This window comes from Phaethon aethereus (genome assembly GCF_964289735.1).
Source record: "Phaethon aethereus genome assembly, chromosome: 8".
Lineage (NCBI taxonomy): Eukaryota > Metazoa > Chordata > Aves > Phaethontiformes > Phaethontidae > Phaethon > Phaethon aethereus.
The window spans coordinates 13,896,018-14,040,196 of record NC_138584.1 but is presented as its reverse complement, the minus strand read 5'-3'; the positions used below and the strand labels follow the sequence as shown (position 1 = coordinate 14,040,196).

General features: G+C 37.5%; 1 protein-coding gene across 2 annotated transcripts; it reads right to left on the bottom strand.

Annotated features, from left to right (window-relative positions):
* Window positions 1-36,741: 36,741 nt before the first annotated feature.
* On the bottom strand, window positions 36,742-103,778 carry OLFM3 (olfactomedin 3; the record flags this gene model as incomplete). Of its 2 annotated transcripts, none has more annotated exons than XM_082003256.1 (6): window positions 36,742-37,419; window positions 39,123-39,229; window positions 47,921-48,140; window positions 52,213-52,368; window positions 54,606-54,752; window positions 103,710-103,778. In XM_082003256.1, 6 exons carry the CDS (start codon window positions 103,776-103,778, stop codon window positions 36,742-36,744), a joined length of 1,377 nt encoding a protein of 458 aa, XP_081859382.1. The 2 variants fall into 2 exon arrangements, with proteins under 2 accessions (XP_081859382.1, XP_081859381.1); XM_082003255.1 differs by lacking the exon at window positions 103,710-103,778 and adding an exon at window positions 59,415-59,671.
* Window positions 103,779-144,179: the final 40,401 nt, after the last annotated feature.

The following is a 144,179-nucleotide window of genomic DNA, read 5'->3' as shown; positions in this document are numbered from 1 at the left end:
CCCCTTATTGACTAGTGCATATTTATATACACATGAGTTTGTATTAAAAGATATATGTAAATACATGTGCATATATGGTTCTTCACTCACATATGGGGAATACTTTTCCTGTTGATGAAGTCTGGAGCTGATGGTGGTGAATTTAATTTTTGGTAGTAGGTGTTGACATCTGGTTTATGACAAGGATGGCACAGATGTGGCTCTGGATGAATCATTTAATTGCTTCACCTGGGTTTTCTGTGCAATCATACTACTATTTTTGGAAGGAAAGTAGTTAATGTTTTATGAACATGTGCAAGCATATATTAAAAAAGCTCTGTTAGAAAGAATTGATTAATACAATAAAACACAACACAAATACTTAAGCATATTCAATATTGGAGTAATGTGGAAAGAGAGAGCAGGAAAATGTCCTCAGATTTAATTTCTCAAAATGTAAGATCCTTCAAAAAACAAAAAACCTGAGAAAGTTGGTTACATACTGCAAGTATAACCCATGTCATTCAAGAAGAAAAAAAGTATCGTTTACTGAGGAGCCAAATTGTCTGAAGTAGTATGGGAACATCCATAGGTATTTAGCTCAGTCCGTCATTGTGGTTCCTTCATCACACAAAGCATTCTTCCCAGGTTCTGGTTCCTCCCTGCCCCGCCCCCTCCTCCCCTTTTTTTTTTCCCTGTAGAACTTATGAATATTATAGTCTATTGGTAATCTGTAAGATAAAAAATAATGGGAATGAAGCAGAAAGCACATAATATTACCAGTCTGATATATTCTTTTGCAGAGATCCCTTTTGGCATCTGGCTGTACTCTTCCAACTGATCACTATATTACTCCTAGATTAACAAACATGCACAAAACGCCAACGATGTAGTGTAATGTTTTAACTCAACCATTTTGCAATGTCTGAAATATCTTTTTTGGAACTGGTTTGATTTATGTGTGAGCTAACCAGAAGACTCTCAAATAAGTAAAATATATTCAGATCTAGCCTATTGTCCTTGATTTTTCTTTCTGAACAGAACAGAGACATTTGTGCCGAGGACATAAAAGAGAAAGATAGCGATCACAAAATAAATGCTAGCGTGAGGGGTAGGGACCTGCAAAGGGACAGTCATCTTCATGACCTGCCTGGATTCCTGTGAGGAAAGGACCTGGCCTTCTCTCACATGTAAGCCAGGTGTCCTAATAAAAGCCCAAAGGGCTTTCTGGCTGTCCCATCTTTAAGACTAGCTTTCCTCTTCTGACTAGGCACTCTATCCCGAACAGGGAAATCCTTGCATCGAAGTTATTTATAAAAGGTACAAACAAATGTTGTTTTTTGGCAAATGGTAGAGAAATGGCAGTTGACCCAACCAAGTCAAATGTATGTATCAACCCAGTTTTAAAAACACTGTCAATACCAAAAGGTAGAAAGATCTGTGTATTGATAAGAGAGAAACACTGTGCTTTTACCATTCTTGGTTTTATTGAATCACAGAATGGAAGATAATGGGTTCTCTAATTATGCAAGAGGTAGAAAGGAAATTAAAATTAATATCTCTTTGGGGCCTATTAAAGAAAGAAAGAGGGCAGGGAATACCAGAGACTAATGAGATTGCTGTAGTGTTGAGAAAGGAGCAGAGGATAGCTGTGATAAAAACTGTCAACATGAGAGCAGAAAGAGTTCTTCAGTATTTCAAGGCTGCAGTTGGGTGTTCTGGGGAGAATGCTCAAGAAGCTAATGGAAACTGTAATTCATTAATATTTCATTTAAAATATTTATGAAAGTCATGTGTCTTCAAATATTTCCAGGCTAATTCTATGAGGTGGGAATACAATGAAGCAGAAGAATTAAGGAGAAATAACATAACTAAATGACATGGGAAAGTTTGCTAATTGTGTTTGATCCAGATTGGCCACTTCAAGCAACATTAAGTGAATGGATTCTCGCTGTAGCTTACTGTTTCTTCCAATACAGGAAATCTCTGCAAGTTGTATCCAAATGATGCCACAGTTCAGAGGAGGGGAGGAGCCGAGAGATTTTTGTGTCATGCAAGACATTTCTGTGATGTGTATTTTGATTGAGGTTAGTAATTCTGCCTGTGCAGAAGATTGTGCTAATTGTCAGTGATAAAAATTGGCAAAACTGGCTACAGCAAGCTAAATTGATGAAGTGTTCTGTACTTCTGTCAGTTGTCTGCATCCTAGATCATAGTAAGCTTAATATTTAGGAATGAATAGTAGACATAATGTGGTAGAAACAAGAGCTGTGCACTTTTCCTCCCTTCTGCGTGTCTCTTCTGTTTTAGAGCAAGCTGTCATAATAATGGCATGGTAGATGCTCAGCCTTATGTTAACAACTTTCCGGAGATGATATACTATTCCCTTCGGGCAGCCGGTGTGCCAGCATTTGGCATATGCACAAAGGAAGGAACTGAGAGAGTGGGTATTTCTGTGTTCAGCAAATATCTGGGAAAATACAAGATAGCAGACTCTTTCATATGGCTTAGTGATAGCCTGATATTTTTTCACACTTTTCCTTAAAAAGGGTAGAGAACTGATTAGACCTCAAATACATTTTTTTCATACTATTAAAAAAAAAAAAAAGACAACCCAAACCAAAATGCAAAAAACCCAGCTGAAACTGTCTTACCTGCTTTGTTTTGGGATTGTTTTATCACAATGGAGGTTAGACGAGGTTTGGAAAAGACCTCTGCAGAGTAAAGTCTGATACCCGGAGGAAGTTATCTGAGTGTCCAATACAGAAGGGCAAGGTTGTCTGAACAGCTCTGCAGTACAAGTGAGCGTAGTGCTGGCCCACAGAACAGTTTGCAGGATGTGAATTGCTCAGCGCTCTGAGCCAGCCTCCCTGAAACCTGTAAACACTCATGAGCTCATGTACACAGTACTCTAGTAAGATAATTCAGGATAATTTTTTTTTTTTCATTTACAGGTGTGGGTTCTGAAGTATATTAAGTCAGCTCAAATTTAATTCTGATTTTTAGCTTTTGGGTAAAGAGCAATGGTCATCCAATAATCCGCTCTTTATACCATAGCCATCATGATGCCCTATTTAGAGGGGTTTTTTTTTTAATTTTAAGGTGGGTCATTAAAGACATGGTTCCTAGCATAGCTTTGAATTGTAAATATCTTTTATGGATTTGGAAACAGGTAGTCTCTGCTGCTCTCACAAGAAAGTGGAGGTTATTTGTTTCACATATTCTAGGAACGGCCAACCCTTCAATTGCTCTTAGCTAAAGTTTTCAATTTCTAGACATAATAGTCGAAGTTCTACTAGCTTGCTGTCGTTCAAAATACTTTGTCTTTTTCCCCCTATGTATCGGAATAAGGGGAAAAAAGTTCCCTTTTGTTGTACTAAGCATCCTTGTACTAAGTGTCCTTCTGATAGTCTCTTGACAGTATATGAGCACCACTGACCACACTCACAGACAGTCAATAAGCCCAGTTTATGAAAGACATTCAGATTTGTGATGTGTACTGGTTTCAGTGGAAGCTGTATACCTTTACGTATCTTTAAAGCTCTGATCTCCGGTATATTTCAGTGTGTTAAAACATGAGGTTTTAACTCGGTAAGGCAGAATATAAACTCTAGAATAATACCAATTCTTAAATTGCTTAAATAATATTTCTTGGGATGTTAGGTGGATCCTAATATCCTTTCTTAATCTCTCTCTCCTTTTTTTAAATCAAGATTTCAGCAGTTGCAACTGTTCTTTGTCCTGAGCCGAACTATTAGCTCAGGGTTACATTGTCTAACCAAATTTAAAGGAGATACAGTGGAATTATGTGAGGACTTATTCCACTTATTCTTAAATGCAAGTGAAAGTGTATTATTTCAGAATAAATTTGAAAAAAATGAGCAATCCCAGTGTATTTAGTTGAGGTTTCTATGGTAATCTGTAATACGCAGAGCGCAGTTTTTTTGTTGGCTTAAAGCCAAATATTTTCTTTCTTCTTTTATTAAGAATTTCCTTTACCCACAGACATCTAGAAACATAAATCTACTTTTTTCCTTGTCTTGTTTGATTTTGAGAAACTTAACATTTCCAGAATAGCAACTCTTGAAATAATAGGTATTTTAAAAAAAAAAGTTTTATCCATCGTCAGTTAGCAACAGCTTATTCTCAAAAAAACTGTATGTAACAAGCTTTCTATGTTACTGTGTGTTACATGTTTCAGTGAGATTTGAACTGCCGTGGTTTTATTGTTTCAGTCTTGATTTATAGTGGTGGTAGTGAAGTCAGAACTGGGCTTTACTGACTTTCAAGATAAAACATAACTCGTTGTAGACTACAAAAAAACCTGTAAAAGTTCAGAGTATAGTAGCACGCTGTAGATCAGAGTTACAAATGTAGTAAAAGCAATGTCCCAGCAGAGTTTGACTGCCAAGCTATCTGTTCTGTTATCTTGTAAGAAGAGGCAATAATGCATATGTGAAGGTAGTATAATTGCAGTTGCTATGGGAACTTGCCTTGGGTTAGGAAGTTCTCTGAGTTGTGTGGATTAAAATTTCTGTCTCAGCAATGTATCTATATAACACTTCGAATAACATCTTTAAATTATCTCCCTGAAGATATTGTTAAGACTGCCATAGACAGTGTTCAACATAAAATAATCTCTTCTGATATTCTTATTAGCATACAGTTGTATGCATTGTCAGTTGATCTATCTAAGAGGAAAAAATTCCACTGAGCCTTTTACATGGATTTTTTTGGCTTTATTTTTTATAAATTAATTTTTATAAAGAATGTTAAATTCTAAGAAAGTCCAGGATACAAGTCAGCTTCCTGACTTGGTGCTTTTTGCAGAGCAGCTTAAGCTGTTATTATTGAAGACTTCAAACAAAATGAACTATTTTCCCCAAATAAATCAAATAATAAGTATGTTTTAAGAACAATTCAGGGGAAGTTTTTCCAAGTGCTGGTCACCAAAAGAAATGATATATTTTTTAAAAGCTTGTGGTTTCTGAGATTTTCATTAACCTTTTGAGTTCAGTTTCTTGCAGTAGCTCCCATTTTTGGGTTCTACTTACCCACAACTTGGGCCAAATTTTCAAAACTAAATCTGTGTTTTCATGAATACCTTAATGGTTATCATACAAAAAATAAAATGCCAGCATACAGTAATTCCCATCACAATTCTTAAAGACAGTTCTTTAAAACAAGCCCTTTTGAAGATTCACTTGTGATTTCTGTTCTTTTCCGCAAATCTGGTCCTTAGAGGCTTGTGTTGATACGTGGTGAGGTGTGAGTCTGTGCTATTAGCAGAATCATGCTGTGCACAGAAATATGTCTGTTCGTTGGGCAAGACCTCCATTCTAGAACTGTGACTTTTTCATTAGCTGTTGTTCCACTCTATACTAATAAAGGATGGCAGCTGGTCCCGTTGTATTCTGTGTTACTGCATTAACAAGATGACCTTCACAAAAGCATTCCTAATTTACTATCTTAGAGAGAAGTCATGTAAATATAATCCATTAAAAGAAATTATGTGCATACTTTCTCCATTACTTTGCATCATGGGAAGCTAAACGTAACACCAAGTAATAGAACAACGTAGATAAAAATGAGTAAGTTATGTAGTGGTTAAGCGTCTTGCTTTCTCTGATTGCCACTCTGCATTGTCTTCCCCAAGGCTTCTACATTATTTCTTCATTGTTATTGCAAAATAAGGTTAAAAATACTGGGAGATAATCACCAGGAAGAAAAAGTGGAGGTATAAGACAAACAGCACGTAGGAGAAAATGTGATCCTGAGAAGTGGGGGGAAGTGAGAGTGTGATGGCAACTCCATCTTCTTGACTAGCACAACACGTGGTATTTCACACTATGTACCAGCAGTTCACTGGGTTTATCTCATTCCATTGTTCTGAAGGCAAAGACAACTACTAGGCTTGCTCCCTTCCTTCCTAGTGAAAAATCTGTTGTAAAGATGGTCAGTAGTGTATATTTTGCCACCAAGTGCAGTTTGAAAATAAGCAGCAAAGGTTTTGTGACATCTAGTGCTTATAAATTCAGCAAACTGTCAAACCAATGGCAATAACTTGTGTCTTTGACAACTTTGAAGGATTTAATTTGCCAGCAGGAAATATATATGGACAGTCATAGCCAGTAGTAGCAGCTGTAAAATAGCCTTTTCTGAACAGTTAAGCTTCTTGTCAAGATATGACATCAAAACTTAAAAATATCATAAATTGTATTTGTTCTAATGGCAAAAAAGCTTGGTCAAAAATATTTTTCATCTGTTCCTAGCAGCAATATATATAACAGAGATGTAGTAACAAGTACATGGAGATATATATACTACGTGTTAAAATACATCAGACTTGGGTTGAACTGTACAAATACTTTGATTTCAACATAATCATTTGAGGAATAAGACACTGCTCAAGTTAAGTAAATTAATCAGAATCTGGTCCAAAATGAATGTTCACAAGGCTGTAGCTTGAATTTTCTGTTTGCTGGGGTAGACTAGTCCTAGGATTCAGCCTGCCACTTTGGGCTTGGAATTTTGTATTTTCATTTAGAATTGTGCATCTGAGATGTGGCAAGCAGCACTTGCGCCTATTTTACAGCAGCTGCTGTTTGGACACTTCAAAGACTGTGTTTTGAAAAGATCAACATTCTTCTGTAGAAACAGTCAAGCTTGGCATGGTTTTATGAACTCAGACTTTTTCCCCATAGAGCATGATTAAAAATGCTACAATGCTAACTTTTCTGGTAGGCGTGGTGAAGGTAAGTGGACTGTTTGTGAAAAAGGATATTTCCCATGTGAATTAAGAAAGAACAATCCTGAGTAGTAGCTCTGATACTGCTCGCAGTTCATCCCTTTTGGAGGCTTACCCCTTCCAGCTTCCTTGAGCTCTATTGGGTCCTATGAGAAACTGAGAAAGATGAAGCTCCTAGGTCCTTCTTCATAACTTTGTTAGCTAATCCCTGTATACTGTGGGAATTCAGCCAGGCAGGATCCCTAGAAGCTGTACTTTATTCCTTGCTCAGTCACTACTTCTGTATTTGTGGAGCTGGCATAACCTGGAAGCATAGACTGCCGTCTCTACAAAGGTTTATCAAGATAAATCTTAATTTCTGGTGTTGCTATGAAACACTGTAGAAGTGATCCAAACCTGCGTAACCAAATGTTTGTGGCAATATCTGTGCAGGTGCTTCTCCACCCAGGACTGTTTTTGAAACATTTCTTCTTGCTTATTACGGTGGCTCTTCAGGAGTCTGAAATGAGCTATGGACCATTGCACACAGCCACAAATGCTAGGCAGGGTTTTCATAAAGATGTCAGTGCAGTTGAGACTGGGGTGAAATGATTCCTTTCTGCTGTGATCTGGCATCTTTTAAACAACTTATGTTCTATAGATGAGTATAAGAAAACACTCACCATATAGTCTTTTATTATGCTGTTATTCAAAAACAAATTTGCATGTACAGGACCACTAAATTACGTATATTTGATGTATTAAAAATGAGTCTAAAAATTGTTCTAATTCAGCAGCTAAGATTGCCTACTGGTGAGATAAATCCCTATGCAGAAAAAAGGCAGGAGGTTAGCTGTCTGCTCTGTTTTCATCCTCAGAGTATACTATATTGCAGCAGCCTCTGGCAGGCATAATTTCCCTGGCTTTTGCAGACAAAGTGGAATTTAGAGTAGCTTTGAAGCTGCTCTAATTTACATCAGAGACTAAGTATGTTCAGTGAGTCCCTGAAAGACTTTTTTTTAGTGGGTCAAAATAATCCACTTTTTGTGACCTCTGGGCAAAACCTTTTTAAAACTATGATAATTTGAATCCTTTGGGCTTGGTTGTAATGAGTCTGTCTCAGAAACTGTAAAATTCCTTACAAAAATAAAATAGGAAGTCACCCTCATATTATTCTTTCACTTCTATTTTTCGAAACAAAATACTGCGGAGTCTCTGCATGAATGGCATGTGTAGAATAGTTGGAAAATTGATATGTTGCCATGGTTGTCCTTACTGTAGGATGCAGCTGGAACCAACCCAGTTTTCTGTTTTACAGTTCAGATTCTCTATGTGTCTTTATAAGCATCAGAGAGGGAATGAAACTCTGGCCTGAATTGTTCACATTGTGTACGCACTTACAAGCGTCAGAAAGGGAATGAAACTGTCCCCTGAATTGTTTTCCTTTGCTATGCAAATGACAGTTCACTTATTTTTTCTGTTTTTGTCTATATCCTCAAGCCAAGACTACTTTGATTTTCAACACACTATGTCTTTTGGAAAGGTCTTTGAATGAACTCCGCCTACCAATATTTCTTTTTAAGGTCTCCCTCTTTGGGCATTCACAAGTGGAGGTGGATGAGGTCACTAATCACTTTCTAACCTAATCATGGATTGACATGTCTTATCTCTTAGATACATTTTCTCTGCAGTAAAGTATGACTTTAGCTTTGGCTGTGACTTCAGCAGGTGAGATTTCTAAATACATTTGAGTATGAGAAGATTTAGTAACAGAGGAGAGCTGGCTAAATGATGATTATAGTCCTATCAATTTTGCATAGGCTATAGCATATAGCACATGGATTGCTGGGTGATTCTCTGTTCCAGCAAGAGGAGGGGTGAAACGAGAAAAAGCCAACAGACAGGGTATCTGATCATATCTGCAATCCCTGTTTTAATCTGTTTTTAAAATATTGTAGCTAAAAACATCTTGCAGAATTTTCATGCCAAGTGGTTTCTATTTTTGCCAGCACCACGCTTTCTTTAGCACATTTTAAAATTATCTAATCTCTGTATCATCCTGAAGGGTGTTGAAAGTCACATTAGAAACCAGTTACTTTCACACAACATCAGCAGAAAATGTGTTTTGTCAACTTCTTTAATTTGCCTGTAAACAAGTATTTTTATCAACATTACAGTACTGTTATTCATGTCAAGTTGCACCTGCCTTTCCATCCATTTCCATCCCTGCAGTATTCATGGACAATTAACTATCCAGCAAGCAATTACAGTCTCGGATGTAGTCTGGGTCTCCACCAAAAACTGGACCATTGAATCTCATGAAGCCAATGTTTCAGACATCTTTTAAATGCTAAGAGCCAAAACGTGGTCTCTTTGCTTACTCTTGATTTGTCCCTTACTCTACTTGTAATGCTCCAGAGACATATATATTGTGCAACAGTATAGTTGCTGAAAGTATGACTAGAGAAATTGCTGAGAAATTTCTCATCCGAAGAAAGAAAAAAGTGCAGAACTTGCAAAATATTGAGTGTTTAAGAGGTGAGATATGTTCTTATTGTCCTTTGGCTGGAATGAGACATGAATGGGAATGAATGACCAGAGTCTCCAGGGAAACATTCTGTACAGGTATGGTGGGAACAATGGAAACCATCTTCACAGAATATTATGCCTAAGAACGGAATCCATTTTTCTTTGACATATACTATAGGAAAGTATAATGTATCATTTCTTTTTGTAATATTTTTATACCATTTAATAAGGAGAACTCAGCATTATTTGATTAGCTATATGGGTTGTGGTATAAAGGACCCGAAATAAAGAAACTTGGGGGCAAACTAAAGGATTTTAAGTGCCATATTACTACATTCCATTGAGAAGTATTGATAACAGTCAAATTTTGCTGGAGTTACTTGCAAGCAGTCAGTATCTGGAGAACATACAGAATTGATTCTTTCCATCTGCTTATTTCTCTAGCTGTTATGCTGGGAGAAATCTAAAAGGCCAAAGAAGCCCTGCCAACGTTTTAAAATCTAGAATTTTATTTAGCATGTGTGTAGATACGGTGTTGTCTACTTAACCGAGTGCAGGATTAGGAGTTTCTCTTCCTTCTCAGTTTCTCGGCTGAGATCTGCCTTTGTAAAAATCACATAGCAACCTGCTCCTTTACTTTCACTGCTTGTGCAGTAAGGGTGAACTTAAATATGCTCTGTAGACTGCAATGGAAGTCTTGTGTTTTCTTCATGCTTTCCTCCTTTCAGCTTGAACAGTGTTAAAATAGAGAGGAGATAGACTGTAGCATTGTGCCCTCTCAGTAGTTTCTGCTAATTCTTATCCTGCCTGCAAGGGAATATGCAAGTCGTAGCATAGCTGACAACTCCAAGGCATCTCATCCTGGATCCAGCTTCTGCCAACTGCCTCCTATTAGCTGGTCTGCACACAGGTCTGGTACAGGCCTTTTGCTCTGCTGTCAGGTCACTTCATTGCAAAGGGAAAGCACTGTTACCTTATAAATAGACAATCTTTCGCTATTATGGAGAACTCTTGGTCCTTGGAGATAAATAAACAGAATGTAGTGCCAGTATAATACTAACTCTCAAAATATTTTCCAAAGAGAACAAACACAGCTCTAACATCTTGGAATTTATCCATGTTGCTTCTGCAGTTCTGAAATTCTTACAGCAACTTTTAATCTTTAGGTTCAGAATTGTTTGGGTGTGCAATACATCCTGGCGGTTACTTCAGTTTATTTGTGATATCATTTAATTTATGGTTTATCTAAATGCTATTTTAAAGTTCCATGGTCAGGATTACGAGTTAGGGATGCCTTTTCATGGTCTGAAACAATTGCTTCATACACATTTCAGGATGAAGAGCAAGGATATTTTCTGGCCCATTGTTTGACCCTGTATTATATTCAGTAGTTTGACCCTGGCATTGTATTCAGTATTACTTTCCTCAGCTATCGTATCAAATATATTTTGATTAAACGCATCATTAGAAATAAATGAGCTGTGTTCTTGGTAGTAGAACCGACTCCTACTCTTCAACTGAATTCAGGCTAAGCTGTCAGATCACGTAGAGAGATATCCACAAGCAATGAAAACAAATCCATTAGTGTCAAGTATGTGTGTGTTGCTGTAATGTTACTGCAGCATTAGTTATTTCTAACAACACAGTAACAAAATGGCACTTCAGTAAGAAGATAAATAGGGTATAGACTGCATATAAACTGGATGAATGATATATAACTATAGACAATCAAATAACTTTGAATCAAAAGAATTTCAGGTTTAAATAAACTGAATAGATTGGCCCTATGTCTTCATAATTTATTGGTTAAAGAAGCAGGCAAAATACACTGAAGACCTAATGAAATGCTTAGTGTTGTACACAAATTTTTTTTCTTTATTGCCTGAATCCAAGAGAATGGTTAGAGGAATTTTAGCAATATTCACTAAAATCTTTTTTCAGAGGGGTAACTCGTGTAAATGGTAAACTTTGTTACTGTCTTTTGCCACAAGACTTTGTAACAAGTGTAGTCAGCATACAGTTGATAGCATACTGAAATCAATAACAGAGATGATGTTTCCTGAAGAAATGTTGAAGATGCAGTATTTATGCTCTCAAAATGAAGAGGCCTGTTCAGTAAAACTCTGTAAGTTCACATCATTTCAGACAGGCAGAAAGAGTTTTAAGTTTTACAAAAGGGTGGAAATGGAAATTTTTCTGTTACCATTTTACGGGTGAAGAATGGTGGCAGAGGGAACAAAATCCCCAAGAGAATTTTAAAATCTAAGCCTCAATTGCAAGCAATGGGAGGTAGGTGTGAAAACGTACTTACAGAGCCTATGTTATGTATAAGCAGACAGAAACATATGTTAACCTGAAATTTGATAAGGGCTGGTTCTCAGCAGTAATTAACAAAATATCTAGAAGATCTAAATGAAGACCTGAGAGGTATTTGCTATGCTTACATACCATCTGCAAGCATCATTCTCTTGCACTGTTTTAACATTCAAAAGTGCTCTTTGTAATCCCCAGACAGCATATAGAATCATCACTTATTCACCAGTAAAATACCAGTAGAGAGCAGTGTAACATAAAGGTGGTCTAAGAACATGATAATTGGGGTGGAGAGGCAGGCTTAAAACAGTGACCCCGATGTTGCAGAGGCCTGTATGTGTATTTCTTTGAACTCCAGAATCTTCTAATAGCTCTGAATGCTATACTTTCAGAATAAGTTCAGTGTTTATAAAGTCTGTGTTGAGTTATGGCTAGGTAGTGTCAATACAGTGCCAACCTGCAACACAATGTCATTTCTCACAGCGATTGATGTAGATGAGTGCACGTTGTCACAGTGAGAAGAGTCAGATAACTGTTTCCATTACATTTTCGAAGTGATCAGGTTACCTGCAGGCACTCTTGGACATTGTCTTCACGCAGCCCACCCTTCAAAACAGGTCTCTGTCTTGGCAGCCACCACAACACTGTTGCCTTATGAACTTTAAGGAGGAATGAATGAGTCAGAATCCAATTTTGTCTTAGTTTTACGGGGATGTCTGCTTTGTGAACAGCTACAGCAGATTAAATACAGATACACAATCTATTCAACCTATTTTAATTCAAACCAATATAATAAAATAGGTATAAATAGAAACCATTGCTTCACTCATCAAGGTTCACTATGCAGTCACAAGGTTTCAGCATGTTGCTAAGTTTTTTGAGTGCTTGATCAAATAATTAGCTGTGAAATATGCTGTACTAGATTGCTAATGTTCATATTTAAATATCCTTTGTTGTTGTTGGTTTTTTTTTTAAAGCCTCCAACCCTAAGGTTAGTCACTTTATTACCTAAAAATTCAAAATAAAACATATTAAAAAAAAATATTCAACTCATGGTACTATAGTTGGCAACATGCATCTAAATCTGCTTCCAAAATGAAGGAGTTTTTCTTCCTTATAAATTCAGACAAGTAATTGAAAACCTTTTGTAACAAAAATCCCATCAGTTTTGATCTGATAGCCCAGGTGAAAACTTTCAGCCTGATTTGATTTGAAATTGCCTGATAGTAAATGTACAAAATTGGGAGCAAAATTGTTAAAAGCTCACAGAGCATGGTTTGAGCTTTTGTCCAAGTAATGCTGGAAAATAAAGGTGGTTTTTCACCCTGTATTTTTGCCTTTATCTGTAAAATATTGCTCTTGGTGTAACTGCGAAGTGAAGACAATTATTCTGTAATGTCATGTATTTGCTAGACGAGCACAGGCCTAGGATTCATAGCTGATTCACTCAATTACTGTTTTCAACCATGTTCTTACCAGGCTATTGCTTTTTGGGCACTTAAGAAAACTGAATAAGATTGGATTTTATGCAAGATGAGCTATAAAGGGAAAAAACCCACACCACCAGCACATGCTTATTGGCCTTAAAAACCATAAATTGTCAATTTAGCACTTGATGTTTCTTGAAGGTTCTGATTTTTTTAAATTTTTTTTTAGTATCAGGGAACAAAGGTGTCTGAAAATGGTAGTACAATTGACATGAAATCTATTAAAGAGCATACTAACTGCCTTTCACGTTTTTCAAAGTACAGCTGTGGTTCTAATTTTAGGAAAAAATTAATCCCATTTGTTCCAAGCGGTACAGAATCCCTCTTGATGTGCCACTGGCTAGAAAAATAGATCATTTCTGCAGCTACTGCTAGTAACTAATTTCTGCTGTGGAGATTATGCACTCAGTAAAATATTTCTTAGTCTTTTTACACATAATCAACTAGGAAAGAAAATGCAAATAAAGCCATATCAGCATTGCATCCATATGGGACAAAATCCTAAACCTGTAAAAGTTGATGGGATTTTTTGCTGCTGTATTTAGTGCAATAGGCACCTTTTTCATGCTGATTTTTTCTTTTTTTAATTGTCATACACTTCAGCATATGTAATGGTTGACCACGTATTAAATATATTTAACTACCAGAAAAATGGATTAGGTTTGAGATAGTAGTTTGAGCAGCATATCTATTTAGTGAGAATATTTCACATAACTTAAGTGTCCTGCAATTGAAGCTTGTTACTTGTCCTGCCCACAATGAACATGGAGTATAGTTAACTTCTGTTTTCCTCACAGCAGTCTCTTATAATCACTTATCACCATGTGAATTCTCAATTTACTGTATGTTTCTCCCATACAGTAAAGAAACCTAATTCTTTCAAGCAGAAGTCATATTTTCTAGATTTCAGATGACCTGATGATCTTCTCTGGGCTTTGTCCAGTTGTTTTGCATCTTTCTTGAATGGGATGCTGTAAATCAACTACAACATTATAGCCTATGTAATGGATTTCCAAAGCTTGTAAGACGTAGTTCATATATTTATGTCCAACGCCTCTACTTGTATGTGACATGTACCAACATGCATATTAGCACAGTTGATTTTTTTTTTTACATCATGAGAGTTGTAATTTTGCTTTCAGATGGAGGTCAGGAATAAAAAAAATTTAAATTAAATAATTAATATAAATGATTATATTTATAATGATTAATATTATAAATATTTTATTAAATATACAATGCTATAGAATGTATAATAATATATATTATATATTACTTTATAAAACAATAATTTATATTATATTTATTAATAATAAATTATTATAAATTAAATAAATTTTTTTAAAGAACAACTGTCATCGCTACCCTATATTTTCATAGTGGACTGAAAATAGCACTTTATACTCACACAGATTGCTCTATATTGCATATATTTCTGACAATTTCTTTTTTTTTCCCCAGAGTTTTCATACTGTTTCATCAGAAGACAGCCTTACACTTCCCAGCAGTATGCCAGCCTTTGTTTGGATCTGCTGTGCTATCAACAATAGTAAAAAATTTAGCAAGTCTTTACTTTGTGGCTGTAGGCAAAGTAGAAGTTAACTTAGTGTTTTGAAGATAACATTGATTCCAGCTGAATTTTTTTTTAACCATACAGAATATCTGCCAAAGAAATTGAAATCCTCAAAAGGGAGTATGGAAGAAAACTTCCTTTAATTTTTAAATCCATCCTGGCTAAATAGTAAGGCCAGTGGCAGGGAGTTGCATTCAGTACCTGAGCTGCTAGAGGAAGGAATGGTATGGCTGTGCAACTAACACAGATACACAAATGCTGTGTTTGCCAGTTCAGAGACTGTTACTTTTGGCATCTAAAGGGGCTGTAGGTAGGAATTATGTAAGTTGATTGTTCCTTCTAGGGATGCAGTATAAATGCCTGGTGCCTAACAAAACAAAAATGAAAGCTGAATAGAAGAAGCATTTCATAATGCAGATAGGGGCTAGAGCCGAGGCATCTAAATGGCCATCTCTTCATTAGAAATGTTTTGTTCCTCAGGCACAATAGGTGTGGGTGCTGTGTGCCCAAACTGGTGCTGGGACCAGGTGAATGAAAAGCACTGGAGGAAAGTTTGGTGGCTCTAGGTAATTGATAGAGAATGTTAGGCAACTGTTGAATAGTTCTTGTATATACATTATTTTGTAGGCATTTTGTAGGAAATTCCAGTAGAAATATAACGAAAACACATTATAGTATATTATGACATCTTATATACTTATGTCTTCTCCTTAGCCAAACATTATGGGTAAATTTTCCCTTTATTCTTTGATAACTGGATTATTTTAATGACTAGCAAAATATACAGTGTCCTCAGTTGAATGTGAACAGTTCTCACTGCCACAGTTTCTTGGTCCTTTAAATAATTCCACAATTTCTTTCAAGAGGGCTATAGCCACAAAATATGGACAACAGCACACACTTTGACTGAATGCACACATGTGCCCTGAATCTTGTACTGATGTAGATGGGAGATCAGTTAAGACCACCTATCCCTGGTGGTCTGCAGCACCAAAGCTAGGATTACACCTCCCTGAAGTTGTTATCCTGAGAGATTAGATGAGTTGAGTTTACACATACACAGAGTTTAGGATCACCACATTTCTAGGTTAGTAATTTTGTTCAGGTGCTTAAAGAGGTGGAATGCATCTAGGCAGAACTGGCTAAAATCGTTTTACTTTAATGAGGTGCTATCAGGCTGCATTCAGACTTGGCAATGTTTAATTAATTGAATTTGACTTAATTGTATTAGTTTTTGAATTAATTTGTATGTATGGAGTCTAGGGTCAGGAATATTTTTACACTACCCATTATGCTTGACTGAAAGGCAGAAAGTCAGATATAGGTGCTTCACATATGTAGGAAGATTTTTCAGAAATAGTGTTTGATACAAATGAAGTGCTATACGAAAGATGTTTTCAGCACAATCCTGTTAATATGAGCAAATCATGCAACGGGAAGCATATGTCCAATTCACTTCAGACATTGCTAGTTTTCCAATATTACTAGTTTTATTTATTTATTTAAAACTTGTCTACAAGGAAATATCAGTGGAGATTGGTGTCAGTAGGTATTTGAAAACATTAAGTTAAAAAAATTTTACGTGTAAATCATTTGCATAGACTCTGTCTATGGGATATCTGTAGTAGGACAGATTTTAATGGAACATTGCACATGATAACTAATATTCTGTGTATGAACATATCAAATTTTAGGGTTTTTATTTGTTCTAAACAGATTTTTTAATCTATGTCACTAACCCAAAAAACAGTATGTGCTGCAACATTGATTATATCCCTGTCTTTGATTTGGACCTTGGATTTATTGTTCTAATTCTTTTCTAACTCATTGTCAACCTGTGATTTTCCAGACTCAGAAAACCGAACGGAGTTGTAGAGAAGCATGACTCTGCTTCTCTACACTCCTGTATCCTGATGGAGCCTATGCTCATACGCTTGTGGTCTAATTAATAGGACTGTTCTTATAAGCTCAGAATCAGTTTGGACTCTTAAAGCTCAATACCTGTGTGATGAACAAAGAACATGAACAATGAAATATATGATGCCTGTGTAAGTGGTAAATGAGCAGGTTTAAGAAGCAGAGTAGTTTCACGGGCAATACACCAGAGATGAGGTGTCTCTGAAAAACCTTGTTAAAAGTTTCTCCTTTACTTTGTATTTAAGGCAACATGTTTGTCTGGAGGTTTGGAACAATTCTTGTTATGCTTGGAACTAACATTTCATTCAGCTGTGCAAACTGAGAGGAAATGAATAAACATTGACTGAGATGGGTATTTTGTGTTGTATCAGGCACACAAGAGGCACTGTATGTTGCTGAAATAATTACTGTTGGCATATATACATATTTGAGCCATGAATGGGGAAGATTGAGAAATCCCTTAACTAGAGGTTTCAGCTGTTTGCTAACAGTGTGGCTGCAGATGTCTCTCACCCTTAAAAATGTTCTTTACATTCTTAATGCTAATGGATTTTTTTTTCCCCCTTTATGGAAAAGCTGATGAACTGTTTAAATTAATGAAACCATCAGGCTGCTTTGTTTCTTCAAATAGCTATGTTATTTGTATTAAGTACCTCAGCATTTTTCTTGGACCTTTGTAGTCACCCTGTGTTGAATTATTATTTTTTAGGTACTCTTGAAAACTTGTAAGCTGCTTTGGCATGGTCAGAGTAAGAGAACTGGAATCACTTACAGACTGAACTGTTGTATAGTTGGTGAACCGTCTGAATACTTTTCATCTACTAAGGGATGAAATGGAAAGGATTGCTATAGAAATGTGAATGTTCTTGTCAAGTTAAAAATATTCTAATGAAAAATGAGTAGTAGTCCAATTTTTACACTCACATACATTTTTAGAAAGTCATAGTGCATTCAGTGGGTAGTATTTTTTAATTGGAATTTGCATTTTGGAAGCAGATAATTATCAACTTTTTCTTTTTGCATTTGATTACATATTCTGAATTAAAGGCTCAGGAACTTGGGGGGGGTAAAGTGACACTATGATGATACTGCTCCCTTGACACCTGTAGACTTGTGCTAATTTCCACCAATTAAGCATTTGACATAATGTGTTCCATGGAGTTCACTCCCCATCACCAAAAATTAGATGTAATACTGAATGCAGTTTCCAGAAATCAGATTTGAAAATTTCAGCAACCAAAAACCTTGTTTGATGTGCTATTTGAGGTTTAGCTCCCGATGAAGTGCAATTTATTCTTTCACCAGTAATGGAGTCAATACCTCCTAGATAGGCACTAGGATAAATGCTAGATTCAATAATTAAGTGAATAGTAAAATCCAAAATTTATCACATCTTTGCTCTCACTCTTGTTTTCAGCCATGGGAGGATAGCCAGAGAAGATTCAAACTAGTTCAAAAATTGTTAGCGTTGCTTCTCAGTGTCATTCAAAAGTGAATATTTACATATGGTGCTTTTCCTCTACAAAAATTCTTACATTTATTGTAAGAATATTAATGATATTGCCTTGCATGCCCTTCGGTTTGAACAATTAGAAAAATAGCATGAGTATGCACAGATATGTGCAGCAACAGAGGTGCTTTTCCAGATGTAACAAAGCAGTGCTTTTTATGTAGCTGTTTATTATGGGTCTGATTCCTTTGCAGGGGAACCATGCCAGCTTAAGGGGTCAGTTCTGTATTGTTTCTGTACACATCTGACAATTATTTGATGAAGTCATATGTAACTGTGACTTTTTTTTGTGGAAAAATTTTTCCAATATATAGTATTTGACTTCCAGAAATAAAGTTTGCCAACTGAAAAAACTTCTCTGGTTCCAATGCAGAGTGAGTGATTTAAGAGATTTCACAGGGAATACTTCTCTCCAAGCATCTCTGCTCTTCTGTGTGCTGTAGCTTTTGGCTAGTGTATCTGTTAGCCACTCTCATAATGTTGTAGCTTGAGTGTACATCTGAACCTAAAGTTTATGGTCTAATAGGAAAAACCCATGGTCTGCTGCGGTTGCGTAACAGAAGACATGCTTCTCTTGAAATTATGCTTTTAACTAACACGCAGATATTGCAACATATGTGTACAGTGCTGCCAGAAAGGAAAAAGCAGTAGTCCTCAAGGACTTGCTGTGATGCAACCATGTGTAAGAAGGATCTTTTATAAAGTATCTGTCTTTTGAGTCTGTCAAGAGACTTATAGGTGTTATTCCTAATGGCTTTGAATTTTCAAAACACTTCAGGTGGCTGTGAAAATAGACAATAAATATCGGTCAAGACTATATATCCAAATAATATTTTAATCTCTCCCTTTTCTTCTAAATGTTGGTGGGCTGGGAACAGAATTGAAACTTCTGTTAACTTTGCATGGACTGCTTTTTGTTATCTTTCAAACATGAATTGGGTGAGTATTGAGGTTGTGTAATGCTCAATAATTACTTTGGAAAACCTGGATATTGTTTTCAATCTATATCTTAATAAGCATATGTATAAACAGAAAACCACATTTGCAATTTACATTTGAAATGTCATCATTTAGTAAGTGAATTTGAAATACAAGTCTATTGTATTTTGCTAGTAAATTGCTAGTAAGAATGAAGTCTAGCCTGCTTTCTCAAATAGAGAATCAGAACATCAGATGTTCAGTTATTTATTTTATTAGAAAACAAACAGTGGAATGTGTTTTCCCCGCTGTCCACTCAGGGTACTCATTGACTTATTATGGGATATAACTTTAATACTTCCCATCTGCTGCAAGAAAACTGTAAGAGATATAAAATTAAAATAATCTGTAACCATTTCCACAGGTCCGTTTCTGTAAATGAAATAAATCCGTGGAGTATACCCCAAAAGTTAGTAAGTGTCTACACATGCTGTACAGTCACAGCTATGCAATGTAAATATAATTTAAATTCTCAGAAAACAGGTAGGCATTTTTAAGTTAGCCACATATTTATTTTTAAACCATGCTTAACAACCTGCTGTGTTTCACAGAGACTTCCAATATCTTCACAGCATTTGATGAGGATAACAAAATCTTTCACCATCTACAAAAAGTGCTTTTATCATGTAGGACTAGAGATGTGCACAGAGACGGACAGACCTTCTCTAGTGACTGTAAATCAATGTTTAGCTGTGGGGAAGTAGGGAACAAAGAGTCTTTTATAGAGTCTTTATTGATCTACTGAAATATAAGTGGAGATAATGATACAAAGCTGTGTATCATCTGCTGTCTTCATGTGACCAGAGGAGTTAAGAGGCAGTGTCTCTGGGAAGAGGTATGGCAGGGCACATATATGTGGGTGGCTATTCTTCATTAATTTCTCTCATCTGTTTTGCCTTTTGTAGCCCTCAGGTTCTATATATAAACAGGAGTTAAAGTGAAGGCAGCAATTTATTTTCTCTTCTTTCATCCTCTTACTCATTTCTTCTCTACGATGACATGGGAATTCCGGGTTGTAATGTTTAGCATATGCCTATACTACTTCTCACTGTGTGTAAGGAAACCTGCGCTGGAGAGGTTAACCATGGGTTAGGGAAAAACAACAGGAGTCAGAGTAGACTGGAGGTCATGAAGGACGAGAGAATGGAAGGAATCTGCCTGATGTCCTCAGTTTGCTGTATGAGGATGTGATCATAAAGTACTCCTTGTTTCATAGCTGAGGCAGATACTCATCAACTTCTGTTATTTTGCAGAAGTGAATTTTAAACTGCTGAAGTCTCTGTTGTGCACTCTATATCAAAGCACAAAAATGCAGGAAAGACACTATGCAGTTGCAAAAAAAAACCAAATTAGTGCTGGCAGTCTAGAGTGCAGGAAAATCTGGTTAATTAGAAATGGATTTTGTTAGAGAAAACATTGAATCTGGTTTTATTCTGTTTTTTGTTTGACACACAACATTGTAACTATTAGCTAGATTAAAAGGAATCAAAGTAAACACTGCTAAATATTCCTCCTTGCAATTTGATCAATATGATAATTTTATTGTCTATCACCTGATATTACATAGCTAAATAACACTTATTTTTCTATCATATTTAGTATTTTGTGGAGAGAAAAGTAAAGAATACAGCTTGTATCTATCTGCTCATATAGATACTATAAGTTTCCATTTTGTTTTTCCATAGATGAAAAATGATTATGGCACTTCAACTTCTCAAAATAATTTCCATGTGATGTTCTAAAGAAAGCCAGGTATTTTAAGTGCATACACCTACTGACTCTTCTAGTTCGAAGAAGGGGAAAAAGAAAGCAACAAGGGAAAAGAGTAGGTACAGTAGGTGATATTTTTTCTGATTACTCTTAATACATTTTTTTATGCTGTGACAATTTAAATTTATGTGTAATCATACTGTCAGTGCAATGTCTATCCATCATAAATGCTGTATAAACATCAGAATAGAAAAATGTCACAGCTTTAGGAGGGGAGGATTATAAACATTCATCTGAGCCTAAGTACTGGTGAGAAAAATCTAGATTTGCTGTAGTCACAGTCAAAAATACTGTCAATTAGAGTTTAACTATATATTTTGGTAATTTCATTTAACTAAACACCTTGTAAATTAGCTGTGTTAATGGAATGCATAAAGTAATCACAGCTGATGATTTTATAGTGCACTGAAGTGAATGAATGGACTTCAGTGTTAGTTAACCTTCACTGGACTTCTTATTTTATGAATATAATTGACATTATAGTGCCCATTTAATCTATTTATCTTATTTATCCCCATGATCAATGCTGTTCAAGGTATGGAACTTCAGGTTCTCATGTTTCTATCTATACTATGATGCTTCCTGTAGCTATCAGACATCTCTGCTTGTCCAATACTTGAAAAAGGCTTGAATAAGTGCTAAGACACATTTATCCTACGTATCCTACATATCTGATAATTGTAAGATTCTACATTATTTCCTGGCAGGTAGAAGGATGGAGACAATTGCTTTAATTCAGAAAAAGACACATGTATTAAATGTTGGTAGTTTTTAACTGTAATACATCTCTCTGGGTGTTCTGTTCAGGTAGTGATTCCCCACGTTGTTGAATCCTATGTTGTGTTACCTCTCGCTGTTGGGTACAGCAAGACAATAACTTACCCACAGCCAGCATGGAGTCCTTTTAGGTCTAAATCAAAGGTGTTTGTTGTGCTGTTTTGCAACATGTATAATGCACAGTAATCAAAAGGTATTAATTCCCTGCAGTTTACCTGTTGAGGGCACCGTAACTTTTTGTTTCCTTATGAACCAGGCATGGGTGTGGGGCTAGGAAGTACAGTTTATGTTAGACTTGGCAAAAGCAAATTCTGTTCTTTGCTGCATCCTAGTCTTCATGGATTTGCTTTGAAATAGCCTGTAAAGTATACAGCTTGCTGTATCTTACCACCTGATCATCAGCTGCTGCACTTTGTTTTTTAGTAGTCAGTATGCAAGTGACACGAATGGGCTAAGACCTCCTGGGAGAAAGCCCTAAGAAATAGGCTGTAAGAATGGATGGCATCAGTTTGTTGCTGGTAGTCCAGAAATGGACTTACCTTGATGGAAGAATCCCTGTGGACACTTAAGTCTGTGATTTTTGTAGTTGGAAAGATAGTTCCCTGCTGGTTATCAGTATGTGTCTACCAGTTCCTGGGCAATTCCAAATATGTTGTTAGTGTTGCATCTGATTTCTGCTAACTAATTCAATTGTTGGATGAATGAGATTCTTCATAAGGTTAAGAACTCCCTGTCATTCATAATGGCAAAACAAATCTCTCTCCCTTACATGAAGTGAAATATGCTAGCTTGGCATTACTAGTTCAGAAGCAAGATATTACAAGCATCATATTATTCTACAAGTTAAACCTCTGGGTGCAAGAATGTTTGAGGTGAAAGTGTCTTTTTGTGTTTAGCCTGGATTTGTTTTAAAGCTATTGAAATATTTTACAGCTCACATTTGCTTTCTTCTCCTTTCAAAAAAGTGTTTCAGAAGAGATCTCTCTCCCTGTTGGACAAGTTCATGCAATCTAACAAAAAACCCATACAAGTTCTTCTCATATATCTTTCTATATGTTTATTGACATCTTTCATTTTCCACCAATATTCAGAGTATTTTTGGGCAACTGTGATACAATCCCTCATTCTGTATTCGTGACCACTATGCTGCTACCATAGTTAAGTTACAGTAGGAAAAGTGCTCATATCAAGGAGTTTTTCTCATGGCTTGATCTTGCTAAAGTTCTTAGAGGTACTTATGTGATTTTAAAATAGTATTTCAGTAACCTCTTTATTTAGGAAGATTAAAACTAATTTTTAAAGAATCATTGTTGTTTTATTGATAAAGAATGAGCCAAGAATGATAGGTGATAGTTCTTTCACAAACATAATCCCGTATAGCATTCTTTCTATTGATTTATGCCCAGAACTGCTGGTGACTGAATGGAAATAGGATTAATGGGATTTAGTAATATTCTCAGTAGAAAGGCTTAACTTAATATGCAAGTTCTAGTGGGACTTTTCTTTCCCAGAGATATTTTTATTAGCATTTAGATACTTTAAAGTGTACAAAATGGAGATCTAGCTGTCAAGCAGAGAAAGTAAGTCCCAAAGTATTATTGTATTTAAACGTAGACCTTTTATAGAAGCTGTATACTAAACTTATGAAGATAAAATGTGGGCTTATTTCTTTCTAAGGTTTTGAAGTGTCTATTCTCTCTTGTTATTGACTGCATTTAATACAGTCTTTGAATTTATGATTGATATAATCCCAGTAAAATAGAATGAAATTGTCCACAACTGGTCAGTGATAAAGAACAATGAAATAAGCATCAACTACTGGGCACTCATCCTCACACAGTCTGAGCCTCCTTCATATGATGTGTATTTGCTATCAGCAGTGATCCTGAGAATGTCTTCCATTTTCCATGAGTGACAGAGTTGATACAGCTTGCTGCACCCTGGTGTGACAAACACAGATAGCTGTAAAGCTGACCAGTTATATAGGTTTATACTACCACAAGGTAGCCGTGAAGCTAGTGCACCATCTTTTTCCCCAAAAACGCCTCAATGGTTGTGAACACCACAACTGATAAGGTCTAGCAACTTCAGCTTCTATCATGAATTATTAGCCTGAGAAAACCTATTTAGTACCTCTGGAAATGATAGCTGAATGCTAGGATAGCATCTCAGATAGCATTGTTGTAAGTGATACTGATGGATGGGTTCTGTAAAATTGAGAGAATGGAAGAATTTTTAGAATATTAGTGCAGTAAAAGCTATGTCTGTCAACTGAGTCAATGAAACAGCAACAATCGTTTACGTAGTACAGGTTTGGAGATTCCTGAAGATGGTTTACTGAGCCAGAAAATTGTCTAATAAAGTGACTTTTTGTGTAGATATTTTGTGTAAATTCATGGCTATCTACTAAATTCCATTCCATGTAATTTTGTAAAAGAGTTTGAAAGGTATTTATTTCAGCCTTTTCTGCTGAAGTTAGATGGATAAGCCTGGATGAATTAATCAAGAAAATACTTCCTGAAGGAACGATAGCTATTTTAGAAAGAAGAGAACTCAGATATCTCAGAAATACTCAAAGGTCAGGCTAGTGTCTTCATATATTCTCTTAGAAATATTTCTGTCTGTAGCATTTTAATATACTGACTTGGAAGCTGAGTAGACAAAGAAAATAGTCTCACAGGACTACGATTGCATCTTCAAGGTTGAAAAGCAAAAAAGTACAATGACAATAATTTGGCTTCTCTGATAATAAAATTAAATGGCAATATGGAGGCCTCTAACTCACGCTTCTATATTTGTAAAAAAAAAAATGTGGTGGTTAGGAAAGATGGCTGTTGTTTACAAACATGATCTATACACGCACCACAGTATTCACTGAAGTGAATAAACAGCTGGTTCTTGAGTCATAAATATGTAGAAGTGTAAAGGTCAGGTTATCTGGTGGCTAATATCTGTCAACGTGGTTTGGCTTGGATTTTTCCAAATTGTCTGGGTTTCTTTAAGCCCTACCAAGACAGGCTGAATCCCCTCAGTATGGCTGAGGTTTGTTTCTCCTGTTGGATAGGCATCTCAGCAGGGCAGAGCCAGCCATGAGAATCACCAGCATGGAGTACTGGTAGAATTCAGACAATCCCTCTAATGCTTCTCTCCTTACCCGATAGAGGCTTGCTCACCCAAAGCCATCAGTAGCTCACCATGATCTTCTGTGTAGCTGTAGTAACATGCTTTCATTTTAACCAAGGAAATTTTTAAATTTCGTCTTAAATGGCTCCAAAAATAGGAAAGTCGGTTTGCTGCATCTTGCTGTTTGTAGTTGGTGCTTTTGTATTTCTTGCTTTAACATTTATATTCCGTGTGCAATGTTAACTTCACCATAGTCAAGATAGAGTTCTGGAAGGGTCTGTATTTTGTTACAATTCAATATCCAATTTTGTAATTATGTTCCAAAATTATTGTGGATACTAAATCTTTCTTTTCTGTTTAACTTAATTTCTAATTCAAATCAATGTGTACTGCATTTTTCTACATTGTAAGACACTTTTGTCTGTTTTTCCCAGTCTATGTGATAATTTCTATCTAGCTGTCTATGTCCCTGTTCCCCCCGCCCCCCCCCCCTTTTTTTTTTTTGGTGACTTAACCCTAGATTATTCCATTTACAAATTTTACAGCATGCCCCACAAACAGTTGTATCGGCTCAAACAGGCTGTGAGTTGCAGCAGAGAGGTGGAAACAGAGACCAGGAGAGAAACATTGGAAGGTCTTTAACTTAACTCCTTGTAGAAACTCTTGATTGCAGTCTTGATTCATGCCAAGCCTTTAGCAGTCATTGACAAAACAGAAATCCCTCTACAATTTTTCCAAGTAAATTACGTATCCAATAAATCCCCAAAGTTAATGATTTTTGTGTTAAGGAAAAATTGATTAAATGCTGCTATCTTATACGTATTGCCAAAAGACAGCCCAAACTAACCATTGTTTGATATTACCTACTTTTGAAGAGCACAAAGTCACGAAGGATTATTCATAACAACTTTCATAAGTACCTGTGCCTTTCTAGATCAGTAATTCAATAAGTGCAGGAAAGTGCAAATCAATGGGACAATGTTTTAATGTTGACCTTCTTAAGTTTCTTGAAGCATTGCTATGTGTATATTCAGTCTTTATAAATCTCAATGGAAGAATGCACCCAAAAGCACTGATAAATGCTTTAGATTGGGATATGTCAGAGTTTCATGCGGTCAGAGTTTAAGACTATAATGAATAATGCATCACCTAATCTGACCATTGTTATTTCACAGACCATTACACTTCTCCAGAATTGACTCCAGTATGGGATCCTTGTTGAGTCCTATAGCTCGGGATGGACTGAAGTAAAACTGAGGTGTAACTTACGACAGTTCACACATAGGTAACATTGCAGGGTACAGAAATCTCCTCAGTCAGTTCTTTTACAACTGATATTAAAATGTTTAGAAGTTGTTCCTTAATGCCCCTTTTAAAATTCATAGACAGTATTGCTTTTGTAAGAACGGAAATGGAAAATAGAGCACTTACTAAGCTGATATCTAATGATATCTAATTATTTGAAATGCTAATGCCCCTTGTCTGTAACTTAACGAAACACCTTGTAAAACGGCTCAGAAACTTTACAGGAGTGGGCCCAGTAGTGTCAGTGAATGATAATTCAGCTGATAACGGGTGGGTTCAGACAAGACCATATCCAACCATGACAGTGGGGCCAGTTTGTATGTAAATGTATGCTAATATAAATAGGTTATTTAGCAGGCCAGAGGAATCCCAATTTAGTAGACAATGAGTAAATTATCCAAAAAGAATACAAATTAGAAAGAAGTTGTAAAAAAGCCTGATTAGCTTTTCTAGGCCTGCTGTAGCTGTCTGCTCATTTATAAAACCTTCTGTAATAACTCTCTCCCATCTCTTTCACCTAATTCCCAGGAGGCCAGGTGGCAAACATGGAAAAAAATGCCCTCTCTGTGAGTCTGTGCCGCTGAGTGGCCTAGCTAGGTGGTGGCATGAAACTTTGGCAAACAGGGGTTATTCTCTCGGACAGAAGTTGTTTACACTAAGATTGTTTTCTTACAAAGCTTCTTACACTGTACAGTTTGCTTGACTTTATTAAAAAGGTTCCTTTGATTATTCAGGTGAGTGAAGGAGGAGCATTATGATTTCTCAGGACCATCTGCTGAGAGCTTTACGGTTTCCAGTAGGATGAATATATCGCTGTTTGCACTGCACAGTGGCAGGTGCCTGGGCACTGGGGTCCGTGGCTGTCTCTATCTCTGGCAGGCTGCAGTCCCTACTGGCATGACAAACTTTGTTCCAGGTACAAGAAATATCTCCATTTCAGGGAGTCTGACTAACAAGAGGGTAGTTTTCTTATGTTGTGTTTTGTTGGATTTTTTTTTTTTTTTATGTTACTGCTTCAGTCAGTATGTAAGCAGTTGCCCAGAGATGCTATATTCTTTCCAGGCATAGTTGTAAATACCATGTAAAATTCAGGTACAGTTATGTATCTGTATTTACATCTGCACCTATGTCTATATTATCTCTAAAATCAGTTCTGTGCTTTTTCTAAGTGCAACTTGGAAAGGAAAACAAACTGAAATTTATTTATCTCTTTCATCCAGATGTATTTGATGCACTGTATTACTGTTTTCTAATTTATATCTTTAAGTATCATCTTATACTGTGGTGTAAAATATTTCTATTTCCATATGTTTTCTTACTCTGTTTTAATACAACAAATAAGCAGTGTTCCATGCTCATAATTATAGGATTTTCTGGATTTTTGCAAGCCAGTCGAATGACATAAATACAATTTTCATATGGTACATAAATACTAATGCTGTAATTATCTAGGCATATGTCATGCATATGGACATTCAGTAAATACTAATAAAATCAACTGAGGTGGTATTTATTTGGTGTATTCTATTGGATAACCATAACTGAGTGCTCTTAAGCTAGAGGATGTATTGTGAAGCAGTCCATTGGATAATTTTATTTATTTTAATATGTTACACTTTCCAGTGTTTATTGCCTTTCAGATTAGGGGCTCTGCAGTATATGGTGTAATTTTTCTGTTCCGTATCATGATATTGCCATACTATTAGAATAACAGCATATTAACATTTGCCGTAAGAGTGCAGTTTAGTCTTTCAGAGTGAAATTCATTCCTGGGCATAGGGCCAGGATGAGGCCTGTGAATCTCCCAAGTCCTACTTCAGCTCTCAAATCAGCATAAAAGCATATAAAAATGGCCATGTTTTCCTCCCTCATTTGGCCTGGTGAACAGAACTGCTTTTGTATATGCTTTGAGGTTTGTGCTCTGAAGAGAGCTAGTCCAAAGATGTAAGAGACTATGTTTAGGTAGGTACCCACTGTTCTTTCTGAACACCTCCGTGCAGTGCTGTGGGTCAGCGCAGAGCTCTGCTAAGGGCTGTGCACGAGGTTATATCCCATCTCTTACCCTGCCCTGCCGTGGGAGCATCTTGGCTTGGATAAAATGCTCTGCACTGTGGCTCATCCCCTTCATGACCAAGGGAAGCTGGTGAAGTCTAGCAGTATTGGAGTTACTGTAAGTCAGTCTGTAGGAAAGATAGACCTTTGCAGGTATGCAAAATATGGGCAGCATAGAAGTAGTCCCATACAGCACCCTTTGGATTCCTTCTCCATGAAGGGAAACAAAGTAACTCCTTAGAGAAGTGACATTTTTTTTCCTTAGAAATCATTGGAGGCAGTTACAGGCATGCCATGACTATAAATTAACCAGACACCTTTGCAATACATGCCACTGAGACTGAAACTCTGGAGTTAAAATTAACACCTTGCCAGTGAACAATGGCCTCCTTACTAGGCTGAAAACAAAAAGGGAAAACCCATTAAAAAAAAAAAAAAATCAGTGTAAGAGTGTGGGAACTGAGCTTTTGGGCACAGATACTTGCTTCTGCAGGAGAGCTAATGAATGATACACTGACTTGAGATATTGGAAATCCAACATCAACTCCTGGTGAGCCTATTGAGAAAGAAACCCAGTTAGGCTTAAGCTGAGCTGTTCTCTGACCAAACTGCTCAGCCTGAAGAATGAGACTTGTAAAAATTTCCTTTTCTTCCTGACAGAGTGGGAAATTGTGTTAATTAGTGTCTGTAAATTGCCTTGCAGTCCTGAGGAGGTGGCTGCTACAGAAATGTCAGATGGTGTGTGCTTTCTCCAGGAATGAGCTACTGTTAGAGCTGTAGTAATGAATTAAAGCACTTCTCCTGTGTACTTTACCCAAAAGGCACTTCTCTCTTGAAGTGCTGCCCTGACAGTGACGGTCCTCAGTAACCATTAATCTGCAATGTCCTTCAAGGTGACAGTAAGCCCAGTTTACTCAGATGAGGGAAGCCTAAATAAATGACCTGTCTGGATGGAGTGACACAGACCTGGATTTTAACTCAAAAGGCATAAGCACCTTTGACAGGATGCACACTCAATTACTGTGATGCCTGATTTCCTGGAGATGGAAGTGTTGCTGTCCACCTTGAGGGTGTGATTCAGAATGTAGAAATAGATGTCTAAACCTATTCTGGACAAAGATGATTCTAATTTAATTTCTTACCGTTGCAGATATGAAACAAAGTATTTTCATAAAAATAAATACAAGGGAAGAAAGTTATCTTGAATCTGTTTTTAAATTATTTCTGTAGAGCAACCCATGATATACAATCAGTACTGCTTGTAGGCAGTTTTATGGGCACATTAGAGCTAAATTTTACATAACTGGGAAAATAAATTTAGACCTTCTCCAGATTAAGTTTGCTGTGCAGTAAATCTGTGCCGTTTGAGTTCTGCCTGAACAGCCCTTCATTAAAAGTTACACTGCAAGATAAGAGGGGTTGTGGCAGGTTTAGGTAAAGATCAAGAAGATTAGAACAAACAAAAGAAGAGAAAATGCAAAGAAAAATCTGGAGTGGTTTGTACATGTGGCTGACACTGTGTGAGGGCAACTAAGGGAATGACTTCAGAAAGCTTAAGAAAGTCAAAGGTGTAACAGAATTCAGTAATACAATATGGTACATTTCTTTCAGATTACTTTGAAACAACAAGTTTGCTGTACAGGTATTTTCTTCTCCAAATGTTTTTCATGTTGTCACCTTTCAAACTAACTTAATGGTCAATTTTACATAAAGTATGTGTAGCAGGTGATATTTACTTGCATAAAAATCCATTTTCCTTATTCTCACAGACACTCAAAGCAGTGAGACTCAAAGCCAACAGGTCTTTGGAGTAGAAGTGTTCTCGTCTACATACACCAGATCACATTGCCTTAGACTGGGAATGAATGGCTGCAGATTGACTGCACCTACTTAAGCAGCCCAGTTTGGACTCAGGCCTATGCATCTGCGGAAGGGAGCAGCATCCATTGGTTACCAGCATGCAAGTACTCCATTCCTTCTGGCTGCAGATAGTTGCCCAGTACCCTGTTTGGGATCCTTGTCTCCTCTACCTCCTGATGCACTGGCTGGGATAGTAGCACTCACTAGAAACCTAGAGTAAGCTATCCTCTCCATAGGGGCCAGACAGGAGCAGAGAATACTGGGCAATTACTTTTTACAGAATTCTGAAATTAGTGGCTTCTTTGATGTTTCAGTGTCTTATATTAACAGTAAATGTTTTCATCTTAAACTGCTCCAAACCATTTATGGTTAAAAAAACAAACAAACAACCCCCCAAAAACTCCCCCAAAAAATGCACACCAAAAAACCCCACACCACAAACAAAACCAAAAACCAACAAGAACAAAAAGACCAAACAGAAAAGGACAAGGAATCAAACATAGTATAGAGTAAAATACACAGCAATCACTTAACCAATTTATAAATGCCATTTTAAGTGCAGTTTTAGTGAGTTCTTTTGAACGAAGAACAAAAATAATTCTAAATGATATAAAGCTACAGCTACCTATCAGTAGGACCTCTGAGTGTACAGTGCTTGAAGATACTTGACCCATCTATAAATAAGCAGTTGCAGCAACATGGAGGCCCTCATGACCTCATTTGGACTCTTTCAAAGAAGAGCTGTGTGTGTACTCCCCAGCATATTCTGATTACCAGAGCCAGAGAGCCTTTGGCTTACCTTTAGGGGCACACACGTTAGGATCGTAATTTCTGTTGTAAGATGGATGGTGCTTAAAGTACTGAGCTGGTGTAAAGCTCAGAAAAACTGTTGGTAAGAAAGATTTCATTAGCTTCAGAAAGATGCAACTGGTGGTGGAGAGCTGCTGCTGGCTTTGATGTAGGTTGTCTGAGGAGGCATCGACTGCATTTTCTGGTGGGAGCAAATGTTGGGAATATCTGCTCAGGGTGTGGAGCCCACAGCATGGAGCAGTATGAGCACTGGACTGTGTCACTGCGGGCTGAAGTAAGAAAATGAGTATTTCTGACCCAGTGGATTCTTACTGTTCATGTTCACTATAAGAACTGTGTAAATATGAATTCAAGTTTCTGTATAAAAAGCATAGTGAAATGGATTGTGTTTTGAGATGCCCAGTCTGACCTGTTAGCTGTCATTTTCGTGTGTCTTCATATGCTTTTCTGTGCTGCTGTGGTATATTAGTTACACAGTTTTCAGGCAAAATGAGACTTCTGTACAGTGGACTTAAAGGGGGAGGCAGAATGCAGATGATCTAAATACTATGTGCATTTATAGTGCGCTGCATTTAAAACCGCCATTTTTGAAAGAAAATCCTGAAGAAGCTTTGTTTTACTTGGACTGCTGAAATGTTTCTGTGATGTAATTATTTTAATTGAGTGCTCTGAAGCAGTAGATACAGGAAAACTCCACAGACTCTGCTGCTGATGCTCAGCTGGCAAGCTGTGTATGAGCCTAGCAGGAATTTCTGATTCTAAAGAAAATGTGAATTTTTTTTCCCTGCCTCCATTTCAGAGATACAGACAAATGTCCTTGGTCTTTAAGAGGCTGAATACTCTTATGAGAAGCTTGTGCAACTCCTGTTGATATAAAATCAATAAACATGATTTGTATTTTAAGAGTGAGGATTTCTTCCGTGTGGTGGTTTCAGAAGAAATGTAGAATTTTGATATCTGAGGCCAATCTCTACATTTATCAGAAATCCCTGCTGACTTGAATGAGAGCTGCAGAAAGGATGTGTCCCTTGTGTTCATCACCCTTGCAGCTTGTCTGACACAGCGTGTACTACTTATGCAACAGGCCTCAGAGGAAGAAGAGAGCGATGTGGAAGGCTAGAAGTTGTCTTGAAATGCTTACCAAGCACAGTGATTGACAGCAACTGAGAGTCTACAGGAGTTTGCAGATTATAAGAGTGGTAATTAATCATAATGCCAGAATAATCAGGTGGATGATCTGTTTGCAGTTGGGAGAAAACCCCTGCACATCTGGGTTTTTTGAATCTCTGGGTCATAGCTATCCCATCAATATAGTACATCTATGTTCTAGAGCCCAGGAAAAGCCATACTGCACAAAACATTCATTTTTTGTATAGTCTCCACAACTTGGTGCTGGGTAACTCTGTGTCTCTCCAGTTTCCCAGTAAATGGATGTAGAAACCCCAGTAACAATGATCTTTGCATAACCTAAATGGTCTGTTCTCTATGGAGAAATAACATTATTATTCTATAATTCTAGGATTTGTTCATAGTTAATTTATTTGCTTGCATATTGACGTACATGTATATGGTCATGTGTGGGAGAATTACTGAGAAAAGCTCAGTTTAGAAAATGGGCTTTGTTTTTTGTTTTGGCAATAAGATGATCTCTATTCTTGGTGGGGAGTTGAGTTTCGGGACTTGGCTCTATCCTCTGTGGAAGTTAGTCTTTGTGTGCTTGAGTCCTTTTGAGTGTGAGTTTCTCGTGGGATGTGGTTCTTACAGAACGGTGTGGAGCAGGAGTCAGTCTCCTCAGAATTAGCACAGTGGGGAGCTTGTCAGCACAACAGGCTGAGATGCAGCTCTGTCCCAAAGCTCTGCAGCTGCAGCCCTCGTTGGCCTCTTTTGGCAAAGATGCTCAAATGCTCAGCATTGCTTCTCGAATGCCAGGGTCATAGAGTAAGATTCACAGTAGGGAATGCTTGGATGATTTGTAGGAAGATACATGCCCATCCAGATGACTTCCAAAACCATTTTGACTAGCATAAAAATCAATATGAATCAAGACTGTTCCCTGGTGATTCTTGAATTGGAAAAGGATACAATTTACCAGATGAATAATTTGATGTGAATGGTTTGTTCATCTCTACTCTAGTAACTCTACTTTTCTAAGCAATTGTTTATTATGATAAATTACCAGGTAACAGATTTATTCAGGCTGTAGTTTGAAGCAAAGATCCTGACTTCCTTTGCTGTGGATTCAGCCTGCTGAGCTGAGCGACAGCTAGCGCCCTTGAGCTTGTCTGGAAATGAATGTACTTAGGTGTAAGCAATCTGTGATTAAAACATTGTATCACTCCTTCTCATTCAACTATCTTATTTTAATTTTTCAAATTGAATACCATCTTTTGCTAGCAGTGACTACAGTGCCGAGTAGGCTCCACAGGGTCATTCTGCTAGTGGTCTCTTAGCACAGTGTGACAGATAGGGTAGGCTGAACAGCCTATGTGTGTAACAATAGACTTGGTAGTCACTCACTGGAAAAAATTCCCAGAAAGGACTACAAAAGATTATTACTGTTCAGGAAGCTTTCTCTGGGGAGGCTTGTTCTACCTGTTTTGTTGTGGGGAATGCTTAGCCCGTTCCGGGAAGAAGGCTGTGGGCTTTGCAATATGTGTCGTTCATGTTCCTTAGGCTCCCTCAGGAGAGACGTGCCTGGTGGACTGGCAGACTTGTGTTCCTGTGCTAGATTTGTGGTTACGTCCATCCCTCTCTGCTGGCAGCACAGCTTTGTGAAAATTAAGAATTCTGTTTTGGGTGCAGGAACCATGTGGTCCTTTTATACATTTATCCTTTGAAGCAGGAGGTCACTAAGATATTAAAATAGGCTCCACAATTAATTGTCTCATGTTTAAGGAGAGATTTATTTTTTTTCCCCCTACAGTATCAGTACCTCCTCATAACAAATAGCCTATGCTTCAACTATAATAAAACTTTACTTGCTGATATGTATGTAGGTTTCTGCTATATTATGAAAATCTTCTGCTTGTGCTGCTCAATTATGAAGGTAAATCTTGTTACACAGACTTCCTTATATTAAGGCATGGTGTTTTCAGCCTTTTGGGAACATGACTTTGGAATTTCCAATTTGGAAAAGACAGGTGATCAACATTGATTCACAGAAAAATGAATGCTCCTTAGCAGGAAGCAGTGCTACTTACTTGATAATGTCGCACCAGGTTGTATTGATGCTGGGCAAGCTGTTGTTTCGTGTTTAAAGGTATTGGAATCCAACCCATTGCTACTAATTTGGAAGGGCAGGATTTATCTAGGTATGACTTCTATGCTTTAGCACAGTAGCTTCATCAGTAAGACAAATCACCCTTCAAAGGTGCCTTTCCTACCCATCTCTGTCTGCCCATCTCTAGCGCCCTGTAGTAGTGCCTCTTTCTTTCCTTTGACTAATATGAATCTGTTATCCTTTAAATGGCTGAGTCACGTTGAAATCAGGTGAGAATAATCTTACCATAAAAACGGTTACCAACTTGTACTAATGTATACATGCAAATTAGACAGTATGAAATTCTTGTAAAGAAATATGGTAGTAACCATTTTTTCCAGATGGAGTGGTCCACATGTCATCACTATTAGTCTGGTTTATGATGATACAGTAGAAAGAAGCTTAATTTCTCAATCTAATGACTAATGTTTTTAAGAATGCTGTATTGTGAAAAAGTTCTATTTTGTTCAGGTTACTCTGTGTAGGGGAAAGGTTAGAGTTAGTTTTAGGGCTTTTGATAAAAATCTGAACATACTTTGTTTTCATAAAACATTCCTATACGACATGAAAAACTTTTTTTAATGAGTAGTTTTACACACTTTCACATGTCATAGGGGAGGTTTCATTGTCCATACAGGAAAGCTGGTTACAAGAGTGAAGTGGTTTAATTTCTGTTTAGCTGAACTCGGTGTCTCCGAATCCTGTGTAACTGATGGTAAGGGATAACAGCTATCATTTCAGCTAGGCAGGAGGGAGGAAATGGAAGCAGGAAAGTAACTTTTCTGTGGTTATATTGTAATGTAATTTGTTGTTCTCCTTTATCAGTTCTTGGAACCTAATTAGTAGCCTCATGTTTTGCAACCAGTAGGAAAAATAAGGCAATTTGTTGTTCAGCTTCACGTGGGCTTACATTGTAAAGCAGACTTGTAAATGTATGTAGGCATATATCTTTATAATAATGAAAACATTCATGGGGCTTAAGGTGGTCTCAGCTGGTATATTGGAAGAATCAGTATATCAAATGTCTTCAAAATAGATCTGGCAAAATGTCAGTGCATTTGGTTTTTTTTTCCCCTTGTTCTTAAACAGGAACGTTTTCGTAAGTGTTCTTGCTTTTCTATGAGCTCAATTTCGAAGGGTACAAAGAGGACAATCTCAGATTTTGAGGAACACAGCTTTCGCACAATTTTTCAAATACCTGTTTTTTTGCATTATGTGATAGCCCAGCTTAATAAAAGGTCTTGTACTAGTATTTAATGTTAGTTTCTTTCTATTTATGCCAAATAGGTAAATAGCACCTTATTCCTTTTCCTCAATAAAATATGTTCCCCCCCTCCTCCGCCCCCCCGATTTCTAATGAGAGAATGTAGCAAGCCATATAGCTTTCAGAAATACTTGTTTCTTAAAGGCATTGGTTTTGAGCATAGGTAATAATACTACTGCTAGCAAACCCCAAACCTCTTTGCAAGAAGTTGGCCTCAGCATTGTGGCTGTTTTCTAGCAAGGGCAAGCAATATGGTGGCTACTAGGTGCCACACTGATCATTTAGGCTTTGAACCTTTTACTTCGTATTTTCTCCCTGATTACTATTTTCCCAGAGAAGAGCTTTATCAACAGATGAATGTTCTTCTATGATGAGTAAGAAGACAGGCATATTAAGGAAAGCTACTTGATTTCTAACGTTGCTCCTCGCTGCCCCAGAACAGAGCGAATATGAGATGCACTCTCAGACTTGGGCTGGTGGCATGGGCAGCAGCCTGCTTTCAGATTCTGTCTTGTAAAGCCCAGATCAGGGAGTGAGGAAAAAAAAAGGGAGAGAAAATGGTGGAAGGAAAGAGAGTAGGAGAAAAAGAGATTGAGAGAGAGAGAAGCCAACAGCACGAGATAAAAATTGGGCAGGGCAGACAGTTGTGAAGTTGGGATTGGTATGAGGCTTCAGAGTTGTGAATTTGCTAGTAGGCACCAATGGTGGATAAGGGGGTCTACCAAGCGAAGCTGAGAATAGGGATCATGCACCTGAGAAACTATTGGTCGTTCTCAGAAATAACAACCTTTTCTCATGTTTTTACCACTTTCAATTGACCCATAGCCAGAACTACAATTAAGCTTCAATATATTTTATAAAAAATAGTACTTAGTTTACTTTCACGTAAGTGAAGAGATACAATTGCACAATGGTGGTTACAATGGTAGAAATACATACTGTCGATAAAATGTTTGCAAGAGATTTAAAAACATACTGTACAGCACCACATCTGAAATTGGTTGATGGCAAAATGAATCATACTCCATGTACAAGTAAATTAACTTCCTAAATCTTTCTTTTGGAATAAATAAAAAAAAAAAAAGTGCAATATGTGTCTGACACTACCAAAATATTTCCTGAAGTTGAGCAATAGATTAAAAACAAAAATGAGGTAAAAAAAGACATTCATGCATTTAAGCTACCATTAGTCTCTGACTCTAAAATAAGGCAGATAATAATCTTTTAAAAACTGTCTTTAGCCACTTAAAATCTTCTTTAGTGCTTTTCAAGACAAGGTCTTAGCAGACCTTATAGAATCATGAGTTAAGATGCTTTTATTTCCAACAGGTCATTTTTGACAGGCTCAGCCATGTTTGAAACACATTATATGATAGAAAATGTTGCTTTTTGTTAATGAAAAAAGAAATGTAAATTAAAAGGAACTGAGAGAGGTGGATGCTTTAGAGTTTAGCACAAATGACGCTGCTTTGAGGGAGGGAGGTGAAGGAAAGGGAAGGGAAAGAAAATTATGTGTCATCCTCAGTTTTAATGACGTGGAAAAGGGTGACGTTAAACAGGACCTGATGTCCATTATTCCAGGCATAGAGAGCTCGATCTCTTGCATTGTAGTCAAGCATGGATATATGAAAATATTGGTTATGGAAAGGAATGTCTGTATACTCGTAAGTGGAGGTTTTTGTGGAATAGGAGTAGTAGACCTTGGCTCCTGTTAAGTGAGAGTTAGTAACGTACAAGGTGCCACAGATCATGAAGGATTCTCCAGCACTTCTCTTTGGGTAGCCTGTGCTCCAGCTCTTCAGCACCTCCAGTGTATCCTGGTTTAGCTGGCTGATGACAATGTTGCCTGCATTCTGGTTGGTGGCATACACAGCCCATAGCCCGATTTCGTCTGCCATCAGGTCAATATCAGAAAAGCCACCCCAGGTGTAAGGGTAGACATTGTGAAAGCCAGCATACTCAAGGCTACGCTGTGCAAGCACCCGCCCAGTGTCAAAGCTGTATTTGATTATGATGTTGCTTTGATACTTGTTGAAATAGAGGGATCCATTGTAGACAACATGGTTGGTTCCTGCCCATTTGAATGGAAGGCTGTATGTCCTTGATTCAGCCCCACTGACAAAGTCTGCAATTGATTTGTATTCACGGACAATTTTATTGTTAGTGTAACTATCCATGTACCAGACCTGGAAAGAAAACAAAGATTGGGAGTAAACAGTCGGAACACAATTGGTGGTACATCACGATCATGGTATGTCATGATGGATACATTGCATAAAAAGAAGGAAAAAAGGTTTCAGGTGTGCGGCTGGGTATCGAAGTACAATATTGTCCACGTTCATGTTTCAAAAGCATGAGGAACTCTTGAATTTCTAAATCAAAACTTACCTACACAGGTGAACTCTTAAGAAGACTGTTACTAACCACAGTGTCTGCATTTTCAGAGAAATGTATTTTTGGACTATTCAGCGTTTGGGTCTCTGCTATATGGGGCTTGCTTAAAGATATTCCCAGAGACTAATAATCAAAGAGAGAGGTGGGAAATGGCATGTAAGCTAAGCTTGGATTTATGCATAAGAATAAATTTGGTTGAATTTTCTTCAGCTGAACCTCCAATCAGTAAAAAAATAGTGTGTTCTTAGTATGGAAGCCAAATACAACAGCAGTGAAACCAGTAAAGTTTAGGAACCATTTTTTTTCCCCCCTTAAACCAAAAGAAAACAGAATCAGTACTTTTTTCAGTGTTCTGTATGCCAACTTTCATTCCCCCATTTTTTCCTTCATGCATTTTGCTTTTTGTCCTTCTAGTTTGTCAGAAGACAAATCAAATCCTAACAAAAGAACAGAGTAATTTCTGGAGATATTTTTTGTGCCAATTTCAGAACTGGCATTAACAATATACTTGTATAAATGCCAGTTCAGCTCCCCATCTTCCTACTAGCTGAGATGCTGTGAGGGATGTGGTTTGTTCTAATTTGCATGCACACGGGGGTGGTCTTTGTGTTGCTGTAAGAGGCTGGCAGTGGGGAGCGAGGGGGCTGCCTGGGGAGGGGGCCGCAGCGCGGAGCAGGTGATGGCAGAGGTGAGGGCCCATGGGGGTGGTTCTGGAGCAGCCACTGGCTCCGAGCTGGCAGAAGAGACTTCCTCGGGATGAGATGGGGCTGAGCAGAGTTTGTTGCTTTCCTAAAGGGAATTGAGATTCATGGGGGTCAGTAGTAGACCTGCATGGACGTAGCGGGAGGGGAGAGCTGCACCCAAATCTTTAGTTACTACAATTTGTATGTTGCCTTTTCTATTGCCTTTGGGTTTTTCTGTATTCAAAAAATTAACCCTCTGGGTCTTACACAAATGAAACATAGTGTTTTGACTTCAAAAGCCCTTTGATGGAGAGAGACCTTCCTCCAAGCTGTGGCCAGTTTGAGATCCTATTGCAGATCCAAACAATAACGTAACTTGGGTCTGAGGCGGCAGATAGTCTGAATACAGCTTATATGGGGCCTAATTCTGCAAACTTTGACTGCGCTGCATCAGGGGTTATGCTCTTGGGTAAAAATATTGATGCTTGTGTTATATTACTTGGGTTCTTAAATACCCAGCCAATTTAAATATGGTAGAAAGAAAAAAGTTGTGTAGTTGGTTCAGATTAGGTGTATGGCACCCCTAAAACAGTTGGAGGAAGTGGCACAAATGTGCTCAGCTAACTTTTTTGTCTTTGTCTATCTTTGCACACTGTTGCTTTTTCTCTGAAGATGTTTGACAGTGAAAATGACAGAAGTAGAAGAAACATGCTGGTGAGTGTAACCTCCTGGGGGAAAATACCTTTTAAAATATTAAAATAAAGCAAGTAAATCTCCAGAAGGACACAAAGATATTCAGTGCCTTAACGTACTCTGTTATTTTTCTCTGATGCTAATGGATCTGTCATCCAGGCTCCAAATCGGGTTCCAGATATCTTGATGGTAATGGGGCCTGTAATTTTCATCAATTTGCCACATGCTGAAATTAGAAAAACAAATGCATTAATGCAAATAATTACACAACTCTCCTTGACATCTGTCAGGGCACAAGACCAATTGCTCTAAACTAAATAGTGGCTCCAGGGGATTCAGGCTTATGTTGAAGATGGATTGTCATCTTCACTGTATGAACTTTTCCGTATCAAGCAGTAATATACATATGTAAAAATACACAAAGAAATATTTGTATATATTTTTGGTTTTATATATTTTAAAGCACCGGTACATTTTAATGGGTATAAAAATACAAGCTAGTATAATATCTTCTGAGCTGAAGTGAATAACGTTTAATAATAAATGAAAAGAATACCTAAACTCCCCATACATTTGCCTTCTGAAAGTTCAGTGCAAGGCTAGGATTGATGGATGATTCAGTTTTCCATTGACCACGGTAACAAGGAGGTTGAGGGCAGCCAGGAAAAAATGGGCTTGTACACAAAATGTATAGCTGTACACAAATGCCTGTGTGTGCCCTGTGGTTACACACACACATAGCTGTTCCAGTACTAGGAGTGTGTCTGAAGTTAAGAAAGTGAATATGAGGATTATTCAGCAACCTTGGCTGTATTGGTTGACTTATAATCCATTAGGCTGTCTCATATTAGACAGTCTGGGAGGAAATAATGAGAGTCGATATGATCTTGGATGCTGACCTTCCTAACAATCCAAAAATCTATATTTTAGGCGACATTAATAACATACCTATTAGCAACTAGCCCCTGGTGGAATTCATGTGTTTACCAAGAGGCTTAATATCACACAGTGGAGTATAGGTGATTAGAGCCCGTTTTTGAAGAAAAGATGTTCCATAAGAATGTAAAAAGAAGTGATATATTTAATTTATTTCTTTAATTTAAAAATAAGTGCTTCTTCATGATACATGGCTGTGCTATACTGTATAACCCTATCCGTGTAGGAAACGTGGAAAACAAACTGTATCTGGTGTTGAGAGTGAATTTATTCAGTTCAGAAGAGAAGGTCACATCAAGTCTGGATTTTCTACTTTATGTCACTGCCAAGGAATGTATTGTGCAAGCCTGTTGGAGTCAATTAGAAGGGGGTTAATGCTGTGGTGACAACTCAGGGGCTGCTCACAGGGATTTTGTTCCTGACCAGGAAAGTGGAGTGTAATGGAAATTAAAATAACTGAGAACATGCCAAGACCTCAATGAGCAGGGTAGGCTGTGTCTATTTTCTGGGTCAATTCAAAGGCATTATTATTTGCATAGCTCAATCTATGTACCTTAGAATCTTTTGAAGACATTTTGGAATTTCCAATTTTAAAGAATGTTACAGGTTTTCTACAGTTGGTTATCGTACGTAATTTTTTATTCTGGATTTTTTTGTAGATAGGATTCTAGTATTGTGTGCCGAGTTCTGTTTTTCTACAGCAATGAACTGCTCTTAGCTTGGAAAGTAGAGGACTTTATCCTACCAAGGTGAAGGCTTTTATTTTTAGGTCGTATGTTGATAAATAGTTATCAGAAGTGGACATGAGGTAAATTCAAACCTTCAGAGGGGTTTAATTTGGAATAAAATTATCAGAAAACTAATAATGAGTAGAAAGAAATGAAGAAAAAATTACTTATTCCTGAATTTTTAGTTTTTAACGTAATTAAAATGCAATGAATGTATGAGTTGGAGAGTATACTAATTGGTGCCATTAAAACACAGTATTGAAATTAGTAGGAAAACATAAGCAAAGAATTTGGAATTCTGAAGCACTTTTTCTTCTCCTTAAAAAAATATCCAGGAAGCTAAATGTGAAATGAAAAATGAGCCATGAAATTTTGCTTCTGAACGGACAAAGAAGAGCCCATGGCAGAGGTGTGGGGTGCTCGCAGAGCCCACCTTTGGCACAGAGCCTGGGTAACACCAGGGGTTGGGGTAGGCACGGGAGCATGCGCAGTGCGAGCTGAATTCGCAAAGCTGTCTGCTGGCACGAAGGCCTTTGCCGGGGCCAGGCAGAGCAGCCACCCCACCCTCACCAGGTACGGTGAGCCGCCAGCGCTTGGCCAGTGCGGTCAGAGTACGGGGGCAGAGAGCCTGGTCCCATGGCCAGGGCAGGTGTGTGTGAACTCACAGGCTGTCTCACCAGCGAGTGTGTTGGCGGAGTGTGGGGAGCAGCGTGGGCACTCACCAAGCCCGAGGCCCCACATCTCCAGCAGGAGAGCTGAAGAAGTGGGGAGTGTGCTTGTAGCCTGTGCCAGCTGTTGTCAGGGGTGTGCGCACGTAACTTCGTGGGTGTGCCATGCGTGACTGGAACTTTTTGGTACTAGCTAGAGAAGGGTGTTCAGAAATGTTTGGGTTTATTAATATTTCTTAAGTGTCTAGTGGCGTGGGTCGTCTGTTATATTACTTGTATTGATCCTGAATGTATAGTTCACTGATTGCTCGTTAATTAAATGTTGTTAATAATTCATAAACCTCTTCAGTTTTGATTTGGTTTAAACTATATGAACTGCGCAGCCTTCCCCTGTGACGGGAGTCAGATGCTTTTAGAGCATCATCTTTCAAAATGTATTGAGATAGTGTTCAATGTGAAAAAAAAAAATTACATTGTACGTCAGCCACTAAATGATGGGCAGTTTGAGTCAGGGTATACTTACGTGGTTAAATTTTTATTCCCAGATAGTATGCAGAAAGGAAGACTGTTAGGAAAGTTGCTATATAGCTGAGGGGCAGCTGACTGAAAAAGTGACAAAGCTTCTCTTCTCAGCATAACAAGAGAAGCATCTTGTAAGAGGCACAAGGAATTTTTTTTTTCTTCTGCCTGGTAGTGTGACCTGTCTTTTCTTTTCCTTGTTCATTAAACAGAAACCCATAAGTCTGCCTATTTGTGATATAACTTGATGGAACTGCTATTTAAAACTGAAGAGTAATACTACAAGTATTTTTTCCACATATGGTAAGCCATTCCTGTTGTAGTGAGAATTTATATCCCAGCAACAGGTTTCTGCTGTAAATGTTGGCAGTACCTGAGGTCTGTTGTCCTATTTGCTGACAGCGTGGGCAGCAAGAAGGAAGCAACAGCTGCCAGTGCCCACCTCTGTCTTGTCATCGCAGCTTCCTTATAGCTAGGAGATCCTTAAGCACAGGAGCTTAATATATGAAGGCTCCACCAAAATTCTAGTCATGGAGTTCTAGTACCCTGCTATTGCAGACAGCCTTTTTATAAAATTATTAACATGATTTTTAAAAATTCAGATATTGTTTGCATTTGCCTACCCTTATTCCAACTGATGATTGTTTCAGAACCTCACTCTTCTGTTAATTTGAAAAATGTTCAGGGCCAAGTACATGGGTGTCATCTGTCTTTTCTTTTGGGTAGTCAGAACTCAAGCCATTGCTTCCAGACACATGCGGACTGGAACACCTTATCAGTAAGTTCTCTGAGTTCAGAAGGAACTGCTTGAAAGAACAGGACAAGGCCCCAAAGCATGTCTTGGCTGAATGGTCAACTTGATAAATCAGAGCATGCTGTTTTGAACTGTTTAAGGCTGCACAAGTAACTTTTGAAGAAGTAAATTGTCCCAGGTATTCCACAAATCAACTGGCTTGCTAAATACTGGTCTTGTGAATTCAGTAAACCTATTGCTGACTGATGATGCAGGGAAATGTCAGACTAGGAGGAATTAAATGAGCCCAAACTGTCCTCCCCTTTTTATTGAAATACCTCTGAAATTCAGTTCTCACTTTATCTGTCAAACTTTCAGACAGTCCTCTAATGCAGTGTTGCTTCCAATATTTGATTGGAAGTTAAGAGAATCAAGTGAACGCAATTAAGAAAACAGTAAAACTAATTTCTCATTCTAGAAGAGACATGTGTCATTGTTTTCTCCAGTTCTGTCTTTTGGAGCCCTACCTGTTTACCCATTTGTTACAGCAGACCTGTGAAAATGGGTAGAGTCAGGGTCATCTGTGTATTGTTCATTATGAAGTAGCAAGTGTGCTGTCTGTGCTGAAGTATTACTGCCTTACTAATACAATTAAATAATTTATTCCAGGTGAATATCACAGCATTTTGATGACAAGTTGCCTTCAACTCTTTCAGGAGTAAAGCTCAATGTAATGTTTAACAGTTCACTGACAAAGCAAGGAGAATTTTCCTTGCGGTTGTAAGCACTTCTAACATTGCATTCAGTGCAAGAAATTTTCCTCACTCCTCCACCAGCATTGGAAACAGCTGCTTCTTGTCTGCTTAAGTGTAAAATGTGTTGATCTAATCCCAGCCTGTATTCTTAGCTGCAGAATGAACCTTATAATTGTTTGTGTAGCTATTTTAAAATGGATCTTGTATGCTGAGGTTTCTTGCTAGGGAATGGTGACACTAATATACTGAAAAGCAGGATCATTTACTTCACATTTTTGTGGCATGACAAGTCTGGGAGTCTGAAATCAAAAAAATACCAGTTGGTTTCCAATTGACACACTTCTTTAGCTCCTTTTGTATGTAGGGAGAGAGTACCTAGACGAATGTCATGTGCAATGGGAAACACGCCTGGGCTATGAATTTTCCATAGCAGTGAGGTGGCTGAGAATTAAAACTGGCCTATGCATTTATGGTTTTTTAACATGGCCAAAACCTCCTTTTTTTTTTTTTCTGGCAGAAGGGAAATATGAGGATGTGGAAATAACTCTTGTGAGGGTGGGAAAACTTTTTTTTTTTAACTGGTTGAAAAGTTTTGGTATATAGCAAACACCTGCTCTTTAATTTCCTGACAGGAGAAGGACCAGATGCTAGTGCGAAGGTAGGTCAAATACATCTTCATACTAGCAAATGTCAGGAAGTTCAGGAACACGAAGAAAAGAAAAAAAGAGTGATATTTTTAGGCATTTTTTTCCCACCACAAAACGGTTTGGATGGGGTTACACAGAAAAAGAGAAGTGCTCAGTCTGTTTCCCTTGACTTCGAAAGAAGGAGCTGCCTACATTATAAAACTGATTGTAGTAATTGGAAAATCAAACCCCTGACTGTTCATCCATCCTAAATTGAACTGTACAAGGAGCATCATATCATGCACAATTTGGGTGTTTATGGCTTGATTCATCTAGTAACAATATTGTACTGTGGACTCCAGTAAGTCTGTTTGTGATTTCCTGTATTTATTTATATTAAGGAAGAAGTTGAGCATGAAGTGGCCATGAAAAAAGAAAGTAGATATAGTGCCCCTGTAGGTTAGTAAAGTCTGTGGGGCAGAAAGCACCTGGAAAGCTGCTCCAAAGTGAGCAAATATCAGGAGAAGGTTGTGATGGACTAATTGGAGAGAAGCTGTTTTGAAGACATTTAGGAATAGGTAGTTGATAGTCCCAGTCTCTGTGATGCAAATGAATATTGGTAGCTGCTGTATATACACCAAGTGAGTGTATGATTTATAGAAGGATTTGCAAGGGAGATAAAATCAAAACATTCTCTTGAAGTGTTCATAAGCAGCATTATTCTATTTATTGTAGGGAATAAATAGGGGAAAATTGAGTATTTTTTTCAGTGGTTGCACAAATTACTTCCAAGTGTTTTGCTACTTGCACTTTCCTGCCTATGATGAAATTTGTTGTAACATTACTTTATAATGTGAGGGAATGAATAATTAGTTTGTTTTTAATGGGTGTATGTCTGTTGTCCTGCATAGAACAAATCCAAGAAGCACTATAGTCTAGTTACTAGAATTCGCTGAGAGGAAGCCTCTGGATCCTTCTGCATGTGTACAGTGACTTGCCACGTAATCTTTGGGAAAGTCATTTATCCTCCTGGGCTGCTTGTTCCTTCATCTACAAAATGGGAACAACAATATATATCTCTATTGCACAGTTTTGTACTAAATGATATTTGTAAAGTTGTTCAAATCCCAAAAGGAGGTTGCTTTGGCAGTACAAGTACCACAGCAATTAATAAAGTAATCTCATGCCTGCACTAATACCTCTTCTGCCAATGATGTAACAGCATTTCTTTGGATACATGGAATATTCTACTTGCGAATTTCTAACCAAAAATGTTACTGTAAAATATTGTTTAGATTCTACATTATAATCAGATACAGCTACAAATGAATCCAATGTGTATCTACTCTAGTTATTTCTTCATATTTCATAAGCAACATTTGGAAGAGTATTGGCTTCTGTGAATTTTTTCTGATTTTATAAACACATCATGACAAAAATAGGGTCCCAAGCATATTGTGCAACCTGCATTTTCCTAAAAATGCACATGCCTTACATGACTGTCAGCAAAGGACCCATGCGTGTCTAAGTATGTAAATTTGTGGTGTGTGCAATCATATACACTCTATTCCTACATGTTTAATTGCATGCACCCTTTTGAAGTTTCGTGGACAAACTTCTGACCAGTTTCCGTCTGTATTTTCTCTTATTCCAAAGAGAAGGAGCAAGTTTCAGTCATCACAACTGCTGTGGTAATCATTAAACCTCAGTGAAAGTAAGACTACTGCTTACTGTATGTTAATGAGGTTTGAAAGTGTTGCCAGTGCAGATGGAAGATCCCTTTTAATTGGCCAGGACAAAATAAATAATGCACTATATTGCTGAAAAACACCTGCTAGGGAGAAGAGTGGAAAATAGCCATTACACATGCTGGCTAGATAATTATTTTGTGAAATGCAACAAAACCTCTGAAGACTCAAGCCAGATCCTGTGGCACATCGGGGCCAGTCTACCTTCTGCTGCCATAGGCTTCTGACCATCAGGTTGGCATGTACAGTCACAGCTGGATCATCTCCAGCACAGTGAATGTGGCTGGGGAGAAGGTGTAGACATGAAAGCTGTTCTTCTTTTATGCTTGCTGAATTGAACACACAGTACCAGCCTTGAGGAGTTACGGTAAGCCTAACTGAAGCTGTTTTCACTTTAAAAGGCACACGGGGTTAGGCCAGAAATATAGCCAGTCCATTAGCAGGTGAGCATAAAAGTCGTTTAAGCATCTAAGACTAGGGAATAATGCCAATAAGGGTGAATAAGTCTGTATTAGATCTCAAGAAGGCCAAACCCCTTTTAATAATGGATGTGCTTAATAATCTATTTCATACAAAAATTTTCCCTCTATTGCTAATGTACGTAATTTTAATAGTTTTTTTTTACATTAGCACATCAAGACAAGTAGAACGTGTTGCAGGAATTCGGGATAGCTAGGAGGGGAAATGTGGTTGAAAAATAGGGAAATAGTAAACAAGTTCTGACAAGAAATGTATCTTATACCGTAGTCCACTAATCAATGTTACAAGAATAACCTGTAAAAGCAAAGAAAAACAAGATACTTATTAAAGATAAGTTGATGATCTTTTGGTGTCTAATAAACTTACTGGAACACTCACTATCAGAAAATACTGTCTACTTATATGAATTTTCTTGCTTGCTGCGGTATCGCAATGCAGACGCTTTTTCCTGGCTGTCTCCTGTCAATGCAGTAATGTGCTATAATGTGTGTGTATTGAGGGGAAAATAGGATCATAAGAAATTTCTGTTTGAAGAAGTCTTTCATGTGTTTTAGCCCATCATCACTGTTACTTCTAGTGTGAGATAAGGAAATTGAAAATAAATAATTTAAGAGGCTAACCTAACCTAGATTTTTCTCATTCCATTGCCTCACAAAAATAGAGACACTGCTTATCGAGTTAAAAACATATGTGTAGCATTTAAAAGTAAACATCCCACACTTGATAACTGAGATACTGATCACAGGACTGAACCTTGGAATTTCTAGTTTATTCGTGTTTGGTGTTAACTTGCAAAGCATTTGTTTCTCATAGAGGGGCTGGATTTGGGCTCTAGCAAGCCAGATTGTAATAGTGATCCGTTCAGGAGTGTCAGAACGCACGCATGGAAGAGGGACGGACATAGGGACTTTACATTGGGATTGTAAATCAGGCAGATACTAATTATCCCTCTTTGGATAATGGAAGTTTAGGCTGACACTTGATAATGATACTTCAGGCTTTTAGTTTAGGTAGGTGATACTGAGCTAGCGCTGATTTTTCAGAAATGCTGATTGTTTGACTTTTCCTAACTAAAGCCAGCATGTGAGTAACCAAGATGGAGGCTGCCTGATATAAATCTAGCACAGTGCTCACAACAGATAGTTGCTGTGCTTCCTACAAAAATCATGCTTTGTTCCCTTAAATTAGGTGTAATGCTTAATTATATTGTATTGCAAATTGTAGAATGGCACATCTCTCCTCATGCTAATGTTACAGGTCTAAAGACAGTACAATCTGCGTGGCCTCTCGGGTGTCATAGCAAGATGACAAGGTTTGATGTGGACATCTCAAAACTGATTCCAGTCTACTTCCCACTAAATTTTTTTCACACTGACATCCCAAAGATGACTTAAGTAGCAATGCTTGTCTGAGCTTTTTTTAAAGAATATTTGTAGCTCTCCAACCATTGTAAATCTCTTAGATTTCAAAGTTGCTCCCTGTTACAATTTTACATCTTAATTCCTTCTGTATACAGGAGGGCACATCATTAGATAAGATACACTGGTGCAAATTTAGAATGATATGGCTTAGGTTGAGTTACTCTTGACTTTTATTAGGGTAGCACAGATCAGAATAGAATGTAGCTTTCATCAAACAAGAAAAAAGAAATCTTTATCTTCCTATAGAGACAACTAAAAATATACAGCCAATGGACCAAATTTGCCATGAAACTGTTAACTTACTGAGCTTTTTCATGCAGTCTCGAAGCCTGGTTTCTAGACTGAGTACACGCTGGTGTAATTCTTCATAGTCATAAGCACCAATTTCTTCCTGAATCCCAGTGAGGACAGTAGACAGATTCCTAATTTCCTCCTTGAACTGGGTGATTAATTTGGCATCAGTTTTGTATTGTTCCAGAACTGGGATCAGTGGCAGGAGCTCATCCATCTTTTCTTTCAACTCCTGTTAAAGGCAATCAAATGTGCGTTAGAGCAGTTTAAAGGATTTCCATTCCGTAATTCCCTTTAGTGTAATATTTATGCCTGCTCTTAAAATAACTTAAAATGATTGTAGATTTTGGTGACAGATGTGTTATTAGAGTATTGTGAAAGTCTTAGAAACCTCAGACTTAATGGTAGTAAGCAGTAGATAAAATGTACGAGAGAATAGTTTTTCTACTGAAAGCACCCAATTACCTTCAAGTGATCTGAACCAAACCTGTTGAAGGTCTGACTTTCCATCCAGAAGATATAAATCCCTGCTAAGTGTGTGTATCTTGGGAGAAGGTGATTAGGCCTGAACACACAGTGATATTCGAGGAGGTCATACCTGTTTTACAGTGCTGTCATAGTTTGTGAGCTGTTAATTTCTATTTCACTCCTTAGAAATACTGAATTAATTTTTTTCTCAATGGCTAACAGTTGAACACTGTTTAGTTGTGTTCTGGCTGCAGTGATAGGCATCTTTTTCTTCTGAAGTAAAAATTCCATGGCTCTTAACTGCGCTTTGTATTTGTCATCCTGCTACATTGCTAGGTGCCTTTGGAATTTGTCAGTTGATTTCTCTTCCGGACTATCACAAATAGGTTTTTTTTTGCCATGTGCAGTTGCTGTTGCGTGGCCAATCCTGTTCTTAAACATTGATTAAATAAAATAAGGCTCCACTTGGGATCTTGTGTTGCCCCTTTCTCAGACTTTTGCCGAGTCATATACTTTGAGAATTTGTCTAGGTTTGTAACCTATATTGGTTGGCCATCTTTCATTTCTTAATTATTCTTTTAAATGTACTAATCATAGGGACTTTATTAAATTTAAACTAATTGTTTGAGGTTGGTTTTTGCTTGGTGGTTATTCTGTAGAAAACCTCAAAGAATCCTTGCAGTCAAAAGGCTTTGCTGTATTGAAAAGCAGACAGGTTTGTCCCTGATGTATCATGTGTGTATAGAAATTTGTGTATCTTTTTCTATTTTGAGGAAACAGCAGGACTTCCATGAGCAAATGCTGGAGAGACATGAGGAGATGCAAGCCTGGACAAAACAAGGCAAAGGATGGAAATAAAGATTTGTTTAGGTACTAGCATTAGGTGGTAATAGAGACTGGGAACAGATGAGGATACACAGGGAGAAGGTATTGAAGGGTTCAAAAAAATCAAGTGCTGAAGAATATCTGGATAGTGAGCAGGTTAAAAGGGAAAGCAGAAGAGAACTAAATGGAAGCCCAAGCACAAGAAAGAGTTGCGGAAGCAAATGTGGTTAGAGGTTAGCATAGTCACTGAGGTGTGCAAAGACACGCACAAACAGTTTGTTACATCACTCATACTAAAGGATGCAATAAACAGGGTAGGACCTTTCCAAAATAAATAACATGATGATGCCAAATGCATTTTTGCTGACGAGATGCGAAAGAAGATGATGGGCGGTGTCAGCATTTGAGCTGCTTGAAGATCTACCTCTGAATTTTTGCCTCTCAAAACACGTTCTAAGATAGCTTGAGAGTTCTGCAGTATCTCTTCATAACCTAGCTAACATATCCATATTGTTTTAAAAATTGCTTTCATATTGGAATTATTCTTTACTCAAAATAAAGACTTACATGTGTTGTTAGGAAGTATATTTTGCAGAAAGGTCATCTTAAATAGCTAGAAAATTGCATTTTAATTTATAAGCAGATATGTCATTATAAATGGATTTGAGAGTATTAGGAGTTCCATTGGTTCTGTTCTCAAGGGGTCTTCCAATTACATTATAGCAGCAGAATTACTGAAACGGACAGAAAGAAACGAAGAGTCATTTTGTCTACAGTTAGAACTATTTTCATTTGACTGTTTTTATTAAAAACTTTAACTTGAGCCTACTTTATGCCTGTTAAAATTAAGAGTTATTTTTTCCTCGATGACAAGGAGAGTAGGCTTTGTGACATAGAAAGTAGAGCTCCAGAAGCCAAAGTGTTTGTAACTTCATTTTGAAATGATGAACTTACTTTGGTCTAAGTTCATCACTGAGAGAGTGGTTAAGCATTGGAACAGGCTGCCCAGGGAGGTGGTGGAGTCACCACCACTGGAAGTGTTCCAAAAACATGTGGGCGTGGCACTTCAGAGCATGGTTTAGTGAGCATGGTGGTGTTGCGTTGATGGTTGGACTTGATAATCTTAAAGGTCTTTTCCAACCTTAATGATTCTGTGATTCTGTGGGGCAGTGAACTGCCAAAAATAATGGGTAAACCATGATGTAAAGAAATGCAAAGCGTGTAAAAGCTCAGGAAGATAAAACGTGTCTAAGAGAATTATATTCCTGATAAGGTTTATGCCAGATGAGGTATCATTTGAGCAAGCTGCTGTCTGCTGCCTGGCATAAATGGTGATTTGACTGAAGTATGATTGTATGTCCTCTTTGGTTCTCATCAACATGGAACCACAACATTAGAATAGCTCACTTCAGTAAATGATATAAAGATGGTTTTGGTATTTTCCTGATAAAGACAATAATTTTATTGGTTTCTGCTGACAGTCCTGGCTTGTTGCTATGATGAGTGCTACAAGAACTAATTTGTGTTGCAACATGGATAGGTGGTAGACATATTCTGGCACTTCATGCCTGCTGATATGGGGGGTTATGCTATATTCAGAATGAGTTTCTTTGTCTCAGGAAAGATAAAGCACTGGAATTTTAGTAGATCAAATTTCAGAAAGCCAGCAATGTATTGTATTATGTTGACCTTTTAAATGATTCTATAATTTGATTGGCTGGAAATCTGTTTTATACTCCAGGCAAACTGTCAAACTGAAGTTAAATGACCAGCCAATACAAATATTGAATATTTAAAAGGTTGGAGTACTGCAGAAATCTGCTACCTTGGACATCATGTATCAGACATTCAAATTTTGATATTTTGTTCCCAAGGAAAACTATAATGAGAATACAGAATATACAGTGGATTTAGACAAATAAGTTGTTACTGTAGCAATGAGTGATGAAGGGAAAAAAGGTGGAGACGTTTCTTACTATCTGAAAATAACTGGAAATATGTGCTCAAACTCTAAACTAAGAATGATGACATAAATAATAAAGTTCGGTAGTCAGACCATTAGTGTACTTAATTCTGATACTGAGGAAGATACATTTATCTTATTCCTATAAGACCCATTGCATATTCAGTGTCTCTGAAACATAAATTAGACCCCTTAGCTATATAATTGGTTAGGTATCTAACTTTAGCACTAATTAGAAAACTAAGTCCATTTTATGTAAACTTTCATAAATGCTTTAAAAATATATGTTTGGTTAACATAATGTAATCCTCAGACTGTATTTTCTAGATCCTGTCCTGCTGTCTTGAAATATCAATTTATCAGACTTAATATTTAAATATGCTCTTGTAACATTTTTTTTCCTTAAGAGTAGTTCAGGTAGCTTTTTCAGAATACACAATGCTATTTTGTAACCTCTGCAACCCTTCTTCCTCACAAAAAGGTTGGCTTGTGGTTTTGTTGTCATTAAAATTCCTTAGAAGTCTTTTTTTAATCACACAATGTGACTGGGAATGATTGCCCTCCTCCCCTACCCCAAATTCAAAATAGCAAACCTTCAGACATGAAATTAGATCTTAATTGTATTGGATAAAAATTACAATAACCTGATTTATTATAGGCTTTCTTCCCTTCAACTGCGGTAAATGTCAGGCAACAGTAAAAGTGCAGAGCTCTCCAGTTGTTTGCTATTAATTCCATTGGATCCATTTATCACTGGAGGTTGAATGAATATACATTTCTCAGTATGACATGCACATTGATACAGAAAGAACAAGAATCTGTTTATAGTGACATTTCTCTAATGACTTAATAATTAATGGTTATTCTCTATTACAATTAAATTGAATAGAGCAAAAGATTATCATCATAAAGAAAGATTTATTAAGCTTTTCTTTTTAATATTGCTCTTGTATGAGCGTTTCAAGCTGAGATCTTAGCAGTCCATGCATTGCTGCTTAGTAAATTGCTTCCAGCAGGCTTTCAAAGTTAGTGTTAAAATAAAACCTACTTGAAAATGCTTTGTCATTAATGTCTTCCGATCATCTTCAATTTGCCGGAACTTGGCCTTCAGTCCTTTCATTTGTGTTTCCATTTTTAAAACATACTGGAAATCCCTCTGAGTCCGTAGATTTAAAACTTCAATAGATTGGGACATATTCTGAACCTGTTAAAGAAGAACACTCTCTAAATGCACTCTTTGTTGCTTTACTTTTTTCCTGGCTAGATAGTTAAAAGTCAGGCAATAAAATGTGCTTATGACAATGTTTTAGTTGAGAGTCATGTATGCCACACTATAGTTTTAAATTGGGTAACTGCTGACGGTCTAAAATTGGGGACCAGGGCTAACGGGGCTATCGGGAGCAAGACGTCAAAGCCATAAATGATTTGGACTAGCTTCTTCGAGGTAGAGGGAGATTGAGATCCTTTCAGCACCATTATCAAGGGGCTCAATAAAGGCTGTTAGGCAGTGGAGTCTCTCTCACTTGTGGTAGATGCTGACTGCTCTTCAGGATGTGCTATATAGCACGTTTCCTCCAGAGCACTTCAGGAGGGACAGGGCTGAGAGGTGGAGATTGTCGTTAGTATGAATGAAGAGCATAATTTTTATTGATAGTAGCCATTTATGTAATAACTAGGTATAAGGAATTCATGAGACTATCCAGAGATAAGCTGAGGTGTGCCCATGATCAAATAGGTGTTTGCTCATGATTTTGTAAGTAGATATAAAATTAGAAATTTTATCCAAGTAAACTGCTACAAATGTATTAGGCACCATCTTGAAACTTTGGCTCAAGCAAAAAAAAAAAAAAAAAAAAAAATTCTACCTTCCTAATAAAAGACAAACCCTGCAGTATTCCTGTTGTTTGTGAGAGTATGCAATGTTTGAACTGATACTCCTTTTTGAAACTAATATATTGTGACCTACAGAATGTGTGGATTCAGGAAATACTTTTAAAATACCCTTAAAAATAGTATATATTACTTATTGCACAGGTGCCATTAGCAGTTCTTAGAAAGTATTTTTAATAAAAAAACCCCTAATTTTTGTTATTTCTTTGCTTTATAATTGTTGAAAGCAGGCAATGAAGTCCTTCAGGTCCTGGAAGAAGTCTGAGTGTTTCCACTTGTCAGAAGCAGCATTCACAGAGACGCTCTACTTAAATGACTGCATGGACTTAGTGAAGTAATAATATGACTTTACAGACCCATAATTACCACAGTTCTAATCATGAGAAAACAACTTTTAGAGACTGATGATTTAGATTCTTTCCTGTGGCAGCTCAAAAACTATGTTGAGATCTTAACACCCCTCCAGCACCCACCCCAAAAGAAAGGTTTTTTTACATTAATACTTCAGTGTGTGGGAAATACACCACAGCAAAGATTCTGGGGACTAAAGTCTTCCTCTGTGAAGTAAACAGACAACGTGAGAGAAGGTAGCTCCTCCTCTGCATGCTGGTTCATCTGTCCTCTCCCTGCATCTCATGCTATGGGCCCTGTCGCAACCTGAAACTAGGTCCCTGCTGAAGTTCGTGGAGGTTTAGGGAGGGAAAATCTGCAGCAGTCTGGCGCTTTATTAGCACTGGAGTGAATTTTCTATAGCTAGAAAAATACTGAAAACTGTGTGCAAAAAATTCATATTTTTAAATCTCCTTTCTGCTGCTGTTCAAACACTCTCTCGGACCTCAGATTCTGTATCACTAGCTGTAATACAGTAATTATAACCTTCATTACTTATACAGGGAACGCGGAGCAATAGTTCGTGTTTTCATGGTTGCAGCATTTTTTCAGTTGTGGCAAAATAACACTCCACTGATTTTACTATACATGCGATAGTGAGTAATACTGCAAATAAAAACTCGGTTGTTTGGGGAAAACTTGCATCACCAGAGAATGTATAAATAGTATTATTTGAGGAAAGAACAGATGAAAGAAAATTAGAACTGTTTCTCTTCTGTATAGTCTGTAGATGCTGTCAGGACTATATCTTCTTATTTTTTGGTGAGAGACAAGGAATGACCTTCAAGAGTCTTACATGATTGAAGCAGAAGCTGTAGTTTAAATCCCACAGCAACTAACCAGTTTGTGGTGGGATTTGTAACTTTTTACAGAGAAAAATCAGTCCTTGTCTGTGTGTAAGGAAGAATTTTGTGTATTGAACAGGAGAGAAGATGCAACTTCAGTTTGCTAGAAAAGCGACTTAGGTTGGGAAAGGTGTGTTTATAAGGAAAATAGATAATGGTCTGTGGTGAGAAAACACAGGTAGGGGATATACCCTGAAGAAATATTTTGATTAGATAACTCTTTAGTATTCCATTATGTATTAAACTTAGAGAGAAAGGAGTGGATTTCCGCAGGAAGTTTAGTGGTCAAAAGGAGGAATTTGTTGGGAAGACTTACCTTCTCTAGCAGTTGTCTGAGTTGCCTGCTTTTGGCATCTCTTGAACATAGGTTTTGTTCAGGTGCAACAACAGTGCAAATGCAACGGCCATCAGGATCCTGGGCTGAGCTATAAACTTGCCACCCTTCTTTGGGGCTAATCTGAGTCTGTAACAACAGAATAATAAAAATAAATGGAACTGAACTGACTTTTTTTATTGTTGTCTGAAAAAACCTGACACTATTTTTGTTTATTTTTGCAGTATAGGTTTGCAGTGAGGTTTCTTCTGGTCAACACTTGTTACTCTCTTAACTAATTACATCGGTGGTTTCACACGGTTTTGTCATACCTCACACCTTTGTAATAGTTCTCTAGAAGTGTCCAGCATACATTGTTTCCAGGGTGGTTGAGAACAGTTGTCTGCTTATGATTCAGCACAAGCTAGTTAATTCTTTGCAAAGGGATGTTACAGTTTTTCATCAACAGAGAACAAACATGTCTTTTCAGCCTGAATGACTTTTACTTTAGACTAATGGAAACAACAAAGACAGAAAAGAACAACTATAAAACCCCAAAAGAGAGAACACAATGTATGTGACTCACGCGTTGGGAATTGGCTCAGAAGTGGTTGAGGATGTGGGTTAGCAGGTTTGCTCTTAAAGATGCAGCATAGAGAAAACTGTTCTCCATTGACTTCACTGCACATACACCGGAGGGAAGAGAGACTTGCTGCAGGGTAGCACTGGAAAGCATCTGGTTAGTTTAGGTGAATGGGGGTCAGGGCAAGCATGGCATAGTGCAAGTAAGACATTGCACATCCTTCACTGGGGCGGAAGAATTCTGCAAATTCCTAACCTATTCTTTTTTACAGCAAGCACCACCGAGAAAGAAAAGCAAAAAAATCACATTTTCTTGCAGAGCAGGCTAAAGCTGCGCTGCATTTAAAGTTTGTGCAATACCTTGTGAGAGTAGCTATCTGTCTGTTTAATGGGATGTATAGAAATACACAGCATAAGAATAAGAGAAAGCAGTATAATTAGCTGATGGAAAAGATTCAGGGGATGGAATTAAAACTAATGGACACAAGAAGTAATTATGTTACTTTCTTCTTAATCTGTAATTTGAAGTTAATCATGCATTATTCTTTCCTAATAATATAGTATTGACTACTGAACTTCATAGTGCAGATGCTAATGGATGCCACTGAAGTAATTTTGGTCTGGACACAGCTGGAATCAATTACTAGTTATATTATAAAATTGTAGTTAGTGTCAGCACAGAGGGTGATTATTTAAACTGGCGAACTTTGATGTTGATGCTTTACTGGTGGCTTAATGCTGAATAAGTTGCAGAGTTCCTCACATGAGAAGAGGTGCAATATCTCTGTAGGCTGAGGTTAGAAAAGAGCACAGACTCTTCTGAAGAAATCATTGGAGACAGCAGTGACCTCTTCTACTGTGGAGTTAATTGAAAAATCAAAATTGTACTGTTCCCTTGTTTTGCAAGGAAAAATGAAGTGTCATAATGTAGATGACTATAAAAAGAGGACAGCTGAACTTGCCATAGGGTTTGCTAGAAAGGCATATCCAGAGTTCAGTACTAAATTATACTGCCTCTACAGTGTTCTCTTTGCCTTAACTTTTAGGCCAAAGGGGACCTAGTTTAAGACATGGAGAACAAAAAAACCTAAACAAAATTACACCTGCAGATACAATTTAAATTGGCTTTGAGCAGCTACTAAAATTGCAAGCTAGAACAAGTGAAGCCTATCAAGGCTGGTGACCCTTGCAAAGTGTAAGCTAATTCACTCCCGTAGTTTCATGATTCTCTGTAGAACGTACACCCAGACAATCTTGTCATGCAAGAGCAAGGAAACTGAATTTTTGTTGAAGTTCAGGAACCTAAAGCTTGTGATTATAATTCCTTTAGGACAGAAATACTTAATTATGAGTGTATGAAAAATTGTGATATTTGAGCCTTATACCTGCTACATTTAGATTGGTAGCGACTGGTATTACTGCATTCAAGTAAGTTTTCTACAGTGGAGAATGGATGAGATACCAGGATCATGCATAATCTATAGTTAAGCCATTATAATCCAGGCTGTGTTATCAAAGGTACTTCTATATTCTAATGATGTAATGAGTGTGTCTCTCTGCTTTATCGAAGGGAAAAAACCCCCACCTTTATTGATTAACTTAGCAGATATTTTCTTATGGTGTCTAACATACGGCTTGATTTAAAAAAGTAACTGGTATTTGGGGAAATACTTCTCACAGAGAGACTGTCAGGCCAAACACGAGTGCATGGCTGTTGGCTGCCTGTGCATAAATAAGTGCTCGCACAGTGCTACAATGTAGGGTACAGTTCTTCACGGTATTCTATGGTTCCCTGTGTTTGGGCCATTAGGGTTCCTTCATTAATTAGGATGGGTAACATGAGCGATCACAGAGAAAAACGAGCGCGTGTGTGCTGGTGCACTTTGCCTTCCCCCCCCCCCCCCCCCACGTTGTTTGGTTTTTTTTAGTTTGACATTTAATCCCTACCTGTGCAGGGAAGGAGCTAGAAGGCATCAAAACCTTACAGAAGCTACTGAATCTGTTCTTCAAATGCAGGCTTACTGCTGACAGGCCTTAGCAAACAAACAAGTAAACACGTGGAGAACAGCAACAATAATAAATTATGCTAGTTCTTGAAAATCTGGGGAAAACAGAGGAGTCCCTACAAAGACCAATATTAATCATTGCCTTGGCAGGCTGCTGTGCTACTGACTCGCTTCACTTACCTCCAAAAGATTTATTTTTTCACCTGTACTTTTATATATTCTGATAAAACAGTTATAGTTACCTCGATTATTACTAGTGGTAGGGCAAATGGCAGTATGTATACTTAATATGGTTGCTTAAATATAAACAGTATTTTTCAGTTTGTCTTGCAGTTTCAATCCTGGGACTGGAATAGAGCTGAAAAGAGGAGGCCCTTTCCCTGACCCCACCTCCTTGTACAGTTCTTCCAGCTGACGGGAGGAAATCGGGACTCTTTGTTCTTTTTTTCCTGGTACAGTATACACAATTTCTGAGCTATGTATGTGCTAGGAGAGAACTTCTGGAGAAGTGCATGTGCTGCATTGTTCGCTGGACAAGATACCAGTGGATAACTCTTGATGGCAGTTAAAAACCAGTCAGTGATGACCTCAGTATTACTGAGCACTCAGGGCATGAAGTCTCTCAGCCAACATCTAAAGTTTAGAGAAAGGTAGCAGATCTGGGGTGCTTGGTTTTATGCAAAAAGAACCCCACATGATTGAAGTTCAGATTTTTTTTTTTTTTACTTGGCAGATGTTGCCGAGCTCAGATGAGCAGGTTTTTATGATTGTTTCCCAGCTCTACTGGCACTCCTGCTACCCCGTCTTGAAATGCAAAATATGCATGTAACTCCAATTCAATGAGGGCAAAGAGCGTTACTGAAATAATACTTAGGAGGCACTTATATCAGCAGTGCTCTGTTGTAGCCAAGGGAAGCATGACAGTTTACACTACTTGGAATCTGAACTTGTTAATACTCGTATCTATTTATACACACATACACACATATATATGTACGTGTGTGTTGTAATAACTACGGTGCATCTTATAGTTACTCCATTGCAACTTTAAACTTTGATTTAAATGTGGTCGGGAACTTTACTACTTGTAATATCATATTGCCACAAGAACCAGCAATATATTTTGTAGTTCAATGAGCACAAGTTACATTTCAGGAAAATAAAATAGAGCTTTTTCTTGTCTTTTCATCTTCTTGCTGCTGTAAAACACAACAGAATTCTTTCTTACAACATCATTTAATTAATTTTAAAGTAGTAACATTTGAAGTCTAAATGCAGTGATTTTCTGCAGTAATGTTTTTCCTGCATGCATATATTGAATTGATTAAATGCTGATTAGTAGATGCATCGTTTTTAGTTACAACTAAAAAACTAAGTTCTGAGCATAGTGAACTACTGTACAAATAGTTAAATTTACATTTTACATAACATTATATAAACATCTGATTGCAGTTACACAAAAAGATACACAGAGTGTTTTACTAAACATTCAGGAAAATGGTGTTCTAGTTTAATTTATGAATATCAGTATAGTATTCCCTGTTGTCCAATTAAAGTCTTACTTTAATTTTTAGGCTTTCCATGAGTAGTTAATCAGAGCTTTTCTGTAGGTCTTCATTAACAAAGGCTGCTGTATACGAGCATCAACAATACAAAGTGATATTTGTATTATTCCTATATCAGCCTTTCTAAAATTCTGGTACCCAATCTCCTAGTACCAATTTTATTTTGTTTCTAATAGCTATTTATTTGCTTAACTGTACTCTGATGAAGAAAAATGAGAAATAATCAGACCCCTTTGCATACTGTAGTGATTAGCTGATATATAACATTATTCAGAAAAAAAGAAACCTACTGATGGATTTTTTTTTTTTCTTTCTTAATAATGCAATACATTTTTCTGGAACAGTAAACATAGGAAAAAAGTCTAGACAAATGAAATGACATTGCTGTACTACTTTTAGCATTTCATGCTCAAGATGAAGGCATTTGTTCTTAAATATTGAAGGATGCTATTTTAAAATCTTTCCTTTCATAGTAAGACTACAACATGCTCACCAATGTGCCGTTTTCTGATGCCCAAAGAGAAGCATGCATTATGTGACGATAGCAAGATTAGTACCTTAAAAAGAGTTTTACAAAGAGGCAACAAACTAAAGCTTTTGCTGGCACTTAAATACTACTTCAGCATTAAGATGGCTTGCAACACATCACAGCTACTTACTAGAGTATCTGAAGTGGTTATTCTGGTGGTATTTAATCCTACCAGAGATGGGAGAGTTTGGGACATCCAGTTAGAGATCATTGCCATGGTACTAAGAACAGCACCAAGCTTCAGCAGTGGAGGACTCATTGCTGTGGAGCTAATGAGTTTTCAAACTGACTCATTATCATCCCAGTGCAGGCTGGCAGCGAGAGGCGTGACTGCAGCACACAACATCCACAGCGTGAAAGGAGATCAAGCTGCCCAGATTTAATCATCCATTAAAGACACTCGTATCCTTATTTGCCCTCTGTCTTTCTGCTCTTACTAACTAATACTTATGACCATTTTATGTTGACCACTAAATAAGCAGTCTTTTCTGTGCTAATCATCACTGCAGTTTCCAGTGGGAGATGGCATGGGTGAATTACCTCTTTATAGGCGCTAGAGAGTCAATTAGCACTTAATTAGTTCAGTCCTTGCAGAGCGGTCTGTGTTCCGGTCTGAAATGCAAAAGCCCAGTCACAAACCCAAACACAAGTAGCCCCCACTCCCCATCACTGCTTTGGTAGAAATATGCTCGGTTCTGTTGCTAAATATGATAAAAGCCTGAGTGGATGGGGAAGGGGGAGGACTGTCAGCCTGCCCGTGAAAACACCAGAAACCTTTCTGAACCTTCCTTGATTTGTTGATCTCGCATGAATTTCAAACATCAGCGACTTTATAATTTGCACAGCTTGTTATTAAGATATTTGTTGTTCATAAAAGGTCTTTTAAGCAGTAAAGATTCACATTTCTCAGTGTTTTTGTTAGTTTACAAGTTTTTATGCTGACAGTTATTGCATTACATCCAGGGCTGGCAGACTCTGTGTGTCTTCATTGCTGTTTGGATGGGAATAGAAGACAAATTGTGGGTTGCTCTTGGAGCGTTTTAGCATTTTGAAGCTTCTCTTATCTCTAATCTGCTGTTAAATCTACTTTCTCTAGTCCTGTAGAATGATCTCCAGGTTCAGTAGCAATTTATCTTTTTCATGAATTTAGCAAGCGTGTGGGGGAAAAAAAACCAGAAAAAGTCTGTAGAAATCGTTGTGCTTTGGTGTAGTTTTACTTTTCTAGAATTATTTTAAGAAGAAGAAGAAATGCTGAGCAAGGATTTCTAACAGCAATTACTTTAGAGAGAGCTTGCTTAAAAGTTTGCAGAGAGATAGACTACTGTATTTTTCCCAGAGGCATTTATGGGCTGACTTTGTTTCTAAATTAGCTTCCAAAAGCCTGTATTTTTCTTAAGGAATTTTGGCAGCTTGCATGAAGGAAACGTGTAGTGAAACTGAAGGGATGCATTTTTATAGGAGTGTATGATCATGAATGCATTTGTTAAAGTTAGTAAAACTCTACAAACAGTTTTTCAGATTCTCAGAGCTCGTACTCCACATTCAGGCTAGACTTTTCTCTTCCAACATTTATTCAGAATTATTTCAATAAATCTCTGCAGTTTAATGAAGACTCATGGAAAATCAATTTTTAAAAAGAAATTGAAAAACACATTGAGAGTTATGATATAATTTTATAGGGAGTCTTCCAGCAGTAGAATACAGAGAGAAATTCTGTGCATCCAAATATTAAATGTTTTCTGGGAGTTACACAGTAAGCTGAGCTGTGAAATATTTGAAATACTCAAAAAAACTAATTCACTGAGGAGATGCATTTGAAAACAGTGAAAGAATGAGTTTTCTTATATACAGATTCTGCACAGAAAAATAATCTTTTTGCTAGTTTCTCTGTATATGTAGACATTTTACTAAGACCTAAATATGAAAATGATCATCAATTAAATACTAAACATGTTGTAATGTGCCATGTTGAATGCACACACTTGTTTGCATGGATTTTGACTTATTTCACATACTTTGTCTAATTGATATCAAAACTCCTGGTATAAAATAAAACACAAGGGTGTTTTCTCCAGAGAACTCGGATTGCTTTCAAAATATGACCTGCTAGTTGATGATGCTCATGTCTATTTTTTTGCTCGGTTCCAAAAAAAGCACACCAGTAAAAAAATGCTACACTGGATCAGTCTCCTTGATCCTAGATCCTTTCTCTAGCGATGGCCAGCAGTGGATGCTTAAAAGAGGAGTGTAGGAAGAGAACACACACATAGCAATACTTTCCTTGGCCTAACTTCCAACAAACTGTGGTGTTTACTGGGCCAGAGGTTGTAACTTTGTATTCAACAGTCTTTTTCATGATGCTTTCTTCCATGAATTTCTCAAGTAACTTTTAAACTCATCTGTACTTTTTGGAGGCACAACATCCACTGGCATGGAGTTCACAGTTTAATTAGGTCTTGCGTGGAAAACATACTTACCGGAAGTCATGATTAGATTGCAAATTTGAGAAATGCTGTGTTCAATCTAAATCTGCAATTTTCCATTGAAACCCCCCCCCTTTTTTTTAAAGATTATAACCTTCATCTGCTTTCAACAACCAGAATTGCTTTCAGCTACTTCAATGAAAAAACCCTTCATCAATGCATTTAGATACTGCAAATATGGTGATCGAGCTCATGAAACAACTCAGTTTTGTTAAATCTCATAACCCTGTTGATACATTTTGAGAGCCAGTGATGAGACTACTTTCTGTTGTTCTGTTGACTCCAAAGGACTCAATAGCAGCATTAAGTTTCATAAATCAACTTTTGTAGTGGTGTCTGTGCTTAGCCCCTGGGGTGTGTTCTAGGGCCTTGGCCTCCTGCTTGTCTGGAGTAAGCAACTGCTGCGATACACTGGCTCCAGCCAGACATCTAGGTTTCCTTATGTGAAAACCAGAATGCAACGATGGCTGGTATGTGCCACATTTCAGGCTGGTATGGGTTTGTGGTGGTATGGGGATGTGCTGCTGGATCCAGAGCTTCAGACGTACTCCTGAGTTTCATAGTTCTGTAATGGCAACTGTTTTACTCAGCGTATTTTCGAAGATAAATTTCATAATAGCTTGGGTTGTGTGATGGTGGACATTATGTATATTTCTCTGAAGACAGAGACCCTGTGGCAAGACGCTCTTGATATGGTGCCTTGAGTCTGAGAGGTCAGTCAGGCGTTACCTCAGCCTGATGAAGGGCATAGCGAGTGGAGGTGTTTCAGTCTTTGAAAAAGAGTTTGTGTTTCTGTGGAGATAGGCTCAAAGTTGCCCACTGAACAGAATTGTGTATTGAACCCTCCAGAATGACATCATGAATCAGACTTTTTGCTGAACTGTTGCACTTCATTGGCAATTTATAAATTTCCTGAGTAGCTCCATCAGTTACTTCCAATATGGATTAGGTAACATTTGGCAATGTTGCATAATTTTCTGGTTTTACTGAGTTCTTCTGAAACACCTCAGCATCCTCTCTAGACCTAAGACAAAAAAGATTGTCATTCACCAGTTTTATCACCTTTTTTGTTCCTGTCTTCTTTCAGAAGTTTAGTAAGCACATTGATTTCCTCCAGTTCCAACACACTTCTTAAAGTAATTTTTTTTTTTACCACATTGAGCTGCAGCTGTTAATATTTTTGGTTTTCTTCTCTCAAACATTTTCTGTACCAGAAAAGAACATAATCTGTCCTCTCCTGACTGTTTTAACCTTGGACACAAAGTACATTCAAAAGACAATAAAAGGCTTTTCTGGAGCCCAAATGAATAATTACTGCTGATTATCCTTAATCCAGTGTATTGTCAACTCCTGCAAAGAACACTGGTTACTATGATTATTCCTAAGAGATGATACGCTGTTTGGTTCTTGTGATAGAGTATTCCTTAACATAGTTTGGAACTTTATTTTCTTCCAGCTAGCTTACCCGCTAAAGAGAAAACCTGCTGATGTGTGATTCCCGGTATTGCTGTTCGATACATCTTTAAAGAGTGCAGCAGGAGATAATCCTCCAGTACTCTTGGCTGATTATGTAATTTAAAATTACCATATAGTTGGTATCCCCATGGTGCTGAAGTTCGATCCCATATAGAACTGCGCAAGGGCTTTAAAGCACGTTTGCACTGCAGTGCAGGGATGGTGGCAGGTTGTAGAGGGATACGTGAGTCTGCTAATGCAGCCCTACCCAGGGGCCGACAGTAGCGTAGCTTTCACTGGAAGGCTGCAAAGCTGTTCTAGGACTGTAAGTACGTACGTGGCAGCTGTGTCCTGTACCACTGCAAATTTAATGCGAAACTTGGGTTTGTTTACACAGGTTACAGCTTTCCTCTAGACAAGGGATATTACTTGTTCAGTGTAATAGTCAATATTCTATGTATCTAATATTCGTCATTTCATGCACTCATTTGTCAAATAGTCGCTTCGGAGTAGTATTGTAAGAGAAGACATCTGTGAAGATGACATGTCTCTGAAAAGGTTTCTTTCCTGAACAGTGGAAATACTCACTGGAACTGTATTTTTTTTGTGTTCTTATCAGAACTGTAGAAATGTTCGAAAAACCTTTCTGTTAAGGAACTAAAACTTTACAATAATTTTAGCTGTATTTTGCCGTAAATATAACAAAAAGCTTGTGGGTCGAGATAAGGACAGGAAGAGATCACTCACCAATTACTGTCACAGGCAGAACAGAGTCAACTTGGGGGAATTAGTTTAATTTATTACCAATCAAATCAGAGTAGGATAATGAGAAATAAAACCAAATCTTAAAAAACACCTTCCCCTCCCATACCTCCCTTCTTCCCAAGATCAGCTTTGTTCCTGATTTCTCTACCTTCTCCCCACCAGCAGCATAGGGGGACAGGGAATGGGGGTTGTGGTCAGTTCATCACACGTTGTCTCTGCCACTCCTTCCTCCTCAGGGGGAGGACTCCTCACACTCTGCCCCTGCTCCAGCCTGGGGTCCCTCCCACGGGAGACAGTCCTCCAGGAACTTCTCCAATGTGAGTTCTTCACAAACTGCTCCAGCCTGGGTCCTGTCCACAGGGAGCAGTCCTTCAGGAACAGACTGCTCCAGCGTGGGTCCTCTGTGGGGTCACAAGTACTGCCAGGAACCTGCTCCAGTGCGGGCTTCCCACAGGATCAAAGCCTCCTTCAGACATCCACTTGCTTCAGTGTGGGGTCCTCCGTGGGCTGCAGGTGGAGATCTGCTCCACCATGGTGCTCCATGGGCTGCAGGGGGACAGGGTGCAGTAGAATCTCTGCTCTGGTGCCTGGAGCCCTCCTGCCCCTCCTTCTGCCCTGACCTTGGTGTCTGCAGAGCTGTTGCTCTCACATATTCTCATCACTCTCTCCGGCTGCCATTGTGCAGGTTTTTTCTCCCTTCTTAACTCTGCTATCCCAGAGGCGCTACCACTGTCACTGATGGGCTCGGCCTTGGCCAGCGACAGGTCCGTCATGGAGCCGGCTGGCACCAGATCTATGGGACATAGGGGAAGCTTCTGGCAGCTTCTCACAGAAGCCACCCCTATAGCACCCCAGCTACCAAAACCTGGCCATGAAAACCCAATACAGCTCAGATGTCTGAAATAGCTTCCCTTGAAGCAGAGCAAAGTCAGGAATCTTAGTAAGTTTATACTTTGACAGGCTAGGTTTTGAAAATTAGATCATGCGTAAAAGTGGAAGCGTCCCTTGTTACAGTGTTGTTCTTTTATAGTGTATAGAATTCTTTTTCTTCATGTGATATATTCTGGTGCTGACTCAGTAGTACATTGGTTTTAAAAAATGTGTATCAGTACATTAGTCATGTTCCTGAGCTTTATTATTTATTCATATAAAGTTAATGCATGTATAAAGCAATGTTCTCAGAATTTGTATAGCAATTAAAATTCATAGAGCTCATGTGGACTGAGCAAGTACATCTGTGCCCTTTCAGTTCAATTCAGAGTCTCTGAATTTAGAAACACTGAGAAAACATTAGCTGCTTCATCTAAGTCTATGTTTTTGTTCAACAAAACCCTATGGCTTTGCAGTGTTACTTGTAAGTAGTAATATCCAGGTCCTTTGTAAAGAGCAGACTGAGAGGTACATGCCCTTTTCTAGAGAATAGCCTTTCACCAGCTCATCTGTGCATACACAGTGACATTCTTCAGTCAGGCAACTCCACTGATAGTAAAAGTATTGAGCAAGGGATTTTTAAAGTCCATTACATGCTTCTACACCAATGCTATTGAGGTGACATTCTTTCTGAAGTGGTCTTAGCTATCTGCTTGTTCATTTTTCAGGCTTCAGGGAGCTTCCTTTGAATGAAGACATTGTTACTCTGTACACTTGGGAATTGCTAACATCAGAACACAAGAGAATAGGTAGGAATAAACCAGGAACATGCTTTCTAGAAAACAAAGTAGTGTGTCTACAGTGGGCTTAGTTCATTATGAGAATTGCCTGAAACTAGAAGCAAGCTGGGCAGTGTGCTTTAGGGAAGTTTGCAGTTAATTGAAACAGCTGCGGGGAAAAAAAATGGGCAGGGAAGGACTAATTGAAATGAAACCACAAACTTCAGTTGATTTCCTACCATTTTAATTTTCAGTAACATTTATATCAGATACTCAGTAAAACCTCACAAGCTTTTTCCTCAAATCTGTTATATGATGATGGATCTAATGGGTGAAAGAGTGAAATCATCCTTTTCCTTTCTGCCCGCTTTATTTCTCTGGGTGATCAAGGTTATTCATGCTTACTTAAAAAGCTTATTTTCTAAAATATAAAGAGATATCTGTTTAGTAGAGAATGACTAAAGGTTGTGCAGAGAGTCCTTTTCTCTTCAACAGAAGCTGGGAATCTGCATGCTTTTGGAGTATGCTGGGATCCCTCCTCTTGCTATGAACATCTACAGAATGGCAGGGTGCAGTGTTGGATGGTCCTGGGTCTGGAATTAGTTGGGCGTCTCACAGTCCTGCAGTTTTGATGATCTTTTGAAAACTGTAGGAATTGGATATAAGGATTTATGCACTTTTCCTCCTGGAGTAATCCTCATGCTTAAGGTTTTTAACCATGTGTAATTTTGTCTTTGTTCCATCCTCAAAATACATATTCTGCTGAGGGCAGGTTAGGCAGATGAGCTGGCTTTCATTGAGAATAAATTTAAAAATAAACTTGGTTCTTCTAAGATGTCTAAAGCTAAAATTCACCATGAAGTTAGATCATATATAATCCTGGAGGAGAGCTTGAGCCATGAAAATCAGTGAATTCTGTTGTAATTTAATAAACCAAGCGGTTTCAGGTAGCTCTGACTGCAATTAGATGTCAGAAAACAGAGACCTAAGATAATTCGGACAGAAGTCTATTTAGACTGTGTGAAAATGGCCAGTATAACTGAACCTTCCTCTGGTTAACATATGCTTACAGCTTTTGGCAGTCAGCAGTTACAGACCCCTAAGGTGGAGGTTCTCTGTGGACTGTCACATTTAATAGCCACAGGTAAATTTGTTCGGTCCCTTTTTAAAATCTCCTTGAATCTTTCTGAGTGAGAAGCTGACAAAAATACAGAAAGTAGAAAAGGTTTGTAAAATAAAATTCCCTATAAAGGGGGAATTTTGGCTTTGGGAAAAGAATAATGGACTATGTCTGTACTTAAAAATGCAACAGGGTTGGGACGTGGGGTTGGACACTGGCCCATAGCAAACAATACCGCTTGTAGTTAACACCCTCCCTGATTACCTTTTCAGTTATGCCTGGGCATGATTCGGAGTGTGATGGTTTGGACATGGATGCAGTGTTTCAGGAGGTAAAGAGAATAGTTTTGGTGTGTGGAAAGAAGCTGTGCCTCAGGGTCAATAGAGTGTCTCGTCTCCTTTTTATTTAGTAGTATAGTTGTATTCGCATTTGGCTAAGTGCTATCTTTGGAACTGAGAGCAAAGGAACCATCTACTGGTTTTTGATTTCTGCTGTATTCTGACAAACAGGTCTTCGTATGTTTTTTGTAAATTAACAGCTTTGCATTACAGAAATACATGGCTTTATCCTCCTTTTATTTCCTGATGGAGATAATTGTCAAGACTCTATAAACTCACTAATGAAGAAGTGAAATGGGGAGGGTTATCCTACTGACTTGCCCTTCATGCTGCCATACATCATACATTCTTTTGGCAAGTCTCTTCACAAACGGTCATGTCATAGATATACATATACACACCTGTCATGTTGTCTATAAGGATGAAATAGGGAAAATACCTCAGAAGTCTAAACTAGTGCTTACTTCCAGTAGTCTGGCACCCCAAAGGTTGCAGTACATTTAGATACTAGCCAAAAATGTATAGGTTTAACCAGCACGGCACTGATAAAGTCATTTAAAGGCTATAACATCTTCCCGTTAGGGTTTTCTAACAACAGTGCCATTAACAACATTTCCCGTCTGAGATAATATGAAGCGTTCTTTCAGTAGGCAGAAAGACCGAGAAAGAAAATTAATGTGGCTGCTCAGAAAGCACTGCATGTGTTTCCTGCAAAATCCTCAAAAAAGAAGATTTTGTGAATGTGTCTCATTGCAAGTGAACCCATTTTTAATGTACACTGTTTCTCAAAGCCATTCTGGAAGGACTAGTTTATTTTTAATCAGGGATGGAAGCATACAGGGAGTATAAGTGAATATTGAGAAAATTTCATGGGTGATCTTTCCTGCAAGACAGAACGCTATGGCCAAATTCCAGCACAGTTAGCTATGTCCTGTCCAGCAACATGCTTCCTGCAGTTTCAGTTGGATATTGTAATCTGTTCTAAACTCTGTGTAGTGCTTTGAATACAATTGAGCAGGTGCTATGTTTCACCTCAGAGATGGCTGCATTTCAGTAGTGGGTAAAACAGTCCAGGAATACCACAAAGCATGATCTTAGATCAAAGATGCTATAAAATAATTTGATGTTTAATAAGGGTATAGAAAGCAAATACTTGTTATTTTGTAAGGCTATAACAATCTTTAAAATTTATGATTTGAATAATGCTGAGAAGAACTAAAGATACTTATTTGGAAAAATATCAAAATTCTATTCCTTGCAGAAAAATGATACCAAGTATCTCATAGATATTATTGAAATTATGACGTATTATTTTTCTAGCTGGCTTTTTATTTTATATTTATATTTTACAGAACAGAAATAAAAATTTTAAAACATATTTCACTGTAAGGGATTCAGTTGCTCATTTTTATGAAGCTTGCCCATTACCCAGTTTTTTTTTTTTTCCTTTCTTACTGAGATTATCAAAACATGGGTAACGCTCTGGGTGCTTGAGCTAGGTCCCTCCACGTGAGGGATGGGTGCTGCCCTCTGCAGGAATGTTAATAAGGAGCTGAAGCTTTTCATGGATGAGGAATTTGGGTGTCATGTTTGAAGGTCCAGAGTTCTGTTGCCAGCCCCTAGTGAGCGAAAAGAGAAATTTAATAAATTGGTGCTCTTGTCTGAAGGTAGTACGTGAGAAATACACTTCCGTAATGCACAGCAGCGAACAAAATCAAATGTAAATATGAAAAAATGCAGATGGGTCCCAGATATTGTGAACATCAGTGCTCTTACACCTCTCATGTGGTAACACTGGCTTGCACAAATAAACCACTAAATAAAATGTGGTTTAGTCTTGGCTACCATTTTCCTGAAATGACAGGATGCCAATTTTGTAAGTTTTGATATGGATGATTGAGATTTCTGCATATGGGTGAGAAGCAAGATTGTAAAAGCCAGTTTGAACATGAAAAGTTTACAATAACTTTGTAAAACTAGGTGGGAGAAAGGAAAAGAAAACTGTAGGGAGGAGAAGAGAAGGGGGAAAAAAATGGAGCTATAGAAGTACTATGACATACTTCGTGGTGAGGTATTAAGGATTGATGCCTCTTTGCTCTGAACTTCTCACTTGAGTATTACAAAAGATAGACACCTAGAAGACAGACAATCTTTCTATAAATTTAGTATTTATGGATGGGATGGTGGCAGTCATGCTAGTGTGCCCATCCTCAGGATGGTCATCTCGGGAATACTGCTTGCTGTATGAGCGTTGATACCCTTGAGAACTCACAAAATCCTGAATGGGTTAATATTCTTAGTATTAAAAGTTGCCTCTCTTTTTTGGGACAAATAAGACTACTGTAGTTCATACAGTTTATGATTTTCCAGGATGCCTGGTTCAGCAAGTGTGTTGGACAACCATAGATATCTACATTGTTTTGAAAGAAGTAATTTCTATTCTGACTTTCCTTCCTCTATTTCTACCAGCAGTTTGACTTAGGTGTGACAGATGTACCACTTTGCAGAGTTTTAGTACTAGCACAACGCTCGGGAAAATCCATCTATGCAATAGTTAGCAACTTGGGAGAGGCCATGTTCTTTTGATTAGAAAGGAGGGGTATACATTGAAAGTTCTTGTAAAACTAGGCACAGGAAATTGTAAATGTAGAATATTTCTTGAAACTTGTTGAAAATAAAAACTGGAGAGAGAGTCTAAGCAAGTATGTTCCTGATATAACTATGTGGTACTTAAAGGTTAATCATTTTAATGTTTGTGATTCTTCACCCTGTAATGTGTTATCCTTTACTGCATTTTTCGTGTGTCTCTAAAACAGGCATTGAATCCTATGCTCTGAGTTAGAAAGCTGTGGTCTCAAACTAATAATGAGTGATTTTTCAGTTGTTACAGAACACAATTGCAGCAGTTGAGGAGATGGTGGAAAACGGTTGGGCTTTGTGTTGCTTTGCAATCATGCAGCGGAATGTCTGATACTACAGGCTATGGCAGTGAAAGAGAACAAAGCTTTTACAGCACAGTAAGCAGTTCTGACATCAAACTGATCAATGACTTAGCCCACACGAAAGGCTCACATTTCAGCTTCCAAATGCAAAGTATTCTAAAAAAAAATGAAGGCTCACATCATGTTACATTACACTCATTGTTTTATATTTATCTCATTTTATGACACATGGAAACAAGGTCATTCCCAATTTATGAGATGACTAGAATTTTGCAGTTTTGCAGGGTTTAGTGAGCTGACAACAGAGGAGTATAAATGACTCGAGCTATACCACATCAGAAGCCTGCTGTTTACCGACACTCTCCATACAGTCTGTAACCTATATTTTTTAAATGTCTTTTCAGCAGTTAAGACTATTTTTTATCATCTCCAGCACTTAACCCTTGTAGGCAGTTGTAAACCTCGGTTTACAATATCAAAATTAAAAACTGTAGAGATGACTATCAATCTCATAGGAGAAAAATATGAAATGTGTGAGGAGGGGGCATCAATGAATAGCTTAGAAGCAGATTTGACTTCCAGAGAAAAAAGTTTCTGTCCACAAGAAGATCAATGCAGGCATTTTCTTTCTAGCTTGAGTTACAGGGAATTCACCAATTAAGAATCACAAAGTGAGTATTTAAAAGACTGTTTAGCAATGTGACTGTGAAGAGTAAAATTTACAGGCAAAGTTGATGAAGTTTTACATAAGCTTTTAGATATAATTAATAACAAAGGGCCAAGATTTTGGTCAGTGAAGGCATTTACGTAACTTTTGAGATTTTATATTAATTTTACAGGGAGTTTTAACTAACTCATTAGCAAATGACAGAGAAATTTAATAAAAGATTTCTACTAAGTCTTTTAATTCGTTTCTGCAGCTCGGCTAACAGTGAAACAGAAAGCTAAGGAACTATTTGCACAAGGGCAAATCGTAACTTTGGACACATAACTTATGCTGCAGCTCCTGAAAGGTGTTTTCGGTCCCAAAAGATAATTTTTAAAAAATGCACAGACTCATCTCAGGGATCACAAAACAAGAAAAGGAAATTCCAGTTCAAACTACTGTAAAGGTCATGAGGGTAAAACTGCGACCTAATATCAAACAGTACACAGCATTTTGAAAGTAAAATCACTATATTCTTCAGGTCTGTTGAAATCTGAATGTCTGCAGAAGAAAAGTTTTAATTCATTTATGTGATATCACCATATCTGAAAACTGGCATGACTAATCTATAGCCAATTATACAGTTCACTTGAGATGGTTATTTGGATTTCATGAAAGCTTAAGTTCCAGACTACCTGATATGCAATTTTCTGTAATTTAAAAAAAAGCAGTCATATGATATAGTATAGAATATAGCACTCAAGATCCAGATACATAAATATGGTCCCCTTGCACCCAAACCATTCATGTATCAATCCTTCATACACTGAAGGTAACTGAGAATATTGATACTTTGGTCGTCAACAGAGAAAAACTGTTGAAATTGTGTCATCATTGTTGCTGGAAATAACAGTGAACTTCTTTAATAATGGGAAGTTAGTTTGCTATATGATTTCTGTGAACCATCATTTAGTATCATGGGTCATAATAATGTCTTTCATAAACAAACAAGCATCATAATTTTGGTCTTCATAGCGAGCAGAAACACTTTAATTTTCACCTGGAAACGTAGTATGCCGTTGTTAATAAAAACATCAGGGATGCGATGTGTGCTCTATGTGACATATTGCTTAGAGGGGTGAAACTGTCTTTTTCAGCATCTTGATAGCAAGAGAGAGGTAGGAAATGTTGTAAATAAATAGAGATTACATTTTCAAATATAGCTCAGGAGGAGAAATTATGGAGTATTTAATATTTCCAGCAAAATCAATGTGAAAAAAGTCTGGCTGGTTTTCTCTCCTCTCAAAATCTTAATCCTAGTTTGAGAACACTGGAGATAGTTCACTTCTGAGGCACTATCTGATCATACCGTATCTGGAATTTTATTTCCTACCTTTTATCCTTAGCCGAGTAAAGCATATTAGGGTTATGTTTTTTGAATTGTATTTGAATCACTCAGTACTCCCAAAATACCCTATAGAGAAATGATTCAAGAACACAATGTAACACATAACTGTTTTCAGACACTTCTAAGTACAAGGAGGTCGATGATTGCTGGTGGGCTTAAAATATTTTGGTTTTGAAATCTAATAAAATTATCATAGCTTTCATTTCATTATTTGAAGCCTAATAAAATTAACCTGCAAGTTGCAGGCAAGATGCTCTTCCTGTTAAGGGGTGTGACTTGCCATTCTGCTGCTTAAGCAGTGTAATGCAGAAGTAATTATGACTAGAGAATTCTTTTTTGTATCTTACAGCCATCTGTCCCGCCCAAGCGAAAATTCTGTTCTGAGCTTTTGTCTTGCATTAGTGTGTTCCTAGCCAAGGCTGAGATTTCCTGGTATTGAATGTATTACCCACTACACATTGACTTTTAAAAAGCACCAAGACGTTAAACCATAAAGGTAAAAACTATTAACCTGAAACTGGAGAAAAATGGATACATCTTAGCCAATTTGTCAAAGCACTGGTGGTGTTAAGGCAATTAAATAGCAATAAGAAAGCACTAAGGTCCATTGTTGTTAGTCTTGGAAATCAGTTTTAAGTTCATAACTAGAATAAAATGATTTAAAATCCATATAAAAAGAGATGGTTTGACAGAAATGGGAAGATGCTGAAGGTAATATTGCAGAGATCAAAAGTGGGAAGATGAAGAAAGTGCATTTCACATACTTTTTTATTGACTTTCCTCTTGTGATGGACTAGCAAGTTACTCTTTGTTTGTTTTTCGTATGAATATAACACATAGTCAATCTGTCACAAATAAGGAGAAAAGTGATTCCAGATGGAACCCACCTCATCCAGTGCTTAGGGAAAATATTTGTCTTTTTTGGGGCCAGATGGGATGCCACAGGGCTATTTGCAAGAATTAGGTGGGGTTTTTTTCTCTTTAATGCAACATATAATGCGGAGGGGAGGAAGGGGAGGAGCTGAAAATACATTCTCTAACTTGAAAACATGCTTGCCTGTAGGGAAATGCCTGCCGCCTGTGTTCTTACTTCTCATAAGCTTTCTTGCACTCAAAGAGGAAGGAAAGGGTCAAAGGAGCAAGGAAAATGGAAATATTAATGTGTGACTTCAGCAGTACGCAGCCAGTAATAACATGAAAACTTGCCTAATGGATAGACAGTAACACATAATTTTAAAGATGTTGGCGTTGTCAATAGAAACAAAACTCAATAAACCGGTAATTAGCTTTTTGCAGCTTCTCGCCTATTTTAGACTGTTAAGGAAACAGACTTTTGCAGATCTTAAACCTGATGCAAGGGACGACCACTTGAGGCTGAAGACTGTTAATAACACTTTTCTAAATTATCTCCATTGGGAGCTCTTTTTCTTTTACTACCACATGTACGTTTTACAGATAATACAAGTCATTTCCTGAAGGGCACTTCAAAACCCAGCTTGAATTTATGCTACATTTTCCTGGAAAAATTCAAATGGAGTTTTAAAATAAAGTGCTAAATTTTAGCTCTGGAGTAACTTAATGAAATGACAATCACTTTGCAAATGCTTTTTGCTCATTATAGTCAAATAATCAAAATCAGTTTAAAGGCAAAGCATGACTTGCATGATTTGCACACGAGGTATATCACAGTTCTTTTGGTTTGGATAGATTACCTTTGCTTATGATGTTAAGCTGTGCTCTGGACCATGAGATTTTTGATTCATTGTTCAGCATACTAAGGATGCAGACGAGTTATTTCATGATTAAAAGGAAAGTCAGTAGATAAAGTTATTTACATGCACATTTTTTCATCTGTAGTATGATGAATTAAAAATATTCTGATGAATTTAAAATACTAAACTTATCACTAGAGATTTTGTTACATGATACAAAAAGAAACATTTTGGAATGCTTCCTTTTAATAAATTGTTAATATGTTGAAGAGACAAGTTCCTAGGTTGCAGATGACTTTTTGATCCACAGAAAGCTTGTCAATCAAGTCACTTTACATAAATTCAATGATTTATTAGTAACATGAATGGATATTTTGGGCTGAAAAACAAATTCTCATTTCAAAGGGTTTAGAATAAATACCAGCTTAGACGCTTTAACTCTTGAAAAATTGATAAAGACTTGAAAAATACTTACTTTGTTGTTTAAGAGAGTACTGGATAGAGCCATACTCTAAAAGCAAAACAGCCTCTGGGAATGATCTAGAGCCTGGGAAAGCAGACTACAAAACCACACTTAACTGGGCATGTTCAAGCAATCTTGTTTTATCCTGAAATCTAACCAAATGTTTTGCTGCTGGCAGTCTTTCATGTTTATTTATTGTTAAGACACATGTCTGAGCTGGACAGAGCAGCTGTTTGCAGTTCTCATGTGTTTCTGATTCTTCAGAACTCATGGTTATGGTTTCTAAAGAGATATAAATTGGTCTAGTTGAAGATGTCCTAGCTTGTTGCAGGGAGGTTGGACTAGGTGACCTTTAAAGGTCCCTTCCAACCCAAAGTATTCTATGATTATATTCTATAAATTGCTAAATTTTACCCTTAGCAAACAGTTTTCTCTAACTCTATTCGTTGTTTTATTAAACAATATGACAGCTTCCTAAAAATTTTATATGGCTTATGTACATACACGAATGTAAAACACTCCCTTAATTTGTGTTAGTTTTCTGTGCTACAGTTTGCTTTCTGAGTTTAGAACAACCGATTTCAGAATCAGATTCCCAGTTCTGGATCTCTCTTCAGAAGAACTCTGTAATCTGGCTCCAAATTTTCCATCTTTCCTTGCAGGGTCAAATGCTTTCCTAGGAGTTGTAGCTTGAGGATACCTGTATTAAGAAATTGAGGTATCAGACTGTAGACTTACGTTTGCTAAAGTCCAAGTCTTCCTAGTACGGACTTTACTAGTAGTTCCTTGAGGGTATGATTAATTGCCTGTAAATAAATTTTGGACTGTGCAGTATGTTTAGAACAGATACCAAAACACAAAGCAGTATCCTAAGCAGTGTTCCTTGATGATTTTCATTCCTGCTATGAATTCCCAGATGTATTGGAAATCTCACGGCTATAAACCTTTTGAGCTGATCGGCAGTCCCAGAGACAAACAGAATATATTGGGTTGGAAATACTTCTTTCAAAATGTTACAAGATATCCTATATAAATGAGCTCATTTGTGTGATGCTATCCTTTCTCAATGCGTATCACTAACCTGAAACATACAGGAAATTAAATGGAGGTAAAGGTAAAGCCCAGACAAACTGCTTCAAGTGGTTTAAAATAACAATGGCTTGATCATGAGTACAGAAGAAAGTATGTCTGACTCCTGCAGCCTTGAACGGGGCGCTTCTCTGAAGGCTGAAATGTGGGATCATAGGCAGTTCTACCCTGAACATGTCAGAGCCGTGAGGCAGGGTAGAGGAGACAGGAAAAGACTGATTTGCATAGAAGATGAGAAACTTCAGCATATACCTCAGTTGCAGTGTTCTCTAGAGGTAAAGCTGGAAAGTGAGGTTGAATGTATAAAGGTTACAAATACTATCTACATATAAACACCATTGATTGTTTTTACCCTTCCTCTTTGCACTTTGGGCCCTGGAGAAATTCATCTTTAATTCAGACGTTATTGTTCCTGTGGTGCTGCAAGTTAACATTGTCCTGGACTTGGCAAAGGTGCTAGAATCTAGTGAAAACAGTGTGGGAAGGAAGGTTGGGAATCAGGAGGTGCAAGAGAGTCACAACAAGAATGGCGAAATCTCTTGCTTTGACTGAAAAGTGGGGTGTTAGAAGTCAGATGCATTAAGGAGGGAGCAAATGGGGTCTCTAGTGCAGCTTGCATGGCAGTCAAAAGAATGTTATTATGATAGCTTTTTAGTGGGGTGGAAATATCCAATTTCCCCAAAGACCGATCTGGCTTAGCAATGCAGGCTTTCTGACTTCATATTCTAATGCTTGTTTCACAAGATGCCTCATTTCTCCTTATGTAATGAATTGGAAACAACATTGTTTCAGAGCACAAGATGCAAGTACTGCTCCGTTAGACATAACAATTCTCCAGGAACTTACCAAATCGAAAAAGAGAGAAAACTGGCCCTACGCTCTATACGTGAAAAAATTTAAATTTTAAATACTAGATACCTGTAGAGAAGATAATCAAACATATCACCATCACTGAGACAATTTGGAGAAAATAGCGTGGCTGAGATGATTGTACAGACCCTTTAAAAATGAAATAGAAACTGAAAGGGCTGGCAGTTGGGAATATCAGTATCTTGGAAAAGCACCCCTGAAGGAGAATGTGGATTATCATATGTTGAAGGACAGATGATAAATTCCATATTACTTAAAGCTGTTACTTATGCCAAAGGCATATGAACTGCAATGTAGCTATAATGTAGTATACTGTTTTATGCATTATGAATGTAACCATTAGGATAAAAGCCTTCCAGCATTCTACACAGACAGTAATGTTACTGTACAAAGCCAGTTTTTAGTAATTATGAAGAATCCAAGGCAATTCACAATCTATATTCACACCGTAATTTAAGCCTTCTGGGTTGGGAAACAATTGTCTGCAATCTACTGTAAAAGAGGAAAAAGGCAAAAATACTTCATAGGCTAATACTTACAAGATCAAATGAGAAAGTAGGGAAGAAGAAGGAAAATAGAATTGTACAAATAAAAATTACGATTAAACCAGAAGGAAATGTATGCAGACCAGAATAGCCTGAGATTCAATGATAATTCTGTCTGTCTCAGACCAGGGGCAAAGTAAAGAAATAAGAGACGCAGTGGGTGTCTAGGCTTAGAACAATTGGTTTGAAACATTATTATAGAGAGCTGGATGAGGTAATATTCTTTATTCCTTAGTGTCCCTTTTTAATAACATTTTTCCTCATTCTAGTATGGTGGTCCTACTAGGCAATATGCTAACAGTCTACCAGAAGAAAACTACTGTAGCTGAAAACTGAGCTTTTTCACAGGGGGGAATGAAAAAAAAAAAGATTAAGAACTAAGGCTGACAAAATTTAAGAAACAGATGCTTTCTGGTTTCTGTTAGGATGCTTTGGGACTCTTTAGCTGTCCTGCGCTGGCTGAGAAAGGACGTCTCAGCACGAAGAGATCTCTGGGTTATACGAATCTCTTGCTCACTGTCTTCCTGGACCTCTGAGGCAATCACTTGTTGGCATCATAGGCTTCAGTCAGCTCTGATTTATGTTATGATGAGCAGGTTCTCCTGGCAACACCAAGACGGCAGTACTGCAAGTGATTTATGATGATGTCAGCCCTTTTCCTCTGGTCTTTTACTGGATACATGTCAGCAGTTCCTGAAAAACCAACCTGTAATCTTTAGGAAATTGCAGCAGAAGTGCTAGGCTCTAGTACTGAGATACGGTTTTAAAGGAAAAGGACTGGTGTGTTACTGTTTCTTCCGAGTTCCTTATCAATAGTAAAGGACTGCACATATCACTAAAAAAATCTTATCACTAAAAAAATCTTGTCACTAAAAAATAGATTGGTACTTTTTGATGGTTTTTATTCCATGCACGAATTAATCACACTATCCAAGTCTGATTTAGTTTTACTGAAACACAAAGGAATGTACTTACGAATAAAAGTTCCTGTGATTACTACCTAGTGAAACCTCTTTCATTCCAGTCAACAACTGGAGAGAATTTCCTGCTACAAGTTGACTATTTCATCAATAAAATTATGAAAGAAAACCACTTATTTTACCTTATGGAATCACTGATTATTATTTCTGCACTTATTTTCTCCTGCTAATGATACTGATTCATGGATATTCTGTAATTAAAGGAATATGCACAAGAACACAAATACGGGTTCTGCCTCTGCTTTTGAAGTAATATATAAATTCCTGGTTACTCACAGAAATTGAAAAGAACGCTTAGAATTGAGGAAACTGTACTGCAACTTTTTAAAGAGTTTTGTAAAATATAATATGAATTTCTAAAAATGTGTCACCATTTCCATCAATTATGATGTCGGTACTTGCAATGTTACATGATGAAATACCATTGACTTAAAAGGTACTTAATTGTATTTTAGTGGATTTCTACAATAGGAGCACTGAGGTGAACGTGTCCTGCACTGTGCAAAAGAGAAGAGCAGTTCCAGAGGACAGCAACACCCACACTTTCTGACCAAGGCCTTGCACAGTGCTGTAGGAGAGAGGATGCGTCAGTGAGAATGGCTGAGGTTTTTTAATACAAGTAACATCCTATCAATAGAAATATAGGTACTCTAAGAAACTTTTCTGGGAAACAGATGGAGAGTCACTGTTTTTACTACATTTTTCAAAAAATGCAGTATAAGCTGTCATCTTTTGTAATTGAGGCAACACTAACAAAGAAATTAATGATCTGGAAGTGACTTAAAGCCTAAAGAGAACATAAGGCATGCCAGTTATGGTCAGAATAACATTCTTGAACCTTCAGGCCACATGTAAGTTGTGACACTTTTCACAGCACTGACTTGATCACTTTTTTCGTTTCTTTCCCATAGCACAGTATTTTAGATCTGCTCAATCCTACCTGCACGTTCCATCAGAAAGCCGAATGCATAGTTACAAGTTCTGAGTGAGGACTCTGTAATGTTTAGATGATAAATTCAATAAGTGATTCTCAAGACTTCAGAGCAAAAGGGAAGAGCTGCATGGCCTGAAGTCTTTGTTAGTTTGAGACAAATTTGTTCATTTCTCATTTAAGAAAAAGGTCTTATGACATGCTCTGTCAGCATAAAGCACTCAAAGGTAATTAATTTCAACTGTATTTCTAGGATGATGCAGGGCTGAGAGTTCATGGTACACATATGTTAAATTGTTCCATTTTGGAGGAATAGATTAAATGTCTTTTTGAGCTTCTGTCCATAGTTTATTTTCTGTGATCTCTGATAGTTCTGATGAAGGTAGGGAGTGCAAGATTTGTTTCTGGGTGGAGGGAGTGAACTGGGAAGGAGAAGAGTTTCTGAAGTACCCGAAAGACTTTTCGTCTTTTCATATGCAATTAAAGGGGGGGAAAATCCCCCCAAAAACCACTGAAATGAGCTGTATTCTTAGAGGGCAGCAGAGTGACAGAAAGTGAGCTCTTCTGATACAGCTGACAAGAAACCAAGCCACAAAGGTCAGAAATTATAGACTAGGCCCTGGTCTACCAAAAACAATCAAATGGAGCAACTCTGCTATCTTAGTATAGATAAGCTAGCGGTGCCTCTTAGCTTCTCCTTAAATCAGTAGTTCATTTGATAAATTTTAAATCTTTAAGATACTGGTTCGTGTATATATTTTTTATTTGTGTTTGTATGTGAGCTCAGACTATGAATTGCAGAGATGTTATAATGAAGGTTAATGGACTCTCAGGTTCATGTAACTCCTATGAATTAGAAATACCTTACTAAAACAGAGGAGTCTCAGCAAAATCAAATCTAAAAATACTTCATGCAGAGTTTGTAACAGACTAAATAACACTTCCAGGCAGCTGCAATGCAATTTTGCCAAATTGAGATTAAAAAAATGCCAAGGAAGCATCAGAGGGAACAAAGGAAGGGTCCCTCCTGTGTCCCTTACAAATACTGTTTTCTACATTATTTCTTTAGTAAACAGGGATTGAATAAGAATGGAAAGAACAAGAAACATTAAAAACCAAACTGAGCTCTGGACTACTCCCTCCCTCCTCCAGTTGATAGAGGAGTATACATTCCTGAAATCTCTCATAATTTTAAGTCAAACACAGAAACAGCATTCTCTTCTTTATGTCGGTAAACACTGGAAGCATTATGAACTCAGCATTATGTTGTGAAATCAGCTGTGTGACTACTGAGGAAACTAAGGAAGAATGAGTCCTATTCTTTTGTTCTTCCCACAGAGAGTTATCCAGAATTTCAGGGCAGGGGAACCCATCTTGTCTCTTCTCTTCCCAAGATATCTACCATGCAAATGAGCCAGTGTGACAAGAATAGTAAATATTTTCTTACATTAATAGCAATAATTATCATCTTTGGGAGGAAAGGGGGAAACTATTCTTGCTTTGTGCTGTTTGTGTAATGGTAAAACAATCTAATGCTCATTAAGAATTGTATCCCCAGGGCATTATTTGGAGGTAGATGACCTATATAGTTTCCAAAGACTTAATCTTATAAAGAGAGGAAGGATGGTCTTAGATCATCTGGAAATGAATTGTACTCTACACTCTAGAGAAGCTTGAAGGGTTTGGAACACAATTTTCATTAAGGACGAGGGATCAATTTATGTCACTTGGCAAATAATTCTACTGCATTTGCGTCTTCTCAGGTTCAGTCAGTAAAGAATAGACTAATTTTACAGTGAGGGTTTCCTGATAGGCATGCTGTGGAAACTCCACAGAGGTGGAAGGTGTCCCAGCAGCACAGTTAATTGGTCATCTCCTAAGTGCCACAGGAGCTCCTGAGAGGGACTCCACAAAACTACTTCATATGGGTTAACTGTAGGTTACCCAAGCTCAGGTTCTTTGTTTAACGAAATCTTAATTCACAGAAAGACATTAAGTATTAAGTCCAGAACAAGTCTGACTGAACTCTTTTCCATTTCATTGTCTTTCAAATTGCATCTTCATTTCTCTTTGGTAATAATAATTATTTTAATTGAGACAGACTTTAATCTAAGGATGTCTTAGTATTTTAACATGGTCAGTCCAGCCCAGCAAAAAAGAGTTCTAAAATCCTGTTACCTCCTATGTGATATGAACAGTGTGTGTTCTTGTCATGGATATGAAACTACAGTTAAATTCCTAAAATCCCGGAGTGACTGCAGTAGAGGTAGAACTGAATGTTGTAATGTCTGTTGATTGTAGTTGAAAACTCCTGTGATGAAGTCTAGTTCCTAAGCTGTAGGTTTGGTATAAAAATGATATCCTATATATGGTATAAATATACCATCTGTATGACTGTCAGTAGCATGTCTATACGCTACTTCACAATGTATGTGCATATATATGTGCATGTGTGAGACAACATCATGTAAATGCACTTTGTTTCTGGATTATGTACAATAAATACTAAACACTAGGTGACAACATATTATCTCACCATTAAACATGGGAAAGGTAATTATATATTAATAAGGTGAAGCAATTGTTATGTAGAGCTAAATCCCTAAATTCTTACTCAGTTAGGTTAAGGATTAAGAATTTTGCTCCATATTGTCTGTTCACTGAAACATAATTACTTGGTTGCAAGTGTGCATGGTAAAAGAAATTGTGTTGTCTGTCACTGTGTACAGAAACAAAAGACACCATTCTGTTTTTCACACTCTGCTATTGCACAGTTCTCAAAACAGTCTGAAAATTGAGCTGAAAAAAAAAGACATGAATTCAAAACTGCCAGTATAAATGATATTTAGCTCCTTGTCTTTTCTGTGTGTGAAATGCAACTCTCTGCTTACCTTAAGGTGGTTGTTAGTGGTGACTCTTAGTATTAAATGTCAGTGTATTATGCAAGATTAGCTGTCTTCTCGGAAAGTACTGAGCCCCATTGTGTCTTTTGATGTCTAGGAGTAAACCTGAAATGACTGTCTTCAGAATAGTACCTTGATTACACCAGTTTAAGGGTTGTCAGAATTTTGTTCTCTGGACATTGTGTTTGCTCATTGGTTCACCAGCTAAACAGAATTAAAACACTCAGGGTGATCTATCCTTTGAAAAGCATAATAATTCTGTTTATTGTCTGGGGAAAAAAAATATTTATACATGCCTGGTCAACTCAGAGAAACCTGTAATAATAGATGTGTTTGTCAGAGTATGTTGATTTATTTGGATATTAAGGTCTTACCAGAATAAAATATTTATGCAGCAGTTTTATTTAACTAATGATGAACAGGGAGTAAATAGCAGCATGACTTTCCTTGTTAAAAATCTTTCAAGCAGAGGAAAAAGGCAATTGAGAATTCCACTGCACATAAAGCAGTTAGACTTCTCTTTAGCTCTAGAAAAGGTCCAGCTTCTGACTCAGCCTGACCTCTCTGAGAACCTCTGGTGACAGAAATGATTCTAAAAACTGTCTTGTAATTTCAGCTTAGGCTTCCTTTAGTGAGGAGGAGGGAAGGAGGCAAATGGGGGCAAGGAGGTTAAATAATGGTGGCCAGATTCTGTCTCATCTCCCTAGCTTTTTAGTTCTGTGCTGGTGCCAGTCCCAGGCATAGCTAGTAATGACTGTCTTGGGGATGGCAGGGTCACTCTAAGACTCAGTAACACCACAAAATTATGACAAAGAATTTAGTTAAGGTCAGATCCTCAGCTGGTGTGACTCTGCCTGTCTGACTTCTGACGGTGCTCAGGGGCTGCAGCATCTCTCAGTTAGAAGTAGAGACAAGAGATAAGGTAATTTTATGCTATCCTTGTGCACCATATGCAACGTGAATGGCCAAAGCAAAAGTGCTTATCCAGAAGGGTTACGAGTACTGGCATCCTCAGCGTAATTCTGTTTTGTTCTTTTGAAATAACTGGAGTCCACAGAATCACGCAAGCAATATGCTGCCTGCATTAATCTGCTGTGGATGGCCCCTCCCGTTAAAGTACAATCACTTTGTCTGGTATTAATGAAGAAATTAACTTTAATTCCCATTCTCGCTTTCCTGCAGCTCATATATTGGCTTTTACAGTTCTCAGCTTCAGAAGTTTCTTTTTCCCTTTCATGAATCCTTGAAAAATGGCAGAACAAAAACATCTAAGAAACACAAACTTGGAGAAACTTTCAAAAAGTTTTTGGTGTTCTGTTTTGTTTTTTTGGCAGTAGAAGAAAAATGGTAGTGAAATAGGAAAATAAAATAATTATTTTCCCCAGGGACTTGGAGTGCAGTGTGGTTGTATTTTTCTGATAAAATGTGTTTATGACTCGGCAGCATGAATAAATAAAAACTGAAAACCAGTTCTGTAAGACAGAACTTTTAGGATCAGATGCCTCTCTGATGTTCTTTGGTCATAAGTCAATCCTTAGTCTTTGCCTCTGTTTCCCTGCTGCAGTGCAGGTACTGTTTGCAACTACACTGATCCTTGAGCAGAAACACTGGCCTAGGTGATATAATGCTTTTTAATTGTACCTCAGACTAACTTCAACACATTCTTTTTTGAGCTACAGAATAAGGAAATTTATTGCCTTGAGATTGTGCTATACAAATCCCTTGTGAACCCCATAATGACAGTCATCTTGTTTACTCCGTTTACTCTTTCTCATGTGGACGTTATGTGTGGTTTCTTCTGCCTACTGTATGATTTCCTCAAAAGAAAAAAGTCTGGACAGAAACAGAAGACAATGGCTTAGCACTTCCCAGGAACACAATGAAAGATCTACTTGGATAGTAGACTTCAAAGCAAATCCATACACTGGATCCATTCATAATTATATATTCACAGTAGGCCTACAGAACAATATTTGTTTCCTGGATAGACAAGAAAACATGGACATGACCTTGAGAAGTTTTAGTAACATTTTTTATATTACTAAAAGGCTGTTAGGTCTCATGAAGTTCTACAAAGTGCCATCGGGACTCATTGTATACTATATCTGTTACCTGTTAGAAAGGCAACTGTTGGAGCTGGGTGGACTGTTTGCAGAAAATATCACACGGTCTCATTGTCTAACCACAAAGTAACTGATGCCGGACTGATGTCCTCAAGTGTCTTAGGCAAAAGCTGTGATACTGACCCACCTGAAACCTTGCCTTGAAGTTTTGTTACAAATCTGTCTCTGAAAGCACCTGGCATCCCAGTTTATGTGGTTAACTTTGACTGGTCAGGTTAGTCATGTGTTTATTTTTGAATCTTGACAGGACAGGTATTTCAGGTGTAAATACTTGTCTGAATTAAAGAACATGAATTTCTGAAAATACTTAAGCTCACAATTTTAAAATTGTATATCTACGCTATTGAAAATCTAATACCAAAAATGGTCTTGAAAATGAACAAAGTGAAAGTTTAAGTATGGATGATATTAGGTGGTTTTTTTTAAAATCTTAGTGGGATATCCCAGTAATATTTGCTTAAGTCTTAGTAGAATGTAAGAGGATACTAAGAGTTAGAAATGCTATTTCCTGTCTTGGTAGCAGCATAGAAAATGCGATCTCATCTTAGAATAACTGATGTTCTCATTTATGATGACAGTTAATAAGACGACTTCTATTGATGCATATCTATCTATCTAGACCTATCTTGCAAAGATCTCTATGTTTATAGTAGGAAGAATAAGCGAATAAAACTGAAGAAGTATTTTAAAATCCAAGCATGTAATTTTCCCCCTTATCCTTTAAAATGCATTTGTGTAATTCTGCTCATTATTTAAAGATACAAATAAATGACTTCCAAATCTAATAAATGATGTTGCAAGGAACTATAAAACATATAGAAAAGAGCTTTTTTCTTTGTTGCAAACTACTTGAGACTGATGGCTAACCAAAGAGTGATAAAACCTGGGAACAGCTGTAAATCATACTGTGTAGATTCTGTTTCAAATGTATAGTAGCTTATTCCTTGCTTTCTTTGCTTTCTGACACGTTTCTCAGGCATATGTTGAAGGAAAATCAATCATCTCTTACGTCTTTTATTCTTCCCTGCCATAGTACTTAATATTCTTCTGTAAGGCTTCAGTGACTGTTGCCTTTCTTTCCCTTTTTATCATTGGGTCTATACAATGAGTCAGTGATGCCCTGCCTATTTCTATATTTTTTCACAATGTATGGAATTACTTTTTAGAGAGTACAACAGGAGCATATATTTTTCCTTCTTAGTAATCAGTAAAACAGATATTGCTTTGTAAGCATTACTTAACCCTGGGTGGTTTTGTTATGAACAACAGTAGGGACTGAATCTGAGTATGAAGAACTTGGAAAAAAAAAGAATTGCGGCAGTGGACTCTATTAGGCTGTATCATACTCTTCCGAGAAGTGCTGAGAGCCCCATCGCATAGTTAAAAATAGACTGCACTGTATACTCAATAATAAGGCTAAGCAGATAATTTGATCTAAACAATTTTACAAAATTAGCTTCCTCTTTTACTGGAATCAGTCTACAGACAGAGTACTATTTTCAGCAACATTTCTGTAAATAGTTCCTGGTGTGTAGTGCTTCTATGAATAATTCAAAAAACTGAATGCTAAAATTTGAGCTACATTGGATTGATAAACCATAAAATATATTGATATTTCTGAAATGAGTAGGCAAAATTTGTTATCCTGTACACGTGTAAGTACAATTTATAAACTCATATTCAAAAATATATTACAATATTCACCTAACATTCTCTGTCATCAGTTTTGCTTCTCTGTCATCAATTTTGCTTTCTAGAAAAGGAGTACAAACAATTTTTAACCTATGTTTGTTTAAAAATTGGAATGACTATTTGTGGAAGATTTTATTTCTATTTTCTTTCCTATCTACTGAGGACAGTGCATTAGGAAAGAAGAATATTGAATAATTTAATCCTTTTCATCATCATTTTCTTCATAGACGTTTTGCACTGATATGCTTGTCCAGTAAGAGAGAATCTTGGAAGGGCATAGGCCTGCTGACCTAGTCATGGGTATGTTAACATTCTAATGCACAACTAATCGATGTTGCAAGTGAGAAATGAACGTAGCTTTGCTGCTGTGGCCATTATTTTTTCTTTGGAGATCTCTTGGTTTTGTCCTTGGTGGAAGGCCGAGGGAGGTATAGCCATAGGGCTTTCTTTAGGCAAACAGCAGTGTATTTTTGAATGAAATATATCCCAGTCACAATCTTCTTCAGTACTGACAGTCTTATTTTTAATATGCTCTTTTATTAATAGGCCAGTACCTTTATGAAAGACAATGGTCCTCGAGATATTATAATGTTTTTTTTCAGATATTTCCATTTTCAGTGTTTCCAGGGTGTTCCCAGTAGAATTATTTATTTTAATCTCACATCATATCATTTGGGTTTCCTGTTATCTTCCCTTCCTAAACCTATTCTTTCCACTTTTCAGAGTACCGAGAACATTTTTCACGATGTGCCCACTATTTAGCACATTCTGCGAAGTCCTTATTACTGCCATCCTTCCCATCATAAGCTATCACTGTATCACAGTCTGTTCATTTGAGATTGATTTTGTATTTTATCCTATAAGGACGATATCTCATGCATTCAGCATTTATAATATAGGTATTATATTATAACACATTACATTATAAAACAATTCATGAGAAACAATTTTTGTGCCATATAACAACTGAAGTAGCAAAAAATGTATTTGGGTGCATTTATCTGCTCGATTCTGATTTTCAAAGTTTGGGCTCTTGAGAGTGCTTGCAAACTATTAGCTCTGGGTACAGGCTTTGGCTATAAGCCCACATGAGGCTAGTTATGGGCATCTAACCACGTTCCTCCCTGTGTTGGTTTCAGTGGGAGACAAACCCAAGTAGCAGAGCTGCAAAGAAGTCCCAGTGCCCACTGGCCCTGACTGGACAACGAACAAGTCAAGCCTCCAGGTGTACCCTAGCATGTATCTACTGCTCAGTCTAGAGGCAGTCTTTGTCACCAAAGACTTCACTTGTAGAAAACAGATTTTGTAAGGGAAGTGTACCAGAAACTGTATCTATCATGCTGGTTCTCACTTCAGAATCAGTGGTGCAAATTAATGAGAAGAAAGGCCCACTGAAAATGATGATGTGCTGCCTCTCAACAGAAAAATAGTACAGGCCAGCAATCCATATATCTGTGTAGTTGCTCGTAAGCCTGTATGGCTCTCTGTGCTACACGTAAGCTGCCTGGTTGTGGGATTGTCCATACTGCAGCTGGGTACATGACTGCACAATGGTTTGCTGGAAAGGTGTTCCTCTGGCATGTCTCAAGGTGAATGGTTCAGGTGGTCTAGAAGGTAGCTTTGAATTGGATTTAGAAGTCACTTTTAGAAGTCAGCAGTGGCGTAACCTGTATCCACAGTTAGACATTTAGGGGTTTATTCTGAAGTTCCCATTACTTCCAATGTTATCTTTGCTCTTTCAGTCAGTTACTCTTCAGGGAAGTTGGTCTTCAAGTAGAGTCTTGTAATGAATAGACACCATGGCATGCACTCACCCTGTAGAATCAGCCTTGTCATTTTGTCAGGCGAGCAATGGCTGTAGGTCTGAGCACACTTGTCCTAATGAAAACAGAAGCACAAAGCCTTTTTGACTGGAAATGGAGAGGGTGCACTCTGTTTAGTGTAAAGACGTCTCTAACAGGATGTTGCCATTTTAAAATGCTCTGAATTCAAAGAAGGGTTCAGCAGAAAAAGCAGAGTAATAGGCCTGATTTCCAAATGTATATTGTCTGACTGGATAATGTTTTTTTAAATGTAAAATAACGAAGTAGGTTATTTAAGGTATTTCTTAAGCTTGTGTTTAAATTGGTGGTGGTAGGCATGCTGATGATTAGTTCCTCCTGCTACAGTCAATGCTTTGCTGAAGCAGACTTGTGATAAAAAATGGCCTCCCCAAAACAACCAATATATTAAAAAAGGGTTCCTTTAGGCAGTGGTGTGTTTTGGTTGTTTTTTGTTTTTTTTTTCCCCCCCAATGCCTGTCATGAAGCATTTTAGTTAAACTGATACTAATTGGAGTAACTGTTCCAGAATTTAGATATATGCCCTTGGAAGTATAGCTGAAAGCCTTTCTAGTCCACTGAACAAGCTACTAGAGCTGTCTGTTAGGGACTTAAGTAAATTCAAACATATATGGCGCATGAACCATAAATCATGTGAATTCTTGTAATCTTGGGATGTTTTCCTTATGTTAACAGTGCATTTGGCTTGAAATGCACTTATTTGTAGCTCAGAGGATTTGGTTTCAATTATTAAAAACAATAATAGAAATAACAACATTCAGTGTATGAAGTGATATGGAGGGGACTGGAGGATTCTGTCAAAACTTACCAAAACTCTTAAGAATCTCTGAAAACTGAAAAATATCACAAAGGTTCCTGGAAAAAGAAGCCATCCTCTAAAGACAGCTGAATATGGCAAAAGCAAATGCCTAGCAGTTCCGGGGATCTGTAAGGAAAGGCGAGTCAGAAAGCATTCCAAGACTGCAAACAAGGAGCGTGCGGGTACAAAATGACAATTAGCATTTTGAAGGGAGGAAAAAGGAGAAGCCTCAGGACTTTGGAATGAAATTAGCTAGTAATAGCATATTTTCCACAGAGAAAGCAAAAATATTAGAAAGAAAGATATCACATTTACTAGTTTACTGTCTTAAAAACTGCACATTTGGGAAACTAATGATGACATGGTACAGTAAGTCTTTAGAACTGTAATTGAAATCTATGACAATGGCTAATAGGAGTGGTATTTTAACATGAAAAAAATTGCCTAAGAAATTAGTTTCTGGAGGTATGGGTCCAGAATAAAAATAATTAGAAAGTCAAAGAATAACATCAGTTTTCTTAAGTGTTAGGGGCTATTAAAAGTGCAAAATCACAAAATACAAATACCATGTGTCCAAAAATACTAATGTGAAAGGGAAAGTAAGTGTTAGACAATATCTAGTTGCGTGTGGTTTGGGAAAATTCCGAAGGAGAAAAAACTGCAACGTTGTTTCTATTTAACAGCAGTTAGGGCTTATCAGGATTTTTTTTCAATAACTACCAGCACTATTACCGTCTGTTTAGAAAGCGAACCATATGAGAAAACATGAACTGGTTATGTCCAGTATGTGTACAGAGATGGACTCGACCTAACCAGCCTCAACCTGATTTAGTTTTGGTGGCATTTCTAAATGGGGGAGAGCTATAAGCAAGAGCACTTTATTCCTGACAGGCACTAGTGAATGTACTATGAATGCACGGTAGCATCTGGGTAAATTTTTCTTCTGTACGAACAGCAGCAGTGAACCTTGGACATTAGTGTGGCTTTCTCACTTGACAAATCTAGAACTGGGCAATTTTGAATATTATAGCTACTGCCAGTACTGCATGAAAATCCCTTTTCTTTAATTAAAAAAAAAAAAAAATTCAAGGCTGTCAGTATCACCTGGTGCTTCTTGTACAGTGGCCTTATCAGAGACATCATGGAAGCCATGTCAGTCTGTCTTGGAGAGTATTTTGAAATCTCCAAAAGAAGAAGAGTGTCTCTTCACTTCTCATTCAGGCCAGAGGAAACACAAATTTTAAGCCAATACATACCTTCCGTCTCCTTGTGCATCATAGTGATCAGGGATAATTTCTTTTTCTAGTCTGACGAGTAGAGGAAAAGATCTGGCTGTACGTCCCTCCACACACAGGTGATGTTGAAGGAGTTGGAAGAGCAGATGAGTGCGTTTGTGTTCTTCCTCGTATGCTGTGCTCTGGAGCTGGTAGCTCAGAGTGGGAGGAGGAAGAGGGGGAAAATTACCAGTGACTGCAGTATGAGTACAGGCATTTTGGGAGGAGGAATTGTAATTCTCTGCCAACTCCAAAACTCCACAATCTAGTCCCTGGCAGCACTCACAAAAGCAAAGTTACCACTTCATGAAACATCTTTTAATGATGAATGTGTGTTTCAGCCAAAACAGTTTTTCATTCTTGAGTCCTTGAGGTGAGAAAGACCACCTGAGAGAAGGGAGTGCTTAGTATTTAAAAAAGATAACTACCACAATCTAAATAAATGGGATGTACTGAGAACACTGATTCAGTCAATATTTCCATTCAAAATTTTCTTCAAATGCATCCTCTTTTTTCATTGAGAAAGAGGGGGAGAACAAGCATATATGTCCTCAGGCTAGAGTTGTACTTTGCTGCTTGAAACAAAGGATAGATTATTGCTGCTATTGTAAGTATGATTTATTGTCCAGCAGTGTTTTACACCTAAGCAAACACAGTGGACATAATGGAGGATGCTGTACTTCTGAAATAAATTTTTCCCATAGTGGACTTCTGACTGCAAGGACTGATACAAATGCTGAAGCTTTAATTTATAGAAAGGTTATAAAACCAAAAATAAACCAGCCACTTCTCTGCCCCTAGTCCTTAATACTTCACACCCCCAACAGAAATAATTTTATAAGAAATGAATATTCAAAATAGAAGCTGTATCTTTAAATCCATAAAAATAGACATAGTGAATCAAACATTTCATAAATGAGTAGAAAAAAACATTAGAAATAATAAACATAGCTTGTCCCTGGAAATGAAAGATTATGAAAAAGATTGATTGGTGGCATAGCATGGATAATGTAAAATGAGATGGAGATCTTTCCTTAAGTAAACATTTAGCCTTTTCCAGAGAAAGGGTCAGCATTTTTGGCATTGCATTTTTTGATAATAGAATCACAATCTTACAAAGAACCACAATCTATAGGCTAATAGGTTTTCTAAACAGAATTTATGCTGTTATTCTTTCATGAGCATTTCTCTGTAAAAAGCCTCTTGTTTCTCCAAAACAACAATTTGCTGTCTCATATCATCACATTAATAGTAGATTTGCAACATTTCAGCAAAAGTTGTATCTAGGAAAATAATTATGGGGAGCATAAGCTACTGTATATCTAGTTTTAATTTTTTTTCTGGATGCTGAAATTTGCTTTAAAAGTAGGTTTTCTGAAACTTTGAAGAATTTATTATGAAAATGATGTAGTAGGGGTCTCTGTGTTTTGTAACTTCTAGTACTTCTTCTGATTCAAAGGCATTGGACCAGCATTAACCAAAATGACTTACATATAAAATTATTTTGTAAGAGACACCTGAATGAATGTTCCAGCTGCCGTGCTGAGAAATATTTAAAAGCTGTTTAAATTGAAAGAAACTCTAAAGATCTCAGAGAATTGCAATAGCAACATTCACTCTAGATAAGAAGAGCAGCAATTGTTTAAAGCCACTAGGGTACCATATGCACATGTAAAGCCAGTAATTGGAACTTTGGATACACTGATTTTAGTCTGTCACTGCAGTGAAGATATTCACATTCCCGGACTTGAACTTTAACAGAATATCTACATGGTTTGATGAGGAAGCAAGTCCAGAGGGCAAAGAAAGATCAGCAAAAAGAAGATGACTACAGCACAGAAATTTGAACCCCTTGAATTGTTCTACATAGATTGCTGATCGCAGCAGGAAGTATGGGAGAGAAACTAGGTAGAGATGCATTGCTATACCATCTGCTAATATGGAAGTATTTATTTTAGCAGTGTCTGTAGGACTAATATAGCAGAAGGTCATTAAAAATTATTTTTATAAACTTCCTATTAGAAAGGATTAGAATGCGAATCAGCTATTAGCTATGCTAATCACCTTGTGACAGCCACAGCTGACAAATTTTTGGATGTTGTAAGTGAACCTGTAATACCACAGAATGTAGAAATATGTAGTGCGTACATAACGCCAGAAGTTTTATGTGCAAATTCAGCAGAGGTGCAGAAATACAGCCAGTCTCTCTATATGCCTTCCTGCCTTAACGGAACTTCTCTTATTCTTTGCTTCTGGTTTCAGTGTAGTTTTCTGGGCTAGGAAGAACTTCTGTAAGACTGGAAACTTTAATTTTTGTGGTATAGTATGGAATATAGCTTCTAGTCTAGTCATGTGCCTTTCAGCTGCATTTTTGCATATCTAATTTAATTGCATATGTTACTGACATACGTACTGTTAGGCTTGTTAAATGGTAATGTCCATATCATTTTCATACCAACATACTAATCACAAAGAGGAATAAAAGCAAGAGCACTTGCAAAATTTGTGTTGGGGACTGAGGAGGTGTCTGGGAATCAATAAATTCCTGCCTGTTCCATGGTAGGCAGAGGTGGAAGTAGGAGTACCCTTTAGGTTAAAGAGTCAGAGGGGAACTTGAGGCTTTGAAAAGACAAAAATGCAGATGACCATATTCTTTGCTTATGGCTAGAAGTGACCCTCATGAGAGACGGTTAACACATACGTTTATAATGTTTTGATAATTGCACATGTATTCAGAGACAGCATGGAAAACAGGTCAGTGACAGTCTTTGTATCTTCAGCTGTTTTTAGGATATATTAAAACAGGACTGACTATTGCCGCAAATCAGAGAACAAGCCCATGCATAAACCAGATATCCTCCATGTGGACCAGGAATACACATAGGACAAAGATATGACTAATTATCCCTGTGTGATGTAATGTGTATCTCTCAAAAAATCTAATGAGTTTCTCTCAGAATACCTCAAAAAGGAGTAAATAGAATAAGCAGTGGGGACTAAAGAGCTGCTGAAAATGTATTAGAGCACTGGGAGAATAGTAGTACTGGAATAAATTTATTTTAAAAGGGGACAGACTGAGAAGTATAAGAACAATAAATTATTTACAGAAAGTAAATTTGTTTATTCTACTGCATTTACTTGTAGTGCAAGTGGGCAAGGATATTATCACCTATGTCTAAAAAGGAGAGATTTATACCAATAGATAACGACTTCTCAAATACAAAAGGAAATACAAAACCACTGTCATCAGGTAGACTTCAGTTTAACTACGAGTCACGACTCAATTAACTAAGAGTTGTGGACAAGGGGGTAAAGAAGATGGATCACAGCAAATTATACAACATTTCTATATCTCCTAAAGGAAAAAAAATGCCCAGGAGATAACCTCAGTATCTCACTAACAAAATAATTAAAATTTCCAATCATTGTCAATTGACCAATCAAGAACTTCACTAAAGTCTATTCTTGTGGCCCTTACTTTGCTGCTGAAAAATTTGAGAAATATAAATTCAGTCTTAATGGCTTTAGGATAAGAACTGTGATGTAGAAAAATCAGTATCTTCTCTTCTGATAAAAAAGATAAGAAAACAAATAGTAAGATTATGTTATCACAATCTCTCGATTTAAAGCTATTATTCATGATAACATTGCACTGGAAAGATATATAGAAAATGACTTAGATGTAAATCAACATTGTATAAAAATGCCAGTGTTTCTTTTTGATATAGACTTTTATAAAGTTCAGTATTCACTGTTTTTTTTTTTTTTTAGGACCTGATGAAGGCAAGTTCCAAAACAAAATTGTATGAGCTCACAATTACTCTTGATATACACTGGATAAATCTGTTTTTCCTCTAGGAATGGACGTTAACCATACCCAACAAAGTTTGATTGAAAAACAGGAACAAAGAAACCACTAGATATCTCAGATTACATAAGCCATAAGCAGAGGGTGTCACATATTGAGCCTTTTGACATGGTGCCCTACAGCATCCTTGTAGTCAAACTGGGGAGGCATGAACTGGATGGGTGGATTACAAGGCAGGCAGAAAAATGTTTGCACTGGTAAAGGGTAGTGGTTTGAAGTCTAACTTGCAGCTGGTAGTGAGAGGCATTGCTGAGGGGTTGATCCTGTTTAACACCTTCAGGATGATGGAGTCGAATGACACCAAATTAGTGGAAATCGCCAAAGGCCAGAGCTGCTGTTCAGAGGGACTCTGAAATGCTGGAGGTATGGACTAGAAGACCTCGTGATTGCATTGATGATAAAGTTTCGTGACCTGTTTTGTACAAAACAGCTTCAGACTATTCAGAAGTACATGAAAAGGTTTTTGTCACCTATTTAAGGATGCATTTGCCATGAATGAGCATTATTTTAATTTGGTATTGACTGGCTGAAAGGTTAATATAACTCCTGTGATTGTCCTGAGGAAAACAAGTATTATTACACTACATTTCACTATGATTTTTTAAAAATTTAGTTTCTATATATGCATGTCTTGAAATAATCACCAGGAGGGGTAGCCTCCAAAAGAGTTATTCAAGGTTCTGATTTTGGCAGATTTTACTGTACTGTTGTCATGAAGACAACCTGATTGAGGAGCCAGAGCCATAGAACAGATCCTGGGAATGTATAGTGGGGGAGATAGTAGTGAGACTGATAGTGGGGGAAGTCTGCACCGCCCTTTACTCCTCTTAGTAAATTCATTCCTGAAAGTATGTTAAGTAACTGCTGTTGAGGATAAATTAGTTATCAGAATAGAAATTATGTCCAGCCTTAATAAAGTGAATATCATGTTGTAACTGACACCTCAAACAAGGCTTTTTGTATATCTGAAAAATAACTACTGACTTAAAAAGTAAATCACTTGAGTATATTAGAAAGGCTAACTCAAAAGACAATAATCTGTTGAATGATGCTGATCCCATAGGAAATGTAATTTTATCTTGAAGCAATCAATCACAATTTTGAACATTCTTTGAAACATATATTTTAAAATAATTTCTTGGCTAAGTTGAGGTGACAAATGTAACTTTCAGGCTTAAATTTGCTTTGCAGAAACCTTTTCTTTGAATAAGGTATTTCCAAAAAGTTTTCAATTCATTGTCAGTCTGAGTAAAATGTGTGCAGGGCATATTATAAATAATTCAGGAGGTCACAGCTCTCTGAGAAAACTTAAGAACTTGATAATTCTGATTTCGTTAACCAGTATTTTGTCGTTCATTTCTACAATGATTTTATCGATGGAATAATTTGAATATTACTTAATACATGTGGGTTTTCTTATTTAATGTATCTGTAGACTGTTGTGACATTTGAGCTTATCTAAGTTCTTTGTAATAACTCACCAGACATAATCGGTAGTTGATTTCTGCAAACATGAATTAGTTACTAAACATTCAAAGTTCCCTATTTTATGCTTTGGGAAAAGCATATTTGTTGTAGCATGCTCGTTTGCTATTCTGCCTGACATGCACTTTTGTATTCTTTATGCAAGTGCCCAGAAATACCTGTGATGACAGCAAATAATATTATAGAATCATAGAATTCTTTACATTGGGAAAGACCTTCAAGATCATAGAGTCCAACTGTTAACTGAGCACTGCCATGTCCACCACTAAACCATGTCCCTAAGCACCACATCTACATCTTTTAAATACCTCCAGGGATTAGGTACAGCTGAGAGTGCATATACCTACAGCTGTATCTAGATTTTTCATACCATCATCTATTCTATGTACTGTTTGTTACTCAGTACAGTAGCTCAGTGTTAAAACTACACTGTTTCTTGGAAAAGTCTCAATAACATATATTGAAAATGCACAGAATCATAAGAAGGTGGATTTGTTAGAATACTATGTAAGAGATTATACAAAATGAATGGGAAAAAAATAATTGCAGTAGGGATGCTGAGACTGAACAACCCCATTTAATATGAGTAAGCAAGTGTGTGACAGGTTTGCATTTATAATGAGATCTCAGATCAATAATACTTGCTTTCACCACAAGTGTTAATGTATTCTAAATGTACTGAAGTTCATACTTCTGTAAATCCTATTTTAAAACTGAAGTCCAAACTCAAATAACATCTACAGTTTCATATATTGAAAATTATTTAAGTGCTTGGTTTTCTCCTTGAAAGGGGTACACTGACACGCATTAAAATATTTTCCTAAAGGAGTGGTTCTAAAAAAGGAGACTCAGGAAAATCTCTATAAAACTCTGTTTTTTAGTAACATGCACCAATAATTTAAGAATAATATTGTTCACAGTGTAAATGGCACAGTTCTTGAAGCTGCAGTCCCTCTAAACTGAGCGAGTCTTTTCTAATTGTTCTGCCTCCCCCCTTATAGGTTACTCTAAAGCTTCAGGAGGATGTAAACACTATTTCCCAAAACTGTAGGAGTGAAGAGGGCTACCTGCTTTCACAGTTTGCTTAAGCTGCTGTTATCCTGACTGATACATGCTTTTCAGTGAAATAATAAGTAAATAGAAATATTAAATCTGCATTCACAGTTACAAGGATTTTTTTGGTTAGAAGGCAGACGGATGACTCTTCTTGAGGGGAGTGAAGGATGAAAGAATTACATTTGTGTTACCTGGGGCTGCTTTAGGTTAGATATTCAAGTGATTTAAAAGTCTGAGAGGCTCAGAACAGGCCAGAATATTAAAATTTAATTTCTCTTGAGGGAAACGTTTTAAGTAAATAGGAGTGAATATTTTGTGAATAATTACATAATACGTTTTTCTTCCTTGTGAAAAGACATAGATACAAAGGCATCTGGGTAAGATTTTACAAAATTCCACATCCATAGGCCTGGTATTTCCTATTCAACCTACTTTTGGCTATAACTCAAGTTCCAATTGATGATTGTCTACTGACTTAATGAAAAATATGCCTGGCTGTTTCTTTTGTTTTTCTGATAAGTAAACCTCTGTCATGAAGCTGAAGAGGGCATAGGATAGTGTGAAAAAAAGTATATGCTATGTGTGATACCACCATGAACCTTTAAGGAAGCAAATTATTGTGTATACTCCTGTATCCATTAATACCGTTACCTCCTCAATATTAACTGCTTCTATCACCAGCTTTTTGTGCTCTGTGTTTCCTTCCCTAAGTGTGCACAGTTTGTGGTGTATTTAGTTCATTAATATGAATCAGTCATCTTGTCAGAAAAGCTAATTATTGGGAGACTATTTCTAGAAGCTGGCCGGTAAAGATGAAGACTAGAGATCAGTTAGTTTTAGTCAACACAGAGATAGCTAGACAAATGGTACTAACTTTGTCTGATACATAGGTTATTTCCCTATAGGTTATTTCCCTATTTATTAAAAAAACTTTTAGTAATATTCCCAATGAGATAGTCTTATGAATCTTATGGATCTTATGGATCTTATGAATCTTATGGATTATGAGATAATCCATATAGGGCGCCTTGTTTTTTGCACTCTGATGTCTTGGTCTCTCTTTCAGACAGAAACATGAATTTTCCAATTCCAAACAAAACCAAGTCTAGACTTTAAAAACCTTTTATGACAGGAATAAAAGAAAAGACAATAAAAAGGGTAATGTTTTTGAAATAGTTTCAAGTATTCTGATAAATTATGCTGCTGGTAGAAGTTCAGTTGCCTTTAAGATTGGAGTCACTAATGAAAAACTCTGAAGCTGCAGTCCATGCTTGCAGTGAAGTGTCACTGATTCTTGGAAGTAACACTGTGACATAAGAGGTTATGTCCAAGTTCAGTCTCCTTTTTTTCAGATACATTTCCTGACACTGTGCTGTGTACAACATTAAGAAATAATCTCAGAATTGCCTTTGCTTGGGCTTCACCGTCACCCAAACATTGTAAAATGAATCTTAAATTCATGAACGGAGACAAATGCTTCCTTAACTGACCTACTCATGTGCAATTCCTGCATCTTGAAATGAGGGCATCTCCTTTATTTCAGACAGTGTAAGGTATCAAGTGGCCATCAGTGGTGGATGGGTGTCCTTCAGATAGCTGTATAATAATGTGCCATAATCAGAATTGTTAAAGTTGCATCTTTTTGTCCAGTTCTAAATTAGAGTTCTGTGCAGCTGTCACTACAAAACAGCCACCTTTACCCTTCTGTTTCACTTATATTATTACTTCTTGGATAACAGGTTAGTATTCAATGTGTTCCAGTGCAAATATGATAAACAAAAGAATCAACTTTCTGAATTGGTGGTAAAGATAACTTAGTACTGAAGTAAGAGGGATTGTGTCCTCTGGAAAATAAATTCCTTTCTAGTGTTAGGAAAAAATTTCCCAGCTGACTGAATAAAGGAATGGTTAAGATATTTATCGCCTGTTGTTTCTTTTTAGCAAATTCAACAAAAACATCATTAACGCCAGGACGAAGTACATGAAGATTGATGCTGTGTACTTTGAGAGTTCTTAAGAGATCTCCCAGTGAATGCATTAAGATAATTTACTCTTAGGAAAAAAAAAGTGAGCAAAAATACTGAAGGGGGACAGATTTGGAGTGCTTTTTTTGTGTGTGAAAGAACTCCTTTTTGAAAAATTATGTCAGATCAGGTGAACAGTAATTTGTTCTGTTCTGCAGGTGCACCAAGTGCACACTTATTAGCTGACCATGTGGGAAGTGGTGGACACTTGTATCCTTATATTAAATGAGTACAATTTAAGCTCTTTGATCTTCTTTCAGAATTCTTGAAATACATAAAAATGTTTAACTCCTGAATGTTTTTCTGTAGACCATTCAAAATATTTTTAAGAGTAATATGTACTGCTACTATATTTCTGGTTTTTACTGGCGTGGAGGACTAAGAATTCTGCCGGCTAGGTTCTTGGGTGGAATGATTAACATGTATAGAAACATGTGCTTGTGTCACACATCTTGGTTCAAAAACATGTGAATAATAGATCTGGTCTGGAATTCTGAGGTATGTTCTTTCTGGTTTTATGACACTTAAGCTTAAATGCAAGAATTTCTAAAATTTTCAGTTCATTTCTATAAGCAAGAGAAGTTTTCCACTTGTTCCTGAATGCTCCTGCCTGAAAAAGAATTCTGTATTCAAACCCAGGCACACAAAGTCCTCACTTTCTCTAGGTTTCATCTTAGACAAAATCCACTGCCTTGTGGAGTGAAGCAGTAGGATAGATTGCTCTTCTTGTTGAGTCCTCTTTGAGAGGACTCCTCCCAGAATGCTGCTGTAAAGGTTTACAAAGGCTTTTGAATTTTACTTGGTTTTCAGTGAGAATGCCTAAGTGATACCCTGAAGCATTTTTGTCATACTACAGTATTGAAAAGGGGGATTTCAGTGCCCAAAATATACTGGAGCCTCCCTGAAGACTCCCTGTTCATTTTTTAATAGGCACCTTATGAACATCATGGATTTGAACTTGAAATGTATAACTGTGTTAAATCTGTAGCCAATTAGAAACATCATTTTTAGAGCTGTAGCTGGATGTTGCTTTAATAGCTGTTATACTGCATTTCCTGTTCCTGACAGTCACCTTATCTGCTTCAGCTTTTTCTTCTTTACTGTAAATTCTTTGTGTGGGTTGTTTTTTTTTTTGCTATTCTTCTTTGTAAATTGTTCCTCCTTTATTAGCTTATGACTTGACAAAATGTAGAAGACAGGTGGAAATATGCATTGAATGGAAAATAATTGTTTCCTCTGAGAAAAGAATTACTTAGTATATATATGCACATATAATATAGATCTTTTTTGACATTATATATAAACGTCTATAATCAGTGTATGAGTGTGTTCAAAGAAGTAGTAACCATATTAGCAGAGAACAACAGAGGAATCTGTTTTTAGCTAGAGAAAAAAAGGTCTCTTCACATAACATCAACAGTTTTAAAAAGCCCTTAAAACCATGTGATGTCTGATAGCACCACAAGAGTTAGTCACGCAGACGTCACTCGTGTGTTTCTGCATACTCTCTTCTAATATCTTCATACATGTTACTTAAAATGATGTAGTGAATAACTTTCTCTGACTTTATATAACGTATGGTGTATGTGTGTCATTGAGTGTGGATGAATAGGAGATACATGAGGCATCTTTTTTTCTGGGACTGAAAGATTAGAAGACATTGTTTTGACCATTGCAGGAAAAAACAGTAGTGTGAACAACAGTCTTTGGTCTTTACCTGTTGACTGAAGTTACTAGAGTGACGGTAACATAACTGGAATGACACCTGGGAGTGGGCCCAGGATATATTGATAGCAATAGGATGTTCTTCAATGGCTATTGAATCACGTGGCTCAGAAATAGGAGAGCAGACACCAAGCGGGAGTTGACCACGTTCAGCAATTGATCATTTAGAGCATTCTTAAATCATGCAGGCTAAATAATTATGTATGGTTTTCATATTGACTAACTACTAATACTGTAGGAAACAGCGTAAGTTAATTTCCAAGTAGCTAATGAGATTTCTATTTAATTTTGCAGTGTATTGTAGTACTATGAGTCATGTTTCCAACAAAAATAGTGTATTGTGGTAACCCTAGTTTGTAGATAGTATTCTTGTTATAAAATCTCATAATAGGGATGAATTTGCATTGTGAAGCAGCATTAAAGCAATACACTCTTCCTACTGACAAGTTCTTGAAATCTAGGAAAAGGAAAGATTTTAGTGGCTAGTTGTGTAGTGTGGTCATGTGTGAAAATTGTAGATTTTTGAAATCTAGAAACACAACAATTCCAAAGATCAAAATGCAAAGTTTAATTAAGCCAAAAATAGGTGACTAGTTTCAAATTTGCTTGTATTTTTTAATGTTAATATTCCCAAACATTCTACTATCCCAAGCAATGAATACAGTTGCTTTCTGTAACTGTCCTTAATGATATGATACTTCGCTTTGGTTTGGGATTGTACTTGCCAGTTGTCTTCTGAAGCATTTTTTGGCAAAATTCAAATAATTGAAACCAAACAGATGTAGGATATATAGCCATTATAAAAGTTAAAGGTATAAAGTTCATTAACTGCCTTGAAAAATGAACATATTTTTCAGATCTATTTAAATTCTCAAAATTAAACTTTAAAAATGCTATCTAGACTTTAAAACCTGCTGAGCTTGATTTCTATGTGGAGCAGCGTTACATCACTCTAAAATGCTTACTTGCTTATACTAGTGTGATTATTAAAGAATGGCCAGCAACAGTAACCCTTATAAAAGAAGTCCACTTTACATACTATGAAGGTCATTACAGAAAACTCCAGGCTTGTAGGAAAGCAGCACAGAGATGCCATCTAGCAGTAACTCTTAGAAATTTCCCAATATTTGATAGTTCCTTCTTTCAAGATACTGCATTTAAGTGTAGGAGAAAGGAAATACGTTCCAAGTGCTTTCCCTATAGCCGGCTTCCTGCCGAAAGCCACCCTGATGGAAAGAAAACTTTACTGAAATATATTATAATGAATAATTACATTTTCTTGTATTTTTCTATGTAAATACAAAGAAAAATTAGAATCAAATTAACAGATACAACATTTAATAAGTCTCTTAAAATTGATATTCTGTAATTAGCACTGAGTGTTTAAAATTAGTCAGTAGTGAGCTGTCTTCCATTTGTTAAAGAAGAATTTCCAGAGCTGGCCAATATTCTGTATCACATTTAGCAGAAAAAAAAGAAGAAATAAATATGGTAGCATGGGCAGTAAATTACTATGGTTGAAATAAAATCTTAACATTCCAGAGTTTTAAGAATAAACTATATATACTTTTTGTTACATATTTTACCATAAGATGGCGATACTTAAACGTTTTACAATCAGTAAATAACCTGCTAAGTTTAGCGTAAAGGCCCTGTCATAATAAGAGTGCCTGTGGACAGCAGTGTTGAGTCAGTGATGGCCTGGTACTACGTCAAAGCGTTTTTTTCTCAGGCATTATTTTCAAGTAACTGATCAGTAACATAAGTTATTACTTGAATATTAATTATGTAGGACATGAATAGGAATGTATTGTGTATACTGTGGAATGTCTGATGTGATTTATTTTCATAAACTGAATAGTTCATGAGTGTCAAGGCATAAAAAAAATTGTCTGTCTAGTCATGACCATATTGCACAATTCTTTTTGGAACAGAAAGAATTTGACAGCCCCTTGTTTCCTACAATTAACTTAATGTGATATATATTTTCTTCCTAACCTGCAGGGCAGAAAATTATTATTCCATTTCAATTTAGCATAAAGCAAGATAAATAACTGAGCACTACTTCCATTTCTAAAGTTGAGATTTCAGTCACAACTTGTATTTATTTGCAAAAAAACCCTGTAGACATTTTACATCTATAATTTTTTACAGAAATATGAAATCTGTTGTCCATAGTCAACAAAACTAAATGATTATCTGCCATGTGGCATCTTTTATATGCTTAATGTGGTGTAGCATCTTAACCAAGGATCTGAGTTAACCATTTGATCTCACGTTTTCATTTCTGAAAACCCAGTTTAGCTCTGACAAACACTAAACTTTAAGGGCTCTTATTTTTACATAATCTTAAGGACTTTTGAGCTTTCTGGCTCATGACCCCTTCACAAAGTTAAAAGAGCCTGCAATGAACATTTTAATATCCCTGAAAATGTCACAGAGAATGATGAATAAAAGGCCCTTTTTATGCCCTCTGCACAGTATGCCACAGCAAAAAGGCCTAGAAGCAAAGTTTCAAAAGTTAATTTACGCCATTTAATTCCAGTGGCTCCTCCAGCTTTTCAGTGCTGGATGGTGACAGACACGTAAGATCGAGCATTTTTTCCCACTGTTATTTTGGGGCGTATCTCTGACACCTGAACTGAAAGAATAATTCTCCCAGCTGAAGCTCATTTGCTTCATTTGACTCTTCTGTGGCTAGACGGTGATACAAATTCTGCTTCTCCTGCTTTCAGGCAGTCTCATTAAGTCTCCTAACTTTAACAGATCTTGCTAAGTGTAACAGAAAAATAAAGAAAACTGAGCATGTGGAAACATGTAATTATAATGTGTCCATGTGCTGCTATTCACACAGATGTGGAACTGCTTGTGCCTTGCCTGATGAGTCTCTTTACAGACACAGCACTAGCTAATACTTTCAAATAGCTCCCATTTAATAACACTGAGATACCTAATTATTTAGGTAATGTTGCTAATCCTATGTCACCTCCTGATTTTTTAAGTTGTCACTGTATCTTACTTGATTAAAAAGCGGTCAGAATACCGCAGCTGTGAATCAGATTTCCACTCAATTGCTTTTTAAATTCTGCCTTTATATTTAAAAGAAACATCCCTTTCACATTGTTGGAAATTTGGTACATATTTGTATATGATTGATTTATGTGATTAATTCCTTTAAAATAAAGGAAAAAGCCTGCCAGGAGAGCTGAACATTGCCTCATATGCGTTGTCTGGTACCTAACCGGTATCATTAAAATGACATTCACCAACGTACAATATAAATTGTGGCAACACGGTATGAACTACTGCTGGTAATGGACAGCAATACTGTAAGAATGTTTTCTCTCTTTTGTTACTTTTTCATAAAGCTCTCAGTTCCAAGATTGCATGTCACAAAAAGACAAATGAGACCAGTTCTACATGTACAAGATGCAGCACCACAGACATCTGCAGGCCTAGGGGGTTTCGATCATCATTCCTCTTAGGCGGTATAGTGCAATTCTAATTTTTTCAATGATTTAATCTAAAACCACCTTCACGAGCCAGGTTCTGTGGCTAAACCATACCGTTTACTTTTTTTATTATTTCAGTATCAGGTATGATATTTTGGCGACCTGAACACATTCGAAAACCAGAAAACTCTGCAGCAGCGTGAGCTATAGTACGAAATTCGGCGTCTTCACGTGACGCCTCCGGTTGCACTGTAACAAACGTATTTCCAGTCGGAGGCTGTCGATGCCAGCTCATCCCCAGAAGCGGAGCGGTCACCGACCCCCACAGCCGCCTCTTGCCTTCAGCCGGCTAAGCACCGTTCGCCTCCGCTGGGGAGCGCCCGGCCTGGGGCCGCGGGCTCTGCCCTGTCCCGCCGCTCTTATATGCGGCTGCTCTAACTTGTGCGTGGGGACGTGCCGGGGGGAGACTGGGGGGACGCGGGCCCCCCTGCAGCGTGCCGGCGCCCATTAGCCCCTCTGGCCGCTTGCACCCGTGCGTCCCCGCCTCGCACCGTGCAGCCGGTCACCCCGGGGCCGCGGACAGCCGCCTCCCCAGGAGCTCTCCTATCCGGCCGATCGGACAACCAAGGACACGCACCCGCCTCTTCCCAGAGCCATCCAGCCTCCCGGCAGAGCCGCCTGCTACCGCATACGGCGTGCGCGGGCCGGCACCTCCTGCCCTCGCTCCGCCGCTGCGGGGCTGGGCGGACCCGCCGTCCGCGGGGCGCGGCGCCCGGCCGGCTCCTACCTTGGAGGGGTCGAGGCCGGCCAGCAAGGACAGCAGCAGGAGGTTGACGATGGTGGCGGGCGCCTGCATCCTGAACCCGAGGCTGTCTCTCCGCGCCGCTCCTCTCGGTCATTCACTCCGCTCCCGCCGCAGCGACCGTGCCGGCAGCCTCGGCGCTTTCTGCCCGCCCGCCGGAGCCCGAGTGGAGGCGGCAGCGGCAGCCGCCCTGGGGCCGCTCATTCCGCGGACAGCCTCGGCGCGGGGACGACGCTGCCCGTGCTGGCGGAGCGGCTCCGCTGCCCCGTCCCACCCCCGCCCCTCCCCTCCGCCCCCGGCCAGCCCACCGCGAAAGTTTGGGCCCGGGAGGCGGTGGCGTGAGCGCGGCTGGACGGGCGCGGGCGGCGGATGTGACATCACCGCCGCTGTGAGGGAACCGCGGACCGTTAGCGGGGGGCGGCCGGGGGCGCGGTGGCGGGCCGGGCTGGGCTGTCGCAGGGGATGACTCTGCGCGCCCCCGCACCCGGGCCCTGCGTTATTGCTCCCCGGCGGTGGCTGGCGGAGGCTCTTGCCTCCGTGGAGCGCGGCGCGCAGCCGGGCACCGCGCTGCCGTTGGCTGCAGGCGGGTAGGTGCGGAGCTCCTCAAGGGAGCATCTGGCGCCATGGCACAGGGAAAGGGGCAAGGGCGGGCTGTTGTGGGGAGCTGCGGGTGCCGCAGCAGGGAGAGGGCCGCCAGAGGAAAGGGGCTTCGTCTGGGGGATCCCACCCTTTCACTCCCCTGCCTAGAAAGTTAAGTCGGGGCTTTGCTGACTCCTGATGAGGGGAAAGCCACCACTCTGCTTGCCAGCTGGACCGTGGGCCAGCAAGGGACCGCCATGTTTCCTTTCTTTGGCTAGTGAGCTGTGGTGGGGAGGCCTGTATAGGTGAGGGTTGGTGGAGGTCGTTGAGGAGTCCTTTGGATCTGCCGCAAGGACATGTTGTAGCAATCAGGAGTTTCTGGTTCTCTACTTCAACTGGCATATTCGTAGTTGGACGACGCTGGTTTGCCAGCCAAGGCTCTGGGTGGGCTCCTGGCTGCAGATGCAGCAGCTCCTGGTCACACTTCCGCAGCTACAGATGAGGGTACAGGCAGGGATGCGATTTGGCTTCCTCAGGCTTTCTCAGCACAGTTGAATATGGCCCAAATGTAAATCACAGTTACAGCACACCATCCTGTTAGCGTGGGCAAAGTATGTTAAAGTCTCAGTTACTTCGTGTTACAGGACTCAAGCTCATGATCCATGGTCAGGGTAACCTTAGTTATAAGAGTGTAACTAAGATTATTATAGCTGAGTTTTTCAGCTTTATGTGGTAAAAATGTATTAGCTTGACAGTGTGCATTTTTATTTGTTTTGATTAGATTCTCTGAGGTCTATATTGTGTACTTTTTCAGCTTTCTGTACTTTCAGCCAGCAGAGAAAGACCAATGCTGTTGTGGATTTTTAGGTGCAATGTAATCTTAACAAAGAGAAAAATAGGATAAAAATATCGTTAAAGAAGCAAAACTTCAGTATTTAAAAAAAATAAAATTAAGCTTGGGAGTATGTTTTGGTTGGGTGTCTATTAGGATGAGTATGGACAGGGCAGGGTTTGCTAACTTACTCTCTCCAGTTCCACAAGACTGGTGTCTTTTGTCTTCAAGAGTTAAGACCACTGCTTGAAAGACGAATGGAGCAGAAACTGTTCTGCCCACATGCTATCTGAAAAGACTACATATTCTTGGCATAATGTTCCCAGATCAAAAATGCTAGTTTTTTCTACAGTAGTTTATTATATTTTTGAGTTCTGAATTTCTTCTGGGATTAAAATAACCTAATCATTTTCTTTTGTGAGTGAATCAAAATTTATGTTTTATGGAAAGATGACTTAGAGAAGCCCCCTGTTGGTCAGCAGTATCTTTTACAAATACGCAGTCTTTCATTTCTGTGGAAGGTAGATCTGCAAATTGTCGTTCCTTATTTATCTGTCCTTATAGAAAAGGAAATTATAAAATTTCTGAATGAACTTCCATTGACATTCCAGGGTCTACAATGGAAAGAGAATCCCTTCTGATACAGACTATTGAATTTTCCTTCCACAAAGAAAATACAAAAAGATTCAGAAAGGAGACAAGTTTAGTTAATTTTTTTTCTGTAGAGTGATATAAAAGGTCTATTTTCTATGAAATATCAATAAAAAATATAAAAAGGGACAGCTGGATATATTAATATGGATTCAATAGTAAATAAAGTAACAGTACTAAAGCACTGAAAATCTGAGGTTCTCCAAAGGATAAAGTGAATGATGTTTTCAAAAGAAAAAAGTTTCTTAAGAAAAAAGGCAATAGATTCTGAAGTCACAAAGGCAGGTATGAAGGTATTTAGATCTCTTCTAGAGTACCTCAGTGACTAATTCCTTTATTTTCCCCACACTTTTCTTCTCTTCCTTTTTTCAGTCTATCATACATAAAATTGGTAAAATGTATGAACTATTAAGTTAATTGTAGAATGCAAACCTTTTGAAGAGCTTCAGCGATGTGGTTTGTTTGTCTGCTTCCAGATGCGGCTTGGAATATCTGTCTCTGAAATCAATAAAATATTAAAATATTTAATATATTAATACGATATATAATATTTAATACATTAATATTATAATAATAAAATATTTATTAAAAATAAAACAAATGGTTCCCCAGGCCCCTGAAAAAAGTGAGACTTCAAATCTCCTGAACTCCTTAGATACTTTTATGTGTTACAAACTAACGTTTTGTTTGATATGTTTGATATATGAAAAGGTACCAAAATGTGTTTCAAAAGGACAGCATAAAGTGACCCAATTCTATTCTGCTTGATTTTAACAATCCATTAAGAAGAAAAAGAAAATATGTAGTAGACTTGCTCCTTCACCCTCTAGCAACCTGACAAATAATTTTTTGTCAGAAAAGACTGTCTGAAGAGTGGTGAGAATCACTAGCAATTAGTGCCTGAAGTAATTGGGTTTGTTAAAATAGATCTGAAAAATTAAACAAAATTCAAGTCCATATGAAAAGTTTTTACTTGTATGTATGCCCCAAAGTGGCAAGGGAATACCTGATTCTGAAGATGTTTTTCTCACAAAGCTTTTCATCATCCTTAAAACCTATGAAATTCTAAGTGAATTGCATTTCTACTTGAATTCTTTGTATGGAGATGGCTGCAGTCAGGGTAAAATGCTCAGTCATGAGAGAGAAGAAAAGAGATATCAAAAGCTTTCCTGCAGGCATCAGTGACAGAGTATTAGCAGAATGGAGGCACGCTGAATAGAGCTTGTCTAGATAGTGAAGGATACTCTCAGTGTGTGGCTAAAGTTATAACAACTTCTTTTTTGCACTGTATTGCAAGATGTATTGCTAGCAGTCGGAATAAGACAGGTACTTGTTCACTTGGGTACACTGGAAACTGAAGTTGATAAATTGGATATAGGTATGGAATTATATATAAATAAATTCCCAGTTCTGCAATCTGAGTTTGACAGCTTGAAAGTACTGACAGGAGTAAATGACAAAAGACAGCATACATATGCATCTGTAGAAAAACAGATTATTATTTATAGCAGGTCACATCTGAAAACTGTATTTTTAATTGCAATGCTATCAAGTATTTTTTCTAGGCAAGAAAATTTTTCATGAAATCAGTCTTATAATGAATATTTCATGGGTGTCCAATTTTCCACCAAGTTAGGAAGGTGGTCCAGGTTTGGAATTTTAGGCATTCTCTGTATTTACTATAAGAATGAAAAGTTTAGGGAATTGGGAAGAAGGGTTGAATACTGACCCTTGTGGATTTCAATAGAGCCGAAATGTCCTTGGAGAGCATAAATGTGTCTTTCATTACAGATGAGATTTTGATAGACTGAAGAGAGGAAAAGATAAAAACAAAATTAAGCTATCAATGATACAGAAGCTAAACTTTTATGGTAGATGTTAGATTTGATTACATTTGTAAAGAACGTGAGAGAAAGAGATTGCTGAAGTGTTGTTAAATCAAGTGAATAGAAAAAATTAGTAAAATGCTAATTAATTTAATTTAGCAGTGAAGACTATGTAGCTATTAAATGAAATACAGAGCTATTGCAGATACGGGACAAATTTCAGGACGGCTCTAAATTATTAAATTTGCTTATATTTCAACAGATTTTGTCATCTGAAATATACTGTATAGTTATAGTTATCAGTCATGTAAGAAGTGTCATCTGTTTTGGAATCTGTCAGTTCTACAACCTCATATTAGTTAGTTACAATACTGAAATGAGGTTTTAGAAGCATGTTTTATAAGTGGAACTTTACTAAGTAGAATTGTACAATTAGGTCAATGCTAATTTTTTTTTAATCCTACTAATACCTGAAAGATGTGTTTTATTTTTCTGTACATTATCAGAATTGAAAGGTGACTAAATAATTATTAAAAAGAAATCTAGCAGTTGATGTTGTTCCTAATCCCTGCTCTTTTAAAGTGAATCTTTTAAAAGAATTTTTGTTACTCTGGGATTTTTTAGGAACTTTTCTGTTAAAATCACCTTCCTTTGTCTGTATCTCTTATAAGAGTGTGCTGAAGATAGTTAAAATTCAAGTTTCTGGAGAGCTGCAATACTAATGTTCTTTCTCCGTGAGCTTACTGTCAATGCCAGTGTGAAGTGTGCTGCGGATGCAAGTAGCTGTAAGTCAGCGTAATTGTTGCTGGCTTCTATGGAGGAAATAAGGTTGCACATGGCGGATATACAGAAATATTTGGGTACTGGATGAAGTGGACAGCTTTGATAGTGAAGGCACCTCTTTCAGATCTCCCACTCTTTGTCTAAAACTGATCCATATTTAGAATTTACTTTTATTGAAGTTTAAGTTTGACCTTAATTTCAACTGTGGAAGAAACTGCCCTAGGAAAGTATTCCCAGCTATTTAGAGTTCATATGAAATACGATAAAGACTTTGTGGAAATGTAAGTTGTTTTAAAGCTAATATGAATATTATTATTTGTAAATATTTCTATAAAGTGATTCAGTTTGCTTTGTGTTTCTTTCTGATATAATTTTTGCTTTTTTTAATTCAGGACTTTATGCATCAGAACCAAATTAGTTAAAATAAATCCTCTTTCTCTTTCCGGCCTTTTAGGTGTTAACATGATCTTTACTTCAGAGCACCATACGGATATAGTCTTTTCAGATTTACAAATCAGTTATATTTAAGTATAAATTACTGTATAAATAGAAATGAAAACATGTAATTAAAAGTTTCATCAGTTTGAAATGTAGGAATGGTATTCTTCATGAAAGTGACAGTGTAAATGAAGAATGCTCATCTACCAAAAATGCTTTTCCTGAAGGTTATGGAACTCTGCTCACAAACTTTCTGATATGGAAAAGTACAATACAGCATAACCCATCAGAGTGGCCTTTAAGTGCCTTAGGTGGCTTTAAGTATGATTACTCAATATGAATAGGAATAATATAATTTTAAAACAGTAAAATATTCAGTTGGCATAATTTAAAATTGAATTTTACCTCTTAAATTAGATAATTTGCAGCCTGTCAAGTCACAGTTAAAGTTGAGTGAAGTAGCTGATTATCAGAAAATTAATTCCCCAGATAATTCTTAGGAATCTGTAGAATGTTTTAATATTAAATATTTCTTCGAATCTAGAACATAATGTACTTTGCAAATACCTACTGCAAAAGTAACATAGGCAGAGCAGTATGCTGTATGATGACACATTTATGAATTTATTTTGATAGTAATTTTAATTCTCTAAATGTTTGTGTACAAGCAACACTAGTTTGTGTCTCATAGCATGTATATGGTTATTTATTGACCAGAGTTTATAATAAGAGCTCGCAATATTCCTGTGTAACAACGTGCTGTGTGTGGGAATTGAAAGGACCCATGCATCCTCAACTATTGATCATCAGGGAGTTCCTGGGGCTCAGCATCCCACAGGACTGGCTCTTAAAATAATAAAAATAGTAACAAGGAATCACTACCAGAAGTTCAGTTACGATACCAGTCTTTGTCATTACCACCTCAGGGCACAAGTACTTAGAAGAAAAATTAGGTCATGATTATAAATTATGGTGCAAACATTCTAATGGATTTTGTGTTCTGTTCTATTTTAAGGTTGTGAATGTTACCTTCATACCCAATGTTTTTCTACAAATGAAGAATTGGTGTATCTAGTACCTCACATCTGTTTTCTGTGCAGAAATTTCTGCTGGAATGGAGAAAGAAAAGTTTGCATAAGAACTTTCCACAAAGACAAATGAACTTAAGAGGTAGGTGTTTTCTGCAATACAGTAGTTCTTTGCTTTGATTTTTTAATCAGTTTCAGTTTTTAGAAGAACCTGGTAGTATGGTGCTATTTCTGGTACTATTGCAATAAATGTGGTTCTGTCCCGTATAGCCAAGAAGGATGCTTGTTATAACTGATGACATAAACTCAGGCACTGTTATGATAATTTCTTGTTCATTCACACTTATTTGATATTTTAATTCCAGCTGGATGCTGGAATATAACTAATCTGAAAAAAAATAATTGCCTAAGCTGATGCTTGCTAGCATTCCCCTGATGCTTCTCTAGGGTTAGATTTTGAATACTGATGCAGGATCGTGGCTGTGAAAGGTATGTGTTAGTATTATCTCTGAGATCAGTTTAAGTAAAGAAAGCTTTTTAAAAGGCAAATGTTAGGAAGATAAATATTTTAAAAAGTTATTTTGGTTTACTTCATATAACATTTGTTAGGTTCTAAAGTAAGTCTTTCTAAAAAGTAAGTTGGCGTGTCTCTTGGCAATTATCAAATGGTATCTGCTTTTCTTAATCTGTGAGGAGATTATTCAGGTTATACACTAATCGTCACGAGTGAAGAGATCTCCAAACCAGCTCCATCCAAGTCTCAAAGCAGTATAAGTGTGCTCACGAAGAGTTGCACTGGATAGACAGCTCAGCAAATTTTGCATTCCACAATGTACAGCATCATTTGTTTTCTATTTTCTCATTACAATATGAAATTTAGGAAACTGTAACTTGCATGTGGGACATATTATTCCTTTTTTATCATATTCCATTTGCCCAGTGTTACCCCAAATACTTAAGAGTTGGCTCTAGTTTTGTTTTGGTTTTACTCCTATCCTGTTGCACAGCAACAACAGAGGGACGGATGAAATGATTCTGTTCATTCTAATTCCACTCATTCATAGCTTTGGCTATGATACTTGATCAAAGTAAACACAGTATCTCTTCTTTAGAGAAGAAAATTTATAAAGATTTTCTTCAATTTTCTGTAGGATATCAGCCCATTTGTAAATTCTAGAGAGAATAACTGGATTAAATAATTAATAATAAATAATCATAATAAAACTATGCTTTGGAGCAAAAGGTCTTGTTTTCCCTCATACCGCGGTTTACATTCCAGTAATTTTGTTCGTCTGTTATACAGCTATCCCTCATTTACAGCTAGTGTATCTGAAAAGTTAGTCATGCCTACAATATCTGATATTCAGGAAGCGTAAAAGCTATAAATACCATGTTTCAAGACATAAGGAAACCCTTTTTCACCATTAGGGCAGTCAAACAGTGGAACAGGTTGCCCAGCAAGGTAGTACAGTCTGTATCCTTAGAGGTTTTCTAGACCAGATTGAATAAAACTCTGAGTAACCAAGTCTGACTTCACAGCTGACCCTGCTTTGATCAGCAGTTTGGACTGGAGACCTCCAGAGGTCTCTTCTAGGCCGAATTAGCCTATGATCCTGTATCAGTGTGAACAGTGGTGATCTGCACAACTGGATTGCCTCTTCTGCTGTGTGTGGGACTTCGAGCTACCTATCTTATCCCTCAACATACCTGAGAAAAAATAGGTGTTGTGTTTCCCATCAGTATATATTTTTTGACCAGTATGACATATATTACACAATTTTATGTGTATATATCTTTATGTATATATAAAGTTTTAGACCAGTCTGATGTACATTTTTGTTTACAAGAACAGTCATATACAAATTACTCAGTTTGCTAATTTTATGCGCTTTTATTGAAAATCAAAAAGAAAAAAAAAAGTATGGCGTTTTGGTATGCTTCTGCTTTTTTTTTCAGAAGATAGCTGTAGTCTTTGTAAGAATGGTATTGAGCTTTCTCGGAGTTAGTTTTTTTTTTTTAAATCACTCCTCTATGCTGTCCCCTGACCATTGTTTTGCAGGAACTTCAGCTTATATGTTATTGCCATTTTTTTAATCTCAAGCCAGAGGAGAGCTATTTAAATCAGCATAACACTGCGTCTTGACAGCAAGGTACATAAACTGTGAACTCCCTTGCTCACATCTGCACTGCATGAGTGTTCACATAAATCTCATGATCATTTTGAATATATCCTAGCTCCAACTGTTAAGCAGTGGGCTCAAAACCAAAGCTTTAATGAATTCTCTTGAGATGCCTCCTTTCTCATTTTAAACCCGTGGGTCAAAGAAACGTAAGATACTACCAATTCTTGTACAGAACCTGAACAGCCTTTATTTGACTTGTGAAATAAACTATGAATGAGGGGTTTGGTAACATACTTCTTGGAAGGCTCTACACAGCTTTTCTTTCAGAGAGAGTAGTACAAATCCCTTGCTGTCATATACAGCAGATGGCAGCATGTATGTTAACTGGCTGGGTATCTGCTCCAACTTTTAAGCATATTGACTAGCAAAGTAATTAATTTGTCAGTGTCTTTAAGGTCAATCGTAGTGGAAGCTTTCAGTGTGTTAATGTAAAAAATCATCTTTACCCTGAGGGGTCACTGTAACAGTAGGTAGGAATTGTGGAATTTTATCACTTTCTTCCTAGAATACAACTGTCTTGCAAGAAGGAAAACATATAAAACCAGTAGAGTGCAGTTCAGGACTGTCATGGTTTAGCCCCAGCTGGCAACTAAGCACCACGCAGCCGCTCGCTCACTCCCCCACGGTGAGACAGGGGAGAGAATCAGAAGGGTAAAAGTGAGGAAATTCATGGTTTGAGATAAAGACAGTTTAATAAGTAAAGCAAAAGCCATGCACTCAAGCAAAGCAAAACAAGGAGTTCATCCACCACTCCCCATGGGCAGGCAGGTGTTCAGCCATCTCCAGGGAAGCAGGGCTCCATCACGCGTAATGGTTTCTTGGGAAGACGGACGCCATAACTCTGAACGTCCCTCCACCCCTTTCTTGTCCCAGCTTTATATACCGAGCATGACATTACATGGCATGGAATATCTCTTTGGCCAGCCTGGGTCAGCTGTCCCAGCTGTGTCCCCTCCCAGCTTCCTGTGCATCCCCAGCCTTCTCGCTGGCAGGCCAGCATGAGAAGCTGGACTGTCCTTGATTACTTAACAACAACTCAAAACATCAGCACATTATCAACATTTTCTCATCCCAGATCCAAAACATAGCCTCACGCTAGCTTCTGTGAAGAAAATTAACTCTACCCTGGCTGAAACCAGGACATTATCCACCCCTTATTCCATACCATTATGTTATGCTCGGGTACCACACTATCCAATACAACCTCATTAAAACATTAAAACATAGATTAAACATTTCCACACATGCATATGTAAATGGTCAGAAAGTCAGGAAAGGTCATGCAAAAAAAAAAGCCATATCCAACCAAATGTTTGTGTGTGACTTTTCAATAGCAACACTCATGTCCTTTGAATTTGGCCATTTTTTTGTATAATATCAGATCAAGTGTGGTGGAGGTGCCATATTATCAAACCCCTGAATGTGAGCAATGAAGGCGTATGATAACTGTGTAAGAAAAATTGCCACGTCAGGTAGAAAAAAGCTCGCTTTTCTGATCTATGGAGATTGCATGGATGGTGTTTTCCATTGTAGTGTTCTTAGACTCACAGAAGCAGGAATAATGGGGTACTGAAAACAAAATCTAGGATGCTATCTGAATTTTTCAGCTATGCTAGGGCTCTTAAGGTGAACATGGGTGAAAAATGTGATAGGCTTTTGATTGTTGCTGAATATTGGAAATTTGCACTTCATCTAGAGCTGAACATATGGTAAGAAGGGAATTCACCATTATTTTCTATATCTTATCTGTGTTTCTTTTTATTCCTTTCTAACTATTCAAGCAGGATTTCTTCTGTTTGTGTGAGTTTGTCGAAACTGAATTTTAAGGCCTATTGATATTTGTGTAAATATGAAGAGAAATTGGTATCTTTCTATCGACATTTATTTAAGAAAGGTTAATGAAATATTACATCATCTACCGAAAAAAGGATTGTTATAATGTGATCTAAAAAACCAATTGCACATATTAATTAATCACACAATAATTAATCATACATTAATTAATAAAATTAATTTATTAGTGTCTATTACTGAGTAATACAACAGGTACAATTTCATACTATTATTGATATTCCTGTGAATTTTTGAAGATGTTTAATGAATAGCTTTTATGGAATTTGTATTACTAGGCATTTTCTTTTAATTCCTTAATTTTCCAGTGAAGTTTGTCATTTTAATAATGCTTCTCAGATAAAGTTCTGTGTGAAAAGATGAACAGCTGAAATAGTTCTTCTGTGTAATGATTGAGAAAACAGCTATTATATCATGCTATGCTTTTAAATACTGACGTTGGCAGGAGTATTATGTAAAAAAAAATAATTTGAGCCTAATTTGACAGCGTGAGTACAAGTAACGATGTACGCTGTATTTTAAAATTCTTAATAGAAGTTTTGAGAAATATCTATGTTGAACTTGACAGAAACAGGTACTATTGACTGAAATTTGTCAAAATCATTCTTTTTCTTGAGTTAGGATGATTTAAAAAAACAACTACTATTTTCCATCTTAGAATATTTTAATGAAAGCTTTCTGTGGATTTATTACTTTGTGTGTCAGCAGAGTATTTTTAAGTTTTTATGTTGTTAATCTGGCTTGCTAGGTTTAATACATTTTAATTCTTGTATGGATAATTTTGATTGCTCATTTCAGTCAAATTGTGACATATTTTAAAAATTTTATTTAAAAATTCTGTTATGTGACATTTTTAAGCCTAGCAAAACAAAATCAAAAAGTACCCTCCAAACTCTAAAACATTTATAAAATGGAAATTATTACTGTAAAAAAAAAAAAAAAAGCTAAACAATTCCTTTGAATATGCATTTTGAAATGCATATGATTTTTCCCGAAATTTCAACCAACTCTAAAAGGTAAACACACTGAGGTTGGAGTCCACCAATTCAAAAAGTAGGATAACACTGTAGAACCTTATACCACTTAGGACCGTGACAGGATCCTAAGCACTACTGCAGTTCAAATAATGATATTATATTGCTTTGTTTTGGAATTCCCTCTCAGTATTACAAAAAAGAAATAGGGTTTGGGGTATTTTTGATGTTTTGTTTTTAGTGGAGACAACCATTTTTGTCAGGAACTACCTGCATCTTTGTGTTGTCAGTCACCTGCATCTTGCAGATTCTTTATGTTAAGCATGGATGCAGAGGATATTTGCAACTATAATGTACTTTCCAACTTGGTCACTCTTGGTTCCAATTTGGCAGTGCGGTGGCTCAAGTAATTTGCTCGTTGATTCACATCTCTCCTTATCTAGTAGACAATCTAATGCTTAGGTTGGCTCTAGCAGAGGTACAGGCCATTTAAATAAACAGCAGGAGAATTTCTTCAGCCATATTTTTGTGAACACTGCTATCAACCAGTATAAATATTGTGAAATTTTCTTTTTGTGGGGTGTGGTTTTGTGTGTTGTGTTTTTGGTTTGGTTTTTTTTTTTTAAGTCTGAAGCTTTATTTGTTGTTGTCTTAAAATGTTTGCCAGTTTGGTAAAGTCAGTATAACATGGGACTGTTTTACATCTTGCACTTTTGTAATGGAGAAAAGACTAGAACTTCTCAAGGGAATGTGTATAACCTTCAGCTAGGTTTTGAAATCAACAGTGATGCCTTCTGAGTGTGTCTTAAAACTCTTGGGATGTCGTACGGAACTGGTGATGTCCACCTGTGCACACATTGAATATACATGCATTAAATACTATATTTTTACTGGTTCATATCTAGAGCTAAGCCTAGAATTAGATATTGCTCTTGGCTAGTGCTTTTAGTGTGATCCTGTGTTTGTCTCCAAACCTGCTGGAAATTACTTATATTCTAATTTCCTGGAGAAGACACCCAAGCCAGAGTGTATTGTGCTCCTGAAGTTACGTTAAACAGCTGAAGTCTGATCAAAATTTTTCAAAGTGAGTATTTAAAGATTAATAATTAATAACATACATAATGACAAATTTCAGAGGAATGTGGGAGTAGAAGGGCCATTGAATGCTGGCCCCAGTATTGCATGTGACCCTTCTGCAAGACAGTTAAGCTCCATCCTGAAACTAGCATGTGGATGTGGAAAGCATTTTTCATAGCAGAAAGTACTGTCACAGTGGCTAAATAAGTGAGATGGAACGGTGTAATAAATGAGCACTTAGGCTAGTAGTCTGAAGACGTTACAAGCACTAACTCTGCTTCTGGTGTTACTTCGTTTTGCAGCCCTAGAATGTAATTTCTGATGACTTCATATCCCCCACACTGTTCAGGAAGCATTGCTAATTGTTTATTACATGATTTGGAAATAGAAATACAGAATTTCAAATCTGTTAGTCCCAAGAGGAGGAAAAAACAAACCAACCCACACATGATGAACTACACATCAGGAATGGGAGCATTCTACAATTTAACTTTTAAGTCTAGGTGATAGACACATTCAAAAGCTCAGTGGCGACGCTTCTGGCATTCTCCTTTTTAATACCTTGCTGGATGCCCTAGTTATAATTGAAGTCTTCAGCCTGAATCCAAAGAGAGCCTGACGTTACTGCCAGACTGTTATAATAGGGCCTCTACTCTCTTGCCATCCTCCAGTAAAACCAGCACAGTCATAAAGGAATCACACTGTGTTTCCATTCTGTGTTTCATATTATGGAGGCTTCCCTTCTACACCTATCCTTTGAGAACTTAACTCCTGTAATATAGTCTATAATGTTTTTATTTCTCAACTAATTGATTTCTGCAGTTAACGTTGAGTGTGAGTTCAGATGGATCTTCTATAAAAGTCAAGAACAAACTATTATGATATATTTGACGGGATTTAGGTAATACAGTGCACAAATCAGTGTTCCTGTCTTTCTACAAGTCTATTAGTTTCTTAACTGATTAAAGAATACTGGAGAGAAAGGAAAGCTTTATTCACATAATAACTTGTATTTTTCTTTTATATGTGTTTAAAGGCAAATGTTTGCTTTCTCGTGTTTGAGCTTGTTACAAAATAAATGCCAATGTAAAAACACAGCTCAGAATGTTAATGTAACATTAGAAGAATAATTTGAAGAAAAAAAACCAATTACCTGAAGACTAGGAAGTCTTAAAGTCTTTTCACAGGCAGACTTTAAACATTAGTTTTGGCTAATTCATTCAGCCAAGAAAACCCACAGTTTGGACCACTGTAAGATTTCAATTTGATTCCATTATAGCTGTCACTCAGCTGTGCTGAGATACTTACAATCAAATTATAGGTTATTGGCACTGTCTAGGGCCATAGTACCGAATATTTTGCATATAAATCCATTGCAGTAGAAATTGTTTGTCTTACAGAATTTATAATGCAAGAGATGAACAACAAGGGATGAACAGTAGTAGTTTTGATTATTACGGACAGTTTTTGTGCATAAACATTTTATACTTTAATGCAGTTAAGCATAGTATGAAAAAGAAAGAAAATTTCTGATTGGGCAGAACTGTGAGATTAACCAGGAAAAGAATGATAAAAGCTTATAAATCTGTAATGGCTTACAAATTCTGTATATGAATTAGTTATTTGGAAAGTTACTAAAGTCTTTACTGTGTTAATAAAATATTTGCTGTGGGCATCCATTGGTTTAATTTAATAACTGGATGTTAGAAATCACAGAGAAGGCATACAATGTCTCCAGACAAACTTCTGACAGGGGTTAAGATAAAACCCTGAATCATTAGTTGAGAAGATGCTGTTTCCATCTGCCAAGGAACACGTATGGGACTTCTGATGCTAAGGTATGAGGCTCAAGTTCAACAAAACATTAAATACTTGAAAATAATTGTCCAGGACAAAAAAAGTGATGCTTTTTGGAGAACTGCTTCGACAGTAACAGACTGACAAGAGGTGAACTATGTTGGAAGGTTTTTGGGTTGACTAGCTTGTTTGTTTTGAGCCTGTTTCCTACAGGGGAAAAAAAGCAATCACATTGCTTGGTTGCTTCTTCCTCATCTTCCTGTTATTTTTTTGAAATTAGATGTTGGCTAATTTCATCCAAATTTAGGATGTGAAATTAATTTCCTTCTGGCTTTGGGGAAAAAAATATTAGTGGTGGTACAGAGGACAGACCTATATTAGCACTGCCCTCAAAGAAAAGGTCTTATATTTTACTTTATGGAACTTTACAAAGTTCCATTTGACTTACTAGCTAGGTGATCAGCATATCTTTACTTCTGAACCAGTCATGGGCCAAAGGAATCTCTTACCCATCTGATATTGAGAAGTCCTTGGACAAGGTGACCATACTTTGAAAGAGAAGAGTTCTTAATCTTTTATTATACTGCCTCCAGATAGGAAAATCTTCAATTGGAGTTGATGACATTGTTTGATGGCTCCTTGTTAAATAATCCGGTTTCTATGTACAAATGCTTGGGAAAAAAAAATCTGGAATATATCAGTTTTCAAATAGATAGGTGCCTGTATGTATACTATGTAGGTCTGTGACAAGGTATATTAGAATATAGTACTAAATTGTATTACCTTCTAGACCTGTAGCTATCATTTGTATTCAAACACTTTTGAGTTATGCTTCAGATAAAGAGTAACATTACCTTTGAAATGACAGCTTGACTGGGCTAGCGTATGGACATAGTTCCCTTGCTTCATTAGATTCTATAGGAATGTGGCTAGCGATGTTCAAAATGTAATTTCACAATAAATTGTCTTCATCTAAATGAAATGAACAGGCATTATGCATATTTTGATTGTTTGAAAACACTGAGCCTGAAGCTCTTGATTTTATTATTCAGCCTTCTAAACTGAGAAAATGTTTTGCCTAAATAGATTTAGAAAATTAATTCTTTGAAATATATTGACGTTACTCTAAAAACTGAAACCAACATCTTTCAATCAAAGCTCTACAGAAATCGTGCTAAAAGTTTTTTAACAGTCTTGCTCTCTCCAAAGTATTAAATGATAGCTTTTAAAAACATGATAAAGATTTTAATGTGACTTGAGTCTCTCGTTCTGTGAGACTGACTGAAACAAAAAGATCAAAGAAGGATCAAAGGAACTCATATAAGACAAAAATCAGATATAAGCAGTAGGTGCTTTCTCAAGAAGCTTTGCATAAGACGACAAAGATTTGTAAAGATGGCACAGGCTAGTAAAGGAAGATATTAGAAGTACTTACGTAAAATTTTGCTATTTGTATTTCAGAGCTTCAAACTGTAGTCTTCAGAATAATACACAGTTAGGTTGGTTGAAAAGTTGCATATGAAACTTTATATTAATTTATTTTTGTATATATAGAACTTACATATACACAGAGAAGACTAAATGGAGCAGTTTTCATGTTTTTGATAAACAGTTTTCAATCTTTGTAAGGAAAAATGTTGTTTGTTTGGTAATTAAGAGAACATAACTTATATCTTAAACAGTAGGGTGCACAGATCCTGGGTACCATTTGTTTCCTCTATTCATTTCAAAGGAGTAATTGCTAGAAAAATGTTAATTTCCCATGAGCTCAGTGATAAGCTGATGATATTGTGTCCAGTCACAATTTATATATGAGTGAGGTCAGGCACAATCTGGTTGATGTAGCAGGTGTGCTCTCTGCACTCTTTCTGATTTTGTATCTTGGTGTTATGGTACTCCTTCAGATTACAGTGGTCTAGATCATTGCAAATTAAGTAAGAGATTAAACAAAAGCTTCTTATTTGTATTTGCTCTGCTGTCTAAGTGTGGCATATGGTCTTGTGTAGACTAGGAGTAATTTCTGTGCCAGATTAAATACCCTAAATACAGACAGCATATGAAAACTAAGCAAGAAGAACCATCACAAGCAAATTGGAAAGTTAAGCACAAAAGGTAACCGTAAGCTTAAGCATATAGCATTAGGGTCTTTGTGTTAGCAGGCCGGTGAAAATCCATATAATTTTTCACTGTCTTGCAGATGTTTAGTGGCCCTAGGGGAGCCAAGCTTTAGCTCATGAATCACTTGCAAGTCTGAAACAGTTCATATTTCTTACCTATTCCAGCTGTGTTGTGTATGAATCACTGCAGGGCTATGCTAGTACGGGATCTGCTAAGTAATATGAATTCCTATGGGGAAAAAATGGGTCAGGAGAAGTGGTGAATCCATTGTCACTTTTATTAGACCCAGCTGTATACCCTGTCTCTTCTTGCCCTGTGTATTCTTGTGGGAGGATGCCAGAGTCCTTTGGAAGACATCACCTCATGCTTGGGAACCAGTGCCAGGGACTCTTATACTTTCAGACATACGAAGATTTTAGCATACACCTGTAGGAAGAAGAATGTAAAGGTCATTGATGTAAGGGCTAGATAAGGTACATTTTCTGTGTCTTTTTTCTCTGAGTTGGCAGGATTTGGAAGTGTGGGGAAGCAGAATAACATTGATGATACAGGCAGTAAGTTTCAGCACACAAGATGGGGTGTGTACAAAACCTGTACGCACTCTAGCTTGAGATCTATCCGACACTAAGAGTGTAGCTTCCACCCTTCCTCCTTTTGATTTACTATGTGTCTGGGTTTTCTGTCAGCTGCAAATGTGTTTCCCTCTCTGGGGAATGGGAAGCTTTTCCCCGCATGTCCAGTTTGGTGCAGGTTGGTAACTTCACACCAACCAAAGCACTATCTTTTCTATTGAAAAGATAGTTCAGAATGTCACAGTTCATCAGGTAACAGATGGCTGACACGGTTTGGTCTGAAGGGATCTAGAGCCTTAATAAGCCAGAACACAATGGCATTAAAGAAGATCATAAAGTAGAGTCAGTACGCTGAGGAAGGAATTGGGTAAAAAATTGCAAGGGGAAGCCTGTGCAGTCTCAGCAGTGGGTAAAAGGACTCTCTGACCAAGAGAAACAATCAAGTGATAAACCATGATCTGTGCTGTATGAGGCAGTGCTGAGTAGTTCCCTGATGAATTAATAGTGTTTTTGCTTAGCTATACCCTTGCACGTTGTTGTCCTTTCCTCATGTCTGGTTAACAATTTAACCCCAACTACCCTTTGTTCAAACTAATGTTCATTGAAGATTAAAATAGCTCAGCTATGGAAATAGCCATGGAATTAATTTTTGTATTATTTGAAGTTTGGAAGAAGACTTGAGACGTCCATCAAATGTTTGAGGCGCAAAAGTACCACAGCCAAGACATATACCAAAATGCGATAGAAATTGTGTCTTCATAACTTAACAAGAACACAGTTTTTAATCACAATTTTATCTTTATTTTTATTTATTTGTAGGCTTGAGTGTATTTGAAAGCAGGGGTACAGGAATATCCAGGAATTTGTTTCTCCTAAACTTAAATATGAACAACCAATTATTTAGTAGTCTAAGTGGATGTGGTAGTATAGTAAATCAATACATAGACCTTGAGTTCTGAAGACATGCGATGAAGTACAGTTGAGTTCATCAGTAGAATATGTTGGATAAACTAGGGCTTTATACACATTCAGTTACTGAGCTGTGAGGTCCATGTTTTAGTATTATGTATGGCGGTACCTGATAAACCCTCTGATCCTGCACTATGCACATTAGCTTTTTAAGATCAAGCAGAAGATGATAATTTAAATTGTAATTAGTCTTTCTGATGCTTAATGGAGCAAACATTTCCACCACTTGTAAGTATGTGGAATACACTAAATCTCAGTCTTGCAGGTAAGAAAAGGTGACGACAATGATTAAAAGACTGTGCACATACTTTGCTGAAAACATTTACATGTGTAAATCTGGTGAGAAATGTTTTATTACAATGAAAAAAGTAATCTGTAATCCAGTTAAAAATTAAAGCAGAAAAACACTGAAATGGAATGTAAAAGATGTTTCCTGTCTGAAAACAGCAAAAGTGCGTGCCAACTGAGAAAATTCAACATCTTTGATAAATAATTTAATTATTTTTTATATATTTCATTTGCATTTGTAAAATTTCATTGAAAATCTTACAAATCCACTCAGAATCAAAATCTTGTAGTTTGGATAAAAATGCATATCTAGTATACCCATCAATTTGATAGTAACCCTCTGGTAGTACAAGCAGATTAGGAATCCTGGCCAATGTCTAACTGCTATACATTCAGAATTATGGTGGGTGTTTGGAGGGAGTGAGAAAGAAAACAACTCATTATTATGTGAAAACAATAACCTAAAAATAAGATACGCCTGATTTTGTGTTTATTGACTGCTTATCTTAACAGCTCCATAACCACAAAGGAAATAGCTTTCATTTAAGGCACTACAGAGAGAGTACTATCTGAAGAGGGTTTATTGCTTACTATCCTTCCTGAAAAGATGTGGCTTTTAATGAAATATGCATAAAAGTCATTTTAGATATGTGACCTACATAATCATACCCGTCCTGAGATGCTAGGGTAGAAAATTATTCTATTCAGAATAATTAAACTCCCCCTTTGTATTATTTCTCATTAATTCAATATTCTTCTAAAAAATAAAGGTCCCACAACAGTTTCAGTAATCAGCCTTTCAGATTTATGAGCTATTTTTATGCTGGTATTGTTCTGTAAGACAAGGCTCCTTGATCAATTGCTAAGTAACTGTTTCAGTCTTTTTCCCAACACCCTGCTAATCCAGCACATTAACCTATTTTTAATTGAGTAACTTCATTATTCAGAAAATCCCCTTTGTCACACTTCCATAGACTTTAACAGTGTTTTATACAAACAATTATTTAAATATAATTGTGTTGCTCCCTTCATACCCATCTCTCTTCTTGTGCATAAAAAAAAAGTTCCCAAGCAAAGAAGGAACACACTGGAAAAATTAAAGCAGCTTATCATCATTAAAATTATTCCCCAAAATGCAAGACTAGTTTTAATCGGAGGTCCAGCTATTAGACAGCTCTGAGATAAATTTTTGAGAAGCTTAAAAGTGATTTCAGTATACTTTTATGAAAAAAATTACACAGTTGTTCCGCTTGTCTTCAAGGAAATATTATGTCTGAAGCATATCTGAAGTACACATACAATGAGAATGTAAAAATAATGACTAAACAGGAGTGATTCAGGTAGTAACATTTTTAGGTTGAAATAAGGAAGAGATTACAGTGACAGTTTGTTTTAAAGCAATATGTTTTATGCTACTCAAAATTATGGAATAATTGAAACTAACGTTCATGCATTCTTGGTTACCTAGTTACTGTGTACCAGCTGCCTCCTTTTCAACTGAAAGAATGGCTTTTGAGTTCAGGTGCTCTTCCCTCCACACTTAATTATTCCAGCAACAGTCACAATGCCTCTCCTAAAAAAAAGAAAGAGAAAAAAAAAAAGTAATTGAATGGTATCTCTGAAAGGATCAAGAGGCACCGAGTGAGGGAGGTGGCGTGATTAACACACTAGCCACCTTTTCTACAGAGTATTATTGGTTCTCGTAGTGGCTCTGAAATGCCTGGCATTCATGACAGAGGAAGGAAACCACAGAGAAGAAATCTTTGATTCCTCTTCGTAACGAAAACTTTGTGTTTTATTAAGTCCTTGTAAGAATCCTCCCACTACAACAATATTCTTGGTTTTGCCAAGGGTAAGAAAAAGGTATTCACATCAACTGACATATATATTCAAAGTGTGTTCCTTTGGTCAAAACTTAGACATCAGTATCTTGCAGCACATTAAACAATCTAGTTATAATAGATGCTCAAGCTGCCACTATAGTTGATTTTTAGCAATACGTGCCCCTGAGGGCCGATTGTTACTAATTCTGTTAATTTTCTACCTAAAAGCAGCTCACATAGTAGACCTCTGTATTGGGTTTGGGTGGCAAGGTTTTGGTAGTGGGGGGGCTATAGGGGTGGCTTCTGTGAGAAGCTGCCAGAAGCTTCCCCTGTGTCCCATAGAGCTGGTGCCAGCCGGCTCCATGACGGACCCGCCGCTGGCCAAGGCCGAGCCCATCAGTGACAGTGGTAGCAGAGTTAAGAAGGGAGAAAAAACCTGCACAATGGCAGCCAGAGAGAGTGATGAGAATATGTGAGAGCAACAGCTCTGCAGACACCAAGGTCAGCGCAGAAGGAGGGGCAGGAGGGCTCCAGGCGCTAGAACAGAGATTCCCCGGCAGCCCGTGGTGAAGACTGTGCTGAGGCCAGCTGTGCCCCTGCAGCCCTGGAGCTCCACGCTGGAGCAGATCTCCACCTGCAGCCTGTGGGAGGACCCCATGCTGGAGCAAGTGGATGCCCAAAGGAGGCCGTGACCCCGTGGGCAGCCCGTGCTGGAGCAGGCTCCTGGCAGGACCTGTGGCCCTGTGAAGAGAGGAGCCCAGGCTGGAGCAGGTTTGCTGGTAGGACTTGTGAACCCCACGGGGGACCCACGCTGGAGCAGCCTGTTCCTGAAGGACTGCTCCCTGTGGATGGGACCCACACTGGAGCAGTTTGTGAAGAACTGCGGCCCATGGGAAGGACTAGAAGTCCTTCCAAGTTAGAGAACTTCCTGGAGTACTGTCTCCCATGGGAGGGACCCCGGGCTGGAGCAGGGTCAGAGTATGAGGAGTCCTCCCCCTGAGGAGGGAGGAGTGGCAGAGACAACGTGTGATGAACTGATCACAACCCCCATTCCCTGTCCCCCTGCACTGCTGGTGGGGAGAAGATAGAGCAAATTGGGACTAAAGTTAAGCCCGGGAAGAAGGGAGAGGTGGGGGGAAGGTGTTTTTTAAGATTTGGTTTTATTTCTCATTATCCTACTCTGATTTGATTGGTGATAAATTAAACTAATTTCCCCAAGTGGAGTCTGTCTTGCCCTGGACAGTAATTGGCAAGTGATCTCTTCTGGCCTTATCTCGATCCACGAGCCTTTTGTTATATTTTCTCTCCCTGTCCAGCTGAGGAGGGGAGTGATAGAGCAGTTTTGGTGGGCACCTGGTGTCCAGCCAGGATCAAGCCACAACAACCTCATAGCATTGTTTTCTGCTTTCTGTTCATGAACCATGCTCAATGCAGTGGAACCAGTATCAGTTTCTAGTTAGAGTTCAAGCAGACCCGCTATACAGCAGCTTATATAGCAGCGAAAAAACTACTGATAGAATGAGGAACCTGCAAGAACTTTAGCTAACCATATGGTGTAATATCACCTTAAGGAATCCAGACACCTGCATGGATGATTTAAAGCCTCTATCAGAAGTTGGCCTGTATTAAAGGCAAACTTGTAGAAATCAGCATAAGGAATAACAATCTGTGCTGATCTGATTTTTTTTGTATACTCTTCTGTGAGACCCTTTTTTGTGTTGGGCAAATATATGCATGAACTTTGGAGGTTAGCCTGCTAAACTGCATACCAAATTTAAGTATGTAAAATTAGGCAGTCCAACTGTCCCGCCTTTGCTAATTGACCAAATACACCATTCATTCAGAATATGTCATTCATTCAGATATATCTGCCCATTATGCTTCTTTACCCAGCTGCAGAGCACATTCTTTGTTCAAGGTGCAAGATGGACAGTACTGTCTGAGCGTCTATGTAATATTTTCTCTAATCTCTCTGGCATCTTTTTCCCCCAAATACATATATGCATACTACTTAAACATGGCATTTTTTATTGGTGATTCATTTATGACCTTCTAAATGGTGTTCATAACTAAAATATGAGTGCTTTAAAAAATACATACATTTCCACAATGTGCTTGCATAGTGGGGTAGCACTGTTAACCTTATTTTTGTAGAAATAAAAAGGGAGAATAGAGAAATCTGAAAGTAAAAGATTTACACTTACTGTAGGCACCTAATTTGAATGTCTAGAGTCTTATTTTTCAGACTTATTATATAATCGCTTAGTATGCTTAAAGCATAATTCACATTAATTTCAGTTGCAGTTGTGGGAATTAGGCATTTCTGCAGATCTTAAGACAGGGCATTTAGATACGCAGAATATGCAAATATGCAATTATGAGCCACGTGAGAATCTGTTTTAAGTGACTTGCACATTCAGGGCTGTCCTCATAGTGCCTGAGTTCTAGTTTTGCTTCAGCTCCAGATTCCCTATCTGCTCTGATTTCTCATCCCACCATCTTCCTGGATCCTTGTTGAGTCATTTACAGTGGCAGCTTGTATAGGTACAAAACCAGGTGTGAGGCCAGGGCTGTTTGCTTGAGGAGCATTCTCTGTACTACCTCTGGAGCAACCCAGCTGTTAGGGAAAAGAAGGTCCATTCCCAGCTTATACAAGACTGGGGCACTATGTGCTTTACAGTGACCTCCACAATATGCCTACCACCATGCAGCTTATTTGCCTGTAGGAACAATGTTGCGTATGGGAACTACAGGCCTGTCAGCCTGACCTCCGTACCGGGGAAGATCATGGAGCGGTTCGTCTTAAGGGTGCTCACAGGGCATATGAAGGACAACCAAGGGATCAGGCCCAGCCAGCATGGGTTCATGAAACGCAGGTCCTGCTTGACCAACCTGATCTCTTTCTATGACCAGGTGACCCGCCTAGTGGATGAGGGAAAGGCTGTGGACGTTGCCTACCTGGACTTTAGTAAAGCCTTTGACAGCGTCTCCCACAGCATTCTCCTGGAGGAACTGGCAGCTCATGGCTTAGACAGGTTTACTCTTCGCTGGGTGAGGAACTGGCTGGATGGCCGAGCCCAGAGAGTTGTGGTGAACGGCGTTAAATCCGGCTGGCGGCCGGTCACAAGCGATGTTCCCCAGGGCTCGGTTCTGGGGCCGGTCTTGTTCAATATCTTTATTGATGATCTGGATGAGGGGATCGAGTGCTCCCTCAGTAAGTTTGCAGATGACACCAAGTTGGGTGGGAGTGTTGATCTGCTGGAGGGTAGGAAGGCTCTGCAGGGGGATCTGGACAGGCTGGATCGATGGGCAGAGGTCAACTGTATGAGGTTTACTAAGGCCAAGTGCCAGGCCCTGCACTTCGGTCACAACAACCCCATGCAACGCTGCAGGCTTGGGGAAGAGTGGCTGGAGAGCTTTCCAGTGGAAAGCGACCTGGGGGTGCTGGTTGACAGCTAGCTGAACATGAGCCGGCAGTGTGCCCAGGTGGCCAAGAAGGCCAACAGCGTCCTGGCCTGTATCAGAAATAGTGTGGCCAGCAGGAGTAGGGGAGTGATCGTGCCCCTGTACTCAGCACTGGTGAGGCCGCAGCTTGAATACAGTGTTCAGTTTTGGGCCCCTCACTACCAGAAGGATGCTGAGGTGCTTGAGCATGTCCAGAGAAGGGCAACGAAGCTGGTGAGGGGTCTGGAGCACAAGTCTTATGAGGAGCGGCTGAGGGAACTGGGGTTGTTTAGTCTGGAGAAGAGGAGGCTGAGGGGAGACCTTATCGTTCTCTACAACTACCTGAAAGGGGGTTGTGGCGACGAGGGTGTTGGCCTCTTCTCCCAAGTAACTAGCGATAGGATGAGAGGAAATGGCCCCAAGATGCGCCGAGGGAGGTTTAGATTGGATATTGGGAAAAATTTCTTCACCGAGCGGGTGGTCAGGCATTGGAACAGGCTGCCCAGGGAGGTGGTGGAGTCACCATCACTGGAAGTGTTCAAAAAACGTGTGGATGTGGCGCTTCAGGACATGGTTTAGGGGACATGGTGGCGCTGGATTAATGGTTGGACTTGATGATTTTGAAAGTCTTTTCCAACCTTAGTGATTCTGTGAACAGTGTTGTGGGGTTCAGGAATACCTGAGGTCATCCTAGGCAATTCCTACATATACTATAGCATATGAAGTCTGTCCGTCGTCCCTACGTTTCTCAGCCCATGCCCTTGCTGTATCTCCCTGTCCCATTTGCTTTGTCCAAGTTTTTCCGGATTTCTGCCTCTGGCAGTTTCCAGTCACAGCAGCTGACTCTGGTGTCCGTGCTTCAGTGTCTTCCTTCTCATTTTGGCCTCTGATATACCAGATTTCTGAACAACAATATACATGGCAGGGCAGTTGTAGCTGAGCTTGAAAAATCATTGAATAAGTACTAAGAATGTTCTTTTTATTAAATACTGTTCTGTTCCTCTTGATTTTTTACTTCTATGTTTCCTCTGATTTCATTGTGAGCTTAATTCTGGTTTGATTGTTTAATTAGTTTGTATATGCAATACATCTCTTCTGCAATTTAAATATTGACTACTGATCATCTCAACTGTGAAAACTTTCTGGTGTCCAAATTGTTTCAAATTACTTTTCTTCCATCATCATTTGCAATTATTAAAATAATTTTTGGAATTTAAAAGGAAAAAATAAAATCATAGCTGTAACATGGATAAAACAACAGAAGATGGGTGGGATAAAATCATACATCACTGTTTTTATTGTATTCAGTCATTTCTTTGTACTTTATAGGAACACAGGATTAGAAATGAGCTTGTTTGAAGGGAGCATTGATTACAGTTTTCAAAATTGTAGACATAGACATGGTTTGAGGACCAGTTTAAAAAGACTCAAAGAATGCTTACACTGCATGCTCTGAACCAACTCCCTATAACAACTCCAGTATGTCATAAAGATCAAAGATTGTAACTGTAGCGTGCTACAAGAAGAGAATGTGGACACTAAACAAGCCTTGTTGGTATCTCAAAATATAGTAATTTAGTTAAAAAGCTGCTAGATGTGGTTATGCTTCACTGTGTGGAGGATGATGAGGAAAAATTACTAATCTGATGTGGAGAGGAAAACCAAATACCTCTGAAGCTGGCAAGGAGCATGCAAGTGATGCTAATGAAAGCATCCTGTTTCGCCTTCCTAGAAGAACTAGTGCCAACATTCTGTGACTCCTTGTAATCATTTATATATTTCCTGCTTTTCTAGCAAATTGGAGTGTTTTAGTACTGACATTAATCCAGAGCTTTCAAATTTTGTGTTTTATTAAAGGAGGACGTGTTTTACTAAAGGAGGGCTGGAAAGTAGAGTTTTACTTTCAGAAGTTCATCTTAAGAAGTTCATCTTCTTAATAGAAGATGGAAGGCTAAATTTGGATTTGACCTTGTATTTGAAAATCCAGGAATGATTGCCATTAGCTAGTTGTTAAGCTTTTGAATCTTTCTGCTTGATGAAGCAATTTTATTCCTTCCCTTGTGTGCCTTTTTGAAGAACATGCAGTAGGGTTTTTGCATACAGCAAGACTATGCTTTTCTTTGCAGTATCAATTTGTTGTAAATTGGGCTAGAACCAACTCTGAATACAAATCTTTCTACGTACTCTCCTGTTACCGTCTATACAATAAAATAAAATCAGATCATGGGAAAGTGCGCTTTTGGACTGGCCCTTTTTGGAGACAGAAACCATGTGTTAAATACTCATCTCCCCACCTCTTTTCTCTCACGTACACTTCTCTTGATGTACATACGTGCTCCTGCTGTTTGTAGTAGAGGAATAAGACTTGCCTAGTCCTACATGAGTCTCTGTTGTCCAGATACTAGAACTGTGTTAGTCCATTTGGCACAGGGCATGGTGGTTTATACAGCTCATTATCCATTATGAATCTCAAATTATTTTCAAAATCACTGCTTTCCAGAATAAGTAGTTTCTCTCATCACCTGGCATTTATTCTATGATTTCTAGATGTAGGACCTTTTGTGATGCAGATTATTTCATATGGATTAACCTGTGTCTTTCTAATTTATGGTTTTCCTAATGATTGTGTCATCATCCAACTTTCCCAGTGATGATTTTTGCATTTTATTTTGAATCTGAGATAAATAGCTTAAAGTGTGCTGCTCCAAATACAGCCCAATATGCCAGTTCAGACCCAGGGTAAGTGGACGTTTTGCACATCCCTTCATTTTGACAGCTCTGACTATGGTTTCCTGGCAGCTTTTGCCCAGATTTGGAAGTTCTATATTGCCACTGTTTCCCAGCCTTTATTATAACAATGTCATTTTAACCACTCAGAATTTGAAGACCCTATGGTGTTTTGAAGACATACTTTCTTCCACTCTTATCCTTCAACTTTGTTCAGGAATGAAGGAGTTGAATGAGCTTGGAATGAATAGTACAGCATTTGAAGTTGTGCTGATAATAATTTAGCCACTCCTACTTTCTCATGTGGTTCCAAAGAAATTACTTCTAGAACCTACTATTACTACTCTGAATGGTTATCACTTGGAATGCTCAAGAAGAGCCAGAGAGATTTCATTTATGTTAGAGGCTTCTCATTGCCCATAGAAGACAAAAGTCTCCTACAACTTACGTCCTGTAGTTGTGTGAGCAGTTGAGAGCTATCTAGCATAGTCAATCTTTTTCCGTTTTCATTGCCTACCGTTTTTACCTCTGGTTCAGCTCTGCTGACATTGCTGAACAAGCACAGCAGCTGTGGTAAATCTGAGAGAAGGGAATACCTGGTAAAGACAAGGTAATTTTCTCTCAAATCTATTTGGAAGAAATAGTCTTCAGTCTGATAAGAGGTAAAGCTGCTTTATTAGAGTTGTTCAATCTTCCACAACCTAGTTCAAATCTAATTAAGGGACTGTTGGAATTTACCTTTTCATGTGGTTTCATCAGTAGGAAGGGCCAACTGAAAAAGCTTCTTAGCACCCTTGCAATAACATAAGGTATGGTTCGCAAATGAAATATTTTTGTAGCCTTGAAAAGAGAAAAGGAACAGCTTGGTTACAAATTTCAAGAGTAGCCTAAAACAAAGAATGAGCTTCAAGATAGTTATATTTGTAAAGTGCTGTATTCTTTGTACTGAAATGTTGCTTTTTATTAGCCAGCAATTTAAGAACTATTGCTTTATTCTTTCTAGGGCTTTTAAAGAAAGTTTTCTATGTAATAGGTCTGTCCTTACAGGGGAATTGAGTTTTCTCTCTCCAAGCATTGTTTTTGATATCTGTTTCACCCTGGCATTCTACCATATCATTTGGAAGCTGATCACAGGGCTTCCAAGCAATGTGTCACCCTATATTTAAATTCAACAGCTATCAGCTCAAATTATTGTGTCTAAAAGTTTATTTATTATAACATTCTTTTCCTCTTCCCTCCCCATCTCTTCTTCTTGTCTCCTGCCTTCTTTCCTCTTTCGTTAACAAAGACTGAAAGTCTTTGGTACTCAAAAGTAGTTCTGCATTTCCTCTCTTTCCATCTGAAATACATTCCATTTGCTTATGAAATGAATTTTAGATTAAAAAAAAGAGAAAAATTCCCTTCTAATTGTGTTTATATGTTTATAGTAGTTTAGTAGTGGTTTTCATCAATTACAGAAGCTTTATAAAGCTTTAGTATTGTAATTCCTTATGTATTTATGGATTTAATAACATCAATTTCAAATTCTCTCTTCCATTTGCAGAACATAGTTTCTCCCTGTAAGCATTTGTTCCTTTTTTTTTAAATCCTGTACACAGGATTTAAAAAGCTTAGAAAGTATGGTTTATAGATAAAGTTCACTCACTTGTATCGGAGACATATATCTCCTACATAGAGCAGGACAAAAATGTTTTCAACACCGAAGGGGCTAAAGCTATGTAGATGAATAGGGGAGCTGATAATTGACTATTGAAGCCGAGTGTTGGATATTTTGGGTGTTTAGGTTAGGATTCTATGTCTGCTGGATATACTTTCCCTAGTCACTATTACTTAGTTTGCTCCTCGAGTCTCTTTGTTTTCTGAGTCTAGAATGGTATGAGTATTTGATAGAAAGCTCCGTGAGGAGGGAGAAGTCTCCAGACCACAGTTTTCTGCTGTTGATGGACTGAAGGCTGAGGAAACCATTAGGCTCAGAGTATGGCAATACCCAGATTATGCCCTCTAGACTCCCCCTCTTGCTTAAATACCTGTGTACTTCTGAGGTCATTGACTTCTGGCTTCCTGAAGCTCTTCACTTTCTTGACAGTCTGACAGTAATGCAATTGTCATGCTAGGTATGAAGTCATTTGGTAATTTACTAAGTGATCCTGAAACTATTTGTGTGTGTGTGTACATACACATGCACACATATATATGTTTTTGAAATAATTTGTACTCACTCCACCTTCTAGTATTAGCTATAGGGAGTACTGAAAATAGCTACTTGGTAAGAATTTTAATTAAAACTTTATGTAACTTCACATTTTGCATAACAAAAGATTACAGCAGCTGAGAATAGAAAAATGTGCTATTATCATAAATAAATACTCCATGATGAATATTTAACATAGCTCTTCAATATAAATTTAAGTACATTTTGTTGTTTATTTTGTTTCTTCTTCCTTTGTCTGATTTTCACCTGGAAGGCTCTATTTTAAACAGGCACAATAAAGAAATTAGTAATGACTGAATGTTACCTTGGCTCAGCTTAAAAACAGTGCTAAAAGGTAATCAAATGTTAATGTAGGTCAACATCATCCCACTAGTCAGCATTGACATACAGAACTGGATATTTTTATATGTTCAAAGCCAGCATCAAGTTCTTCCTATAAATACTGTTCACAGTATTCAGTGAAGCACTGGCTTTGCTCCTTGTATTTGTGGCAAGATTTTTCTTTTGATACCACATGCAGACCAAGAGCCTTCTGAGCTGGAGTATCATTTCAGTTAAATACATATTTTACCATTTGCAACCTCAATAAAACCACTTCATAATATAGCTGCTCCTCAGAGATTTTTTTTTTTAAAGCATCTTGATAATTACTATTTTTTCAGAGACTGTTTGGGAAATAGAAGGCAGCAAAGTGTCACACAAAATAACAAAGCAGTCCAGGAGTGCATGCCTTTATTGAAGTGTTCCTCATAAAATCTGTCTCACTATAAGTGATGATTCCCATATAGTATTCAATACACAAAATAGTTTTAATGCTCCACTGTACTAAGGAATCATCTAATTCTACATTTGAAGGCACACCTTGAACAAATTTCAGTATATGATTAGTAAAACAAAAAATACAGATCTGTTAAATGAATGAAAATGCTTGCATTCTTACCCCTGAACTTTGAATTAAATCCCAAACACTGAAAATACCTGTTACATAAAGGATCACACTGAATTCCTTCTGAAGAGTCAGTTTTCTGTGATTCCTTTGTGAAGAAAAAAAAATTACCATTTGGTATTTTTGTATTCTTGTGATTGAACATTCTGATTGATCCTCAATGCGCCACTAAATAGCATATGGCAAAGTAAACAAATCCCAGAATGCTAGGAGAGATGTTAAAAACTGGTTAAAACATCGAGATCCTATTGTGTTTATCATTGAAATACGGAATGCAGAGCACATGCACATAAAACTGCTTGCAAAGACAGCTTGTCATCCTCTGGATGTATTTGAGAAAATAACACATTTCAGTGAAATGCCATGGAAGATTAACAAATTAATTATGTATAAGCTGACCTCCTATATCCTTGGGCTCTCAGTGCTATCTCACTCTCAATGCCACTCTGATACAATTTTAATTGGAACCATGGTTCCTTATGCCTGTTTGTGTTTTCTTGCTTTATTGCTGCGGACTACCTCTAAAAGCAGGAAACGTATTCGCTTTAACAGTTTTTCCTCTGCTTCAAATAGAAAACCTAATTCTAAAGGAATATGGAATGCAGAAACTGCTGAACTCCGTATCAGCATTAGGATTACACAGAATTTCTTTGCAGATTTATCAAAAATAAAACAACAGCATTCTGTAAACAGTATTGATTGAGTACATTACATGCAAGAGACATTTTAGAGAAGCGCAGGTGCAAGAAATAAATATCTGTTCAACTAGTCCGCTACACTTCCAGTGTAAATCTTTTCTGCATTTTTTTCTTCAGTGTTTTGGGGGCCATGTAAAAATGAATCAAGTGATGTAGCAGCTCCCTGCACCTAGAAGAGAAAAGCATCAGTAAGTAAAGCTCTGCTTTTTCACTACTGAAATTGTCCCTTGCCTTTGCTTTTTCATTAATTTATTTTATTAATTTATTTGCTCTGCTTCTAATGACTCTCACTCTTCATAATGTTGTCATTAAAATATTATTTGCACAGAAGGGTAAACAGTATCACAATCAAATACAGTCTGCACAGGAAAGGGCATAAGAAGTAGCGCAAACTTTTTAAAGGCGTGTGTCCTTGAACACTTTACTGCTTCAGATATTCTTCCTCCACTATGCTGGAGGTATCTAGAGGCCAGGCTTGTCAGAACACTGTGCCTGAGCGACAAATAACCATACCAGGTAGCCCAAGAGGAGAGTAACAAGTCAGCTTTCTCTTTCTCTTTTTTGCTACCACTGTAGCAAATTGAGTGATTGCTGTAGAAAGGATTATGTCTGCTGTATATTGAAGGAACATGCTCATGAAATGGAGAGATGAGGGTAACGGTGGGACGGGGCAGTACGTGCTAATTATTCCCAGATTTTTGCAGCGAGTGCGTACTGGTGGTGTAGCACTGAACAAGTCTGGCATCTAACTTAATTCTCCAAGGAAACTCTTCTATGTTGCAACAGTTGCACATAAATTCTCCTTTTCCCTCATGGTAAATGCTCTATTAGAAGTTCAGCAGCAAAGTAAGCTTGTGTAGGGCAGCAGATATCCTATATCCTGCAGGCTTAGCCTGACCTTTAGAGATTAAATTAACACACTTCTATCAGTAATAATCTTTTCCCCTCTTTTTTAAATTCCTTATATCTGTCTGGTTAAAGAAAAAAAAAAATCTGTTCCCACAATGGTATTGATACTTTCCTGAAACAAGATGGTTTATTATATAGAATTTCCACTATTATGCCAAGTCATAAGGCAATACCTGTGGGGAATAACAACACAGGTACTTGAATATTGTGAATCCAGTGCTTTAGTTCTCTGCATTTGAGAGGGAAGTGTGAAGTGAGAGAGAGGTGCCCTGGAGTATGGTAGAGAAATGCCTGAGGAAGGAGATAAGGCTGTTTGATGGGAAAGGGGTGTGCTTTCCAGCAAAGCCCCTCTGGGCACAGACCCTAGTGGGATGCACGGTACTGCGGCTCTGGGCTGCGGCTGTTGCGTGGAGTCCCAAAGCAGAAGAGACACTGCTGTGCTCTATTACAGATTCAGTTGATGCTGATACTGCAGGTAGAAGATCAGAACTCAGCAAAGGTCTCTTACTGCCAGCTTGAGACTTGACAGAACCGCTGGTAAAAAATGTCAATATTTTCCTTCTGAATTCTAGAAATGCAAACTTGTAAACTTTGGTGAGATAAAAGTTTGTTTCCAAGCCTGCAGCTTCAATATTTTTGTAGTTTATTTTGCAGCAATGTTTTTCTTACCTGCTCAGCTGCAAGTGAATGTAAGTATATGCAACTTAGAGAATAAGAGAGTGAGAGATTGCAGCAATGAGAGTATTTTAGAATCTGATAAATCAGGCCAGTTTGAACTTTCAAAGGAGAACTATACTCGACTGACATATAGTAACAATACTTATTGCCAGTGGTTAGTTCTTAAACACTATTAATCATTATCACCACTTCAAAGCAGTCAATTCTTATTAATAAGCTTATCCAAAATTAATGGTAGTACCACAGAGCTATGTAGGTAGTGCTGATGGGTACGGTCCTTGGTCTTAGTCACTGAGGTTGAGATGATCGGGCTGCAGAGCTCTTTGATGAGGGAGGATGGAACCCTGTGGGTAAAGCCATTCTTCCCTGATTTTCCCCTCACACCGTTGGTGTTTCTATATTCCTTGCCCCTTTCGTTGTTAAGTATTACACTTAGCTGTGTTACAAAATGCTTATATGTGATAACAGTGTATGCTTATGTTAATTTAGTATACCTATGCCTGAATTCAAGAAAAACAAGTATTAATTGTATCCTGCTTAATATATTTCTACTTTATGGGTGCAACAGGCCTCTGCTCTTGCTCCAACATTGTAGCATCTTTTTCTTCATTTATTTTCATAACTAGCAAATGTAGTCCCTGAGAAAATTGTTATTTTCCTCAAATCTAAGCTTTTCTAATGTAAAATTTTTAGGTACTTGTTCTTTAAAAAATGGTATATACTTAGTGTCTGGGAAGAGCAGAGGATGCCAAAGGATTCTCTGCGGTAGTTAGGGGGACGCCTCATGGCCTGCACGCTGCCACACAGATGTGGCAATCGGGCTGAAGAGTATTCTTTCCTGGGGCTAACACATCAAGGTATGGTACTAACTCATTTTGTTGCAAACATAAACAGGCATTGTTGTTATTTTCTGATTGTGAATTTCCATATTTTAGTCTGATTATAGATTTCCCCAAATTTGTGCTGTCTCCAAGAGAAAGAGTATTTTAGTAAAAAGGAAAATATGTCAAAATATGAAAGATACATACCTTATTTGTCCTGCTTGCTGAGGGCTCACTCATGTTACTAGAGTCAGTGATCTGCTCACTTGAAGCACCTTTTATAATCACAACTTTATTCCTTTTAGAGGAATGATGGTGTCAATAAGGAATATGAGTTGTTAAATGCCTTGAAATAGCAAGTAATTTAGGGTGATAAGCAACAGAGTAACAAGGACAAATGTGTCAGCTTATGATACAATATTTCTGACAAGTATATTTCCTGCTATATTCTGTTGTGTTATATCTAGCCATGTGTTTATACATGTGTATGCTGTTTTTTGTTTATTTTAGAATAGTATCACTGGTGTCAGTGACGCATTTTAAAATAATTTTTGTAAATGAGTCTCTTTAATTGCAAATATTCAAATTACATGAATCAAGGAGGGATGGTCATAGTAAACTATGCTGGATTTTGCTTTATGAAGCATTTTATTTTCTGTGCTGATTTAGACTTCTGTTTGGACTGAAGTTGGAATCCCAGAAAAGCAAAGCTGATTTTGTTACTCTGACTAAAAATTTGCTAAAGTGTTGAATGGAAATTCTAGGGAATGGGATATTACTGTTTGGAGTCAGGTGGTTGTGTGGCTTAATAATGGTATCTGGTACGTTATGGTCAGTGCTGTCCTCAGAAATTGTTATTAGAATGCAAAGGTGATGTCTTCACCACTTGCTGGGTGATTCTGGTGCATGAGAGTCGGTGAGCCTGCTTGCTAGGAATTTATCTTGGACCTCTTCAATCCCTGTGTAACTGGCAGGAAAGGCTACTGTGGAGAACTCAACTAAAAAGTCATGAAAGAAAATTCTGTTTAGTAAACCCCCCCCCCCCCCAGCTCAATTCTTGATTAGGTTCATACTAAGCTAATAATCTTTCACCTATCCTTCCTAATTTTTTTTTTCCTTCAGTGACACACATAATTCTTATTGATCAATTTTTCTTACATTGTCCATGGTTCAGGAGTCTCCTGCCTGGAAAACTAGTATGCTGCTATAGGTAAGGTTCATGATTTCATCTATATACACCATTTATTTGATTAGTTGTGGAGATTTTCTAAAGATGTTTCCCGAGTTAATAAAATATCTGCAGCACTGATGGAAGAACTAAAGGTAGAAATTACTTTTGCAGACATTGATATTTTTAACCTACAGTCATTTACATGTATATGTTCTCCTCTCTTTTCTGGAGATATTGTGGGCTTACTGCTTGAAGACGATCACTTTAGTGCACCAAAAGACATTTATCTAATCCACCGAACTTTTGGAGAGATGATCTGTATTTGGGGTAAAGAATTAAAGGAAAATCACTCCCCACCAGCCCCCCGGTAATCTAGGCAGAGTAAGCACATTGCAACAGAACACAAGGAATTTTAAAATTAATTTTTTGAGTCATGTAGAATACAGAAGACTGAAATACCCTTTATGTTTGTGTTCTCTATGTCATTCAGCACAGAAGACAGCAGTGAACAACTGTCACTTTGCTGCCCCAGCATTTGTTCATTAAAGAAATGCTAAGAGCAACATAAATCATTGTATGTAGATGTAGAAATAGAATGATTAAGCAAGAATATAGTCACAACATGTGTCCCCTGCTTTAAAAATAAACCTGTTTACTTCTTTTATATATCAGATGGAGATGATCTTGCAGTGAGAGCTTAGTATTCTTTTGACATTATCCACCAAATTCTATAAAAGAATACATTTGTCTGTTAGTGTCACTATTAATTTTAATGAAATAAATTCTATTCTCAATTACAAAAGCAGCATACTTGTACTGGGGATGTTTTTAAATTTTTAAAAATATGTTCTTATCCAATCTTTAGCAGTTTTGTAGGAAGCCCTTTTAAAATAGGTGATAAGATCTATTAACCCATTAGAATACCTATAGTGATATCTTGACTATTGTCCTGTAGGTAATATTTCAGTTGTACATTTCAGTGTCTACATAGAGGAACAAAAATTAAGGTAAAACAAACAAGCAGAATTTAAGGGAAATATTTGAAATAAACTTTGATTTTTATTTTAAATGTTAAACGCTTCCTCTTTGTTTTACTTCAAAATTGCAGTGGAATTGACAAAGGCAGTGGAACTGCAGCATGAGCTGTGAAATTCTTTTTTTATCCTCCTTTTATAAGTAGTTTTTCCTGTGTTCTTTTAAAAGACAAAAGAAAATGTGCCAAAGAATCTGTTCTCTAACCCCCATAAAGCAAGCTACCCCTTCTGTGTTGCAGAAAGGTATGTGCACAACTCCTGTTACTGTTGACTCATACAGCACACTTAAATGTGCTCCAGGTCTTCCTTGTATAACATATAACAGCCTAGCAAGCCTGACTTAAAATCTTTATAATGCCTCAATTTCCTGCATAACATGTATAATAATTTAAAAGCAACGATAATGAACCCCCTCAAAGATGCTGGGAACTAGTTCTCTCTATAGCTGCTTCTCTTTGTCAACACCGAAGACCACAACTAAGTGAAAGCTGCACAAATTATCACAGCTGGAACTAGGTTGGAACCGGGCCCAGGAGCCCATGGATAGAGAGTAAGAAGGGAATTTGTGGTACTGTATCTGTCTGGGACCAGTGCTATTCATAATAGAGAAAAAATGTAGAAACAAGTGAAAGTGAAGAAAATAGACAAAAAATATTTTTTTGGCCAAGAATTTCATTACTATTGGTCAGGTTAATTAACAGTGCTCTGTAGCCTTCCAGAGCACTGACTCTAACCTAACCTGGCTGCTTGGACAATTTCTCTGTATTCCTCTCGGGCTACCTGTCCTTCCTTCCACCCTCTGTAGGGCTTCCTTTTTGTGTTTGAGTTTGCCCATCTGTTTCTCTGACAACAAAAATTATTTTGGTTGTAGGATGTTATGGAGAAGTAACTGGCCTGAAGAAAAAGGATTGTATTTTTAAAGATTTGACATTAGATTATCTCATGTTCTCAAAACCTTGCACTGATACCAGTATGCCTTTGCTAATTAAACTTGAAGGACTAATAATAGTAGAGAATAATAATATAAAAGTAAAGGGGCAATCTAAAGAAACTTTTAATTATTTTTATTTTCTCCTTTGCTCAATGCTTATCTTCTTTGGAATTGCACTGGTATTTATTTGCCTGATCTAATTTCAGCACATTGTTTGGATCTGCAAAAATGTTATTTCTAATTTCTTGCATTGTTTGGGCTTTTTTTCCTCCTCCTTATTTTTATTGCAGTGGATCTAATTTTGAATATGTTATAACTAATGTGTAGGTTTTACCATGGATCTTTGAACGTGGGTGGATCCTACCCTCTGAGAACAGAAAGAGAAAATACAATGGACTGTTGGGGGTGTGTGTATATATATATGTAAAATATCAGTTCTACTTGCACATGCACCTTGAATACAAACTCTATTGTTTCAAAGAACTGCACTTGTGATAAAACTAGAATGATTTAATGTGTCTAAGAAGACTTTAAAAATCATTATGGTAGGGTAAAAAAGGTACGAAATATAAGTAAAGGCTATCAGTAAACTCTTTCCAGATTTAAGTTAATTTATCTAAAACTAGAATACGTCCTTACGGATTATTTGCTGGTATAATGCCTGGAGAGTTAGGTCTGCAGGGATTATTAGGAAAATTTAAATGTTTATATAAAAATGAAGAATTAAATTGTGGAAACAAATAGGAGGGAAATCCCTGAACATCATTGCTACATCAAGAGTAGTTTTAATGGAAATTGTATTGTTTGAAGACTTCTAAGAATTAAAATCAGTGCAGATTTAATTAACAGGTCTGTAAAAAAACACTAGAAAATAATCTAATGGAAAATTTAGTGGTGGTAGTAAGCTTGCAATCAAAGTTTTCTTTTGTTTTATAACTTAAAATCTGCAACTAGCATATCTCCTATGAGTAAGTTAGTTCAAAATAGTAGTCAATGTTAGGTCACACAAAAAACTTAATGCTCCAAAGTCTAAAGTGTCTCAGTTCTTTTGTACTCTTCCTACAGACTGCAAAACATTAATATTCCATCTCTAAATCAGTCATATAGTACCATGTTCTGTAAAATTATATTTACCAGACGTTCATCCTGAAGAAAGAGACATAAGGCAGCTTAAGTGGAGGATGTGATTCATTTTTCTTGTCTCTATTGTCATGCTAACTCTTTAGTAAACTTATTCTCTCATTTATTTTAAAAATTTGGTTATCAGTTAAGAGACGGCTCATGTGATAATCCCAGAAACCTCTGAATAAAAATCCCTTCTGGTATAGTCTGTAGAATGCTTTTGTAGGACTTCTGGTTCACTTCAACCTTCCATTGAAACCTGAAACAAACTCAAATGGCTTATTATTAAATGGTGACACAGTCTGTGCTAAACATGCTGGTTAAGCCATGCAAAAGTCTCTGTCCTCTTTTATGCTTTGTAATTTCCTAAAGAAATACTGAAAAGATACTTTAACAAAATGTATTAATGTTAGAAGTGAGGGGATAGGAACGTTTCTTGTTCCATCCGTGTTACGTACTTGGTTGTTTATGCAGCAGCTATCTTCCTTTTGTTGTTTCCCATCACAGTGAAACTATACTAGAAAATTATGGTAAGTGGTTCCTTCAGCAGCAGAATCCTCACACTGAAACTGCCAGTGAGATCAGGTTATCCTTCCACCCGTAAGGATTTAAGTCAAAGTTGAGATGTGGTGGCAGGTAAAGAAAATTTTATTTCTGTTAGCTGTGGCAGAAAGTGAAACTTGGAGGAAACTGGGAGAGGCAGGTCGGAATTCTCTTGAACTCGGGAAGGCAACAGAAAATGCTGTGGTGATCCCAGGGAAGAATATGCATAAATCTAAATGGATAGGAGAATAAGGAAAGAGTGCTTGAGGTTAGAATGAACCTTACAATAACAAAGGACATTGGAGAGGGAAATCAGATAAAAGTAGATCGAAGTATAAATAAACATATAGCATGTTGTGAAGTTATAGCCTGGTATATAAGTGGATTTTTATTTATAACTGGGGTATATTTGGTTATTCTTGTTATTAACTGCCTGGAGCTGGCAGGAGATACAAATAGTAACCCTATCTCAGTCAGATCAACCTGCTAAAACCGCTGGTCACTTGTGGGTTGTTGTTGAGTATCTAAGTAAACATAGAACCAGGCTTCAAATGCAACTTGAGACTTTGAAATTTATGCAGAGAAGAACAGCTCATATTTTTGCATTGTCTTATTCCCTAAATATATGTCATTTTTCCCCAGTGTTGTGTAGTAGGGATATGCAAGTACTGACCTTGCTGAACGACTGCAGCAAGTTGTGAATAATGTATGAGATACAAAGCTCCTGCCCAGTGCACAAAGAATATAGGTAGCGCTGGGCAGTCAGGGCTGTTCTGTACAGTGTTCTCATGCTCACAGTGTTCAGTACTATCCTAAAAGCTGTCTCTGTATCAGAGCAAGGCCAAAATACACTAGAAAGTCAAATTATAACATTATAATTATAACATTATTGTATTGTAATGATATTATATAATAGAATTATAATACATTGTAAGTCTAAAAATTATTTTAATTTTATTTCAAGTTTTTTGCAACTGTAATTTTGCAACTTGATAATTATTATCCTAAAAGCTGTCACTATATCAGAGTAAGGCCAAAATACCTTAGAAAGTCAAATTATCCTGTTATAATTACAGTATTATTGTAATTATAATATAATAGTATGCTATATGTTACAACATATATTATGATAACTAGAAAACATATTTTTAATTTATTTCCAATTTTCCTGTAATTTTGCAACTTGAAAATTATGATATTAGTTTCTAATGCTTCCAGAACATTGCTAGCTGCTACAATTTTGCCTTCTCTTGACATACACAGATGCTTTTGAAATACTGATATCCCATAGGCATAGCTCGATCAGAGTTTTCATCTGGCAAGACAGTAAACAGTCTTTTACCAAAGACGAATATGGCAGCTATTGATGGATATCATACTTAAAATGATTGTAGTAAAATTTTTTAAATCACTTAGCCGTGATAAATGAACTTCTTCCTGCAGACAGGTAGTACTGAGATTTAAACTCTTTTTTAACCCAGTATAACATATATGTTAAAAATACTCTTCATATACATCTGTAAAGGGAACAGTGGGTGTGGCTCATTTTTAGCTCTTCTTGACTCTTGATGGTTGGGATGACTTATCCTGTATTTGTTGGCTTCTCTGTCAGTTCCCAAAGACTACATTTGACTTTATGTAAATGCAGAAGAACTGTCCTGGGTGTTTGAGAAAGTATAGGTAATTTTAGTCTTTTGTTTTCAATAGCACATAGTAAAATGAAACAAACCTGAAATATGTAATACCCTCTGGCAGAAGTTTGGAGATGGATCAAGGAATGAGATGAACATCTCTGGATAGGTCATGAAATTGAGAAAGTGTTTAAAACTGGAAGACACTGCATTAAGTTTCATAAGCACTTTTGACTTAATTTATTTTTTTAATTCTACCCAGACTTCATTATTATATGTACTTAAGGGTGGGTAACTAGATGAATGTTTTCTGTTAATAATTTCCTACTTTGAGCAGGGCCTTGAAACAAAACACTGTCTGGGGAGATTCTTTCCTCAGTCTTTCCTCATAATATTTTCTCTTTTTCTCACATTCTGATTGCTTCATCTCTACAGCATTTGGGATTGCTTCCATAAGTCACTGATGAAACAACAGAATGAACATCTGCCACAGGTAGTTAATTTTCTCACTACTTTTCTACAGGGAAGAAAAGCTTCTGTAATACAAAGGGTTTTTTTTAAAGGGTTTTGCTTTTTGGCTTATCTTTTGGGCGCAAGGGATTTTTTTTTGTAGGTATGCATACTGTTTTGTGGTAGAGAAGAGAATTGGTGGGGGACAGCTTTATAATAATCCATATCATACATGGCTTTGTAGCAGCCGGTACCACAGCTTTAATGTGACTCCTGAGAAGGTTCAGTCTCCTGCTTTGTTTATGGTGGCTGAGGGTTGGGTCTATCAGAGCCTTCAGCCACAAGCACTTGACTCATTGATGCATTTGGTCCAGGCTGTTGAATAATCTGAAGACATGACTAGGTTTTTAAGTTGAATCTATGTTCTATGAAAATCTTGTCTAGAGCATGTAAGAAGATTCAGGATGTGTTTGGTGTGATTGTGCAGCCTGCCCGACAGAGGAGGACGATAACAGTTTTCCTGGATAGAATTTCCTAAGGGTTAATTATGCCTTGTTTTGATTCGTTGAACTTCTGCAGTCCAGATGAAAAATGACAGAAATATGAGTAAACAAGGGTCATCAGTCACTAGGATAGGACTATCTACAAACCAACAGGAATATTAGAAAGGATAACTTACTAGTAATTAATTGTAACTATGCAAAACATTATGTCAGTATGGAATCCATCAGCATTCCTAAATTGTAGGTGGAATTAACAAGATCTGTTGTAGCACATTGTAAGGGCTGTGTATGCATATGCATATATTTCAAAATCCTACCAACATTATCTTCTGGGTTCTTAGTTTCAACTTTGGTTCCTTGTTTGCATTCCAAAGTTAAGCTCCATTGACCTCTAGGATATTTTTGGGGGTAAAATTCAGAAATAAATTAAATGGTGACTATGTCCTTAAACTTAGAATTTTTCCGTTTCTAAAGTATAATGTATATTTGTGCTATATTTCAATACTAAGAATTTGCTTAGGCCTGTGAGTACAGCTACACAACTCATTAAATCCCTTTTGTATGAAGAAAAGGTTTTCATGTCTTGCAGTAAATGTGTTTCTACTTGCAATGATCAGCCATTTTTTGGAAAGTTTAATAGCAACTGCTGATCTAACAATTAATAGGTATTTAGCCAAAGAATTTATACAATCAAAACTCTTTCTTAATCTGATAGCAGGAATGAATGACAGAAAACAGTCCAGCAATGACTTTGACAGCAAGATATGTAAAATTTTATGTAGAGAAAGTGCAAGGAAACACAGATAAATCTAGTTGTGTGATGATACAAAGTTCATTTACATAGTT